The sequence below is a fragment of the Saccostrea cucullata genome, unplaced genomic scaffold (genome assembly GCF_032062105.1).
Source record: "Saccostrea cucullata isolate Sc308-1 unplaced genomic scaffold, CSIRO_AGI_Scuc_v1 ctg1744, whole genome shotgun sequence".
NCBI classification, from domain to species: domain Eukaryota; kingdom Metazoa; phylum Mollusca; class Bivalvia; order Ostreida; family Ostreidae; genus Saccostrea; species Saccostrea cuccullata.
This window is the reverse complement of record NW_026929032.1, coordinates 155118-299296: the sequence shown is the minus strand read 5'-3', so window position 1 is coordinate 299296 and position 144179 is coordinate 155118. Positions and strand designations below refer to the sequence as shown.

The window sequence follows — 144179 nt, the reverse complement described above, 5'->3', positions numbered from 1 at the left end:
TCCTCGACAGTAAACAAAAAAATAAGTCGACAAATCACACAGTGTGTTAATAATGTCCTAACAAGTTAGAGTTTTAAAGAGGGATTCCTCACCAACTTTTTATTTTATTTATTTCTGAGTCAACCTTTTTAAGCAATGGTTTCAGCGTTGAAAGGCCGACATTAGCTCTTAATTGTTTTATATGTATTCTTTTGTATTTTTCAAAGAAAATTAGAAAAATTATTTACAGTAAAAGTAGATGCTTTCTTGTAAACAAAATCAAACTTATGGAGAAACTTTTGTCAATTCATGTGAAATATAAAATTGATATAAAACAAAATGTTTGTATTAAAAACTAATAAAGCACTAAAACTACAGACCCACAGTTTTTATATTCTGATGCAACATTATCTTTTCTCTGGTATGGTAATAACTTAAAGTGGTTTGACATCATCCACACTGACGAGCTAATGCCCACAATGGCTAACGCCCAGCAAGTCAAGCTGCTGCCATGCATGGAGCAACATAGCAACATTTAGCGGCAATGTCTAAGAATGATCTCACAAATGCCCATGAGTTTAAATACCAGACATCACTGCGACATAGAATAGATAGAATAAAAACAGCTACTGGGAGTATATTAAAATGATTTTAGTTGGTGTTGTTTGGTTACTGTCCCTATATAATGTTATGAAGTTTCAACATATTTTTCAGTAAAAATGTTAGAATCAAAATTTTATTAAATTAAAAAATAAAAAGTAAGGATAGATAATAGAAATGAAATTTAATTTTTAATAAACAAAGAATTTATTTGAATGAAGGAAAATGAGATCTTATAATCCAAAGATCATAGACATGCACGTCTACTGACTTGCAACGAGCAGTTATAACTAAACTGGTAAATATACTATAGTTTATATTGATTATATGGTGTTTCCATCCTCACAAATTTAAGGGTTCAAAGTTCAAAAACTGCATTTATTTTCATTCAATATACTTTAAATTTTCTAATTATTACAAAAAAAAAATGTATAGGTCATCATATTATTTAAGATGCGAAAAGTAAATGAACATAAGTGTATGTCAACATAAAAAGAATCGCACATTTTTTTTGTAAACAGTATTATGAAAAATATGTAAAAATTGGTTAAAATGCATAATTCTGATGCTGAATGTTCCTAATTACTTCCTACTTTTGATTTGTGAATATCAGGGAAACTATTTTTCATTAGAAGTACAATAAAGCAAATGCCCGGATGAAGAGACCTTAGAGGGAGTTACTGCCCTTGTCAACGTTTTTAAAAATTGAATAATTAATAAAACTAGAAACTAGAGGTCTTCCGTCCGATTCAGGAAAAGAAACTAAAATCGAGCTGAAAAATTAAAAGTGATAAAAAAAATTTGGTCACAAAGAGGATTGAACCCAGGTCGCCAGCGTGAAAATCCAACGCGATGTTTTCCTCTTTTTTCCCAGCACGCTTAAATTACGCGTTTGAGTCCACTGCTCTAAATGTACTTGAATATACTTCTTCAACAATACATCTGTCTAAGAATCGCGAAAGGCGCGCCACTATTTATAATTTCGCGCCAAACGCCACAAGTTAATCTACGCGCCTTTTCTTTGGAGTGTTTCATTAAATAGGTGTGATAGCTTCAATAGAATGAAAAAAAGGAACGTTCTTTAAGCCTAAATTTTGAGGTTTAGAAAGTATATTTAACAGATTGTACATATTCTATATCTTATATAGGTAAGTAACACAAAAGAAGTAAAATGGTAATCATTTTTAACTTTTTTTTAATTACCCGTTTATCCCCAAAGTGAACTACCCGGTAACCCGATTCTTTACACCTTCATGAAAAGGTAGAAATGGTTCGATGAAAGACATGTCTCGCCCTTCGACGGTCAAGGAATCAGATTTCATTTATGTTCAATGTTCAATGTTCAACTTTAAATATCTTTGAGAAAAGAATGTTAAAAAAAACTCCATTAGACGATCTTACTTAAAAAAGGTTTTGAATTCTTATTTCTGTCTTTTGTATTAGTTTAATATGACTCAAGTGTGCATGGGAAACACAGTGGTTACGTTTGTGAAAAACTAATAAATTTTGAATACTGCTCTAAATATAGTTATGTATACAGTACACCTGCAACAGTACACCTGTCTAAGAATCGTAAAAGGCGGGCCACTATTCATAATCTGGCAACAAACACCACGAGTAAATATTCCTGCCTATCCTTTGGACTGATCTATCAAATAGGTGTGATAGCCTCAATGAAATTAAATATTCAATAAAACAACTTCCTATCGCTTTTATTTTATTTCGACGTTAAGAAAGTAAATTTAACACATTGCACACACGTATCTAGCCCAATTACACTAAAGCAGTAAAACGGAAATTAAGTTTTAAGATTGTCACTGAATTGCAGGGTACTACTAGGTGAAAGTCCACGTAGTTTTTTTACTTTTCATCTATCATTTAGTCAAACGCTCAGCTGCCTCCATAAACCCCTACTCGCGAAATGGCGGAGTTGACAGAGACAGCCGCCATCTTGGGTCCGCTTCAGATTTTCAAATATTAATATCTAGAGTTCTGATTAACCAATATCCAAACAACTTGTATAGTAAGCATCGATCAAAGGGTCTCTATTATCATTCCAAAAATAAATAAAAAATGTTGAAAAACAAAAAAGTTAGAAAATACGATTTTTTCAATTCGCTTCTCTTTACGACAGGAAGTACCGACAACGAACAAAGTGTCGCGTCCTGGATGGTATATATCACGATCTATAATCCCTGAAAGTTTCATGTTGATATCTTTTACCGATTTTGAGTTTAATCGCGGACAAAATGTCATTTTAATATCAGGAAATTGTCCGTAACTTGGCACAGGAAGTGAGTTTCCAAATTTTCTCTCGGATATACAAAATTCATGTTACGACAGATCTTTTCTGAAAATTTCACGTCATTCCATTTAGTAGTCTTCGAGAAATCGCATGCACAAAATTAGAAAGTCAAAAAAATAATAAAAAGAACTAGATACGATCTCGTTGTGAACAACGAGTGGGTCTTCCGTTCGATTCTTGATGAGATGAAATAAGATTTTGAATGAGATTTTTCACTCTAAAGTAATGATTTTCCATAATCTGCAAAAAAGACATTGAACAATAAAGACTTCTAAAATCGACTTTTGACCCCTCACGGCCCCTAATATCAGGGATCAGCCTTTTTTTTTCTTCAAAACATTTTAAAGCTCTTAGGATTAGGAACACCTTTTGTTCAACAACTATTCAGATATTCTTTTTCGTTTTCGAGTTATTAGCAAAAGAAATATTAAGGGACCAGCCCTTCAACTCAATAATGGGGATGTTTAGCGAAAAATGGAGAGTTTCATATTGTTTAAAAAATGATTTTGAACAACTTTTGTTCAATATTACTTACAAAATATTTCTCACTTTTGAGATACAAAGCATCAAAGATTTAGCATTCTGGCCCCTTGTGGCCCCTTATTATGTAATGTACGACTTTAAAATCACAATATACAGTTGTATATTGTTAAAATAAACATTTTTGCTTCAATAATGTATAACAAATTCTTGACTGTTAAAGAGTTATCGAAAAAAGACTTTTAGCCCCTTTTGGTCCCTAATTTGAGTACCCAGCCCCTTTTCCTGGATTTCATTTTGAAGCTCTTAAGATTTTGAACACTTTTTGTTCAACAACTATTCAGAGATTCTTTTTTGTTTTCGAGTTATTTGCAACAGAAATATTAAGGGGCCAACCCTTCAACTCCCTAATGGGGACGTTTAGCAAAAAATGAAAGGTTGCACATTGTTCAGAACATGATTTTGAACATCTTTTGTTCAATATTACTTGTCAGGATATTTCTCACTTTCAAGATATAAAGCATCAAAGATTTAGCATTCTGGCCCCTTGTGGCCCCTAATTATGTAATATACGACTTTAAAATCCTATTATGCAGTTGTAGATTGTTGAGATAAACATTTTTGCTTTAGTAATGTATAACAAAGTATTGACTGTTAAAGAGTTATCGAAAAAAGACTTTAAGCCCCTCTTGGCCCCTAAGTTGAGTGTCCAGCCCCTTTTTCTGGGTTTCATCTTAAAGCTCTTAGATTTTTGAACACTTTTTGTTCAACAACTATTCAGAGATTCTCTTTCGTTTTCGAGTTATTTAAAAAAGAAATATTTAGGGACCAACCCTTCAACTCCTTAAAAGGGACGTATAGCGAAAAATGAAAGGTTGCATATTGTTCAAAACATTATTTTGAACATCTTTTGTTCAACATTACTTGTCAAAATATTTCTCACTTTCAAGATATAAAGCATCAAAGATTTAGCCTTCTGGCCCCTTGTGGCCCCTTAACATGTAATGTACGACTTTAAAATCATAATATACGAGGGTTGTCCCAAAAAGTCGTAGACAATGTTTATGATTTTTTAACCATGCCACCAATACTTACCAAATTTTGCAAAGACATTATATAGTCAATATTCTTTAAAATTATTAATTTTTAAATACATATCTTTCATATTAATAATGTCGTAAAGTGCACCTAACGGGAAAAATTAGTCAAATCAACTATGACGTTTAAAATACAATTTGAACTCATTTATATACTAGATCTTAATCAGATGTGCATGTTCATTGTTTTCACGCACTTCTGACTACGCTGACGAATAATACGAGATTTTTAAATTTGCATTCTCCAGTTAGATTTAAGATATTTTTTATAATGGTTAGAACAGTGTTAGAGAGAGAGAGAGAGATTCCTAACAACGATCCGTCACCACAAGCGGAAACAGCATTGATACAATATTTTGATTTGTTTCTTGTTTGCAAAACAAAGTAAAACTGAACATTATTTTAAGGAGGTTAGTGCAACTGCACGATGTTTTTCGATATTGTTGACATCGCAGTATTAAAGTTCCAGTACTTCTTATATCATAACATACTAGTATTGAACCTGACAATGTTGGATAACATCTTAGTTTATCTCTCCATATATAACATTAAAACGATATTGATCGAGTTCACTTCATGTTAACATTGCCTTCCTCTTTTTCTGTTGATTACATTGTTCACTTCTTCGACATCGCAATGTAGGTTGATATCAAATCGACATCTTGTCAACATTATCTTTTCACTTTTCTTGTTTACATTGTTCACATCGTCGACATCGTAATGTTGGTCAATATCGAGTCGACATCGTGTCAACGTTGCCTTCTTATTTGTTTTGTTTACATCACGATGTCGACATGTAGAAACAATAACAATGAAGACGATGTAAACTCAATATCGATTCAACATTCTTTACTTTGCGATGTCGACGATGTCAACATACAATGTCGACAATATCGAATTGATAAAGTGAACTGGACTTGAACGATACTTCGATGTATAACATATGGATTCTCTATTTTGGCCCCACCAACCCCGACCGGAAACACCCGTCATCGTAAGGTTCGGGCATTCGACTTTATATAAAATATACTTTCTGACAAAGTCAAGGTCTATAAGTTAAGGGTCAGGGTTCTGGTGTTTGAGGGGGACTCTTTTTTATTATGGTGAAATTTTATTAAATCTTTGAAAATCTTTTACTTTGGTCCTGGGTATAATATGCCAATGATTTAAGAACATATTTATGTTGAAGAAAGATGCTTTTTCCAAAATGGTTAATTTCAGGACAGGACCTCTGGGTCAGGGGTACGGGGTGGGTGGGGGGGGGGGTCACAGGGTCTGATAATAAATTAATGCTTTGAAATCTGGTTTTTGGTATCAACCATTTATTTTATAATAAAATTTATGATAAAATTTTGAAATGCATGGTCCCAGGATCAGTGGTTCCTGTGGGAAGGGGAGCTGTTTGTTTTAAAGTGGAAATGCTTTTAATTTTCTCTTGGATACCTTCATCTACCTCTGGGTATTAAGAAACCAAAGTTAGCAAGTGAATAGTAATGATAAGCAATAGTGCCTTTATCAAAATTAAGAATTTCAAAGCCTTTGGTTTAAAAAACGAATCAAATTCAATTGTTGTAAAGTTGTTACATGATACCCAGGTGACTTATAAGGCCCGTAGACCTCTTTTTTCAAATAACTTTTAAATCAACCATATTTGACAATACCACAACCAAAATGAGGGGGCTGGACTTTTAATGAGTATTTTTTTATATAGTTATATGAGAACTTATGCCTGGAAAGGACCACTTGAGGAAAGCATTTTAACTCAAGATCCAAGCAAATACACAAGAACATAAATTTTGATTTATTTAACAAAATGTTCACATTTTTAACTTAAAATCTCAAAATGATGGTAACCGTTATAGAAAGTGGGTCGTCCAAATGAAATCATATACATATGCTTTGAATTAATTAAATATTATCTTCAAATATCTTCTGACACAAAAATGATAAACTAAGAATCAATAATTAAGGCCAAATTTCAGACGATTCAACGACGGGCAAAAAATTGGCACAATCTGTTCAGCAACCCCAACTTCTTTCTCTTCTCTTTAGCCTGTTGAGAGAAGAATTATATTTACGTTATTTAAACGTTTAATTGCAGTTATCATGTTTTATATACAATATATCACACGATCATATATGTGAGTGAGGCCTTCAGAACAATGAACAGGAAAATGATAGGAAGAGGACTGTTTACCTGTTTTTTCTGTGGTTTTCCACAGCACAATAATTTTCTCCAGCCTTTTGGCTCGGGATCGTCCTCCTATAAGTATAAAACAAGATGTGTTTGTAAAACACTGATGCCCCCGTATGGCAACATAGCAAAGATTAGGCATTTCTTAAATTCTAATTTAATTAATTGGTACCAAACTTAGGGTATTCGCACTAGAAAACAATTGTGAAATTTGAAGGTAAGCTAATGTTAAAAATACTTATGTAGAGCATGAAAGCCCTATCCCTAACCGTTCAGAAGTTATGGTCAGCGTTCAATTTTTTAAAAAGTAGGTCAAACTCCAAGGTCAAGGTCAGAGGGTCAAAGTTATTGTTATCAAATGAAAGATCTTGTCATAAGGATCAAATGTGTAAAGTATGAAAGCGCTAGCCCTAACTCTTTAAATGTATGGTAAAGGTTTGCTTTTTTAAAGTAGGTCAATCTCAAAGGTTAAGGTCAAAGGGTCAAAGTTTTTGGTATCCAATGAAGGATCTTTTCACAAGGATTACATATATGAAGTATGAAAGCCCTATCCCTTAATTACCGTTCAAAAGTTATGGCCAAGGTTAAAGTTTTTTCACAAGTACGGAAATCTACAAGGTCAAGGTCAAAGGGTCAAGGTTGTTGGTGTCGAGTGAAGATCTTTTAACAAACAATACAAATGTGAAGTATAATTGTCCTGGTGTCTACTGTTCTAAAGATATGGCCAAAGTAAAATTTTAAAATTTTCATGTAAAAGTGGGTCAAACTCCAAGGTCAAGGTCAAAGGGTCAAAGTTATTGTTATCAAATGAAAGATCTTGTCATAGGGATCAAATATGTAAAGTATGAAAACACTAGCCCTAAATCTTTAAAATTTTAGGTCAAGGATTACTTTATTTAAGAAAAAAAGATAGGTGTAATCTCTACTGTGGTGATGAAAATCAGTTTATTTTATTTTCTCCTTTCTTATTTCAAAAATTCAACGAATAATGTCAAACTTCGCTATCGCTTACGCCATTGTATAAATCTTCAGAATATCCGAGCAATTATTTGGATCATGGGGGTTTACATATAAAGAAAATATTATTATACTATGGGTTAAAAATTTATTACCGAAACAAGTGCACGTGGTTTGGAACTGTCAACCCACTTTAACATATCTCTGGTATTCGAGATATGGGAGTTAACGCAATTCGTGAAAACGGATTTCAACTGTATATAAAGATGCATTCTTATAATTTACAAAGAGTAAGCCCGTACGTAGGAAGAAATTGTTTATGGTGGGATGGCGGGGGTTGCATATACATGTATTTCAGTACTGTATTTTTTCTATTGTGTGTTTTTTACAGAATACTATATATATCGGAAAAATTATATTTTCCTAGTCTTATTGACCAACGGCCATGAAGAATGTATGAGGAGATAAATTACATTTAGAAGAATGCATTAAATTTCCAGTGAACTCAGCATACAAATGACTTTTATACCTTTGGGGTTATTTCCCTCTGGGCTTCATAAGATTTCTGTATCTCCATGTTTCCTTCTGCAACTTTTGTACGATTGGTCGGGGGTCTGAGTGTGTATTGGACAATTTCTGATCCAACTGTGACTTTAACCTGCAGTTTCTGAAAGTTAAAACAAATCACTTATAATCATTATAGGAGAAAAATCAGAAAATCATATTCAGTGTGTACCTCTAATATAAGAAATATATATTATGAATTTATAGGTATTTGAAATAAATATTTTTCTGATCAATAGACATGTACCTTGTGTATTTTCACTCTCTTATTTTCCATCTGCTGTTGATATGCATACTTTTGTGCTTCGTAATTTGCGAATCGGAATTGTGAAGTTGTTGCCAATTGTCCCTTGTCTGGGCTAAAAGCAAAAACAAAAAAAAAGTTCAACATAAATACAGTGTATGCATGATATTTAACATATTTTTCTCTTGAAACGTACAATATTTGTTGTCGTACGGCTTAGAGGGACAAGAGACAATTTAATCTAAAGAATTACTAGTATTAATATAACATTTTCAATTTTAAATCATATTTACCTTGCATTAGCCTGTTTTGTTGCAAGAATAATTAAATCTCGCACAGTCTCCCGGGCAACTCTGCGATATATCTGTTGATTAATATCATGAATATTAAACAACAATTAATTTAATTGTGCTCCTCTGCACTCAAAGATTTCAAGGAGTAAATTGTGCTTTTCCTTATAGATGAAATAGTACTATCTACGGTATAACGATTTTATTTTTCTAGGAAAGCATTCGATTCGTCATCTTTGCAACATTATTTATTTAATAGAGTACTAGTCTTTTATTTTACCTTTTTCATCGTTATTTGTTGCTCCGCGTAGAAATCCCGTTTTGCAATTACATCTATTTTGTCATCAGAACCTCCGAGTAAAGCAGGGGGCATATTTTTCTGTTCTTTGGGAACGCTGAGAGGAAGAAACAAATTAAACCAACTTTAATCTCCAGAACTATAACAGGTTTAAAAGAATTGGTAAAATATTTGTAAAAGACGCTAGTGAATCAAATACATGTATATAATTTTAGTATTTGTTTTACATACCTGTACTCAGTAGTACAATATCTGTACACCTTGTAAAGGACCTCGTCGAGGATGTTACGTACTATCTGAAACCAATTTAATTAAATGTTAATTATCAAGGAGTATTATACTATAGAATATAGCGTTATATAAATTAAATGATATCACATGTAATTAAGTCGGTTACTTGTAACAGTCTAGAGTGTAATGAGTAGAATTTTCCTCACAACTTACCGTCGATGAACTTGCCATTGTAATGTTCAAAGAACAACGTAAGAAAACATGCAACTAAACGGTAACCAAGAATAATGCAAAAGGCATTATGACGACATTGGTATTGTGATGTCATTTGGTATTATGACGTCATTCAATTGAACACTAGTTGTTTTAGCAAAATAAATAAAAAAATGGAAATATTTATAAGCTACCATTATATGATAAAAATTACCGGAAAGAAAGATAATCCATGTCTACCCCTATAATAAAACTAAGGATTATGACTCTCAGAATATGACAGTTGTTAATTGCATATCATGTTTTCCAATCAAGACTAGTTACCTTTAATTCTTTATATGGATTAAAACAGTTAACTCGATCGTTCATTACAATGAGATGCGAGTGTATCTCAGTAAGTACGTCTAAGTAATAACCATTTATAAAAATTACATGTATTTGATAAAGATGAAGATACTTCCTACCTCTTCTCCTTTTACTTCCATGATCACAAACAAATCTTAAGCCTGAAGTTTTGGTTGTGCACAATGTCAACCGAAATCAGCTGATTATGACGCAAGTAGCTTTGTTACGTCAATTAAACAGTGATGTCATCGGCATTTTCACGAGAGAGAGAGAGAGAGAGAGAGAGAGAGAGAGAGAGAGAGAGAGAACTGCATTAAAACTATCCTTCTTACCAATCTTGTAGTTATGTTTTTTATGTATAATATTTTAAAAATTAGAATTATAACCTATTTCTCCCATGAAGTTTTCCCCATTTCACGTTTATTTAAATTTATATTCAATAAAACCAGGCAGGTATAAGTCCAGAATCAAGATTGCAGTCTATGGCATATATCATTAATGAAATTCATCACCAAGAGTTTTAATTTATAATCTCAAATGGTATATATTCATAGATTTTTCTTCCAATGATATCATTCCATCTCTTTTTTTTCAGTTGGCAAATGATGATCACATGAGCATGAAGGGTGTAACTCATGATCAGTCTTCTATCTTTTGGTAAACATGCAGTTGACGCAATTTTTCAGTGCATTTTTACGTATGAACGAAACCATACTCTAGCGCGTTTTTCTGTTAAACCGATAAAGTCCTTCATTTATTTTGGTAAAATCATAACAAAAAAATCCTTTTTCATTTTAAATATTTTTTTTTGTCAATTATTCCGGAAACATTTTTTCCATTGAAAGTACAAGCTGTAATTTTGGTGAGTTTGTAAATATCCAATATCCTGTTTGTTTTTGGAGTTAAACATTTCGACGAGCGGTTCGTGTATTTCAATCTACTAACTCTAAGCACAGGTAGGCAAGACTTCCCGAAATATTATATAGCACGGAAAAAGTAAACAAGTCAAATTAGGTATATTTTAGTAATCTCTCAAGACTTTTTTTCTATATAATTATATACAATGCTTATAAACACTAAAACTGTGGACGTGTGGTTATTGCGCAAGAATATTTATTTCAATAAAATTCTCATTTTTAACTTTTATAACATTCATTTCTTTTCCAGGATTTTATATGAAGGAAGGAACAAATTAACATAAATTATTTATGCTGCACTGGACCATTGTAAAATGGATTTTGTAACTACACAACAGCCGGTATGACTGGGGCAGATTAACACTGGAACTGTACTTTTACAGCGGGACCCAGTTACCGTAAGAAATTTACAAGACACAGACGCAGATTGTGAATTTAGTGGTAGATTAATGGTTGAAGCATTTAAAGGAAAATTTCTTCATGCTACTAGCAAAAACAGGTATGGATAAATTGCTTTTTGTATGTCTGTTTCAATATTATAGTAGAGCCCATAAACATGATAAAGCATTTTAAAACATGTTTGAAACATCTGAGTGTACAGAAAAACTTTACAATGCAAAATTGAAATTTTGAAAATAAATTCAAAATTGATAACATATTATGAGAGGAAAATTTTTGTGGGGATATCATTTCATTTATTTCTCATCTGAATTAGTTTCGTGAGCACATTTGATTTATTTTTTTTTTTTTTGAAAGTAACTCTATTCAGTATATAGTCATATAGAAATTTCTTGTGGGATTTGATTTCTTTGACAATTCTTAACAACAAAATTTAAAAAAAATTATCCCCCCTCCATGAATATTTGTGCTTTTGAAGTATTTCGCATTTTTTTTATCGTATTTATTTATTTAATTCTATGGCAGATGCATTTTAAAAGTAAAAATTGTCTTTATCGGCATTTGTTTTGTGCATTATATTATGAAAAAGACTTCATATACAGCAATATAGTATAGCGAGAGAGAGGCCTGTAGCTTGTGTTTTCCATATGGTGATAAAGGGGGCTGAAAAATATTTTTTTATAGTCTTACTGTAAAAAATGACCTAATATTTTATATTAAAATTTGTTTTATAACAAAAAGAGAGTGTCTATCCCAAATGTATGGCAAATGGTCATTTAACAGTGCTGAAGAAAATGATTCAGAAAGTTGGGGGGGGGGGGGGCATAATCCAAATTCATGATCATGGGTCTATATACAAATGGTAATTTTTTTGCCATTTAGGATAATGGACGTTTACTTACAAAAATTTAATCACCTTTTAGATATCATAAATTTTTAAAAATGACAAAATATATAGGTGAGATATTTAACATTTTGCTATTTGGCAGTCATAATGTATATTAAAAAGATCAAACTTCTCTCTTTATTCACTAAACCTGGAAATTGTCTTGAATAATATTGTAAATTAGAAATACATTATGGTACATTATTTTTTCCTTTTTTAAAGGACAGCACTTGTTTCATTTAGGATCATCTGAATTTGTTTTGGAGCACATTTGAATTTACAAAGTGACTCTATTCAGTGTATAATTAGAAATTTTTGAAGTGATTGATTTCTTTGACATTCTTAACAACAAAAAATTATCCACTGATAATATTTATAATTTGATTAATCAAATATAGGTTTGTTTTATAACTGTCATTAAATATTAGTCATTAAATGTTTTTAATGTATTCTGTTCTCTTAACAAGTGTGCCAAATTGAAACAACAAAGTAATTTTTTTCAAACAACAAAAAGTAAATTATTTTAATTTTCCTGTAAAAAATGAAAAATATTGTTTTATAATAAAAAGAGGTCTATCAAAATGTTTGGCAAATGGTCATGAACCTGAAGAAAATGATTCAGAAAGTTGATAATCCAAATTCATGATCATGCATATATAATTGGTAATCCATTTATGGAGGACGTGAAATCTTAATCACCTTTTAGATATCAAAATTTGATTAAGGAAAATTATAGGTGAGATATTAAATAGTATTTGCTGGTATAATGTATATTAAAAAGATGCAAACTTCTCTCTTTTTAGTGATCCTGGACCACAATAATATTGTAAATTAGAAATATTACTTACATTATTTTTTCTCTTATAGAGATAGGGACCAGGACATGCCTCAGTTAGGATGCAGAGATTCTATTGGGTAAGAATGTACAAATGACTTCTGTATATTAATTCACTTTTTGAAGTTAATGATATTTAATCCTTGGTGTCCAATGATATTTTATAATTTGATTAATCAAATATATGTTTGTTTATAATTGTCATTAAATATTAGTCATTAAATGTTTTTAATGTATTCTCAGTGGTGGATAGAGCTGAAACGAATACCATAAATTGTCAAAGCGTAAATATTGCCTGACTGTTATTTCACCCTTCAAAATCTCTAGTATTCGAACATTCGGTTATTAAATGGCTTTGCCCTGGAAAAGAGTTATTATGCCTTTTCACCCCCCCCCCAACTCCAAATCCTATTGTTTATTACTTTATATCAAGTGTGCCAAATTGAAACAACAAAGTAATTTTTTTCAAACAACAAAAAGTAAATTATTGTAATGCATGTGAAAAAAAGTATGATTAAGGAGTTATACCTCTTCCTAATACAAGTGCCAAATGTCATACAATATACTTATACAATACAGTTCACTTTCTTGAATCTTGATATTGTAGGTTTTTATGGCTTAACTGTGGCCTCTCAGATGAGGGTACTCCACAAGGAAAATGTTATGTAGACCACATAGCAGTGGATGCCAGATTTAGAGGTAGAGGAATAGGAAAGGTCCTGTTAGAAATGGCGGAAATAGATGCCAAAAGAAGAGGATGTAGGGTAAACATTTTTATCTCTCAGGTGGTTTTTCAGATCATTTACAGTTGATTGTGCAATAGAGTAATTTATAATTTCTGATTTTGGAAAGTAACCAAATGCGATTCTGTATTTTAAGATATTTTTCAATGACAAAATATAGTTTCTCTCTCAAAACGCTACTGTTTACCTGAAACATGCTGATTAGTGAGCTTTTGTTAACCAAGAGAGTCTGATTTCTGTCTGTCTTTCTTGTAATCTTAAACTTTTAGCATTTTGGACCTTTTCTCCAGGAGCCACAACAATGTCTTTAAAAAATTGCCCCATTGGATTGAGGGAAATCAATCTTTAATGAAGTCTTTTACTTTTTGAAATGAAGAATTAAAAATCTTAAAAATGTGGTCACATTTTAAAGTTGTTCTTATTTGGCTTGTCAGAAAAGATGATTAAATAAATTTCTCTGATGCATCGTGTCTTTATCATGGATCAGGAGGGTACCACGTGGACAACATTTTACACAAAAATACAACTGTATATAGAGAAAAAAATGTTTAGATTTCTCCAACATGTGAAAACCATTAGGCCACACAATTGATTTATATGATATCTTTCATTAAAAGTGTAGATCAAAAAAATCATGTGGGAGTGAGGCAATAATCACCATTTAAATTATATAGAATACAATGTTTCAAAATTTAATTCTTCTTCTCAAGAAGAATTTGGACAGAAAAATACAATTTACTTGTATATGAAAGCTTTCTGATAAAGTGTAGGTTTGCTTTGTTAAAAAACAAAGCACCCCATGAGGGAGATTTATTGCTGTTGGGAAAATACATGTATTTCAGTAATCTTCTGATATTAGGACCAAGAGATTTATGTGAGCATTGTCAACCATAAGCCTTTAATTTTCTAGTCATTTTATATTTTTAGAAAAAATTATATTGGATATCACTTTTATTTAACAGGTTTTTAGCAGGTGTCGTTATGCTATTCTGTGAAGTTGGTATATCTATGGATCAACCTCATAAAAAGGGCTATATTTGTATATTGAATATCACTTTATTTAACAGGCTATATATCTTTGGGTGGCGACCAGCAATCGAGCCCAGCACCTGTATGAGAGACAGGGATACAGAAAAATGGAACAATACTCATTGTGTGGCTTACTCTGGTGTCAGACTGGTGAAAAAGTTTGTATCTCTCTTTGCACTCTTTTTATGACATCAATGTACATGCATCAATCTTATCAAGATTTTGATTGTATTAATTATATGGTATATCATTAGTTAAACCTCAGTATTATTTTCAAGTACATTTTAATCTGTTACATACATTAATAATTGGAGGGAATCACGAATTAAGTGATTTATCCTAAAAATTCGGTACATATTTTTTAAGAAAAGTAATTTAATCAATTTTATAATACCTAGAAATCAAATGCTTATGGAAGGAATTTTGAGTGGTATTCAATTATAGTGATAGTGGCTTAAATTGAATCCTTTCTAAAATTTCCGTATATCATGTTTAACTGGTAAACTAAAAAATTGTAAACTGAAAATGTCAACAAAATTTATTGATAGGCAAATCTTGTAATTGATCAAAAAGTGTATAAATTATGAATGATGTCATTTAATGATGTAACATAATTTAAATTTTATTTATTGGAATTGTGGTTATTTGAACAAGTAAACCAATAATTATTTGAGATCGTTCAGATATTTTGGAGAATGTTATATGTTTTAATGCTAGAAAATATATGAAAAAAAAATCTAGTCTGAATATAGCAAGGATTATTACACTGTATAGGGCTATAAAAACCTGATGTATGTAGGGATATTGTGCTGATTTGCTTAGTCTTTGCTAGAATATACTAAAAAATTTTCTCCTCCTGCATACTACATGTGATAAATCGTCATTAAAAATCTGCCAGTGTTAACTATGCTTAGAAAGCAAACAGCACAAAGTGCATGAAACAAACATAACTAACTTACATATTACCGCATTATACACATGTACTTATCAAACTCAAAGTTTTTTGAATACTTGTTTGATTTCTCTTTGTTTAATCTTAATGACAAATCACGGATATTGTTCATTCACTGAAAAAATTAATTAAGGCAACGTAATAAAAAATTAGTTTTATTAATGTGAAAATTTTGCATACTAGGCAATCTTGATTTGTAATGATGAAATTTTATATATTTGAAAATGTGGAAATAAGCTCAAACTTCTTATTAAACTACATATTGGGGGCAGTACTAGTGCAGACATGATCCATTGATAACATCAGTAGGTGGATCAGGGTGAAAATTATGTCCTATCTGTTTTGCACAAGGACAAACTAACACACACACAAACTATAAACCTGAAAATTTGAAAAAAATGTCAGCATTTGAATTGTTGATAAATTGCACACAAGGTCATTGTTTTCTTTTTAATAAACATTCTCAAGCATATTGTTATTTGTATTTTCCATATTTCCAGTAGCATTTAATTATCAGATCCAGCAAAATTATCATCCAAAAAGCTTTTATTCAAAAAAATAAAGTTTAACAGGCCCAAATCACTTTTTTAAGAATTTTCAAGTAATATAATATTGCACAACTTTCATATTGACATAATGTTTTTAATTCAATTTAAAATTGAAAGCTCAAAAAATATTTAGGTGCCATTGGTTATTTAGTTACAAATTTTGACTGCTAAAATGCAAGTCTGCAGAAACAAGTCATAAAACTCTTTGATGATTCAGGATCTTTAGGATATGAACATGAATTTGTCATATTTTTGGTAGTGAAGAAGAGGGAAGATTTAAAAATATGTCATTCTTTCTATCTAAATGCTTTATAATGTTTATATGATAAAGATCATTTAACATGCAAGTTAATATACGAGGGTTGATCCACTTTAAAGTTCGTGGAATTTCTTCATATTTTATTTATTTCTAAGTGAAATTGGTTGAAAATTACAAATGAGAATATTAAACATTTATTGAAAATTTGAAAAAAATTTTGTCGGAGCATTTGAATTGTCTGCCTGAAGCCATTAGGCACACAAGGTCATTGTTTTCATTTTTAATAAAAGTTAATAAATGTTTTGTTTTACCCTTCCTTTTTTTTTTGACATACATATATTTTGTACTGTCTTCCGTGATGTAAAAATCATCAATTTTGAACAACAACGAATGAAAACGAGATTAAGCTCCACCCATTCTGTGACGTAAGCGGTCCAACATCTCATCGACCGGTTCAACATCTCACTCAGCGGTAAAACATCGATTTTTTTATGCCCGCTCAGCAAAACATTAGAAATGTTAGACTCTCTTACGTATAGATTTGTATAGGAACAAATTTTCAAAGGTATTACAAAAACACTTGTTGAATATTGAAAATAAAAAATATTTAAATATTTGTGATAGTAACTCTATGGCAGTTGCCATAGAAACGGATGATTGGAAATGCGGGGGGGGGGGGCATCAACGCGTTCATTAATATTTTAATTCTTAATACTTAAGAATAAAACCGCTATGTGTTACATGTATAGAAAACGAATTTTATGGCATTATTACAATTGCTTTATCGTAAACCCAGGCTTTCTTGAGAAAAAAATGGAGAAAATGGCATCATTCTTTAGAATAACTTAGTCGAACTGGACGAGAAGATGAGGTGCTCCTATAACGTGATGTGACATATATCACGTGACGTGACATACTAAACTTGACGTTATGTCGAAGTCTTCCCCAGGTTTCACAACTGTCCATTTTCACAAAGCTCTTTTGACCTTATTGTAAATTGGAACGTGGTGACATTTTCCAATATTGTTGCATTATGACTCTGTATTATAAATATTCCTATTGTTTGCTTTCATCAAATCACGATAAAATTTTAGAGAGAAATTCCACAAACTTTTGGATCATGATAAGATTTTCAAGAAATTCATTAAGAAACTAGTAAAAATGCAAATGTAAGTATTCCGACCTTGACTCTGAGTATGAGAAGGTTCACTTAATGTTTATTTGTCTCATTTATTTTCTTACTTTATTTCTTTTCAAAGGAATTTGCACGGATGGAAAAGATTCTGATGTAAAGAAAATGATGAAAACAATATATCTGCGACAACCAAAGAAACTTTTTAACCAAGTTGATCTACACTGGCACAAAGTGCCAAGTTAACAATGCTTTCCTTTTTGTTAACTGCTGTTGTCTGTATCCCTTGTCTTACCTGCATCTGTAACTGGTTTATGTTTGAGATAAAAACCAAAGTTTGGCTATTTTATATTGCAATTTTTCAAGATTATCAGGGATGTAGAATATTTGGTAAAAAAAAAGTTTTTTTTAAAAATTCTCTTATATTTTATGCTAACCTGATCCAAAATTTGTCCGTTGTCTGTCGTCATCATTGTTCTTGTCATCATTGTCATATAAACTTTTCACATTTTCATCTTCCTCTGTAGAACTACTCGACCAATTTCATATAAACTTTTATATACAAATATGATCAAAGTTTTACATAGGAATACATAGGAAAAATCTTCAAAATTTTTCTATTCAAAAACAGCAAATCTATTATTTGTCATATTTATCCATATTTCAGGTGTGAAAAATGAAAGTATTTTGGTGCTTCAATGGATGATCAAGTTTTTTTCAAGAACAGCAAAACAATGATTGGTCATATTTATCTGAAAGTATCTTCAAGTGTGTAATTTCAAGTTTTTTCATATCGTAACCAAATCATAATAAAAGGGTAGATCTGCAATGAGCGATCAAAGCTTTACATAGAAGTATATGTAAGAAAAATCTTCAAAAGTCTTCTCAAGAAGAGCAAAGTCATGGTTGGTCATATTGATATGGAAACATCTTCAGGTGTCGATTCAAGTTTTTTTTTTTTTCAAATTATGACCCCTGTTGGTAGATTGGGGCGACAATGAAAGTTCAAAATTTAATGGGAAAAGTCACGGTATAAAATCCTTAGTTGGTGTAGATTCAATTATGTTAAAACCATTCCTTCTCTCCTTTTCAGGGAAAGGCCAGTTCCACTTGTGCAGTTCAGCTTTTCAATAATAGGCTGATTTTTGCTTTTTTCCTCGCCATAATGCTCAGATTAGCGATGTGGCCCTATTTTATTATATTCAAATTAATGTTTTTTATGCCTCCATAAAATATTTATAGCAGATGTGAATGTGACATGTATGTGTCTTATGGATGTTTTTATCGAGAAGCACTAGATCTTTTTGAGGTCTTCTAAAAAACTACATATCATGATTAATTGTTAAATTTATATTTTGTGATACAAATGAATTGCTTTATGTATAAAAGACTCGGGGAAAAATTATATTTCCTATACATGTATATGATTGTTTTTAAAAAGATATTTTACCTACCTTTTAGATTCCTCAACTACTTATGCATAATATACTTGACATATAATCATATAAAACTAACCACTGTCATACGTAATGTATGCCATTTTATTATTTGCTATCAAAACATCTCATCATTTTTTCTTTTTTGTTTTCATATACATAATACTGTATAAGTGGAAATTTTAGTGAGACGTTATTAATCAAATTCAGACTTTAAAAAAATATATATATTTATTTGTAATGAGAAGTAATATTTTTTAAATATTAAGAAGATGGCTATTACTACCGATGCAGAAAAATGTTAGTGATATCCAGTATAATTGATCATTGAGCTCACGCTAGAAATACCACAGTTAAGTTCTCGCTAAACATTCTGCTTGTATCGTATTTCTCTTTTTATTTTCATGAAATGAATATAAAAAGCATCAATCGAAAAATATGTATATTCCAATCGCAACTTCTCGGGCCTTTCCGATTTTTGGAAAAAACAACCTCGAATGTACCTGTATTACGTAGACTACATGACAACTCCCCTTTTCACAGACTTTAAAATAAATAAAGACCTCTTATCTGTGGACTATGGAGTTTGACTTTATTGAGTGTAAAGATGTTACCTAAAATATACTGTAGAAGACACTTTAAACTCCGTCTATCTTAATTTAGATAAAGAAGAAGCATACACTTTTTACATCCGGTGATGTTATACATTCGATGTTGTTTTTCCGGCCTATGACGATAAGATCCGAGATGATACGATCAATGTATGTTCCTGAAATACAGTGTAAGTACTAGAAATCAAAATAAAACGTCGACGATTAGAATTTTATACCTGTATTGTATTTAATGTATTGTATGGTATTGTATTTATTTATGTCAAACATTTTTATATTTTATGTGAGAAATGTGAGGCACACTTCTAAAAGAAGTTTTTTGCTCAATGTGATATATTTTTTCTTTAACCTTTTACAATGATTATTGATATGAAATATCTCTGCTTTTCCAGATATTTTCTTAAACACCCTATTTTATTCTTTCATACAAAAAATTGTGCTGCCTTAAAGTACCATATACTTAATAAAATTAGACTTCATTTACAGTTTAGATAATTATTTGTATTAATATTTACACGGATTTTTAAAAAAAAAAGATATTGTTATCAACTGCATAATGAATTGCAATTATGAGATTATTTGTATACATATGACCATGAAGACATTTACAATATCTGTTTGAATAAAAGTTGAAACTAAATGATCACTTGTTATTTATAACCAAAGCAGTGAAATCAGTGCTTGTTTGATCATTACAGTACAGTTCATTTTCCCTGTGATATTAATTTACTAGATTTGGAAGCTTTTTTATTTACAAGAAGAAAATGAAAACGTTGATTAAATTTAATGAAATGTTAATCGTAAATATATATCTATGTTCTTCATGTATTGATAAATGAAAAATTATCTCGAAATATTTAATACTTCTCTTGAAATTGATTTTCCGTTTCTTTAAAATCCCTTTTACAGATTTTATAAGACGTTTGTTCAATAAAGTTCCGATGATACCTAAATATTTTTAATCATATGTATGTGTCTGTTGTCGTTCATTAATTTATGAAACTTCAATTTTCAGTAAAAATGCATTTTTAAAATAAAATAATCTGGATTGAAAAAAAGTGAGGATTAAGAAAATCGATTGATCTAAAAAAAAAAAAAATGCCTGTGAGCATGGCATAAACACAGGCCCAGAAAATTCTAAATGTTTGCTCAGGTGATTAGGAAGGGTAAGCATCCCCTGCTGACCAGTCACATCCGTCGTGGACCCTATGCATTGATCAAGTAAACGGAACATTCCGCAGTCAAATTTAGAACAAAAACCAAGGGACTAAGTATTGGTATATGAAACAAATCTGTCCATGTACGACCCAATGTTAGGTTATATTAAAGAGGTCATTAGAACGAACCACAGAATTTACGTATGTATGTTGGAAACGTTCCTTCCTAAAAGACATCAAAAATTGCCGATGCATGATTGAAAATTCACCCCTATACTGTTCACGTAGGGCCATTGAACAGTGAAGGATCTTTTTTGTGCGAACACCTACTGCAAAACCAAACCTTGGGTTAAACAAAGGATCGATCTCCACGTAGCACAATGGATTCGACCCTGCGACGTAGGATAACATCCTTACTCTACGCAATGGTTGATAGTAATATATGGAGATAGCGAACAGCATTCAAGCCCAAAAGTCCATTAAACAATTCAAAATTATATAAAAGTAAACGTGGACCTCCAAAAATCTGAGTTGGGATCAGGTGAAAGGCACTGGCCACAACCGACTTGTGCCCTTGTCATGATCAGAAAAATACATCGACAATTCCATGTGTAATATATAATTATATTTTGGCCTAACAATTTCATGTACAATGGAAAATGTCCTAGGATAAATTGTATTTGCATTGTATCTACCGTTATAACATTAAAGAAATGATGACTTTAAACGAGACTGCTGATATCCTGTTCCAGCAATTTGTATATTAATAACTTACTTCGTTTTAACGATTTCTCATTTGTAGACCATGCTCTTGGGTATCGAATCGAATCAACTGAGAGATATAAACACCGTATGCAGGTGATGAAGGTATAAATAAATATATGCTGCATAACTAAGTAAAGTTGACGATTGAAAAGTTAACATCAGCTTGTTCGTCATAAATCTTGCTTGTTAGATTACCATAAACGTCCTTTTCAAGTAAAATATCTAAACTCGAAACAGATTTGTCCGACTCTGTGGTATCTTTTATTTCGAGCTCACCGGGATATATCGTATCGACATAAAAATGAAAATAACCATTTCAATTCAATTGACAATACGTCGTCGATATATCTAAATGTCAAGTTAAACGCCAAAACAAAATGTTTCTTTTTTTCACATATAAGATTTTGGACAAATTCTGCGTCATATGATTCCAAAAAAGGTCTGCTAATAACAGGAACTGAGCTCAGACCATGCTCTCCTGTAGCGTATAGATTGGGAGACATCAACATCAAATGCATGTGACAGCGGAATTTTAATACATAAATAAGGAAAGGTGATGATAGAAAAGTTGAAGCCCACTCGTTTGTTAAAAAATTTAGTTTAAAGTTGTCTTTGTCTTCTACAGTGAGTAAAACATAATAAGTATGAGCCATATTTGGCATAATCAGTGGTATATTTCATATCAAGTTCTCTGGAATATATCAAAGGGACATATGTAGCCAGAATTAAAAATATCTTTGTTTCCTCTAACCGGACCTTAAATTGACAAGTTGGGTCGGTAGGTAGGTAAACTATTTTTTCTGACAACAGCTTTTAAAATACATTCTAAAATTTAATGGAAAAGTACCTTTATAAATAAGAAACGTACATATGCCATTTAAAAGCAAAATTCATGCTTAATTAATTCACAACTGTTATGCAGTTGAACTTGTGAAATATCTCAATCCAGAGCACATTTATATAAATAAGTCAGCATTTAAATTACTAGCATTATTTCGCAACTGACAATGCAATATATTCATTTTACGACTTCCATAATTATAATATTTCTTAGGTTTTATGCAGTATATATTCTTTATGGCAGTCTTGAATGATGTAAGTGAAGAAAGGTTTCGGATATTAAATGGTAAATTATTCCAAAGTCCATCTTGTTGAAATCTTATTCCTAAATGAGTATGTGTTTCAACATTTTTAATAGTGGGCCCATCTTCACCAAACTTAATTTTTGGATGGCAAATATTTTTCCTACTAAAATCTAGATTGACTGTTTTACAAGGATTGAATTCTACTGCCCATATATTAGACCACTGTCTTATTTGTCCAAGATCCTTAGTTAATATGTTTGCAGAATTAATAATATCATCATCAACTATGACATAAAGAGAGGTGTCATCTGCAAAAAGCCTTACAGGACATGATAATTTTTCAGATATGTCATTAATATACAATAAGAATAAAAAGGGACCAAGGACTGACCCTTGAGGGACACCTGAATTAGTAGCTCTAGTAGTTGATGAAAAGCCATCAAGAACTACTTTTTGAGTTCTATCAGACAAGTAATTCTCAATCCAATTAACAATTTGTTCTGATATACCATAATATTTTAGTTTATAAAGGATACTTTAAAGGTGGTGGTGGTTTGCTTTTATTATTTTGTTTGGATAAAGACTTTACTATTCTCCACCATTTTCCAGGAGGTATAGATTTATCTATTTGGTCTGTAAGTTTTTGGTTGAGTCTATCTCGTGAAGCTCTAATTTCATCAATTACTTTGTTTCTTAAAATGCGGTAGTGTTCCCAGTGTTGAGGGTTTTGAGTTTTCACTGCTTTCTTGTGTATACGATTTCTTTTCCTCATTAGTTTTCTAATAGAATTATTCATAAATGCCTTATCTCTGGGACGGATTGTTATGGTTTTTGTTGGGATATGTTTTTTAATGCATGCATTTATTTTGTTTACAAAATTTGTATAAATCGAAATAAAAAAGACAAGATTCTCAAATACGCAAACACCGGACATCCGAGTATATTTTTCAAACCTTCCATCACCCTCCATTGCTTATAGACAATCAATGTACTTTTTTGAGGGCCATGAGATCTGCAGTGGTTCTAGAGCATTTTGGAGTTAAGAAGTAATTTTATTATCGAATTGTTTCAAGAGTGAAGAATTCTAATTAGCTAAAGGCATAAGATTGAGACGCCGCTATTGTTTTATGAAGAACTAATTCTAGATGTAATCATATCTGGGCGCCATTTCATTTCCAACAAATGCTTGAAAATCACAGTAGAACAATGTCGGCCGTTCTGATAAAAACTGATTTTGATGAAATTGTATTTTATAAAACTTGGTTAACATTAAAAAAAAAAATTGAATCATCTTTTTTAAAAAAATCTTTTCAGTGGGCGCGATTTAGTTGGGTCAGTCGCGTTAGGGGAAACAAAGGTATTTTATATTTTGGCCTGAATTGAAATGATTATTGATGATTAATAAAATATAGTCATCGTCGATATACCTGAATGTTCGAGTTGAAAGCCACTGCAAGTGATTTCCAGTGTAGAAATTTCTGAAAAAATTCTGTTTCATACAAATATAAAAACCAGTCGATAAGAAAGGAGTATCGTATTCCTACGGTTTGTAGCAAGACTTGGTCTCCGAAGACTTCCTATAAATGCATCGAGGATATCCTTTCATATATGGTGTTATATAAGAATAACGTTGAGTTTTCTGTACTTCTATGTGTACAAAGTAGAGGGAAAGAAGCTCCTATATGGTTTGTGTTTAGATATATCATTTTTATATAACTTGTTTGTACGTTTCATCCCAAGCTTAAAACACTCAATTCGTTGGAAGAAAAAAAATAAGAGACCTCCAAAACAAGTCAGAGGATCAGGTGCCGTGGAGGAGTGTCCTTCTCAAAATCAAGCATCTTAAAAGCTTTTCAAAATCTTGAAAGCTTTTTAATATCAACTTTAGAGTACTTGTGTGTAAAATCAGAATATTTACAAAATAATTTTACGGAGTTAAGTATAGAAGTGAAAAAAGGAGACATCATGTATTATTCTATAATTCGCATTATCTTGAATTCGCAATTCTTCAGTTTGAATAAAATTAATCCTTGACGGAAAATTTACTCCTAGGGTATTTTTCGGCATGTGAACGGGGCTTAAGACATTCTTCTTTGCAAATGGAAATATGAAATAGTTTGCAACGATTAATATTCGCGAGTTAAAGAAGATCACGAAATTCTCTGATATTTCTCACGCTCGAACAAAAGTTGGTTTAAAGTAATAAATATATTGTAAGACTGATATGTGTGACGCATCTTACGTCTCTGTATAATGCGGAATAGGCCTATATAACATTTACACTGCTACACTGTGGACAAAATGATTACCAACACTATCAACGTTATATTTTTTACAACCATGGAAAACTGTGCATATAGTTTTTTGATCTAGTATATTCTTCTGGCTGTCTTAGGAGTACTTAGTGAGAGACTTTAATTTCAACAAACATATAGATAATCCTTCAAATGGTACTCTGTTCTAAAAATAATATAAGCAGTTCAGAAAGTTTTGGGAAAGAAGCTTTTATCAGCACCGTGCATCAGTGAGTGAACAGTTTGTACTGAACACCTCGTTTTGATCATGTTGATAGAACATTATTTTTCATTTACAATGATCATGATGATGATGATGTAAATGACATATGTGATGTGATATTGACAGACATATTGAAGTGCATAACAACAATCACAAAATGTAAAGGTTGTATTTAAATGTGTAAGCTAATGCCTTGACCCACATTTGAATAACCTCATATTGCACAGTGCTTAAATAATTGAGAAAATGCACTGACATGCATAAATAAAACTTGAATAGCTGAATTCGATCGACTGGTGGATTTTATTATGTCGAGTAAATATAAAGTTGGGAAGCTAACAATAAGGTTGTAAACAGGTTTGTCATTTTATGCATATATAATATTAAATTAATGTTTTAATTTTCAAATATGAATATATACGTGTCTAAAATGATGTGTTTGTATGTGGTGCATTAAAACAAATTACACAAGTTGACGTAAGAATACATAATGAACATACATAATTTTCTAATTTGTTAATGTGTCCTAACTTGGATCCTTAAGTTTAAAAGAATGGACGTCTACTAACCCATATATAGAATTGTAGTAGCCATTGATTGACGTTGTATGGGGAAAAACAACATTTGATCTACACGACACGGGAAGCGAAACAGAAGTCGGAAATTTAATATCCTTCAAACAACCGACAAGAGGAAATAATAAAAATTAAATATGGAAGAGGAGAAAGTTAAAAGTAAGGAATGCAATATGGAACAAAAGCTAAACGAAATGAATTCCGTAGAAAAAGTCATTGAAGAAACGGTGACAAGCGGGCTACATGCAATGGTGCTGGCTTTAGGATACAAAGTGGGCATTATTGATGCCTTTGGACGATTAAACAAACCATCAACAGCAAAAGAGATCAGTGAAGAAGCAGGATTAAATCTTAGGTATTTCTTTCTTTTCAAATAATTTTTACTGTACATTTATTTAATTATCTCCTCCTCAGCTTTTGAAAAAGGCGAAGACAACGACCATGCACTTTTATAACTTGAAAAAAAGACATTGACAATTTTCAATCAATTGGTTAAAATCTTATTGCAAATCAACATTTTATTTAATACATGTATATATTACAACATGCCTCAGTATCATTTTACTTTAACATAACTTGCAGGATTATTAAAAAATCGGATTGTTAACATCTGTTGCCATATTTATGTACTATATCGATTATGACTTTATTAATATGAGAAAAAAATATGCATTAGATGCATGTCAGTAAACAAATTGCTTTAAATTTTCAATGTCACAACTTCATTTATAAATTATCAGGTGTGTATTTTTGTCCCGTAATCAAAGATTTTGCCCTATCCATCCGTTCGTCTGTCTGTTTAGCTGTCTGTTTAAATTGTATGTTTGACAGCAAAAACTTTAACATTGTCCAATACTTTTAATGTGTATACGTAGGGCTATGGCTTTTCCATTTCACAGATGTATTCATTGACAAGACCTTTCTTTTTTTTTACCAAACTTGACCATGGGACCTTGACCCACTTTTACCAAAAATTTTCGAAATTTAACCATAATCATAACTGTATAGTTGGTGCTAGGGTTTTCATACCTCACAAGAGTATTTACTAAGATCTGTTATTGGGTATAAATTTTGACCTTCTGACCTTGTATTTAGAGTTTGACTTACTTTAAAAAAAGGTAAACCATATCTTTTAAACCGTTAGTGCTAGGGCTTTCATATTTCAAAGATTGATTCCTTGTGACCCTTTGGGTACCTACAGCCTTTAGACCTTAGCCTTGGAGTACAACGCGCATTTGAGAAATTTCAACACTTGCCATAATTATGCTGCCAAATCGGGGCATCAGTGTTTCACAAACACTTCTTGTTATTATTGGTTTTAGATATGTACAGGAATGGCTAACTTGTATGACGGCAAAAGGCATAATAAAACTGGAAAAGGAGAAATTTAGTCTACCTTGCTCTGAGAGAGTTCAAAAGGCTGTTCTTACATCCGCCATGCTACCATTGTTCTGTGACTGTTTACCAAAACTGGAGACGGTAATGCGAGTCAAGGACACAAATACAGGTTAGTCCAAATATGTTTTCAATGACAATTTACCAGAAACTTACACTATTTTCCAGTTACAATTTTTTTTTGTATAATTATGCGGTTCATATGAGTTAATGAATGGGATAATGACGAACCTCTTCCTTGTTTTGTAATGCCTTTTGTATATTTAAAAACATTTTTGTCTTGGTTGTTATGATCCACTGCTTATGGTTTTCATAAACAAATACACATTTATTTTAATTTTCATTCAACCAGGGTATTCTTTTCCACAGAAAGATTTGGAATGGTTAGGAAAATTTAACGAAATAAATGCCTTTGACCATGACTGGATTCATAATAATTTAGAGCCAGTTTTCGAAAAACACTTTAAAGATACTCAAGGTAAGAAAAAGGCAAGCTTTGATGCATGACATTTTAAATGCATCCATCCAATGTTTCATCTAATTTTATTTCATGTGATCAGTTAACAGGGGATTGCTTTTTCCTCCTTGGCATATTATCCCACATCCAAAAAGTCACGAGTCTTTGTTTTATGCCCTCTTTACCGATTTGTATTGTTTATAGATTTTTTAAAGGTCAATCACTGTTTGCTGTCCTCACCTATTTTTCGTGTAAATTGCATTAGACTTAAGTATTTATGTAAAAAAATAAAAAAAAAAAAGTATCAAAGACCAAACACAATGACAGGTGGACCACGTTAAGAAATTTTCTATACCTCAGTAGTAACTCCGTAGATAATAAATATATAAAAAAAATCTTTTGCCTTACTTTCAAGAAATTCGTGTGAATTCACTTATAAGATTTATTTCTATTTACAGATAATATCACTGATATTCTTGACTTTGGTTGCGGTTACGGAAAACTTTGTCAACAGCTAGCACAAATCTATCCAGATATCAATATCACAGGAACAGATATCGACGAGGGGTCTATACAACACTGTAGGAACACATATAGTTATCCTAACCTATTCTTCACACACACGAAACATGGGACTCCACTACAGAAGAACAAGTTTGATATTATTATATTACATGAAGTTCTGCATGACTTACCCGATCCAGAACGAGTTTTATCAGAGTTGAAAACGATCCTGAAACCTAATGGATATATTGTGACCTTTGACCCTGACGTATCGTCGGACGTTTCAAAAAATGTTGATAACGAGGCTGCAAAGACTCATCTGCCATACAGTGTATTTTTTTGCTTACCGAATAGTATGTCAGAAAGTCCAGCGATTGGTCACGGGGCCGGATGGGGAGTTGAAGACCGCAGAAAATTCATAGAACAATGTGGATTTACTATAGTCAATGTTGACGAAACACATGTTGATTCAATGGTTTCTAGAATTGTTTTTAAAGAGAAAACATCTTGAGATGTAGAAAGTTGAATAAAACTTTTCCAAAAATTATAATTCTATTACTTCCTGAATGATATTGCCTGTAAATTGCAAAAATTAACATTTTGACGAGCGAGTCACAAGTAAAACCCCAAGTGCAAATTTTCTGTGCATATATTTTTTTTTACGACACAAATGTGATTTTCTTTGCATCTTTTAGTAACAAGCTAAAAGGAAAGTGAATGTTAGGATCAATTATATATTTTTACTATTTATCACGCACAGTAACGATGCACACATATAAAGCTTTTGAAATATTTAGTAAGGCTTTCTATTATGTTTTAAAATTATTTTCCTTTCTGCACTCACCATCAGAAATCTTGACAATTTCAAATTACCTGAAGGACAAGAATGAGAATCCTTGAAAAATGGCTCTTTATGAGGTTCAATGGATAAATTTTACTATGCCCTTTTGGTATTATTATACTTATCCACTGCATCTTTTATATTGCCTAAGCATCTCTAACTCCCCATAAACTTCATATATTATCAGAACTACACACGCACCAAAATTATTCAAGCCACTAACACATAAAAATTAGGTCAAATGTAAAAGATAAGGATATTGTTATAATCATATGCCAGAGGATATAGACATATATAACACGATGTGGGTATTTTCAACTTTCCTTTTAGGTAGGAATACTTAAAATATTTTTATAATAACACATTTTGCAAATATTTTGATTTTTATGATGTAAGCTTAACATGAAAATTAAAATAATTGCACACAACTGCTGTACGCATTTCTTGAAACATATGGAGGTATCGAACAATATTCAAGCTTAAAATATTCAAAATTGGATCAAAGAAATAACGACCTCCGAAACAACAGAGGTTGGATTAAGTGCCACAGAGGAGTGAGCATCCCCTGCTGACCGGTCACACCTGCCGTGTGCTCCTTGTCATGGTCGGGAAATAAAGGAAAATATGTTGAGAATTCAGTGTTCTTATAATGGATTAACGATAAGAATGAATGAAAAACTTCAGTCACCATTCGACGCATTGATTAATTGTAATTGCTTACAAGATAATTTTATCGACCATAGAACGTACGAAATGATAACTTTGAACAAGACCGCTGATATTCTTGTTTCATCAATTTGTTTGCCAATAATTTACATCTGTTTAGAAATTATATTAAACGTAGAGCATACTAGTGCGTGTCGAAAAGCTGAGAGATACATGTATTAATCACGTATGCAGCAGGTGACGAAGGTATATTGCTGCATAAGTAAGGGAAGTTGACGATTGAAAAGTAGAAGTCATTTCGTTCATTACATTTCTTTCTGCTTCGAAAATCAGATTGACCTCGTAGGTTCTCAACATTTATAATTGTCAAGTAATACAAATATTATAATGAGACGTACAATCAAAATAAATTTGCATCACGTTAATTTAATACTCATTTATCATGAACATCATGAGGTCATAACTGGTACGTTATATATTTTGTGCCCCTAAAGGAGAAATGAATTGGATTCAAAATTCTTACTTTAAATAATCGCAAAAAAGATATATGTATATTCCCTCTACAAACACATTCAAGGGTCTTAATATAATAATCTTTAAAACTAAAAAAATTTCGTAATATAATGCAATATATTTTTGCAGTATCCACAGCCTTCCTGACAACTAACGCAGTAGCATTCAATCCTTGTCCCGAGTCTTGGTACTTACATGGTCGTTCTTGTTACGCTTTTGTCACAGATCTAAAAACCGACTGGATTGAAGCTGGGGTATATGTATTTTTCATAACATTTCATTTTACACTTGAAATAAAATATTTGGATATAATGAACATTATTCAAGGGCAAAAGTTGATTTTAAATTACAAAATAGGAAAGGAGTAAAATGGATCTCTAAAACTCCAGAAATATGATCATGTGCAAAGGAGGAGAGAAAACAAAAATACAGATATTAGAAAAATAATGTATTAAACTCTCCGTGAACTGATATCGATAAAATGAGGAAAGTGCTTTTAATTAAAAAGATGCTCTGAAATATGTTCTCTGAATTTCATGATACAAAGACTCTAAGGAAAGCTCAGGCATATTGTTACAATCCTCTAAAGTCTGTCTATCGGTCGAACTTTTTTTCCTTATTTCTCTTAATACATTGCATAAAATTTTCTTTGCATTTCATTTGACTTTCAGATGCGCAATAAGGTTTTGAATTCGTACCTGTGGTTCAGAAGTTTATCTAACAGACAAAATGTCCAGAATTATGCTAGTCTGCATTAATCTTCAGAATCCAGAATCAGAGAAAATGCTTTGTATTGAGCATGTCGTATTTTTTAAAGCTTATTATTTGATATAAAAAGATATAGAATATTGATTTCTAAACAAGTGGATTGTACACTTTTTAGAATATTACTAATTAAAGAAGAATTCAAATGCTAGTAAATAGAACTCAAACCATAATTGCAAGTGAACGCATATTGTTACCCTGGCCATGAATTATCACTCACATCCTTTAGATTTTCAGCGACATATACTTTTCGGATGAGTTGTTTTAAAGTTGATGTTTTTAAAATAATAAAATGCTTTCTTTGGTTGTTATTACGGGAATTAATGTCGCAGCTGTTGAAGAAAAAATACATTACCCGGGTAAGCAGGTTACGTATTTTTTTCTTCAATAGCTGCGACGTTAATTCCCGTACTAACTAACAAAGAAAGCATTTTATTGTTTATATTAACATTTGTATTATTCATTCATTCAAAGTAAAATTAAATTTATTGACTATTGTATCTAAGATGAATATGTCATTGTATGTAGAACTGATGGAACAGCCATTGTTTAAGAAATCCACATACGTAGCTTGCTTAGTGGTGCTCATGCACTGATAAATGGCAATGGTATTCATAAGAAATAAAAAGGAAAATATTCAGTGGATCTAAATATAGAGGATATAAATTCCCAAGTGATCGGAAGTTCTACCTTGAAAAGTTTTGAATGAGTTTAAACAATTTGAGAAGCATACTTCCTGTTTTGAGTACTACTAATTTGCTTTATTCTCGGTATAAGTGATTAGTGAGATGCTTTTGGAATAAATTAGTCCAGAATTCTGAGAAATTCTAAATTGAACAGTGTTTGATTGAAAACTGTTTTCTTGAATAATAAGTTGTATTATTAAACACATACATTAGTAAAATAGTATTGCGAGTGCTGCATGAAACCTGAATGTTCTGGGTAGCTAAATAGATTTTACTACTAATATTTTTGTTAACAAAAAATTGTAAGTACATCAGTAATGATGATTCAGAAGTTTGTAACCTAGCTATATACATGTATTAGTGAATTGAGGATCTAAGGATTTTAATTACTACATTTGTCAGTAATTCAACGCTTTGCAATGTCAAAAAATGGCGAAATTTTGCACTGGACAAAATGCAACCGAACAAACCTGTGACTTCAAGTTGACTTACATGTATTAGGATTGTGCGCAATTTCAGCTCTTTATCTATATATCTTTTTCATGTTTTTATTCAAGCAATCTAAGATCTTTTACTTTATAGATATGTCATCTATGCTCATAAAGCTTTATTTAAAACATAAATGAAGAGCAGATGTATTTCAAGCTACACAACTTCGATAAAAATTGGAACTCGTGTACCTGAAATTCCTACTTGTATTGTTTTTATCAATGGACAGGATTTGTGATGACTCTGTGTGTCTTCTCTTTTTTAATGCAGGCTTTTTGTGAGAGGTTTGCTTCTCATCTAGCGGAAATTGAGACGCAGGATGAAGATAATTTCCTACGACACCATATATCTTCAAATCATGGTAAGATTTGAGAGAAATAGACAGAGAATCAAAAGAGAGTGCTGTTGAAAAAAGAGAAAGTATAACTATAAGATGGTTCATCAAAATTCAACACAAGTCTCCTTATTTTGTAGATACATACTGGGTTGGTGCAACAGATGCGTTTGAAGAAGGCCATTGGGTATGGGTAACGAGGCAGCGTCCATTCACATATGTCGGCTGGTCACCAGGGGAACCAGTTAATGGTGTTAGTGCAGCGTGCATGACTTTGGCGGGAAATTTAAATCATCACTGGAACGATGATTACTGCGATAGAAAATTCAGCTTCATTTGTGAAATGGAGTATGATTTTCTTTTTCAATTTCGTGTAATGCTTCCTACAACCATTTGTTTTTGTTTTATTAATCCCAGAGCATTTATATATACAATGCTATTTTTCCTTTCTTGATTCATAATACATATTTGAGTATTAAAAACAACAGAGACGTAGATCTTTGAAAAAGTTTTTTTTCTGTTAAAATCTTTTATAGACAGCTTTTGTTTAACAATTAAGTGAAACAATATAGTAAAACGTTAATGGTGAATGATTCTTTCCCCAATCTTTTTCTATTTCACAGGATTGAACTTGCGATGCATGGGGACTTGGTTGGATAAATGTTCTATCCAGATGCTTACTTTTTAAAGTAAAATGTGTACATATTTCTTTATCGTGCCTTTTGTTCTTTCATACATCAGCCTATAAAGCTGTTGAATATGTTTTTAGAAATTCTACCCCTCCCCCATTTTATTGCAAAATTCTCCGAGCCTTTCGTTAATCTTTACTCGTTAAACTACTGGGTTAAACAAAGAAAAAACAACATTCTGGTATAAATAGGTTTGTTATACCCTAACTTTGGAGAAACAAACACATATCTTCATCTACAATCTAAATCCTAAGTTTATGTACTTGTTTGTTAGGTACATGTAAATGTAAATTAATGTTCCATTTCTGTTGTTGTCATGGTCTTGCTACTAAGGAAAGGCAAACCTTAATTGTCTTTGATGGAAATGTGACAGGATTTGGTTTTAAACTTAAGCTTAGCTACCATTCACGGCACCTATGAAACCGGAAATTCGCTACATGGTATCAATGCAATTTAGAAAATTCGACGATACCAATGTAACGAAAATGACCGTATAAAAATACCTCTTAAATATCACACACTTTCTTTATCAATAATAGTACTTCGCGTTTTATACCAACTTCTAACTAACCAATAAACCATTTGTATCTCAAATAGTCACAAAAGTGACTTACTAACCCAATAATTTTATTAACAAGAGCTTGCAAATTAAAAGTATTTATTATGGCCACAATTGTATTTTATTAACAGCACAGAAATATTTACATTTATATATTTACAATGAAAACTGATGTACTAACGACCTTTTTATATACTTATGGGCCTCGATAAAAATAAGTGCCTACCTAACAAATGTACGAAGTCCAGAGCCCGTCCTACCCAATGCTAAGTCCAAAGGAAAGTGATCCACCCCTGCACGTAAAATCTACTACGCCTAACCTAACCGGTTTACCAAAAATAAAAATAAGGAACTGGAAATTAACAATAAAATGGACGTATAAATAAGGAAAAACAAAAGGAGTGAACAAATGAACGAGTGAATATTGAACGAGACAGAGACTGGGACCGGGATCTACCCCTCTAATCAAAAAGTGAGCTGGTACGAACCTTTGAGAAGGTTCCAGACCAACTGATCTAAACGTGAAATGCTGGACTTTAAATACACCGCGGCCTGAAGGTGTCTCTCTCTTATCCAATGAAAATCTGCATTCTATGTATAACCCATACAAGGACTTTTCCCAAATCACTATATAAAGCTAGAAAAAAATTCCGAATGTGCAATAACCGATCGTAACCAATAAGGGTTATCGTTATCTACTAAGTCAGTAAAATCTAAGCCTACTACAGAACATTTAAAATATCTTGAATCTAATAACGCATGTAATTTATTAACTACAAATTGTCAAGCTATAAATTACAAATTATGAATAAATATATTAGGTTTATTTTTCAAAATTAATGAGTTTTGCAATTTAGTTTTGATAACAATAAATAGTACAATTCTCAAGTAATCTTGGACTTTCAGTGAGGTGTGGCATTTTCGGTGCTACGTAATTAGCGTCTGTTAAATGGCGAATAGATTCTCATTAGTTGAAAAATTAAAAATATGTGGACTTTAATATGTTGTTGACAACGATGAGACGACTTAAACCCCATCTCTTTGCCGCACGAGACCTTGTTATTGGTTATTTCTTACGCTCGTTTAGATTCAGTCGAATTGTATCCAATGTATATTTCAACAGTGTTGAAAGTTGTGAAGCTAGTTACATATGTAACATCGAAAAAGCCACGCCTCACTGAAAGTCCAACCTTACATGTAACTGAGAATTGTACAATTATTACAACTCTAGAACGCCACCCTTTTTCTCGATCGTTTTCTAAATTTATTTTTGGTTTTTAAAAAATTGTCGAAAATTAAATAATCAACAATTACATGAACGTGTATCTGTTGATTATCTTCAGTTTGCTTCTTAACCTTTCTTATTTCTTATCATAGTATAAGTTGGATTGTACTGGAATAAACAAGCGTACTACCTTCGTGGCAACGGACATTCAAACAATGACGTTTTCTCATATGTGCAAATATGTCGTAGTCTTAATAATTATTCTTTATTCTCGCAAAGCTCATGGCCAGATGCAAAACTCTGATGGGCTGCTGGGAACAATCAAGCAACAGGGAGAGTTATTGACCAGTTTAAAAGAAAAGGTGGACGAACTGACCCGAACTGTGAATGAGTTTCGAATAAAAGCCAAAGGACAGGAAAAAACAATTAAAGAACTTTCGATTAAAATTGAATCTCAAAACTCGGAAATACAAGTCTTACACAATATCATAAATAATATGAAGGAATATCCCATTTTCAATTCCATGAACAGTCCTGCCATAGAAGTGGATAATAAACGAAATGGCTGGAGTATAGCAAATGTTTTGATAAGTTCAGAATGGCAGAAAACGCAGTACCACCAAAACGAAAATAGCAAGGGACCTTCTTGTAAGTTTGACTTTACAATGAGAAGAACGTAACTATTTTAAAAAGGTGTAATTGGTAGAATATGACAAGTCTTGTCAATATCTTTTTCTATTGTATTTTATTTGAAATACACGAAGTATATACAATAGTATTGCAGTTATCATACGGTTTTGGTAACCAATATCATATTATAATTGTGTACCATTTTGATTTGGTGTTCAATCTTTTGTAGCAAGAGAACTTCGCCTTCTTTCGCAGAGTTTTCCAGACAATGATCTACACAACCAATGCGCATTCTACTCCTATATGAGCACAGACGAACACACATTGGCCCCTCACCATACACTTATTTTTGATGTTGTGAAGACAAATATAGGAGATTCTTATAATAAGTATACTGGCGTTTTCACTGTTCCTGCAAATGGCTTGTATGTGATAACGTGGAATATCTACTCAGACGCCCACAGTTATGCCTTTTCAAACCTTATCATCAATCAAAACATATGGAACAGTGCCCTGGCAAACTCGTATGACAATGGTGATCGCCATGCATCTACTGGTATAGTCGTTGCCCATCTGAATAAAGATGATGTTGTTTTTGTTAAAACGCACGAGACCGTGTCTGGCGTTGGAAATATAGAAAGCTCATCGGATGCACGATCAACATTTTCTGGATGGAGACTTAACTAGATAAACATGAACACTCAGCAAAAGAATCATTTTGACAATAAATTTTGCTGTAAAGAGTCATGTTTTAGATAATCAGTTAGACGATTATGATTTTCTTCTCCCAAAAATTAATTCTTATCTTTAGAAAGCGATTTTCAAATTTAAAATAAAATGTGTTTTGGGGTATATTACTTATTTTGATCTTTGTATAAAGAAAAGAATTAAATTTATAGTTCAGAGAGAACTTTGATACAAAGAAATTAATTACTCACTAAATACTTTTTCAGTGACAGATCCAAGATTCTTAAAAGGCGTTAAGGAGTATACAAAGGGTGAAGGGTATAAAATTAATCTAATATCTAAATATCTAACAACAAATTATTTTTCAATCTAAATTATTGTATGTACAGTTGTCAGAAAGAAGGAATAAAGCTCTTAAATTTTTACCTGGGCACATGCAACGAGCAGAATGGCATCTTCGCCTATATCAAGTTTATGTGAGAGCTATCATTAATTTGAAAGTCTGTCCCGTCTAAATTGGGTCTTTTCGATGAGTATTGAAGATCCGTACCCCTCTCATGACAGGTGCCAGGCGGATTCCTTTGATGAGTTTAAGTTTCAATTTGAATCCTTAAACTAATTTTTTATGTTTCACTTCAGGTGTACTTAACAAAAAAGTTTTCAATCTTATTTCCATGTCTGAAGTAGTTGAAGAAAAGGAGGATGTTATGCCTTTTGTTGTGGAAAGAATAGAAATGCGTCTTGATCGTATAGTGGTTTATTTTATACTAAGTTATTAATTATAGAAACTAAACGTAAAGTATTGTGACGTAACAATAACGTTAACGTACGTTACATTAACCCGCGGATAATCCATGACACTCCGGGCACCGAAATGAATTATACTTGAATATTAAAAAGTTCAAATCAAATTAATAGTTCATTGAAATTTAAAATAAAAACAAGTTCATTCACGGATTCTTTCTTTGGCTTTTTGACACTCGATCAGAATATAGTATTCTAAGTTCGTTCTCATTCACTTCGATTGGATATAATTTCACAATTGGTCTGTTGGATAGTCCATTTTTGGTCCGTAAAGTGGCAGCTCTAATGAATCCGTCTCTCCCCTGTATGAGTTTCTCTACGACAGCTAGTTTTCACATGATCCGAGGTTTCTCCTGGGTTTAGACAATATCAGCGACTTTAATTGTCTGCGACCTGCTACCATTTGCTGTACGGTACTCTCTGAATGATGTCAATATTCTCTTTCCCAGCGGCTCCAAAAGTTATTCAAAATAGTATTCTGATTATCCAGACGTTGGTTTAGACGACGGCAAGTCAATGGGTGACAATCGCTTGAATTCTCTTGTTCCTCTGCCGGGTATGGTAAGGAAGTTAGTCTTCTTCCATACAGTAGATGTGATGGTGTTAGTGGCTCTGGATCCTCCAGGTTCGATGAAACGTTTGTTAACGAACGGTCATTAACTATCGCTTCAACCTCTGTTACTACAGTTTGTAGAGTTTCTAAATCGATGTATGAATGACCGATTATTTTCTTCAGTGTTCATTTGGTAATTTCTATGAGTCGCTTCCAAAAGCCTCCATACCATGGAGCTGCCCTCGGAATGAATTTCCAGTTAACTCCCATATCTGCGAGTTCCTCTTTAAGAGTTTTAGATTCAAACAGTTGCTTCAGGTAATTCGCTGCAGATTTGAAAGTTGGCGCATTATCTCAGATGATTATCTTAGCCACGGATCTTCGTCTTGCAAATCTACGGAACCCGGTAAGAATGATTGTTTGGATAAATCACTGACTGTCTCTAGATGAACTGCTCTTGTATTAGCTCACGTAAATAGGCAAATATAAGCTTTAGATTCTCTTCAGTTCCGTTACTTGACGAATAAAGCTCCTGTGAAGTCTACTCCTGTACTAGTAAATGGCGCTGATTCCTCCGTACGAAAATAGGGTAAAGGCGGCAGCTCTGGTGAGGAATAGTGTTTTCCATGTACAATTTTACAATTGTCTGATGGCTGGTATCCAAAACTTTTGTCGGATATGACACTGTTGCATTCGTGCTAGAATGGCCACTCCGCTGATGAGCATCTCTGATGATCTGTGTGTAAACGTGTCCTTCTTTGGTAGTAAATAAAGGTTCTTCGTCTCGTTGTCTATTTCGGCATAGCAAATCCTACCTCTACAGCGTATGCATCCATCCGTATCAAGAAACAGACGAAACTGTCTAATAAGAGATGGCTTGGCTCCATTGGAATTCATTTCCATAATTTCAGTGGAAAAAGCGTTCTTTTCACATCCTTTTTATCAAGTTCTTTTCGGCTCTGTTCAGCTCTTCAGATGTTAAACTGTTGAATTCTCTGTCGGATGTGTAAACTCGGCAATTTTTCACAAATCGCAGTTATGCAACTACATGTAGTAGTTTTTTGTAATCGCTGAATCTTGATACGTCAACGATGTTCAAAATATTTTTTAGTTTAGTAGCAATGTTGTTTGACTTTGTCGTGCATTCCTCTTCTGTTTCCACTAGCGAATGTAAAGAGGTCGGTCGTGGGCTTCAACATGGCCATGTCTCTTTGTTGCAAATCCATGACGGTCCATATTTCCATAAGGTACTGTTCATGAATAAAGTTTCACGGATAATCCATGACACCTTTAAAAATAGTCATAGCAAAATAGGTTCAATTTTCTTCGTGTTATTTGTTTAATAGTTTGAATTCCTTTCATTAAAAAATAAAAAAAAGTTATATTTGATGTCTGATGGTCCATTTTATTTTTTTAATACCTGTTAAAATTACACGGTATTGGATTACAGGATAAAAAAAAATACTTTACTTGACAGTGCATAATAAAACATTGCTTTTAATCCTTATAGTTGAGCTATTCTCGGAGCCGTGCAAATATTACATATACGTATTATACCATCACATAATCAAATATTTTCTTTACTGAAAATGTACATATACCCTTAGTATGAAATATATGAATACCATATTGTAGACTGTTGAAAGGAGAAAGGACCGATCATATTTATATTTCAGTGAAAGATAACTGTAACAAGGTTATCTCTGTTGTTCAACTCTGTAGAGGATTTCTCCTGATACTGACATGAACGGTTTGGTTTACCTTTTCGAATTCGGTAAGTGAACCTCCTTAACTAATTCCAAAAATGATTTTAATGCTAAACCTGATCGAAATATATGCATACTAGGTAGAGAACTGGGACATGCTTTATCTTATCCGTGATTTAGGTTGACTGTGGACACCTTATTTTATTTCCCCCTAAAGGATCAAGATTTTATATAGAGTCTTGTCTTTTCAATTAACCTTCTAACAATAAATAAAAAAGTAATACGTCTAAATGTTGTAGAGATCCTGCAAATAAATGTTCTGTGTACCTTTTCAGTGTTGTTATTTTGTGTTGCACGTCTCACTCGTGGGGAAACTCCATGTCCTGCCCCATGGATCCACTTCCACACGTCCTGTTATGTATTTGCCACCGGTTATCCTGTAGACTGGACGGAAGCTGGGGTAGCTTTATTCGGACAATCAATCAAATACCAACTGGAAATATTTTAAGATAAAGGAATTTATAACTTAATTTTCACTAGAAATAAGTTTCAAATTTACATAAGTAGAAATAAGAGTACTATGAATAAGAATATAATTGAATTTTCAGTCTTTTTGTAATCGAATGGGTGCAAAGCTAGCAGAAATTGAAACTGCAGAAGAAGACAGCTTTCTTCGATTGCATGCCATTGACAATTACCAGCAAACTGGAGGTAATAATACAAAAGAGACAATTACATGTATAATACAACAGACTTTGGGTGAAAGTCAACCTTGAGCATTCTCTTTTTTTAACTTTGCATGAATAAATATGAGTTTAAGTTTTAAAAGGTATTTTCTATTCATAAAAATATTTCTATAAATGTAGACGGTAACCTCTTCATGCAATATAATCAAAATTCATTTGATATTTCAATTCCTAAAAATTCAAAATTTAAAGATCTTTTCGAAGGGAATTTTTCTTGTTAAATCTAGGTTTTATGTTACAGTGTACCAAATAATTTTGTATAAAATAATCTTAGATTTCCTGTAATTTCAAAATAGTGTTGGTAGAACCTGTACTTATTTTCTTCTCTGAATGATGTTGCCAACAGATACTAAAGCAGAGGAATTATACAAATTAAAAACAACCGATATCATATTTTTTGCTTCAGAAGATGGTTAATTGTAATTTTTATAGGGAGCTTTTGGATAGGGACGTACAGATGTTTTAATTGACGGTGAATGGATCTGGATAACTACACAAAAGAAAATAAGCTTCGCAGATTGGAACCCTGGTGAACCCAACGGTGGTCTGCATGAGAGCTGCTTAATGTTACACAATGGAGCATCCAAGTTCCATTGGAACGATCAACCCTGCGATTCGAAGCTTTTCTTCATATGCGAAAAAGTAAGATTGCAATTTTTGGTCATTTGTGATACTCATAACGTAAAGCAAATTCCAAGTTTGGGGATACTTACTATAATTAAAAAAATATATTGTTTAACTTTTAACAATTGATTTCAAACCTGCAAAACTTTTTCGTTTATGAATTATAAATAATCTTGAGGTCAAAAAGTATACATATATGTGATATGTAGTATATACATACTGTAAATATTAGTTGAGGTGATAAAAAAAAAAATACAATAAATATGACTTTAAACATATTCTATCTGATCAAAACATAAAAATCAATGCTTTGAAGAGTAGTATTTTGCATACAAATATATAAACAAGGAGTGTTTGCAAATTTTGTGGACTTTCGGAATATTTTTTTTTTTAGATGTTCTTGACACTGTTTTTGACATTACGGTGCTGTAAACAGTGTTCCATGGTTACAAAACATGTTGTTATAAATTTTAAGTAACATGATTTCTTTCAAAATGATATGAAATTTAAGGACAAACGCAACGTATCTCACCTACTGATAATTTTGAAGATATTGTAAATTTAAACTTACAATACCATTACATGTTCTTAGATAAAAAAAATCAGCATGCGTTACTAGGGGTTTTAAAAAGATATCAAATTGTAAAAAAAAATTTGCATCATTCAAAGAAAAATGCACAAAAATTACAAAACATAAATTCCAGATATTTTTTTAATCAAAAATTGTTTTAGAAGAGGTGCACAAATCCATATATAGACATTAAAAGTATTTCACACGGGTCCTTCATTTAGTGGAAACAATCAACTCCAGGGAAGAACCCAAAAAGTTTAAACTACATTGCATTTGACCTTACCTGAACACATCATCAAAAAAAATATATTTACTTTTGATACTATATTTACTTGAAACTTCTTTAAAATAAAATTACGAAGATTACAATGTAATATGGCCCATAATCTTTCCGAACAGCCATCGCATATTATATTCAAACCAATTAGCAATATAAATATGTGCATTTGCCACAGTTCAGTTTAACGTCCACTTCTTGCTGCTTTTAACTGACATCCATGCATTTTATGGAATCCAAATGATAACGTTATTGCAAGGTACACAACTGTATAAAAGTCATTATTGTTCGTTAGATCGCTCGAGGCGTGTTCGGAAACTTTGAAGATAGAGTCGCGACTGACCAAAGTCGTTTATCAAAGATACATGTAACAACTGTTCCTTTGCAAGGCACTCAATAGTTTAAAACGAAAAAAATGAGACCTTCAACACCGAGGTCTCTTGCCACGACAGACGCTTACACGATAAAGGTTCTTCACTGATCAAGTATTTTAGTGCCATGAAAAGGTCTAAATTAGAAACTCTTTGACAGTATTTGGTGACGCGGCTCTATATATGAGTGAAAATTTTCGAATAATATCTAGAATATTACAATGTATAATATCAATCAATCCAAGTCCGTATTTGAATTTTTTTCAGCCTAAGGAATGATGGAGATCCAAGCACAATCATCGGCTGATTTCATTTATCATTGAATGTTTATCTTACATTCTTCAAATGAGACAATTTTGAATTAAAACCATTCGGTTTAAAATTAAAAAAAAATATAACTGTTCTGGAATGATTTCCTTTCTGTTCAATAATTAAAAGCTAATATCATATATTTTCCTAAAGCTATATGTAAGTCATAAAATACTTGCATTAAGTATAAAATGTTTTTTATCTCATGCGTTGACATAATTGTGTACTGACCTCATGAAAGGGCTATGTTTGTATAATATCCTGATTGTGAAATCATCATCAACTATCAGAAGAAGAAGGTACAGTTTGAGCTTTATTGTGCCCTAAAAATTTAATGTTCTTAAAAAGTTATTAAATTAGCTTAAACAATAATCGAGTATATGAATATGATAAATCATTAAAGAATGTGGCATGAAGGCAGACCTTTCTTGAAATATGACGTCATTTATTTGGTACATTTCCAAATTTAATGCAAAAAGCTTAAAAATGGCTCATTTCTGTGCTAATTTTCCTTTAGAAAATAGTGTCTGCCATGTCGCCCACATTAATTTTTGGACTGCTATAAAAATTATATCTCAAAATATTTCCGTGTACTGAAAAAAAATTCCACTGAAAATTTATGTCTTCTGCTACTTTTTAAGAACATACGGGCTTTATGTTTAGCATTTATAATATCCTGATTGTGAAAGAATCATTTTAATTTCTTATATCCAACTTATCAGAATTTGCCATGATGCTTAAAATAATTGCTCAGTTACTATAAGTTAAATAACGGTGAAAGTATAATTAATTGGAATTCGGAATCAGAATTTATTCAATTAATTTTAATTTGAAATTCGACAACATTTATGTCCATATTTCTGCCTTTTTTGAATATCAATAAGAAAACTGTTTTAGGAAGAAGGTCGCCATATAACATGAAATCTAAAGTTTCTATGGCTGTTTAAAAAAAGAAAATTGGAAACAGGTAAATAACTCGATCAAGCTCTTGAGATTTCTTTGAAACCATTGCGTCCAAAACATACCGAACAATGCTGATTACAAGGGGGGATGTATCTCAGTGCATTTATCAGGTAGGAGTTTTTCTCATTAATGCCTGACTACTTTTACACGTAACATGTTATTGTGAATACAAAATATGTAGTTAAATTGAAGCGTTTTTTAAATAAAGTAATCAGTCGTACAATTTTACGATGATCCTTTCCATTCTTCTTCTTCCTTTTTTTTTTTTTTTTTGAAAAGCAAATTAAAGTAATATGCTGTTTAAACAGAAATAATGATGATATATGTATGATTAAGATGATGTTATCGTGTGCCACATTATTCTTTTAAATTAGATGTGCCAGATTTGGCTTAATTCATTTTGGTAAAGATGATAGTAATCTGATAATTATAGAAAAATAGGAGGGGCGTATAATATTTTTTGTCACAAATGCTTTTCAATATAAATTAGATCAGTGATTCGAAATTTGTTATTCATGAATGAATATATCTTTAGTTGACATTATTCCAAAATTTGGAACAATTCTGTGTACTCTGAATCGCACACACTTACACTTGCAATATTGATTTAATTCTTATCCGTAATTCGTTATATACACTGGACATCAAAGTTATAGTTACGTAAAAAATAGACCTTAGATAACTAAGGTTTGCTATGAATTGAATTTTATATACAAAAGCTAAAAAAAAAAATTGGTTAAATCTATGAAATTTTGAGATCTTTGAAAGTTCGTTATAAAAGATATAAATTTCTTGAAATCAGTTCGCTATATCCGTAAATTCGTTATATCAGTCTATAACCGAAAAATTTTACTAAAAGATATCTTGCTCTTTTTTACTGTAATTAGTATAAATAAGAAGGTCGAAATGAAGTATATGAGGAAATTGTTAGGATAAAAAGTGGGACTGTTATTTTAAAAAAAGACAATTTACACATTGCTTATTAAGTTTAAGAGTGGTATACCGGATGATTCCCACGACTAATTAAACTCTCAGTAAAACTGCCAAGAGCAGTCATCACTACTTACCGTCAGAGAAATAGCAAGATGTGTAGGAATTTCATAGATAGTGTTTTTACTTTTTAAAAAGTCTAACTTGACGTTGATTCCACATATAACTACTGAAGCTCAGAGGAGGGATCGTTTACAAACTTGCAAAAAATCATTGAATATTAATGAAGATATGGGCATTAGGTAGCGTTATTTATCTTCACAGGTAATTACTATACATGAATTCACTTTTCCAGCCAGAAAGGAATGTAATAGTTCAAGTTTGGATTTGAAAGTATATGAAGAGGCCAAGGATAAAGACTAAAAAGAAAGATGATCAAGGAAGATCTGGCTAAAGACAATGGACAGTTTAAGTGAAATATACTCTCTCATAAATTGATAAGAGGTTCAAGAGGCTCAATTCAAGAGGTTGGTTGGCTTTTTGACTATCATATTACTAATTTGATCCATCGTAAACATTTCTCAAAAACTAGCCAGAAATCCCTATAACTTTAAGAGAATATTTATAATCAACAGAATTAAGTCATACCACAGGTTGGTGGTCAGATAAAAGTTCTTGTTTTAAGTTTGAGTGGAAAACAAAGGAAAATTATGTTAATCACTGAAATATGTACAGACACCATGACATAATGTAAAATAGATCTGCTTTGCACAATGTGACGTAATTTGTAAATAAAGTAATAAAGTCTAATTGTAGAAATAAAAAAAAAAATCAGTAATTTTACTTTGCATTAGATGTTGTGTGAACGCGGTTTGATTTGCATTAGCTTCATTGAAAGTATTTTGCTTTGCATTCATTTACTAGTACTGCGAATTAAACTTAATATACAGATCAAAATCAATCATGTTAGTTAATTTCTGATGATGGTGTCTGACTTCTTTATTTTCATTCTTACCTGAAAAATTTGTCGTGCTAGACCCTTACTGCAGTGGCCTTTACAAATAGATATACATGTAGAACATTTGTCTAGAAATTATAAATCAAGTACCTTCGTCAAAAATATTATATCTTATGTCTTTCAATTATTCATTTTGTACTGTTTAAAGGGTCAGAATAGAAAAGCGATTAGATGTCGATTTTAGTGACAGATAACAGGTAAGTACATACAACTTCTTGTGAAATCTATACAGAGTCATTATTCTGGAAGATTTTCTTTGAGTAGACATGAAAGTTATGGACTATTTTTTTGTTTTCGGTAAGTGCAAACCCTTTGAGTACATGTAGATGAAAATGATTAAAAACAATTATCTGTTCGATGAAATATAAGTATACTTCTTTGGGACTTTTGAAAGCATTTAACATTCGATTCACGACGTACAATGATCAGTTCGTTGGTCGAACATCGTTAAAAGTTATAAACTTATCGCATTATCCATCTATTGTGTGTTTGATTTCGATGAAAACAACGATGAAATCAATCACTCTGCATATGAAACAAAGATTTTAAGGAACATTAAAGACAGAGCTGACCAGTCGTATTAAATTAGTGTGACGGGTATGGGATTTGCAGTGAGCAGCAATCGCCACATGGTCAATCCAAGCCGTTTTTGCTTTTTGTATATATTCATTCTATATTTAGCTATAAAGTAATCGGATGGAAGAAAAACAAACGTGGCTACACTTCTACAGTAAATTGGCAAATGTTTGCAGGCGAAAGCTGAAAAAGGCATGTTTTATACACAAAACTCAATATTTCGGATCTTCCATTAAAGAAAAGCATCCAGTGTATTAAAAATTTCAGATTTACTCATTTCATGAAGTTTAAAATCAAAACTTTTTTTTTTAATATTGCTATATCAAAAAGATAACGTAAAATGGACTTAGACAGACCACGTGTAATTGCTCATTTGCTTCAATCGCTTCAAAATGATTGGTCAGTACTTTGGTTGTCTTGCGGGATTGTGTGTTTACTATGAAAATAATTTTGATCTAATTGACATCCAACATCCAATCTACAAGTGATATGGAAATCATATCATAAGGTTTAACCGCGCTTGAGCAATTAAATTGACATGATGTTAACAAATATCCGTAATGTATTAATAATAATCATTTAAGGGGGCCGACTGTGGTTTCCATTGCGCAATATTTCGCGCATCATAGTAAAATGAAGCGTTTTTACTGTTTTAAAGCAACTTTTTTCACTTAATTGATAAAATAAAACAAAATTAAGAAATTACGGATAGAATTTTTTTTTCATAATTTTAAATAACTGATTTTTAAAAGGATTTTAAAGTGACAGGTAGATTGGCGTCGTAATAGTGTGTTTTTGACGTTAGATAACGTGACGCTCTCAAAGATGGGGTAATAAAAAATGTTATAAAAGAAAAAGTAATAAACGTATGATCTTGAATTTTAGAACATAGATATTTGATAATCTCTCCGTCATATTTATAATTTTTTTAATGAATCCTTTGTAGGGGTCATATTTTGTAGTACTCTATAAAAACAAGGAAATTCGTTATATTTTGGTATTTTGAGATGCCCCCTCTGGAAACAGGGCGGTAGAATTTTGTGGTTCTTACATATAATGTACAATTTAGTATTACCCATGATATATTATAGTTTGAGCAAAAAGTCTATTGTAGCATTTGTATAATTTGCATTAGAGTGCGAAAAATTGGCACTTTCCCATATAATTCTATAGTAAATGTATCTGTATTTTGAGACGGTCCGTGAAAAATACCTGGGCGGTAGATTTTCACCAAATTTTGCATGTACACTTAAGTTAATGTTAGTTATATATGGTATGAAAATGAATAGTTTCGCTATTGCATTTTTCACACTATAAAACCATAGTCGGCCCCCTTAAGTTTGATACCGGTATCTGTTTTTTTTTTCTTTTTTGACATTTTTAGTGTTATCCTTAAGCTGTATTGCATATGTTACCCATGGGGAAGCTCCGTGTCCGGCAGCATGGATCCATTTCCAGACATCCTGTTATGTATTTGCCACCGGTTATCCAGAAGACTGGACGGAAGCCGGGGTAACTTTATTCAGTCATTCCTTCAGAAAAGATACATGTATATACAGTCAAACCTTAAGTCGAATACAATGAAACCTTAAAAAATAACTCCAAGATATCAAGGATTATACTAGTAAATAACTTAGGGAATAAGTGGTTTGGACTAACTCTAATTAGTTTAACATATGCATGGTATTCTTTGTATCATTATTCATGATACCAAAGTTTAATTTGCAACTGTTTTACATTTTACAATTCGAAAGCCCCTGGATGCAAACATAAACTCGAAAACTTCTGCCATTGTTCTTCCTGGATTTTTCACCGAGATAAAAGCTCGAACATTTAACATTATTGCCATAATAATAATCATGCTTGTTTGATATTTGTTACTAAACTTGCAATCAAAGAATGGCTCACAAATCAAGAAAAAGAAGATACTTTACGAACCACCTCTTAACAATTATAATAGGCAACCCCCTATAAGAAATAATCATATTGTTAGAGATGCAAGCAACCGCATACATTAGATTCGTATAAACCAAACAACTGTAAAGGGCAAATGTTGATTTAAACAAACATGTAAAATAAAAATATTTCTTTCAGTCTTTCTGTAATCGTATGGGTGCAAAGCTTGCAGAAATTGAGACTAGAGAAGAAAACAACTTCCTTCGAATGCATGCAATTGACAATTACCAGCAAGCTGGAGGTAATTTAACAAATATGGTATTTACTTAATATATTAAAGTGATTGGATTCTTGAAGAAGTTAACTCAAGATGGCAACCCGGATGTAATGTACATAGCACTAGAAATAATACAACTTCTTTTACAAAAGAAAGATTATAAAATTAATAATTCAATTAATTGAAGAAAACTCTTTTTTTTGATATTTTCCCTCAAGTATTTGATTCCTTAAATCTTTAAATTTACAGTGCATTTTTGGATTGGAGGCACAGATGTTTTGGTCGATGGTCAATGGATCTGGATAACATCCCAAAAAAGAATAAGCTACGCAGATTGGTATCCTGGCGAACCTAACGGGGCGCTGCATGAGAGTTGCTTAATGATGATGGGTGGTGGATCTGACAAATATCATTGGAATGATTCACCCTGCGATCAAAAATATGGATTTATTTGTGAAAAAGAGTAAGACCATGATTTTGAAATGAATAGATACTTTCATTGCAGGACTTATAAAAATCAAAATTTTGAATTTTTAATGTAAAAAGTAAACATTTGGCTGTATATTTTACCATTTGGTTAAAAGTTGCTTTCGCAAATCTAAATTTCTTTTGTAAAATCTTTACACCCATATCTGCGATATCAGTTAAGAAATGCGCGTTAGGTAAGTAATTCTTGAAATGGGTTATATAAAGATTTTTTTTTTTTTTTGAAAAGAATATTTTAGGTACGTAACTACTCGCAACTTGAAATAAAAGACACCAAAGGGTCTCCTTTATTTGTTTCATATTTGGATGGTTTACTTGCAATAGACGATAAAGGTCAACTAACAAAACAATTTTATGACAAACGACGCAGCTAGGTTAAAACCGTCGTAAAATATCACAATATTGCAGCTGTAGAAACTACTCTGAAATATCAAGAAATTAAGTTAGTAAGCATACACCATGAAGTTATAATGACATTTATTTTTCTAACGCTGTTTTATTTTTTTAGGATTGAACATGGAGAGATAGTTGGATGAATATTCTAATATTGTGCCCGCTTTTTCAAGTAAAACTTCTATTTCATGATTATTTTGTTTCTTTTAACAGCCATTTGATCATATTGAGTGTCAGCACATCATTTGGTTTCAGGGCTTGCCCTAGCAATTTTCCCTTGTTTTTGTTTTAAACCTTGAAATAATACTATTATACTTTAAACATTGGATGAAATAGGTTTTTTTAAATATTATAACTACATGAACAAAATGGTTAAGGGTAAAAATTTTACCTTGTACAATGTAGTGTTTTATAAGCAGGAAAACAATACGCAAACTGAATCTTTGATGCTGGATTTGAAGATTGAAAGAATGTAGATTTGTTTTTTTAAACATTCCTATGGTTCCTAGGGATCATCACAATGTAAATATCTAAGGGTGGGGTGACAGTTGTGTTTTTTACGAAATATAAAGAACAAAAGAATGCGTCCTTCATATTGAGTTTTTATGGCTCGCTCACTCGCTTATTAAATAATCAGATATGATTAGTACGAATTGAGTTCCTCTACAACATTTGAATATTCCTGCAGCTTATTATTTCTTCAATTTATGTTTCAAAATTACAAAATGACTAAACCGGGCAAAAAATCAGAAAGTGGAGTCTGAGACAGACCCAAAGTACTAACCCTCTTTCTAAAAGAGCAAGGGAGAATAGTTGTCAATGAAAGATATGGACATAACCAACAGTATTCAGGATCAAATGTCCTCAAAATGGTAGCAGGGCAAACACGGACCTCCAAAACATTAGAGGTGGGATCAGGTGCCATGTAGGAGTGAGCATCCCCTGCCGACAAGTCACACCCGCCCTGTGCTCCTTATCATCATTTGTGAGGCTTAGATGCAATAGTCAATAAATCAGTTTTTGCATAAAAATGTGTTCTTCCACCTTTACGGAAATCAGGAGAGATGATAGAAGAACTAATGCATGATCAAAGAAATTTAGAGAAAAAATTGAAGAAAAAGACAATCGGAAAAATCGAAAACATTTAGAATGTTACAAAAGAGGTATTGTGACAGAAACTCGCATGGGATGCTTTTGTAAAATGACTGTTTTAGTGAACAAATTGTGCAAGTCATGTGTTAATCAGATGCTGAATTAGTTTTGAAACTTAAACCTTGGTCTTGCTAGAACAAATGTTTGGAGGACCATTCAACTTTTTCAAATTTGCTTAAATGGGTGTCCACACTCACTTGACCCATTACCCCTTGACTTTTATCTGTGGGGATGATTTAAGGTCAAAGTTTATAAAACACAGCAAATTTAAAATGGTCCGAAAACTGAGACCTGATTCATTACCAAGAGACTCTCTGCAATAACTATAGAAATGAGAACTTTTTCGCATCGGATAGATTTATTCATTCAGTAAAAATGACGAACTATGTGAAACTTAACAAGATTGTTTTTTCTTTTGTATATAATTCGTAATCTATTTGCCATATCAACTCTATTTTTATAAGAATGAATTGTGACAATTAATTGAGGAATGTTTTAAAGTTACACTTCAAAACACATTTTACCTGTTTGAAAGCACCAAAAATATCATCAATATTTGATTTTCTCGCTGCCTTATATCGTAACAACCTTAAACAGTAAACTAATTAACATCTGTGATGTCGTATAATTCTTTTGAATTTCTGTGTTTATTTCTACATTAGATTTTTAAATGGTATTCAAATCAATTTCACAGTTCGCTTAGTAAAAAACCCAGCGTTAATGCATTAATACATGTATGTTGTTGCATGGTATTGGTTGAAACACCAGTAAAATTAATCATTCAAAATGGTTGCATGTTTTCTGAAATACCCCGTACATCCTGTTTTTATTGAATCATAAAACCTTACTTGGAGTAAAAAGAAATACTACGATTGAGAATATTTAAACTTATGCAATGGCATATATTTATGACATATTATGTCACTAGACATATTTTTACCCGTGGAAAACCAATGTAAAATGACTGTTATTTTGAAATAATGTATATCCTGATATTGTTGTTATCTTTTGTTATTTTTTTAAGATTGGAAATATTTATTTTACTGATGGATTGACATAAAAAGACTCATTTAGAAGAATATTCTGACCAGCATGACAATTGTTTATCTTTGAAAAAGAACGTATCATCTAATTGTTTAATAACAGCGCATTGTTTCATTTGCTACATGTACAAGGTATGATATTTGTAAATTCCTTTTTGTCTATCAATTTCTGATGACTTGTTATTCAAATATATCAAAATGACAACCAATGCACAGATTTATCTCTGCTGTCGGAAAAAAATATTTTTGTTTTCTCTTCTTTTTTTTTTTAACATAATATTATACCTGCCCTTTACCTCTGATATTAAGGCGCATTTTCCTGTCCTTTTGTAGAGTTCTGAACTTGAAAAATTCGTAGCGGTTTTAGACAGCAAGAATTTATTTCTTCATATAACTTGTTGTCATTTATCTTACACATTATAAAATCAGTTTTCATATCAATCATTTTCACAATCCTGCATGCTTCATTTTGTTCATTATGCCTTTTTTTTTTTATAAAAGATTCGGGGTATATGGTTTTAGCCCTGTACTTCTGTCTGTCTCTCTGTTTGCTTGTTTGTATGTTTATCTGTTTGTTTGCAAAAACATTAACATTGCCCATAGCTTTTTATTTGTTCTAGCTATGACTTCATTATTTAACCTTCGGACAAGGCATATCTGTAGTCATTTGATGCTTAAAATGTATCAAACGTCTTGACTTTAACCTTGGATTTTATCCCACTCTTTTGCAAGCATTTACCAAACTTTAATCTTGACCGTAACGTTTAAACTGTTGACGCTAGGGCTTTTCGACTTCACATGTGATTTAATTTTGACCAATCCTTTCCTGACATGCAAAACTTATCCTTTTAACCTTGAACTTTGCACCCTTTTGTAAACTTTATTCTAAGGCAAAACTTTGAAACAATTAGTACTAGGACCCTCATATTTGACAGGTGTATTTAATGTGACAAGGTATATATTCTTTTGATCAGCAATAGTTTTGACCTTTTGCCCCTTTCCTTCGAGTTTTACGTACTTTTGAAAAACTCTAACCTTGGCCATAAATTCTGAATGTTTAGTGCTTGGACTTTCATATTTCATATATTTGCTAATTGAGATCCTTACTTTTGGCCATAACTTTTACATTATGCATATTTACTTTAATCTATACAAATCTCTTTAAAATAATTCTTTTCGATTATTTGTCAACTTATGGAAAAAAATTATGAATTGATGCGGTAATGATTATTTTCTTTTCAATTGAAAGTTTAATTGCGAAGAATACCTTCTGCACCTCGATATTTATAAGTTCAGTTCTTTAATATATATTTATACATCTGCATGTTCATCAATTAACTACTTTCTTTTTACTTCCTGAAACACGATTTCCTTCGGAAATATTGACTAGATCCTTTGACAGAGGACAATATACAGAAAAACAAAGAAATAATAAGCTCTTATTTCTTTCTTATTAGGGAAGGAAAAACAAACGGACGTTTCCTGTACATTTCCGTTTTGAGCAACGATAAATGAACACACAGTATCAAATTAACAAACAGTTCGCAGAATAATAAAAGCTACCGATTAATTAATTTTTCCATTCTTTTTTACGATGGCAGATAAACCATGTTATGAAGACATCATCGAGGACACAGTTAATAGCGGTCTTCATGCTATGGTTTTGGCTGTTGGATACAGGGTGGGCATTGTTGACGCGATGCAGCGCCTAAATGCCCCAAGTACTGCAGTGGAAATCAGTGAAGAAGCTCAGTTAAATCTCAGGTTATAAATTTGAATTTTTTGAAATATTTGAATTCTTATTATTTTATTTGATGAAGACTTTGCGACACGGCTTTTTAATGTTAAATAAAAGTTTAATTAGATATATGAAAGAAAATATATACATTGTATAGCTCATACTAATCGCGACTATAGGATTTATTTTCAAATATTTTTTACCTTTATATCTTGCGATTTAATGAAAATATAGTTAATCATTTTTTATTCTAAAAACAATGAAACAGGTGAGAAAGAGAGAAAATTATGGTGAACAATATTCGCTACATAAATAATATATAAATTCAAAATTCAACGAAAGATATTTCATATATAAAAATGGCGTAAACTATAAGTTCTGCTTTATACATATACATGTTTACAATGTATTGACCTTAACCTGAAATTTTTAAATTCAATTCTGAAACTTTTGCTTTATAAACATGTTTTCAATACAATATCCTTACAGCAAAGATAAACAAAATAATAATTTATTCATTTGTTTTTAATAAGACATGAAAAAGATAAATAAAGGAAAATGAAAAAGATAATCTAATTACAATGTATAAAGCATAATAGCGATAAAAGAAATAAATTTACTTTAGTGGAAATGTCTTATATTGACAAAATTATCGACTAAAAATAAAACTGCATACAACAGACAGTGATTATATGAATAATGATATCTTATTGTTGTCAATGATATAAAAATCATGATTTAGTTTCGACTTCCAGAGTACTTTAAAAAAGAAGGCACATACCTACATACACCCACACACCTGAACATGTTTGCACGACCATTATTTAATACAGTACCAATGCAAAAGTAATAAATAAGTAATAAATGCTTAAATAGTAATTTATTTGATCAGTTGTTTACAGAAGTTTACTCACTTCCACACAATCAAGTTAAGCTACTTAAATGAGTTGTGTAAAATTTTGTCCTTGAACATCCTTACAATATACTAAATTTATTGTATCACATTTGATAAAGCTAATCTAATAGTAGATTTGTCCGTTGATGATGCACAATGCATAAATAACCTCATTTATATGTACACACAACAAAACACAATGGCATGTTTTCCTGACATCCTCACACATATGTTGAAGAACATGATTATTGTTCTGTATTTGATGTTCGAATTAAAAATTAAGTTTGCATAACTATTTTCATTAAATTAAAACAGACAGGTTTCTTTAAAAACATTACATTAAAAACACTGTATATATGTCTTTTTCATTAAGATATGTAGAGGAGTGGCTAATATGTATGGCTTCAAAAGGCATCATTCATTATGAAAATGGTAGATACAAAATGCCATGTTCAAAAAGAGTACAGAAAGCTGCACATACATCTTCTGTTTTGCCCATGTTTGCCAATTGCTTTACAAACCTCGAAACTGCGATGAGGAATAAAAACTCTAATACTGGTGAGTATGTACTTTAGAAATATTAAATACTGAATGCTAATTTTAGGTCAACTCATAAATGTGTTCATTTGAAAATTTGAAAAAATACTGTTGCTTTTTCTCTGTTGTTCAAAGTTTAGATTTATTTCAGGATACAAATACCCAGTATTAGAGTTGGAGTGGCTGGCAAAATATAGGAAACTAAGCAATATTGATCAGTCTTGGGTTGAAAGGAACATAGCACCAGTTATATCGAGTTATCTAAGGAAACAAGATAGTAATTACGAAAGCATTTTACTGTCTCTATTTAGAACTTGAAAATTTATATGTATATCATCTTAAATGTTAATATGAATACAGTTCTATCATCATTATCATTAACGCTGCAAACAAAAAGAAAAATGAAAAGATGTTGAAGATTCAAATAATACATTTTTCATAAAATTACAGTGATTTCAAGAATTCCAGCTATTCTTGACTTTGGCTGCGGTTACGGAAAGCTTGCGGGAGAGCTAGCAACATATTACCCCCAGTTTCCTGTTTTTGGTACCGATATTGATGCAGATGCTATTGACGGCTGTCTAAAGTCTTTCAAACATCTCAAGTTTGCTATCTTTAACGAAGATATAAAAAAGGATTGGCAAGAAAAATTTGACATAATTATACTGATGGATGTTCTACATGATCTACCAGATCCTGTTACCGTTCTTACTCAAGTCAAAAGCATGCTTAAACCAAACGGTTACATAGTGACCTTTGACCCTAACATCTCGTCTGATATATCAAAAACGATTGGCCAAAAGATGGCATTGAATCATTTGCCATACAGTATGTTTTTCTGTTTGCCAAACAGTTTGTCTGAAAACCCTGCAGCTGGACACGGAATAAGCTGGGGAATAGAAGATAGAGAGCAATTTTTCATTGACAATGGCTTTACAATCGTGAATACTGATGAACATACCAAGTCAGACGAAGATTATTACAGGATAATATTACAAAAATAGATGATCTTCAGAGGCATGGATTATAATTATGATACCATTATGAAAAAGAAACAATATCAGAAACAACTGTTCAATAAACAAACAGTCTTAAACACAATATATAAATCAAAGAACACAATAAGAAAGCTTATTATTATTTTCTTTGATTTGCCATAATAAAGGGCAATTTTTGAAATGCATTTCTGTGTAATAATTTTCAGTAATAAGGCGAAAAGAGAAAAAAGAACCCTAGAGTCATGTTGTATCTCTGTATTTTTCTCTGTCTGTATGTATGTCTGTTTGTTTGGAATGGGGGATGTTGGAGTGAGTAGGTGTGTGCATGCCGAATTATGTTCAGTTGGGTCTATTTAGTACAAGGCATGATACAAATTCAGATGGATTAAGGTTGAAGATACGGATACCATATTTATTTATCAGGTAAACTCAACCCCAAGCAAGATCTATCCCTTTTTAAGTAGTTGAAACAAAACATTATAGATCTTTTCATCGGTGGAGAAGTAAAAAAGTAAAGAAAAGGATTCACCGAATGAACCACAATCTTCATTAAATTACCGAATAAAAAAATGAAACTATTTTCTGTCAGATCAGTAATTTCTTCTTTAGCTCTTAAATTTTGATTGTGAAAATTGTAAAGATATAGATTGAATGTAATATTTAAAAATGAGCTAATAGCGTTCAACGTCAAAATAATAATTACAATTATTGTCATTTTTAATTTCAAATTACGGGCAGCTTTTGACGATTTTGCAGTAAGTAACCTTTTGTAAAATAGAACACAATGTAAAATAAGAAAAACTACAAACAGAAAGACGTCATCACAGACATGAAGAATTATTTTGCTGGATATGTCCAATGACCATGATAAATATACGATGGTATAACCGTACGTAGCGCTCAGTATAACAGCGGAAACAGCAAAGACGATTATTAGGTTTGTAGTTATGTACAATCGGCTTCTAATGGGATAGACAAACATTGCATATCGAATAAACCCTAGAAAAATCACAAACATTTTTGATATGAACTTCACCCCGTATTCGGCAATGTTATACAATTTCAAACTCTTGAGAAAATGACACGGACTTTTAATGGACAGAATTGCATAGCTTATAAAATCGTTAACTGTATATAAGATATCAGTTAAACATACCAATAATATGGCATAATAGAACGGCTTTCGTAATGACTTTTTAAATATGATAATTGTTACAGTTAATAAATTGCTGGTGACAGCGATAGACAACCAAATTCTATCTAGAATATCCATAAAATAAACCTTTTTTTCCACGACTACTCCAAATCCTTGAACAATGCCACGTGACTGGTTTGTACCACGTGACAAATCTGTAAATTCCATGTCCTGTGTTGCATTACTGTTCTTTGTTTCTTTCATTTCTTCTAAGATGTATCCAGGTTTCCAGTTGCCAAAGTTGAAGGAACACACAATTTCTAACCAAAAGTCTGTGCCTTTATCAAATTCTAAATTATTGAAAATCAGGTTGTCTGACATATTGAAAGTCTGTGCTTCTTTGACTGATATATTGACGTTTGAATTGAAATCATCTCTCTTTTTATGCATTTGTTTTGACATAGATAAGTTTAATGTTTGAGAGCCATTTGATAGCAACGTTCTTCTAGAAAGAGGTAAATTGGTTCTATCACCTGTAATTTGTAAAATGTGTTTCAAGATAGAAGAGATCGTGTTAATTGGATTATTGCCGGATATTTCAGAGGAAATGATATCAGATTCATCCGATTCTTCTGTAACACGTCCAGAGTTACCGAGCGAGAGGAACATTTCGACTAGGATCACAAATAATATCTTTGATGTAAGCATTGCTGAAATAGATTCAAACGTCAAATACTTTAATGTAAAGAAATTAAAAAAACAAAACCATGTTCAAATGTATAATCTGCAGTATAATTTTCCTATTAAAAAAGATCTTGAACATGTTTTGTAATTGATATGTTATCGTTGCATGCCAAAAACATTTATATATATTTAAAAAATCATCAAAGAGTTTGATGCGCAATATCAATTGGATTAAAAAAAGTATGATAACATTTAAATTAAAACAAAACTGGTAATAATAGTTATAATAACAATAAACAAGAGGCCCACAGGCCTTATTGGTCACCTGAGTGTCATGTAACAACTTTCCAGCGATTGTATTTGGTTCGTGTTTTAATCCAAAAGCCATGAAATTCACAAATTTTGAAGGAGGCACCATTGCTTATCAAAGGGCAGGTTTCAAAGCATTCATTTATTTTTAGTCAAAGTACCCCCCTGGTACCCCTGAACCAGCGGCCCTGAAATTATCTATTTTGAAAGAGGCCCCTTTCTTCATTAGGCCAAAGTTTTTATTTTTTTGGTTTACGATTTTTTGACACAAAAATATGCATTTGGCGGTCGAAAAATAAAAATAAAAATAATTTGGAACATTGACATATTTTTTTCTAGAGTGGCATTGACATGTATTCAAATAAAAATAATAAACACATAAGATTTTTCAAATTATTTTTTTTTTACTATTCGGTTTTATGTCAACAAAAAAGAATCACACGTCAAATTGCTCAAGAACAGAAATAGGAGTATCAGAGGCTCTGTTACTGTTGATGGTTTTTATTCTTCTGACTTACAAGAATGAGTTTCCATAAAAGACACGTTGCACCGGGACAAATATGGGTAAAATTAAGTGAATCGGCTATTCTTTGGTCAGCCCCTTTCCACTTTTGAAAAAGTTTTTGGAAACTCCAAAAGTGATGGATTGCTTTCACAAAAAACTTTTACCTTATTTTGATATGCGTGTCCAGGGACTAACCTACACCCAAAATTTAAGGAGACATTTCTCCCTCAAAAAGATTTAGGAAGAAGTTTTGAAATTTAGGGAGACTTCTTGGCGCGTGTACGTGGCACATATTAATAAATCGTTATAAAAATATTTCATTGTTTATAACTTACATACATTTCAATAACTTTTCTGTATAAACATTGTATCTAAAATGATTTAATAAAAGAAAAAGAATTTAAAAGAAATTTCCCCCAATTACAAGGTATATAAACATCTAGAAAAAAATAATGAAAGAACATTGACATTAAATTAAATTTACTACTACTACTATTAAAATGTAAAAGTTTCTTATTGTTAGATTAATTGTTTATCAAACATTTTTTTCATTTCTTACATAGTAGCACAAAATTTATCTTAAACTTCTAAAATTTCTCATCTCATTAGATTTCCAGGCTTCTGGCATAGTCATAATTTTGTTAATTTCTCTTCAAACTTTGTTTTCAATATAAAATTCTTTTTCTAATAAAAGTTTTGACGCACATCTGCATGCCAATTGAACTACTTATGTTTATCGGATCCGATGTGTGGCTACTTGGGAAGTTAATAACTTCACAATTTAACAGTAAAAATATGTCTGTATCCACAGCATGAATTAATTATTTGACAACAAAAAGATCTAAAATCTTCTCCAAGATCTTTGGCATGACATCGATAGCTATCCAGCTGTTTTGCGTCTTGTTGTGTATAACTTGTAACTATGGACTTTTTCATACCCGGAATTGTAAAATCTAGAGGAGTTCCGACGGAGTATTCGATGCATTGGTCATTATTATAGAAACAGTCTGTAAGTGAGTCGCCCCCTAGGTTGGTCCTGACAATCTGTATTTATGGAGATCATTTGAATGTTTAAGATGTGTTGTAAATCATAAAAACATCGTTTGGTCGAGGAAATTTCGGATAAAGAGTCCAGTTTCGAGAGTCAGACACATTATTTTTATTTTTGTATATAGGGAAAGATAGGGTCGGCGGAATCGTAAACCAAGAGAAAAAAAACTTTGGCCTTCTAAGGCCAGCATAGGCCAGCATTTTTTTATGTTTAGGTTTAGTTATGAACATGAGAATGAAAAAGTCCCGAAGGAGAAGGAAATAAAAAAAAAATTGATAAATCAATTAACAACATTTGTACATTCTTTTTTATGCTATTCTAATAGGCTCCTTACCACTGGACTCATAATGCTCACAAATAGGAAAGTAGAACATTTAATTGCTTATTTCATCATTTTTCAGTTTGGGCCAGTTATATAAATTTTGTGAAGTTGGTCAAAAATATATTTTAAAAAATCAATTCTTTAAAAGTCTTTCAATATATCTTCATTTTTTTAATATGTGTTAGGTGAATGTGTAGACATTATTCTAAAATTTAATTGATGCCTAAAATTATAATTCCTATCATAAAACAGACAGGGAGTATTGGGGAGTAGGGTGAACATTTTTTCAAATAAGTGTAAAATAATTTTTCTGGCTGATACAAATGATACTACATGCCTGTATATATTTGTATATTCTTGCCTTTTAATAGTTGAATTTTTTTTTTATTTTTTTCAGGTTATTGTTTATTTCTTCCTCAAATGGACTTAACTTCTCCCATAGATTTATTCATTACATCTGATGCATAAGCAACCCTTTTCTGAAGAACGATGCTTAGACTGTAAGCTATAACAGAGACCTAAACAATGTCGCTGGCAATATGCAATAGCTACCACGGGCAGTTTAAAACCTGGGGGAGGAAAATAATTTACAGACAGATACATATACTTTTGAAACGAATACATAATTATCTCACCAGCATGTCATTGTGCAACAAAGTCGTCAGCATTTTATTTGTCCTTTGAACGGGTGAAACGTTTTGAATGGCACTCGTATCGATGAATGTTATACTAAACCAAGCTATCTTCTCAGATCTAGCTTTATTTACCCGCCGTTTCATCTTAAAACCGGAAGTGCGAGTTCGTAAGTTTGAAATCTTGATCCCGACTCAAATTTGACATCGGAAAGAAAAAAATTGTTTTATTTTTTCCTGAAAATTCAAAACCTTGAGTGGAGGGTTTGTAAAACTGAAAATAAAATAAATCCTGGCCTTAAATATGTAATTAGATCATTAGTATATTAACCAGGAGCAAAGGATAAGATGTTCAAAGAATTCATGCATTTCACTATATAATCATTAGAGCCCCACCCTAAAATAAGAACCCCTAACCCTGGGGCCATACAATTCACAAATTTAGTAGAGACACTCTTGCTCATCATAACTATGTACTTAGTTAGTTTATTTAATACCCAGGAACAGAGAAGAAGATTTTCAAAGAATTCATGTATTTTCACTATATAATCAATAGAGCCCCGCCCTAACACAAGAACCCCTGACCCTGGGGCCATAAAATTCACAATTTTGGTAGAGGCACTCTTGTTCATCATAACTATGTACTTACTTGGTTTATTTAATACCCAGGAGCAGAGAAGAAGATTTTCAAAGAAATAATGCATTTTCACTACCTACTTATTTAGCCCCACCCTAGCACTAGAACCCCTGACCCCAGGGCCATGAATTTCACAATTTTGGTAGAGGACTCATTGCTGATTACAATCATGCAAACAGTTTGACTGCTTGATGTCCAGGAGTAAAGAAGAAGATTTTTAAATATTGCATTAATTTTAGTGGTTTTAGCCCCACCCCTCAGGCCCCAGGGGGACAGGGATCATGAAATTCACAATTTTGTTTCCCTTTACCCATAGATGCTTTGTGCCAAATTTGGTTGAAATTGGTTCAGTGGTTGCAGAGAAGAAGCTGAAAATGTTCAAATGTTAACACACGACGGACGACGGACGACGCACGACGCACGACGACGGACGAAAACAGATAGCAATAGGTCACCTGAGTTTACTCAGGTGACCTAATAAAGACTGAAATAAAAAAAAAATAATAAAGCAATAAAACCGTTTTAATGAACGTTTGCATTGATATGTTTTATTATGAAAATTTTAATGAAAAGTAAAATATAATTGATCCTGATCAAGTTTCTTAAAAAATATTCTTGAAATTCTATAGCCTAAAGTATGTTGAACCTTTCTTTTGATTTGTTTCTCATTTTACTGTGTTATTAATTGAATTTATGAAGGAACGAACTAAAGTATGAAATTTATAAGAATAATTAAATATTGTTATAACATTTTGTATAACATAATTATACATACCTTGCAAAATATATTGTAGATATATACGAAATGTTTTCTTCCTGGTTGTTAATTCAGTATTTGAACCCTAACACGACTACAAGTGACTTTCCTCTGGTGCGCTGTTTTATATTACATACGACATCTTTGTCCATTTTATTGTTTAACTTAATTCTTACCTTTCCAGGGGAGCGATTAGGTAGAGAAACATTGTCCAAAAATGACGCATAGCAATTCAGACTAATATAAAAGGATGATTAAATTTTCATTTAATTGAAGTATTCTTTTACGATGGATGAAGCCAATAGGATGTTTAAAATGATAATTTGTATTTCGTAAATCATTTTTTATCACCGTTTAGAAGATGAAGATTTTTTTTCTATTGACTTTACGAGGATTTAACAATTTACAACAGGGGTATAAGGAATCATTTTGTCTAAGTATCTTATAAAACATTTTTTATATGTGGATAAAATGTGTAGACAGTTTATGTCTGTTCATTTTCATCAAGGTAACATGTACTTTAGCAAAATAATGGTCTTTGCAGTATGAATAAAACGAATTTTTGAAAGAACTAATTTGTGTCAGGCAAATGATATTCACAAAACGCCACAGACATGATTTTTCTTTCCTTCTTTAGGCAATTAATTTTAATATATGAAAGAAAATGCATTTTATATCTTTTTCACAAAGATTTCGCATGACTGTTATCAACAAATAAAAGATTAGTTTAGAGAGAAATTCTACACGTTATATTTTCAATCAATTGTAATTTACTTTATTAATATATTTTTATGTTTAAATATTTGAGTGTCCTTTAATATACATGTATATATTTGATTTAAACCTGTTTTGAAAATTTATCTTGATCGGATTTTGTCCGAGGCATAGGGAATAATTGTTATCTTTCGTCACAATCGAGTCAAGGTAAGGTATTAAGTAGAAGTGTACCAAAGATAACCATGTTTCGCACGTTTGTGTTATTCTGTAAGTAAAAAAAATTCTCATGAAATGTTCTTACTTTTGAGAGACATTCACTTATCTGCTGATTTATTTTACAAGCATGTCAAAATAAGCTCTCCTATGTGTCTGTTATCACCTTAATATCCAATGTGTCTATTTCATGGTCGTTCACATTAATTTATATACGTAAATGATTTTTTTTTAAATCTGTATTTTTATATACATTAACAACTATCAACATGAGAGGTTTATCTGCAACAACAGACTTTATATATCTTTAATTTTTAGTATAAGTCGTGTTAAATTTAATCTGTTTTGAGCGTACCATTGTATGTCTTAAAAAACCTCTGTTCATAAATTGTGTCTTGGAAATTTAAGGATATGGTCACCAGGCTTTTAACTTATATATTATTAACATCACAGTCTTATTGTTGTTTGTATTTGATTTTCTCTCTAATCTAATTATTCCTCAAGTACTACTTGTCTATAGAACAAAATGTGGAATTTTATCTACTTCTCAAGGACGTGTATTCATGGAATTTTCTTTAACACGAAAGCAAGAAAAACTAAACTGCCTTTAAAATAAGTTATTTCATGTAAACATATATTTGATTTTCTTAAAGGTTTTGTTGTCACTGCGCTTGGAGGGACATGCAACAAACCATGGGTGAATCACGGAGACTCCTGCTATCTCTTTGTCACTCACCTTCAAGAAAACTGGAGTGAAGCCACGGTAAACAATGATGACATTTCAGTTCCATTCACATAATTTTAAATGTAAAAATGATAATTGTCTTACGCACTGAACGATTCTATTCTATGTGTGAAAAAAATTACTGTTTTTTTAGTCAATGTGTACTGAACTCGGCGGATATCTGGTTGAGATTGAGTCTGCACAAGAAGACAACTTTCTGAAAAATTACGCTATACATCAGCTGCAGAGTATGCCATTGATATTTCAGTATATTTTTTCAGATTTTTTTATCATTTGTACCAAGAGACTAAAAAAAAATGCTTTGGATGGATTGCAGAAAATGCGTGATTTTAACGTATGCCAAAGCAGATATCATTCTTTAGAGTATAAATTTATATTGTAGGAAGTATTTAAGATTGTTTAACTTTGAATTCAATGTTTCACCTTCTGCCAAAATATCCCTTTCTGATTTATTATTTTTTTTTTACAGTTCAACCCGGTGGTCAATTTGGTAATGGCAGCTTCTGGATTGGGGGAACTGATATGCTGGTTGAAGGCAATTGGTTCTGGCTCTCAACGAAACAACCGTTTGTATATACTGATTGGTATGCAACCAGTAAGGAGCCAAATGGAGGAATAAGGGAAAATTGCGCACATCTTGGATCACATGTCCATTTTCACTGGAATGATGCAGATTGCCACTTACTGTATAATTTTATCTGTGAATCAGAGTAGGTTTTACAGAAAATTTTGTCTTAAATTGATATTGCTTTTTTTCCTCTTTTATAAGTAATGAATTCATTTCATACATGTAATTTTTTATCCTTTATTAAATGGTATGCGAAAAGGATTTGAAACAAAATGTCAATTATGCATGAAACATACCTTTAAGTAAGAAAGAATATTTTGATTGATGTTGTACTTTCCATGCATCTTAAAATTGACTTAATTCATAACGATTGAATATGATACATTTGTCTTCTTTTTATACAGATCAATTGGTGGACCAGATGTGGTTGGATAAAAGCAATATAAAATCACAAAATAATTGTCCTACATTATCTTTTGTCATTTGTGTAAATAGAAATAAATACATGTTAAAATAATATTTTTTAGATATGTGGATCTACTGCTTTTCTTTTTTAACGAATAATGATTTAATTTGTATAATATATATTGAGTACAATGTACCTGTATTCAGGCTGATGCATTAGAAATTATAAATTAGGGCAAAACAATGGGTAAAGCTTACGAAAATCTTATTCTCTGAATTTTAAAAGTATTGATTTTAAAGCAGATTGTGCAAAAGGAGATTATTGTGTAATTCTCATGCATAATTAAAAGCATATATTTTAGGAGTCTCGCAATCAATTCAGTAATATACACGTAGAAGCAAAAGAATATACTCAGTCCAAGGATCTCAAGGATTTTGTTCTAATATTGAATATAAATCTGGATGATTCCTTTAAAAGTGTTAAATTTGATAGTCAGTGAGATGATTTAAGAAGGTCTTTAGAAATACAAAAAGAGTGAAAAAGTAAAACTATTAAATACATGTATATATTGAGATCACATCAAGTTAGGGAAAATTAAAAAGTTCTTAAAAATTAAGGAAAATAAATGATCCGTAGAGTTAAATGTACATTTTTTCTGATAAATTTCGATAGACATTTTCCATGCAATTCGTTTGTGAAATCATTTTAAGAGTTGAGTTATCATCCTTGGAATAGATAATTATGTACATGTTGTTTATTTTTAGCTGCTATCTTTTGGATAGCTTACTACCAGTATTCACTGCTAACAGTTTATCTGGTAAACTATACGTGTTCATTTTGTTATCACCAAAGGATTTGACAGTGATTTTTGGTTTTTTTTCCTAAAGATTATATTGTTCCAACAACAAAATATTACCTATTTATATCATTTTTCCTGACAAAAAATAATTTATGAGTTTCTTGATATTGTATAAATTTCAAAACATCTGATGATCAAATGAAATAATTTTTAATGTATTTTATTTTAACATTTATTTGACAATTTCTCTATAACACGAAATCATTTTTGTTATCCAAACATTTTTACATTTCAAAAGACGCTGTTATGTTTGGGACAAAATAGATTATTATTGAAACAAATAAAATGAATTTGAGTCTGCTTGAAAATATATCCAATATTATATGCACGTCAGTAGAGAAATGCGTATTTTGTTGTAAGATAAGACATTCGTGGCTTCCAGAATGGGTCTCACCTAACATAAGAGGTTGCTATCAATGACCTATTAATTCCAGTAATAATGATTTTATTTTCTACTATAATAGGTAAGTAATGTGTTTTTTTTATAAGAAAATGTCCAAAATCATTTTATAGGTCACTAGTCCATTTAAGGTAATAATATATAGGTTAATGTCTGTAAATCACCTGTTTTCAAGAAACCTCTCTGATATTTTAGAGGTCCGTGTTTGCTCTGCTCTAATTTTGTATTGTTGTATGGACTTTAATATTGAGTACTGTTCATTATCCCCATATCCTTCATTCAGAGAGAAGTACATCTTGTTTGGAATCTGAGTAAAAGAAATTTAAACTTTTGCAAACTCTCACTATTTTCACTTCATAGATACTGGAACCTACGGCTAAGCCTCAATAATCGGAACGCTTGCTTTCCTGAATAATTTATCATGACGGTGCGTCCGGATAGCTAAAATATATATCAATATAAATTTATCCTTTTGTTTTGTAAGGCCTTTGAATCCATTTTAACCTTCTCCAGATAAATGAGACCCTGTCTTAAATCGTCCCTATACTGATTAGAAAAATTTATATATCTTTCCGTTTAAAAGGGAGGTACATTACAAAAATATAAATTAAACATATATTACAAATTAAACATCTGACTGACAAACTTGTTTTGCAATATGCATGATCTAGCAGAAATGAATATGTATTTACAAATAAAGCAAATATAGCTTTATATGTTCAATTGCATCTTGTGTTTAAACATTATACTTTATTCATACATGTAGTAATTTATTACATATAAGAATACCTTCTTTAACATTTTAGTCAGTTGTCTTTTGTTGGAGACATCTTCACAGACCCCTTGTCCAGACCAATGGTATTGGCACGGTGGCTCCTGTTACGCATTTATCACAAATCTGAAAGCTAACTGGATGGATGCAGTGGTTCAGTATCTTAATTGCTATTTCGGTTTAATTGATGAATGTGTATGTTCAGTTTATGGTAAATTAAAAGTTCTTACACTAAAAAGGAAATATCATCTGATAATATTTTTAAAAATATTACAGGCATTCTGTCAAAATGCGCATTCTAAGCTAACAGAAATTGAAAGTTCGAGTGAGGATCAGTTTCTTCGAACACACTTGACACAGAGTCATTTATCAGGTAGATATCGATTTTCATCATCAATTTGAAAGAACCTGTGGTGTTTTTAAACAATGCTGATTCTTTTAAATTAAATTATTTTGTAAGGATACTGCAATTACGATGATATTCTCCAGCAATATTTTGTCGTGTTGTTGTTGTCATTCATGATCAGTAGCTAACCAATATAGATTTACTAAATGTTTTTGAAAATGACCGTTCTTGCATAAATGTTTGTAGTATTATTCATTTTCAAAATTAAGCAAGAATAAAACCTTTGATATGCAGTGGTTTCATTATTTTTTGGCGGATATTCGGTACATTTTAGGACTTCTTAGCAACTATATATTGTTCAATTATTTTCTGTACTAAATTTCATTATTTTTTTAAGTTGTACATTCACCAAAGTAATTTTTAGAAGAAGATATTGGTTTCTTGATGATATTTCAGAACATTTTTGGGTTGGAGGAACAGATGCGTTTGCAGAGGGAGAGTGGGTGTGGCTTTCAAACCCAAAACAAATGACATACAAGGGATGGGCCCCTGGGGAACCTAACAACGGCGTGGGCGGAGCTTGCATGACATTAGCATATCACGAGGGTTTTCACTGGAATGATGATCACTGCAAAAACGAATACGACTTCATTTGTGAGAAAGAGTAGGTTGACCTTATATATTTTTTAAAAACATCTAATCTATATTAGAGTAAGAATAATAAAAGATTCCACTTTTTGTTTGTGATCTACTAGTATATAACACAGTTCATCATTTAAAAACTTATTAGCACCTTGCAAAGGTAATTCATAAAAATTTCTGACGTGCATAATAACCTTGCTCTTTCTGGCTTTTTGGGATAAGAATTATTGTGAGAAAATGTTTTGACTTTTATAGAAAACATTTTATTTATCAGCAAAACAGAGACCATAATATGGTGAATAAAATGTGAGTTAGCACGAAATACAGAAATTTAGAACATAACCTACTTATTCAGCCAATCAAATGCTTCCATTTCTCGCGAAGAAGTGATTCTCCATGGTGAAGAATTTTTCTATTTATGAAATATTTAACAGTGTATGATTGGTTCATTTGACAGTTATATGGGTGTGTCTTCATTGGTTTTTGTTCATCACACAAAAAGAAACTATTCAAAACCACGTGCTGTTTACAATGATATTTAAACTTTCTAGGCCTCGCTACATTTTCTCCCACTGTAATCTTTTGTCGCCTTTTTGAATATTTTTGTTTACATTTCGGTACATACAGAAAATACAACCATCGTCATGTATATCAGAGACAAACCTTTCTTTGAAGACAGATTTAATCACAATTTTCATCAAATTTTTATTTGATGTTAGACAGCGATACCCACTCCTACTGCCCAGGGCCTTGTCATCTTAACACAATCATTTTTAAAAAAATATAGATATTACGATTACTTGTTACATGGGTATTCATTAGTTCAGTTACTTTAATATCTTCATCATACCATTTCCCCAGTAAATCAAGCTATTTCATATAATCCTGTGCTAACCTGAATGGGTTTGGGAGTCCATTCTGAAACTGCATGTGATCGATATTGATTGCATGCTCGATATGTACAACGAGCGGTCAAGTTGAGCCTTATATATGACACAGTCTTGGGAGGAGTTTATTTTTAACCCATTCATTTGATTGGCTGAGGTTCTGTTCTAAGTCAGTAAGATCATATGAAGAGAAATCTTCGTCACGAAGAATGGGCTCCGCTTCTCTCCGCCCATTCTTCATGACTAAGATTTCTCTTTATATGATCTTTTTATTACGAAGAAATGTATATTTTAATGTTGAAGTTATACTTGTATAACTTATTTTATTTTTTTTCTTTGCAGGGTCTAAGAATTTGATTACCACTCTTATTAACCTGACTCTAATAAATCTTTCTAATTTCCTTTTTATTTATTAAATCATTTATTTTGCTAAATACGTTTGAATCTTGATATACGGATTATTGCTAATTATTAACACAACAAAGAACGGAATTTCCTTTATTTCATTGCAATTTTGATCTTCTTGTTTCAATAAATGTGTTTTAATGTGTTCTGCTGCAAAGTGAAAACGTAATTTCATGCATTGTGTGAAAGTTCCTAGTCTTACGCTGGATGTTCATAAAAAAAGGTTGGTTATAAAGCGATATTTAAAGAGTTCAATTTTTTTTACTTCATATACGGATATAAAGAATAATTAAGAGTTATTCTATAAAGAATAATGAAGAAGCAATAAATGAGTTATGTTTATTCATTATTTATAGTACAAATCTGAAGCTTCAATGTAAATTCTTACTAACATCTTTAGAAGATATGGATGACACCAATTGCATGTTATATTACAGATCGTTGTTTACTTGCGTTTTTCATTCCCGAGATTAAATAGGCACCTATTTTAGCGCCATATTTATAGGGACCGGTATACTAGAAGTGTTCCCCGTTTAATAATAAATCGCATTTTTCATTGTTAAAAAATTCCTCAATTTGCTTCTCACAGCACATGAAATACGTCATTTTATAAAAATGACGTCATGTTTACAGCTGGTTATAAACAAAGCACTGATCGCGATGAACTTTCATCACGATCAGTGCTTTGTTTATAACCAGCTGTATGGAATTTAACTAGCAACTTTTTTAATGCATTGATAAGTTTTATTGTTGTTTATAATGCTTATAAAGTTTAAAGTTACTGTAGCAAATTCTTTCATTTTCAGGTATTATGAGGAATACATAAAAGTCACAGTAAACTTTTCCCGTATAAATTAGGCCCCGCCCCCTTTTTTCAGATTTAACAATGCTTCGCAGCAATATTCATGGGACAATATGTGAATCAGGGATAAAGCGCATAATGATGCTAGCGACAATATGTACATATGAAACTTTTTAGCCGGCGACAGTATGTACCGACGGATAACAATACGTTTTGTTCACTGTGTGCTTTCATCCCTCACTAAGAAAGATATACAAAGAATTATGTTACAGAAGAAATAGTATATAATGAAAAACACAACGCATAGCGCTCGGCATGCCTTGTTTATGATTCATTTTTGATTTTGAAGGAAATATTAATGCACATTTCATAATTCGGTTTTTTTGTTATTTATTCAACTTTTTTGCATTTAACAGGCTCGGTAAGTGTGTCAAAATAAAGTCCGAAAAAGACTATTCAATCAGGTTTAAAGATTTCAATTAGCAACCCACACAACATAATTGAAAAGTAAAACTTTTCATACAACCATTTTAACAGACTGATGAATTTATGAATTTCTAGAAGATATCTATCCGATGATCTGTCCATCCGGATTTGCCATTCTAAAAATATAATAGAAAAGTTTAAACATATAGTCATGGTAGATCAACATTTTAAGATACACAGTAACATAGATAAAAGTTTGAACAATTTGCGGTCTTGGTGTTTAGTTGAACGGCACGAAGATTAAAAATCGTTATCTTAAATTTTAATCAAATTCATTCAAAAAAGGAAGTTACTCAAATGTTAAAACTTAAAACCCCAGAACACCAAATATTTCCGAATTCTCGAAGATACTGTGTTTTATGCCCTTTAATAGGTCCTTGGAAAAAAAATCTTAAAAAGATTTTTGATACACATTTGAAAAATTTATGGCACTTAACATAGGTAAAAGAAACGTCCAAAGAATTATGCTCTAGGAGAACATGTATATTAATAAATAACCTGCTGTATTATACCTTACATCTTTGAGAAAGTACATACAAGAATTAGAATAAAGAAAAATTAATAAGGAAAAGAAAAAGGAAACAAAAATCATTGTCCATTTTCAAGCAATTAATGACATCCCCTACTTGATTAGTAGTAGAGTATATTGTGATCGGGATGTCCGTCCGTCCGTTGGTCCGTATGCCTATACGTTCGTCCATCCGTCTGTCTGTATGCCCGTCCAATTCGTTTGTTACGCTTTATCCGTAACTCCTCTTATACATGTACGACTGAATTAAACTTAAGAGACTTTTATAATTTTTTTTATTATATAGTGCAATTGTGCACATCTTATTTTACTTTTTGGTCGGACCCATATCTCGGGTTTTTCAAGAAAAAAAACATGGATACTGCAATTCTTTCTATAATATTAAAGGGTATCCATTTCTTATCTGCAACACTTCCTATACAACTGAATAATATTTAATTGTATATGGTATATGTACTTTCACAGGTTCTTTATTACATTATGCCATTGTGCACCTCCTTTTTCACGTTTTGATCTGAGACATTTTTGGGGTCTCCCAGATCAAAACATGGGCTTTGCCATTAAATTCATATAGGAGATGCATGGGGGATATCATTTAGTGGGCTCTGTGTTCTGGTTTGTTCTGTATTAAGAGATTCAAAACATTTTACGAGAATATCCTTTTTTACATGTGTAAATGATTGTTAAAATAATGAAAGATTATCAAATATTTTATGTTTGTCATTCATTTGTCTAGTTTAATAATTACTTAAAATATACTTTAATTCTTTTGGAATTTTCCTTAAAGGTTCTAAAGACACCAGAAGTACATACTCTTTCTCACAAATGAAGTCGTATTCGTTTTTGCAGTGATCATCGTTCCAATGGTAACCCTCGTGATATGCTAATGTCAAGCAAGCTCCGCCCACGCCGTTGTTAGGTTCCCCCCGGGGCCCATCCTTTGTAGATGAAGGGCTTTTGATTTGATATCCACACCCACTGATCCTCTGCAAAGGCGTCAGTTCCCCCAATCCAAAAGTGTTCTACAATAAAAGAAAAACATTTTTGATATATTTACTTCCTTTTTTTAAAGTGTCAATGGTTTAGGGTTAATCATATTTCAAGCTTGTCAATAGATAATCCTATTGCCAGGCCTTTTTAAGATATGATGATGTGGAACCGATGCCAATACTAAAACTGGGAATTCGCCGCATCCATTGTTTATCTGAGACGGTATTCTCGGTGTGATTTTCGGTACTTGTGAACCGAATAAAAGGGCAAACTCAACACTTATCAGCATTAATAGTTCATTACTCATGTAGTGACCCACATCTTTTCTATTGTTCGTGTATAAAACATAGAGTATGGTGAAAACATTTTATCAGAATATAGAGAATCGTTTTTGTTTCGCGCAATTTAAAATCTTGCAAGACCAGTATCGAAATGTGATATTATTTTATTAATATTGATGAGTACTAGAATGAAATATATTGGGATAACGAGTAGTATTCGAGCCAAAAATTTCATGAAACGATACAAAGTAGAAGAAGAGTAAACATGGACCTCCAAATGTATTCCTGATAACTTTATTAGGTTCGCAAGTAACGAAAATCAATTCCGGTTGGAGACGCCGAGATTCCCAGTTTTCGTAATGGCAACAGCTCTGACGTTTTCCTGGTATGTCAAATATCAAAATCGTTTTTATAAAAGCCTTAGAAACGTCAGGTATTTAAGAATAAAACCTGATATGTGATTCTGTATCAAATGGGTTCGAAGGAAACGATCTTCTTCAGGGCTGGTGATTTCTGCCAGTATCGAATCAACATTACGGCAAAATGCCTAAAATCAGATATAATAATGAAATTGTTATATAAACGACTAGAGGTTCTGTGAGCAATGAGTGCACTAAATTACACCCCCAACTTTCATATGGTTATAATGGCGAAGTTCATATTTTACGCTGGGAGACCCGAAATAAGTGTCAGATCAAAAAGTAAAATAAAAGGTTACAATGGCATTATGTAATGAATAATCTGTGAAAGTATCGTAAAATTTTATTCTGTGGTGTAGAAGGAGTTGCAGATAGAAGATGGTTACCTTTCAATATTATAGAATATTTGTGTCCATGATTTGCTCTATTAAACTCAAAATATGTGTCCGATCAAAACGTATAATTGGGGAATTTGGGGATGCACAGTGCATGGCACTATATAACAAAGATTCTGAGAAAGTCTCATTAGATTTAATTCAACGGTATAGGAGGAGTTGTGGATAAGAGATGGGTACCCCAAGGCGTAACAGACAGACGGACGGGCGAACGAAAACGGACATCCTAATCACTATATACACTCCCGCGTTTCAAGCCGGAATTATAATTACATATCTTTACTATCTTTTTACTACAGATGTGCATGCATTTGATTTATATTATATAAGTTGTGCTTTTTTCATTCAAACCGGTTTGTACTATATATATATGTAGAAAAATAAAATTCCCTGTACAATATAACATTATTTTTTATACCATATCATTTCTGAGTGAAATTATTTTAACGTTACTTACCCCAGCCTGCATCATATTTGCTTTGATGTCTCTGACAAACGCATAACAAGAGCCTCCATGAAAGTACCACTGGTCGGGGCAGGGATTCTGAGCAAATGTCTCAAGACTGAGATAGCAAACTGGAAATATACTGACATGAATTTAACAAGAGCTCTTTTGATAAAATTGAAAGCTTTACTTTGAGCAGAGGAAAGGTCATTAATCTTACATTAAAATCTCGTACATGTAGGTCACACTTTTACTCGGTAACTGAAATTTATACGAGTAAACATAATTTGAATATTTGTTATGTACAATTTAAAGCCTTTTACATGTAATTTTCATCAATTTTGTCCACGTGGCTCTATTGCAATGTTATTGCAACTGCTCTATGTTTCTGATGCAAATTTTTGATTGACTTAATATCAAGAGCCTGTGATTACGCATTTGTACTGATTTAATATTAAGTTATTATTTTACGACACTATTCCACATTTAATAGGAAAGTATGAAATTAAACAAAATGAATTTACCTTACCGGAGATAAGGAAAAACAGAATCATTACAAATTCTTATCCTTGCTGTGCAATTGTCTTTGCACTAGAATAAAAGATCAATTGTCTTCGCATAGGTTCATTATTGCTGATAGCAAAGGGTCTTATCGCACGACAAACAGAAATGTTCTAGACAAGTAGACATAAAATTGTGATTTATACAAATGTGTGAATATTGTTTTGCCCGCAATTCTAAACCTCAGGTCAACGAAGTTTTCATACAAGTTTTTATTCATGCTGGAGTTCCAATATGCACTTAATTTTGCCCCTCTATTAGCTGACCCCTTCTTATATTCCTATGGAGCAAAATTTGTAAGAGAAAAATCTAGACAATAAGTGTCAATACAACTAAATTGTATGAAAACCATGATGATCTTAGCTTTAGCATCTTTAAACATCCTTATTTATCAATATTCAAGTAGCATCTGGTGATAGTCTTCATGTCTCTCATCTTATTTGTTATTTGTTTATAGCTTGCTCTGTGTACGAACAGTGAAGCAAGATATGCTAATTACAAATAAGTTGATATTGAATAGGATCTGACAATCTCTTTAAACATAAGCTATTCGTATTTTTTGGTCCTTATAATGACCTTGATGGCAAGTATGACCTCTCATGTTTTAGCTGACTTGTTTTTTTAGTAGGCCCGTTGATTTCACATATCGATTGAACTTTATTATCAAATGTATCCTTGATAAATACACGGCAGATGTTTAACATATTTAAACCTTGATAAAATAGTGTTCCTAATAATGTCTTAAATTTTTTTTTTGAATATGTATTGAACTGATAAAGACTTCTATTTTGAAAGGTAATGTAATTCTTTCCTCTTCTATAGCAGATACAAAAATTAATTCTGTCCAAATTTGAGGTTAATTTGATGCTTGTATAATGGCAGGAAAATATTGTAAAGTTTTGTTTTATAAAAAATTGATGTCTACATGTATTTATAATTGCATTTTCAAAGTTTATCACGATATACTGATATCTATTTAATATACCAAATGAATCTTTTACAAAAAAAAAAGAATTATGCAAGGTACATGTAATTATAACTTTCTTTTAATTCTAATGGGCATCAAATTTCGGGCAAAACAATATTCACAAAGTCGTTTATTCACAATTTTCTGTTAACTTGTCTGGGACAATTCTGTTTGTCGTGTGATAAGACCTTATACTATCAGCAATAATTTACCTATACGTAAGACAATTTATCTTTTATTCCAGAAGGAGTCAATTTCACACTAAGGACATTATAATGATTCTGTTTTTCCTTCTCATTGGTAAGATAAATTCATATTTGTAAATATTCAGATTTTCCTATTGAATATCAAAAACTATTTCAAAATATAACTTTATAAATCACATAAATCACAAATTCTTTACATTTTGCCAGTCATAGTTTGCACCGCTAAGGATTAACAGTTACATTGACAAAGCAATAGCACCACGTGTACAAAATTGATGAAAATTACATGTGATAGACTGCAAAGGTTTTTGAACACTTTAACAAATATTCAGAATATGTTTTCTCTTACAATTTTCTTACCGAGTAGATGTGTAACCTACATGTATCTTAATAGAGAAACACCGACATCTTACGAACGAACGTAACTCGCCCTAACTTCCCGTATCTTGATAGTTTTCTCGGGACCAGTGATTGTACCCATATAAAGTTTAAAATCGAAAGAAATAAGTATATGTGTAAATAGAACGGAGAGTGTTTTAACCACTTTGTAATTGAAAATTGCTCAAGTCAAATTTATTGTAATCACTTACAGTGTTTTAAAAAAGCGAATAGAAGAAAATACACCATAATACTTTAGACGGATTAGGAAACACGTTTGTCATGCGTCAGTGATTAAACGTATACAAACTACTCGTAGTGTGCGCCTTGTTCATATGGGGAAAGGTTACTTTTTACAGGTTGAAGAAAAATAAATCCGTGCAATCAAGTAAATAAGTAGTGCGCTTTATAAAGTGTCTTGTATTGAGATCTAAAGAGAGAGAGAGAGAGAGAGAGAGAGATTCTTTTTTAAATTTATTAAAATATCACTTCAAAGAAATAAACGGGCATTCATGGTAGACAGTATCTTCTGAAGGTGATGTATTAAATGGCGATCATAACTAAATCATCTTGAGCTGCTTTTATTTGAAATATGTAACAGATGAAGCAAGCAATATCAGTTGGGGGGGGGGGGGCACAACCAAACTGTTTTAGTTTAGAGTCACTACCAAACAATTCCTTGGGAAGCCAAAATGAAAGATTTTTTTTTTATTGAGGCACACAAGTATACAGTAGCTAAGTTTTCTATAGTATTACATTAATCGTCAAAATATAAAATTATTTATAACACTTTATACTTTTGACCACATAGACCGGATTTTTTTGACCGAAGGTCCAATATACACTTAAAAACTATGACCGAAATTATAACTTGCTTCATTTGTAAGGAAAAATATATATTTACCGTCCTGTTGACAAAAAAAAAATGATTCCAGAATACCGACAAAAAGATACAGGACTTTTAAAAGTGTGAATAATATGAAAACGTAGTTGTCACTTAGTTGTCATGGAATCCTTCAAAAGTAAGTGCAAACATTTCTTATCACAAGTGCCTTATGGACCAGACAACCTCCCCACCCCAATCCCCAATATACATACCGGGTCCCATGATATTCATATTTGTATTCTTTCATAAATTAACCGTCTAGTACATATTTAAACTGTACAATGTATTTCATATGAAAAATCCAAAAAGTACAAAAAATCCACTTTTTATTTTTAAAAAATATACCCCCCCCCCCCCCCCGCGGAAAGTTGGGGATTTTAATTTCGGTCTGCTCGTTCGTCTTATAATTCTGTTAAGTAAGTCTGTAACACTTTTGTTTCGAGCAATATCTCGAGAAGTTTTGGGTCTGGGACGTTAAAGGGGGAGGGGGGTCCAGTCCACTAGGACCCGTGAGAATTATATAAAGATTTTTAAGATACATGTTTGTAAGAAGAAGCTTTATCAACGGACAAATTACGAACGGGCATCCGCCTGGATTTATGATATGGCTATAATACCTGTGTATAAAAGCCATATTAATCTTATTTTCGCAGCATATAGTATTTTGAACAAGAATTTCTTTTAAGTTTTTTGGGATCTTGCAATTTAATTTTAGACCATAACTCCTTTTTTTCCCGACCGCCCTTTGTAAAGTAACCCCCCCTTTTCAACCCCTATAGAGCCGAACATACTATTATTTTTAATTTCATGCCACAGAATGACATTTTTATAATTTTTCTTTCATTTCCCTTCTCGAACCCCTTTGCTCGTTTAAATGTCCATTGAAATGTATTGTAGCCTCACGGTAGCGACTACGACAAGACGTGGATTTGAGTCATCTTGGGGGGATTTTTTCTATCGAATTCCCAATAAGATTGAAGAATTCAGTAATCCAACCGTGAATACAATATACCACAATGACTGATCCCCGTTTTTGGTTACATCCGTTCGTAAGATGTCGGTGTTTCTCTAATACAAGGTTAATGACTTTTCCTAAACAGTTCTTGGTAAAGTTCTCTCAATATATTTCCAGTTTGCTACCTCAGTCTTGAGACATTTGCTCAGAATCCCTGCCCGGACCAGTGGTACTGGCATGGAGGCTCTTGTTATGCGTTTGTCAGGGACATCAAAGCAAATATGATGCAGGCCGGGGCAAGTAACGTTTCTCATATCACACTTTATTGAATTAGATTTAATCATACCATTGATTGTCTGTTGTTTAGAGACGATTCGGTAATATTTCAGACATGAAATTAACTCACGTCAGATTACATGATTTAATACTCATGAAATGAAACAGTTGACAGAGCTTTTATTTTTTGAATGATGATACGATATTAAAGGTGTTCCAGTTATGAATTGAAAGAGTTACATGTATGGAAAAAAAACCAAGAAATTAATTGTTAAAGGGATATAAAATTACTTATTGATTGCAATATTTAATATTAATAATAATTTGTAAAAAAATTATATTGACTAAATGATATTTTTCTAGGTATTAATCATAACTCATTAAATTTTATTATTTGAATTAATTCCATGTGCCCTTGTATTGAAAAGACATAGTAAACAGATTTTATAGTTTATATTACGATTACATTATCTTTGATTTTAGGCATTTTGTCGAAATGTTGATTCGATACTGGCAGAAATCAATAACGCCGATGAAGATCATTTCCTTCGAACCCATTTGATACAGAATCACATATCAGGTTTTTGCATATGGTTTATTTTCATAGACCTTCCTAATGTAGACCATAGAATATAATGACTGCCAGTGAGATCATTTTCTTCCAATGCATTAAAAAGAAAATGAATATACTGAATTTTGTTTTAGAGCACTTTTGGGTAGGGGGAACAGACGCCTTTGCCGAGGGACAGTGGGTGTGGATATCAAATCAAACACCCTTCACCTATAAAGGATGGGCCCCGGGGGAACCTAACAACGGAGTGGGCGGAGCTTGCATGACATTAGCATATCACGAGGGTTACCATTGGAATGATGATCACTGCAAAAACGAATACGACTTCATCTGTGAGAAAGAGTACGTACATGTAGTGTGAATAAAATCTTTTAGGAGAATTAAAAAATAGTTTATAGATTTTGCATTTTTAATCGAGCTTTCGCCCGAAGGTGACAACCCTACTCAGACCTGATAATTGGTGATGTCTCCCTTCTAAACAGTCCATAACAGTTTTATAATCCTGAAGAATCTAAATTATCAATAAGATAGAGTAGAAAATAGTTATTTATAAAATATCTCATGATCTCCTTCTCTGCTCTGATTCCATACTTTTAAAATATGTCAACAGACAACTTTGACGTGATTGTTAGAATTTATTGTTTACCGATCCCTCATATTTAGCCATTGTACATGTATAATCATAAATAAGAGTAATCTTGCTTAAACCACTGTAATTTCAAAAGGCGACAACACACTCGTAACCCTGCATGCTCGCTTACACTATCTCATTGTGTCAAAGTTGTCACCCTGCCTGTGAGGGAGACATAACGAATTCTCACACCTCACGTGACATGCTCTAAACCAGTCAGATTGACTGTATAATTCTGAAGAATAATAATTTTCATTTATAAAAGTAACAAATACATGGGATGTAATTGTACAATATATCTTATTTTTGTTTTGTTTTATTTATAGCAAAATCGATCAAATATATAGCATAATGGACATTTTATTTTGTTTTCTCTTTTTGCATAACTTTTTTCTTTCTTCATTAAACATTTTTCTTTTAATAGTCTTTGTCAAAAAATGAGATATAATACAGCGGATTTGGGTATAAGTAGTTCCTCTTTACTAAGAAAGGTTCTATTCATTCAAAACATTTACGATGATTTTTATCTCCAATTTGTTTACTTTATTTCAAGCATTTCTAGATTTGTGCTAGACAAGATTAAAAATAAAATCCAAATTGTATTCAATAAAGCAAAGAAAACTTTCACAAGTCGAAATTTATTACGGTATTAATATTTCGAATAAATTAGGAGTGATTACCTTGGTTATATAAGCTAGACTTTTTTTTTAGCTTGTCCTGCTAATTCAAGACATAGACCATTTGTGTATCAATAGACCCCTTACTAAAAATTCTCCAAGGACCTCTTGACAATCAAATTAATCAGCACCTTCAAGATTTTAGAAAGACTGTATGTGTACTTTAAGCGGGCTTCATATTTAAGCGGCTTTGGTGCAGACATCGATGCCATAATTCATGAGTACCGTTAATAAATGAATACGATATGATGTTTTTTTTTCAATCACTTGCTTCGATATGCCATTTTATCAGACCTTGAACACTGAGCCCGATTTATTCATCTATTTCAATATGCTTATATAATTGTATCATTATGTTTGTAAATACTATTCCATGTTTCATGTGACTTTTCAAATTCACTTTTGAGCATCAATTTTAATTTAAAATGGGTATTAGGCACTTGTCACTTGGACCATTCAGATCAACTGTGTCGACCCGCATACGCTCTATATGTAGGTCCCGATAATGTACATTGCACATGCGGTATTAGTTACACAACACTACTCTGACATAATTACAAATTATTGATCCTCCTTGACTAGAAAATCTTAAGTTCCCGGTAATTATTTTAATTACTAGCAAATGTATTTAAATGCTCAACACCCAAACTTCGACCGAACAATAAATACCTCAAGGCTATGTTCAGCCAGGCGGACACGCTAATTGAACAGCAATAATCTAAATACGATGTTTAAAAATTATTTAGAGTAAGATATAAAAATTTTACTGATACACATAGACAACAATAATTTTTAGCGTTACATGTGTAGCGCTAACTAATGACTACGCCAATCACTCCATACCTGGTGATTGCGCTAAATTTTGAATATGCTAATTTTTGTAAACATGCAGTATTTTTGTTCTCGGGTTTCCAGAATTAGGGCCAAAAGTTTTTCTTTTCTAAAACTTCCTTTTTGAGTGAATTTGAATACAATTTTAACGTTTGTAACGTTCAACCAAACCGCAAATTGTTCAACTAGTATTTACGGTATGTACATGTAACTGTAATGGAAGCTGTTAATGTGTTACTTTTGCATAAATATATAGTTTATCTTTTCTTCTCTTTTATTTCTAGAATCGGACATCCTGATGTACAAGTCATTGGATAAATATATTCTAAAAATACACAACTGCATCTTATTGTCTGTTTAAGTAGTTGTATGAAAAGTATTATCTTTAATTATGTTGTATGAGTGACTGATTGAAATCTACAACACTGCTTGAATGAAGTTGAATACAACTGTGTGTCTCTTTTTCGGATTTTATTTGACAAAGTACTATATGGAAGTGAAAAGGACAAAAACAAAAACGAATAATGAAATTTTGCATTCATATTTCCTTCAATATCAATTGAATCTTTAAAAAGTTATGCCGATTTCTATGTGCGAATCAGTTTTCTTCGACCCTTGATTCTTTCTTAGTGAAAGATGACAAAGCAGCCACGTGACGGTAGATAATGTCTGCGACAATATTTACAAACCTTCACTTCATATATTGTCATTCATTGATACATAGTTTTACGGGCTGAAAAGTTGCATTGAACATATGGTCGCTAGCAATATTACATGTATTTGTCTTAACACCTCACCGTACATATTGTCGACACACAGATATTGCTGCTAAAAGACGTGTCATTCGTTTCTTTCTTTTTTTTGAGGGGGGGGATATTTTTAGGTCACCTGAGTCACTCAGGTGACCTATTGCTATTTGTTTTTGTCCGTCGTCGTCCGTCGTACGTCGTTCGTCGTACGTCGTTCGTCGTCAATCGGTCGTAAACTTTTGAACATTTTCAGCTTCTTCTCTGGAACGGCTGAGCCAATTTCAATCAAATTTGGTATACAGCATCTATGGGTAAAGGGGAACAAAATTTGTGAAATTCATGGCCCCTGCCCCCCTGAGGCCTGAGGGATGGGGTCAAAACCACCAAAATTAATGCAATCTTTAAAAATCTTCTTCTTTACTCCTGGACATCTAGCAGTCAAATTGTTGGCATGATGATAATCAGCATTGAGTCCTCCACCAAAATTGTGAAATTCATAGCCCCAGGGTCAGGGGTTCTGAGGTTAGGTTGGGGCTATATAGATCATATCTTTTAGTAAAAGTGCATTATTTCTTTGAAAATCTTCTTCTCTGCTCCTGGGTATTAAAAAAACTAACTAAATATATAGTTAACATGAGCAAGATTGCCTCTTCCAAAATTGTGAATTTTATGACCCCAGGGTGAGGGGTTCTGGTGTTAGGGTGGGGCTCTACTGATTATATAGTGAAAATACATTAATTCTTTGAAAATCTTCATCTCTGCTCCTGGGTATTAAATAAACTAACTAAGCACATAGCTATGATGAGCAAGAATGCCTCTTTCAAAATTGTGAATTTTTGGCCCCTGGGTCAGGGGTTCTGGTGTTACGGCGGGGCTCTATTGATTATATAGTGAAAATACATTTATTCTTTGAAAATCTTCTTCTCTGCTCCTGGGTATTAAATAGATTAACTACGCACATAGTTATGATGAGCAAGAATGCCTCTTTCAAAATTGTGAATTTTATGGCCCCTGGGTCAGGGGTTCTGGTGTTATGGCGGGGCTCTATTGATTTATATAGTGAAAATACATTTATTCTTTGAAAATCTTCTTCTCTGCTCCTGGGTATTAAATAAACTAAACAAGTATATAGTTATGATGAGCAAGAATGCCTCTTTCAAAATTGTGAATTTTATGGCCCCTGGGTCAGGGGTTCTGGTGTTAGGGCGGGGCTCTATTGATTATAGTGAAAATGCGTTAAATCTAAGTGTATAGTATGATGAGTAATGGTTCCTTTTTCAAAATTTTGAATGCCATGGTGTCTAGTTTAAAACATGAACCAAACTCAATCATTGGAAAGTTGTTGCATGATGCTCAGGTGACCTATAAGGCCCATGGGCCTCTTGTTGTGAATGTTATTTTTTCGACTCACACTGATGGTTCTCGTACACTTTTTAATGCAGCGTAGATAGTGACTATAGAATTTGTTGTCCTGTTCATATTGTCGCCGGCAACAATACGTACCCATCTTCAATGCATATATCGATACAAATCAGTAAATGTCGCATGGTAATACATGTTTGACAAATTATTGCTTTGCTGTTTTTGGTTGAATATCATCATCATTACATTACAACATTTAAAAAATTATTTTGTTGCGCTGATATCTGAGGGGAAAACTTCAAACTAATCGGTTATTAAGCGATTATATCTTTTAACGAAATCGCTTGCGATCGATAACAGGGTTAAAATGGCTGCAATCGATAAACATTCGATTACACAGAATTAATCCTCTAAGTAATAGATTATTAATCAATTATATTTTTCAGTAATTGTGCCCATGCTTGTACAGGAATATCACAATGTATACATCAATGTACCAACCGCGTGAATTAAACTTGGTCATACATGTATGAAATTGCTACGCGCGTGATCCTTGATCTATTTGAAACTCAATAATAAAGACCATCGACAAATACTTTTGTATAGTTAGACCTTACCTCTTATTTCTAAACAACAGTTTGGGCTTCTTATGAAAATACAATTCAATAAAGTCTTATTCATTTAAGAAAAAAATCTAACAGCAGAATATTTTTCTAAGACCTAGATTCAGTGCAGTTGTTGGCGCGTTGCTCTAGAGTTGAGTAAGGAATTGAACTTCACGACTTTGAATCCCATGGTGAGATATGGACACATTTCGGATACTGCTTTTCAATTCGAGGTTCCTTGTTGCAGAGGATGCTGGCTCAAATAGGATCCTTATTTGCTGAAAGATCGTATATGGCGAGTATAGGACTAAGCTTGCAGGGCTCGACTGGTAACGATGCCCTCATAATACGAGTGAATGATTTTTGAAAGGACGTTAAACAAATAAAAATAGATCAACTTAGGATCGTCGGTTTTGATGCCCATCTCATAAATTTCCATTGTTTACATTTTTTAGATTGGTCACTGTTTCATTACCTTTTTCATTTAAACAAACCACTGCGCATATTTTATAAAAATTGCAATTGCCAGAAAAAAGCCATAAATTAATTTGAATATGTAACAGATATATTCTTAGAATTTTGTTTCGAATTTAATATGTGATAGTCACACTACTTTTGATGCATAAAGGGTATGGAGATAACGAACAGTATTTATTATCAAAGTCCATAAACAGTACGAAATAAGAGCATACAATTCTTTTTTTAATATATATATTCTTAATATATCATTTTAAATTTGTGTTGGCAACGAGTACCCGGTTAACCGGTTAACCGTCGAACGATGCGAGTATCGGTCAGTAAAATTGCTATTCGGTTACTCGGATAAAATGCATCTTGTATGGTAAATAACTAAAAAATAAAATGTTAGTTTGTTTATAAGCGTACAAATAAACATTTCTCTAATTTTCTCTACCGTTAGACTTAATGATCTATGGTTTCACTAATACGATTGATTGGTTTTCACACTTAATTGATAGCTTTGATTGCTAGCAGGTTATACAAGTTTTGAAGACCCAAGTTATAATTACCTCATTAAATAATTTTAAAAAATGCCGTCAAAGACATGTATAGCTTGGAAGTATTTTAAAAGAACAGCTGATTCTATACCTGTAAAATGTAATTAAGGACAGACGAGACGTTCCTTAATAATAGATAAATTTTTCTAAAAGTTTGTCATTGAAGTATTGCTACTCAATCATGTTTACTCACAAAAAATTGAGGTACCTTACCAGGCAATTCTGCAAGATACCAAGGGTAGTTTTTCTTATATAATCCTTTGGGGAAGAAATATAATTTTCCAATTTCAAATGTTTAAGTGTTATGATTTTTTTTAAAACGTTTAGAAACTGGTTTAGAAATTAGAATGTTATTAAAATTTTGTATATCTTTCATACATTACGAAGATATATAAAACAGATTTTGAGGAACGTCTCGTCTGACCTTAATGTGAATAGGAGTTATCGTGACATCAAATTTCTAAATAATTATTCTCCTTGATCGTGACATACATATCGGGGGTTGAAAAGTTAAACTGATGAACGCCATTGTAAAATAGCGTGAAACATTGAATATTTATTTTTCTTCTGATTTAATTAATTTTTTTTATTATAATTATATTTAAAATTCAAGATATTGCGTGCGTGTTCTTTTTAAGTTTATAAATAAAGTTAATTCACAATACCTTCGTGTTTTATTAGAACCGATGAGTAAAAGATGAGATAAATGATACATATGAATAAATCATCCGAGTAACCGGGTACTCGATCGGAAGATTGAGCGAGTAACCGGTTACTAAAAATCGTCCGATTTGCCAACACTATTTTAAATTGTACATGGAAAACATCGGATTGCGTTCAAACAAATTTATTTTCAAATTATCTAAGAATGTCTGCAAACAATATAATATTTCAAGATTTTTCAATCATATATAAAATTAGAATCAAGTTACCCTACAATAATATATGAGAAAAATCAATGAAAAAATGAAATATTTCTTATAAAGAATTCGGAATCATTTACAGCCGGCACTAAATGCACTACAGTCAGATTGGACTGAGCTACATTCTCCTATTCTGACCAATTTCTTTCTAGTGATCAAATGTTGAAATTGTGATTTTGCCACAAAATGATACAAATTCTATTTATTATAATTTGATATGAAAAAAAATAAATACAATCTACTTAAATGAATATTATACATACACATATATGAGCGAAAATGATTAGCATGTCAACACACACACGCATATTTTTTTTCTCTACATCTAACTGGATTAAAAAAGTATAAAACTTTTAATCTATAATCCAAAATATATTAATCATTGATTTCTTTTTAAGATAAAGAAATATTTTGCAAAAGCCATCCTTTGTTTAGGCTATTTATGTCCTGTGAGTGGGATTTAATTTCTCTCAGATAAAAAAAAGCTGCTCTAATTTTGAACTCGGCTTATTTTCACCATTTTTGAGTATTTTTTTAATTCTTCATACATCTCAATTCTTTTTTCATATCCCCTTTCTTGCTTTCGTTTTTCAGCTTCAATCAAATCATCGATTGTGTCGCCAACTGAACGTGCGATTGGACTATGCTCGATACCTTGCAGTTCATTTTGACACTCTGCCATCTTTTGTACCTTTCCATGCAACCTCTCAAGCAGTGCTTGTATGTCACTGTTAAGATTTTCTAGGTATTCATCATATGTAAGCTCTTTTCCTTTTTCTTTTTCATAATTCAACTTCATCTCTTGGTATGATTTTGTGATCACTTCCTTTTTGTACTCATAAATGTATGGGGTATTTTTATGGATAGACCATATGCAATGACTTGTGCATACCATGCAATTCCCATCTCCATCCATAGCACTACACCTTCTCTTTCCGTCATCATCCGGGATCGCACAATTCTCATGACAGGTATAATAGCAATGCATGCAATTTGTTACATGCAAGCCCGGCGTAAGATCTTTTTTTATTTGTCGGATTTCTTCTATTGTAAAGGATATATCACCATTCGACACGATCTCGTCTTTGCGTGTTGTAAATAGAAATATTTGAATCTTTATTTCTCCCATTTCTGAAATATCTTTAGTTATCTGTGGCTGAAGGGAAGCTATATCATTTTTTAACTCCTCTAGTTTAGCGGGAGTTATCTCTGTGGGTCGGGAGGCTACATGTATATCATTCCTGAACGCCTCTAGCTCTGCAGGAGTTATCTCTGATTGAAGGGGAATTAGCAACTGTTCCTTTTTGCAGATACCTTTGGCAGACGACTGCCTTACAAAATCAAAAAATGAGTCCAGTTGAAATGAATTCATTTGCCAAAAAGTCTGGGAATACCGATGACTACTTTGAAAGAGAGAAGACAAGTTTAAATGAAAAGATTTCCTCGGCATAATTTCGTTGGTTCGAAGTATTTTATGGATACACGCTTCCCCAACATCCGCAAAAGTATATAAGGCACAAAAATTCGACATCATATGATCTTCGAAGATACTTAAGAGTGATCTAAAATATTCCAATTGCTCTGTCGCCAAATGGGAATCATTCCCTTTTATGGCCAAACATATTAAATTGATTTCTGCCGAAACTTGATTCATAACAAATTCTATTTGTTTAAGCAATTGGTTTTCGCAGTCCATACTTGAAGAACAAAATCTCGGAACATCATAAATTGTAAGAGTCAAGTTTATCCTCCCTCCTTCATATTCGTCAAAGTGGTATACTTTCAGCCATTCATGGTGAACCTGAAATGATAATTCTAAGAGTTAACTCTAATAAATGTATATCATTAAAAACTACATGACAAAATGATATGATATTTTAAATTCTTATAACCAATGAACCTTCTCGACAATTGTTGAAAGAAAATCAATTATCACCAAAATGAATGAAAATCTATGTCCCGAGTTTAATCTTAAAAACAATGAATATGTACTTTGCGGAACATGTTTTGTGTAATTAATATCTTTCTGTGACCATTATCAATTTTTTAAAACTGGTTTAATTAAAAAAACACAAAAATGTGGCAAAATGGTCATTGAGAAAGGACGAAGAGCCGTAGGAATGTTAATATCTGGATCATCCTTGCACCACGTTTCGCTCACTTTTAGGTTAGTGTTTATTTGTCCTTGATATTACATTTCAAAATGAATTAATAATCAGTATGAAAAATCATTTAAACATATTTTTCTACAGATTGTGAGTCATTTTAATCGCCAAATTATTACAATTTGAGAGTTTTGAACAAAATTTAAGAAAACTGGAAATGATGTAGATATCCGTCTGAGGCGAAGATTTTGCGTCATAATTAGGTTATAGTGTTACATTGTTCATAAACAATTTTAAAAACATTAAAATAAACAACTTCATTGGAAAGGAAATTATAAGACATTGGTACTCGTGGCAGTCTAATATCATCTCAAACAGTTTGAATCATCCTAAAAGCGGTACACTAACGTGCTGAACGCCCAAGGATATTGACCAAAAGATTAAGTGTGATGATGCAAATGCCAAATCTTCGAATCTTAATCCCATTAACACATTTGGTATTTTTAAAAGGAATGTAAAAGCCCCCCTCCCATTCCACACAATTACAACGGTTTAGATAGATCCATGCAGTAGGTATGGCAGCAGTTAGGTCAATCTCCTTTTTAGAGGACATGGCATCCAATGGTAAAGGATTCTTGCAGTAATTAAAGCGAGTGGTGGTCTTACTCCAAAGAGATTATTTTATGTGAATTTCATTTGAGGTACATCATGACCTTGACACAATGCTTAAAATTCTTACGAGATACTTATATGAGATTAACGCAGCATCGAAATGATGTATGCATCATTAAACATGAATCAAAGAAAATATTTTTGTTATGCAATTGTTCTTGAAAACTTAAAATTGATATGAAAACACTTAGAAGTTTGGTTCAGTGTATATATGAAATCAGAAGAACCAATAAATCTTTAGGTAAACCCATATGCATACCAGAAGGACCATGTATTTTTACGTTCCAGGGATGAACCTACTGGTCAACTAATCGGTAATTAAGAGTTCTAGAAAAGTCTTTGAATGGCAAGCTTTGCATTCAGTCACAATTCAGTGTACTTTCAGTCATCTTTTAGTTAACTGAATTTCATCCTTTACTTTACCTTTCATTCCTTGCTAAGCGTTTTAAATACGTTACCTCATCTTTGATACTCTGTGATAGACAAAGCCGAAAGTCATCCTTAAATGTAACCCCAAATATATAATTCATTATTCCCTCAATAAGCGTGGTTTTTCCAGAATGCGGTGCGCTGATGAGCAGAATACTTTTCCTCTCTGCATTCGGTTGACTTCCGTCCCCTAGGAATGCAATGATTAATAATATATACTTTAATAGATTCTAAGTATCCATGTTTAATAAACGTTTAGCAAATGGGTTTTATCAAATGTGATTTAAATCGATTCACTGTTTTCAAGTGTATATCTGTTTGTAAACAATAAAAAGCGTTGTGTATTTTTAATCATGAGTAAGTACATGTTTATACAAAAGATCTGCTAACACAACTATACGACGAACAATTAATAGAACGTATCTTAAATCGTATATTTGATTTAAAAAATTGACCTTTTATCAGGAAAACTGCATGAAAAGAACGTTGTTCATCAAATGAAACAGCACAATCGAAATGTGAATTTAGAATACTGTATACAGGGGTATTTTTTCACCGTCTTATTTTTGCCCTTTTGCACGTGTGAACAATTTAGCCCCGTTTTAAATTTGCCAAGTCATAGTTCTGTTTAAAAAATTATGCTGTGTAATTTGAATTCGCCTTGTTCGGGGCGAAAATAAAACAGGGGCTTAAAATTCCCTGTATACAGTATATGCATAATTATTTCCTCATTTTTTATGTCAAATTAAAACTTGTCAAAGATGTTGGAATTTCTTTGATAAAAATTAAAGGTTGTTTAATATTAAACATGTATTGTAATTATTTTTGAATCCTTTGCCAAATTTTGATTTTGTTTCTTTATCTTTTTTATAGTTTGTAAAACTAAATGGAATTTTAAAGATTTGAAACCATGAACCTTTAAACGTTTATTTTTTTTTTCAGAACAATTCTCATTACAAATTATCATCCCATTTAAAATTCGATATACATAAAGAACAGAGATATTTCATATGTGATCGATTTTGAACCCGTAAAACTGGCTACGAAAATGAAATCCAACAGCTTAATCAATCATTTTCTCCATAGAGTTAAAAATTGTTGTAAATATTATACTTCAGTGATATGTTTGCTTAATTCAAGGCCATAAGTTTATATAGAATAAACAATTCTTATTGAGAAAAAAAAATCATGAATGTGACATTTCTTCGAAGACGTTTTACGGTCGACTTTTCTTTTACATTTAAAACCAAAAGACCAAATAATCTATGATTTTACAATTAAAATACAAACTACTTCCCAGATAAATTAAAGTGTATTTTGGTGCGATATTTACTATGTCGTGTTATTCATCGCAACTGATCAGCATGCTGATCTGAATTCATTTTCTCCATTCACCTTCCTCTGCAGTAATATCATGGTTGAACGAAAAAAGCTTCAAAAATTTAGTTCTTTGCATTGTTAACAAAGTACTCGTTTTATAGGAAATACAGGTCTATCGACACTAGAAAAGTAGCTTGGGTGACTTAAATTTTATACTACTTGAAAATGCCACAGCATCAATAGCATACAAGTATAACTATGTCATTCTTGATAAAATGATGTTTAAAGATTTTTTCCCTACATATTATTTTGATTATTTTGGTCTCCCATTGTGGCCACTCCCTATTACACCCCCCCCCCCACCCCCGGACACCATCACCACCACCACCATGATTTGAATAAATTTTAATCTTCTTAACATGCATATTCATACACAGTGGCGGATTTAAGGGGGGGCGCACCCGGCGCGCGCCCCCCCCTAAAATTGTCAAAGTTAGCGTAAATCAATTATGTCTACTTGGTAGACCTCATTTTCACCCTTCAAAATCTCTAGAATCCAGAAGCTTCCGGGGGCTTCGCCCCCTGGGCCCCCACCAGGGCTTTGGTAGACCTCATTTTAACCCTTCAAAAACTCTAAAATCTAGGAGCTTCCGGGGGCTTCGCCCCCTGGGCCCCCACCAGGGCTTTGGTAGACCTCATTTTAACCCTTCAAAATCTGTAGAATCAAGGAGCTTCCGGGGGCTTCGCCCCCTGGGCCACCACCAGGGCTTTGCCCTGGACCCACTGGGGGCCTCAAGGCGGCCCCCAGACCCCTTGCCTATTTTGGCGCCCACCCCTAACTCCAAATCCTGGATCCGCGCCTGATACATGTTAATTTGAATAAACATAACTTTTCTGTTCTTGGGGAGTTTTTTTCTTCATATTTTTATGTATAATTTTGATCCCTCAATGTGGCCACACCCTTACCGAGTAGGTCATGATTTGAAAAAATCTGAATATAACCAATCTGAGGACTCTTCCATAAGTTCAAAGCAAAAATACTAATAATAGATTTTATGTTCTTTAGAAATGTTTTTGATATATTTTAGCATACATTCCTATGTAGATATTAATCCCACATTCTTCTCCTCCATACCTCCAGGAATCAAGATTTTTGAAGAATTTTCCGATATATTTCTATGTAAAACTTTGATTTGCCCATTATGGCCATATCTTAGCTGCCCCCAGGGATCATGATACGAACATATTTAAATATGCTCTACCTGATAATGTTTCCATATAAATATCAATAATTATGACTTTGCTATTCTTGAGAAAAAAAAAAATTGAGAGATATTCCTAAATATTCCTTTGGAAAACTTTCGTCGTCAATTGTGGCCTAACCTTACGCCTAGGGGTCATGATTTGACCATAATTGAATCTACATCATCTGAAAAGATTCCACACGAGTTTCATCTTTCAAGACCCAGCTGGTCTTGAGAAGAATATTTTGAAAGATGCCATTAATTTTTCTAATTTTTCACTAATTAATTAATTTAAATTTATCTCCACTTAGAAGAGCTCGCGGCCCTTTATTTGAACAAACATGAATCTTTTTCACTATGGAATTTCCTTCACCCAGGAATACTTTGAAGAAATTTTGATCAAAATTGGTCTTGTTGTTCTTAAGATGAAGATAACTTAAGAAAAAGAAAAACTTTAGAATAAACATTACTTCAAATGCATGAACTTCTTGCCAAAATTATAGATAACTCAATGATGATTCGTTTACTGTAAAATCATACTTTTGTTGGGTAAAGTGTTTGAGGTTTGAGAAAAAGATATTATTTTGTGGGGATTTGATTTCGTAGTTTGAAAATGTCTAGTAGTATTGCATATGATTTTTACATTAAATAGTTTTCATGCATTCGTGAATCTCTCCATAAATCGAAAACAACGAAAATCAACCCCCGTGAAAATTATTTCACAGAATTTATTAATAAAAAAATTCATCCTAGCTGACATGAAATACATTACCTATCTTTATTGTCTGTATCTTCATTTCTTCATCATTTTCAATCCTACTGGGTACGGCATATTTTGATACGGTACCTTGCGTTGATCCCTCAACGAACTCAGATGCCTCTTTTATCTTAAATGCTAGACTTTTTGTGACTAGATCATCACTTTCTTCACCTGAGGGACCAACTTCTGTTCCACAGCATGCACTCACTTTTACTTTATATTTGGTATTCGGTAAAAGATCAGATATTGTAATTTTACGTAAGTTGCCTTGTGTTTTAAGAGAACTCCATCTTCTTGGTTCTAAACGAACCTCTCTGTAATGAACGATGTAAAAGTCCGGATCTGCAAAAAGAGGCTTTTCCCAAGCAATTACGATCGAATTATGCGTGGCTTCCTGTGAGAATGGTTTTCCCTTCACCTAAAAAAAAATTTGGCTACATTTCAAGACTACAACACAATTTTGTTTTTCTAAACATGCCCGAAAGCAAGTTACTCCTTTAGCAGTTAAATTTACGTACATCTTTTGAAATGCAAAAAGTTTTAATCGACATACCTTCAATTTGGAAGAAGATTTATCCCAATAAATCAACCAACATGCTAAAATAACTGCAATAAAGACAACCCATACTGGAATAGAAAAAGTAAAACATTCATGTAGTACACCTCCGAGAATTGTTTCAAACATGTTGAAAAAGCGTAAATATTATTTTTTAACAATACTGTCATTTGCTGCTAAAACACCAGGCCCTGGGATCATGAAACAGACTTAGACTTAGACTTAAGTCAAAATTTCTATTATCTATAAAATCTTTTAAACTTGTTGAAAGAAACTCATAATTTGTATGCAACAGCAGGCTGATGATACAAAATCGGAAAGCATTTTCATTTTGGGCTGCTTGACCTCTAAAAAAATTCAGCATCTAAGGCATTTTTTGACTTAAGCTTAAGATGCTTCATGATCCCGGGGCCTGGTATATCTACAGATAAAAAGTCAGGTTCGGTATTTAAACCCCTCACCTGCGTAAGAATATTTGCTTTATTTGCGTTTCTCCGTAAAATATTTCTCGGTTGCTGCTATATGTGCTTTTCTGTTTGCACCTACATGCATTTTAAAATCTGACAATATAAGTATGAAGAAATGCTTTATATGCTAGCTACATGTAATTCTCTAGGATTTTCCTTTTTTTACTCGGGGACTATTTCGTTACCGTTAATTACAGATAAGAGAATAAAGGTCAATATTGCTTAATGGAAGGAATTATACTCAAAGATGACTCTGGAATCTTCTTAAAAAAAAACAAAACAAATTTTATTGTGAAATGATCAAAAGTAAAAACCAGAAGATATTTATATTATTTTTATATCTCTCTTATGTTATATGTATATCAAAGTCATAAACATTAAATGAACTGTAAAAGTCAAAATAAACATTAAAAATCTTTGTTCTGTGCAAATTATGACGTTTTCTTTTTTTGTTTATTTGCGGTAATAGAATAAGATATTTAAGAAATCCCTTACTAGTTAGTATAGTATGCAAGGGCATCAACAATAGTTGAAAACTTTGGATAATTTGCATAAGAGGCTTCGCCCTTTCTGCATGAATAATTCCACGTTTTCCACTATCGTTGATGTCCATGGCATACTATGCTAAGTAAACAATGGTTCCTGATATTTTCATTTCATTGTGAAAAAATTGCAGATTTTGATTTTTAAAATGTGGACAATTAGATTTAAATTACCCTCACCCACTGACGTCAAACACAAATACAACCGCACGAGATTTTCATTCATACATGTATTTGGCCTCCTTGGCGTCAGAAGCAAATACAAATGGGCACGAGATTTAAATGCATATTAGACCTACTTAGCCCCTGACCTATTGATTTGTCTTATTTACATTCCAGTAGAATTATCAAGAAATTAACTCCACTAACTTTTAAAGAGTTATCAGAGAGAAAACAAATAGAAATGGAAATATAAGGTATTAAACTATGGACTGGATTTTATGTTATTATGTACGAGGGTTGTCCCGTAAAATCGTGGACAAAGCGTTTTTCTCGAAAAGTAATGGGCGCACTAAGTTGAAAATTTCAGTAAATATTCATTTATCATATTTGAGTGCATGATAATTTTTTTTTATAAAATATAGGCAAAAATAAAGATTTTATTATGCTTGAATGTGCAAGAGGTATTGTCCTACGGCGCACGGTAAAAAATCCAAGGGTTTATAAAAGAATACACAAGTTTGAATTCAAAAATAAAAGTTTTAAACAAATAAGATTTGGATTAAAATTATCCTAATTCAAATCCACAATCAATTTTGTACTCTTTGTAAAAAAAATTAAGGCATTTGCTTAATTTTTGGCAGTTTCTCGAGCATTTGAAATGGGAAAGTGGTTAACACAACACACGAAAAATGGCGACGTTTAATGACGTTACGGCGCACCGGAGAACAGTTCAGTTTTATTTCTATGTTGTAATGACACCTTTAGAGACTTGAATTGACCATAGAGGAAAAACGATTATAAAAATATCACCATATCCTAAGTATACGAACGAAATAGGAGTTTTCTTAGCGAAGTTTTTTTTTGATCGAGTCTCTGGGGAGTACAAAACATACGAGCAAACTCCTGATGTAATAGCAAAAGACGCTGTCATAGTATAGACCGCCGATGTGAGATTTTCTATCAATTAAAAGACATTGAGAAAATTGTCCGTAACTTACTAATAAATCTTTAGAAGATCGAATGAGGGTGCCAATCGGTTCTTCGGCTGTTTATGGAGACTAATGAATGTGTATCGATGAAATTCCTAAATTAAAGTCGGACTTATTCAACTTCATTTTAGCAAGGATAAAACATGACGCTGTTTTAGACACTTCGACGTTATAATCAATGTGCCGTAAGGTGATACAATACATGGCATAAAATCTCATAATTTGTTTATTTATGCATATATTTTTCTGAAATTTGCTGTGTATATTACTAAAATATGTACTAAATAATAATGAAAATTTGGGAACCCAGTGATGTTTATTTTTCACACTAGACAACTTGTCTACGATTTTACGGGACAACCCTCGTAATAAATGTAACTTATAGCAATAACAAAAAGTGTATGAAAAGCTAAGTTATGTTAGGCTTGTTTTTAAAAACTGCAACTGCGTAGAATGTTTGAATTTTTTTTATCTTTGAAACCTGCTTTATCTACTTAAAGTGGATCACTAATCAATTTATCAATTATCTTTTTTTAAGGTTTCCTTTTAATTTTATTTTTCATCCCTATAGGAGAGTTACATACATGTATTTGGAAGGTTAAACAATTTAAATGCCTTTTGATCAACAAGACTTGTGTCAACATAGCAATAATACGTCCTTGAAGTTGTACTATTTTTTTGTGCAATTTTCTGCATTTTTTTAAAAACCAGTCTAGTAATTAAAAAAAACACATACCAATCAACGTATAAAGGTTGCATTTTTTAAGTCACAGAATTCTGTAGAGAGAAAAGTGCAAAGTGTCTTACGTAACGTTATACACATGCTAGGCAATCTTTAATAGATTTATAAATATCTATGTGGGTTTCCTTAATTCAATCTTATTTTCCAAAAAAAATATGCTTTATTGACCTTGGACAAATTCTTAAAAAAAATCGATTCGAAAAATAGCAGCCTAACGAAGTTCTCTCGTGGCCGAAACACTTATTTATAACGATATGTGAATTCCAAATCAGATACATTTCTATAAATTATTCAAATGGCGTTTGGAACATAATCTTTTAACCCTTTTCATGCTCATAATTATGAACATCCAGTTCTATTCAAAATGTATTAACATCGGCTCAATTCCCAAAACCTTAACCTCCATCATTGGAGTAGTTGACCTTAAAGTAGTACTTTATTGTAATTTGTTAATTTTATGAAATCGAGAGTAAGGTAATTAAGAAAAAACAGCAGTACCGAAAGTAGAAAAATGTTATTTTTTACGTAAATATGTATAACGAAATGCAAAAGAAAAAAGACCATTAGGGGGTCAGAAGAGGGGAAAAAGCTTCCATAGAACATATTAAATATTTTGAATTATATTACTAGTATGCAAATTGGGCATTCCATAAATCAAGCACTGAAATGAGTATCATAAAAAAACGATGGGATAAAACAAAATGATTGATCACTTTATATATGTATATAAAGTGACTAAATAATGATGACAATCAGATGACACCTAAATTACATTGTATTACATTGTATAATGGCAATGAAGTGAAAGAAAGGGATGGATGGAGTTCCTTTAAAACTCAGCGTGGATTAAGAATTCGACTCTCTCCTTGCAAAATTGCAGCTTGTACTTAGAGTTGAAGTTTTATAAATCCAAATTGAACTCCAAGGTCAGGTCAAAAGGTCATAATAGTTTATATCAAATGCAAGGCATTGTCGGAAGGATTACACTGTATACCTGAGAAAGCCCTACATGTAGTTTTAACTGTCGAATATTTGGCAAAAAATGTTTAAACTCCAAGCAAAGTTCAAAAAGGTTAAATATACAAGTAGTGGTACCCTGTGAAAGGCTTGTCACAAAAAATACATCTGTTAAAAATGAAAACCATAGTAACTGTCCCATCCACTAATGGTCATTGGCAAATATTTGCATTTGCAAATGTTTTCCTTTATATAACACTACTGAAAGCAAGAGTTTTTATATTTGTTTAAATACAGGTACGAGGTCAAGAGGTCATAGATGTTTGCATGGATAAACGTTCGACGTAATTTCTCAGTGACGTCATAAAGAGTTGACGCACGTTCAGTGGATTACATACATGCCGTTGGGTTTGAAAAATAATGCATTTCACACGTTAAAAGTCACAATCAGGCAAATTTAAAGTATGAATAAGTCACAAATGTAAAGATAAGTAATAAGGTATCATTTTTTGAGTTTTATTGGGATGTAAAACGGTTTGGCACATGATCAAATCTTCCATAAAGCCCTTCGGGATTTATGGGATTTAATCACGTGACCAACCCGTTTTACATCCCAATAAACTCAAAAATGATACCTTATTTCTTAAGTGTTTACGGACATACAGACAAACAGAAGACAGATGAACGAACATGATAATAACTGTATAGTACTAGTATCTCTGAATCTTTTATTGCGGGAGAATAAAAAACAACAATGATCAACGATGGGATAAACCACTCTAATTGGTAGTAAATTTAGACTATAGTGTCTCTGCTTTAAATAAGTTCATTGAATCTGAAAATTATATATATATTACAAAAATTATGCCCCATCACAAAATACATCATTCTATAGAACATAAATAATTACAGAATAATCAAAAAGCTGATTCTATAAAAGCGCAGCAAAAAAAAAACAGTATTGACAATGAAAAAATGTCACGTATTCAAGTACATAATTATGTAAATAAAGAAAAGCAAAAAAATACACATCAATATGAACTCATGAGCAGAAGATACTTGAAAAAAAGTCCAGACCTATTGAACAGATAAAAATTTCCATATGCAACTATCTTTCTTCTTCACTGTTGGCTGGTAACAGGTATAAAATAACATTGTGTGTTGATTTTCCGTAAGGGTTGCATGGTTGTAGAGATTTATTTAAACACCGTTTCGTGATTATTGTATTAAGTATTTAAACTCAAACGTGCATCAGTGTTATGCTGTTTTCTTAACATCCAATTCGTTCTAACTTTCAGTTTCATTGTTGTTATCCTAAGGAACGGTTTATTTACATAATGACTAAACATGTTAAAAAATTATCAAAATGAAATCTATTTATCAAATGTTATCAATAAATATTGATTTTGAAACATGTCTTCTAAACTTTGAATCTTAAAGTAAATATATCATGGTGCTCTTGATATAGCGACCTGGATTAGTTGTACATCTATTTATGCAGATTTGCACGTTCACTCATCTCTGAATTTCTGAATTTTTTTTATTATAAAAATCTGCTTCTGTATTCACTATCACTATTAGAAATATATTCATATACTCAGTATTATATATTTTTATTCAAAAAGTAAAGACGATTTATGATTGAATAAATACATATAAATACACTGTCGGTAATTTTATAAAAGAATACTAAATCCTAATTTCTCTACCAAATAATCTACCAAATTGTTATCGGTATAGATTTCAGATAATACATATGTGTACAGTTTCAGAAAGAGCAAAAAAGTCAAAAATATGCAGTGACTTTGTAGACTACAAAAAAAGAGAGAAATAAAACGTTAAGGAAAAAGGAATCCTCCTTGAACGAATTATCTTTCGTAACATTTTCAATGTGGATAAGGTTTAGGTGCCTTCTTTTTATCATATCTGATAGGTTTAAAGTCTAAAGTAAACGATATATTGGGGAATTAAAAATCACATTTATGTAAAGATATCCAACTATTTTTCTTATTTCTAACTGTAAGTTGGCGATCTTTCAAATCCAATTGCTTAACAAAGGACTCATCTCTTCCCCAGCTTGCTTTCACTGGGCAACAGAACAAACATCATTTTAAAACATCTTCCTTTCTTCACTAAACAAACAATCCAATTAAGGACAAACCATCTTGCAAAGTCTTTTGTTTTCATAAGCCGCGTACAAATTATTATAAGCTTCTACAAAAGCATTTCCAAGAAATACGTTTAATTTTTCAGCCATTTGTTGTTCGAATACGACTGATTTAACCATTTTTTTGTCACAAGTGATCTACATATTTGCGTCATTTTCACATTGTGACGTCACAAACAGGGAGCAAAACACTTCATTACATATACTCTTTATAGACCATGTGTACATGTATGAATCTATGTGTGCCAAATTTCATTCTGATCTGAATTTCGGTTTTGTAAATATAGAGATAGTTTGCAAACTTTTTGATCATCCCTCGTACATGTGTATAATCAAAACTAGAACACTTGAAGAACTTTCTAAATCACCGATGTAAAAAAAGATTCTAAATCAAATCTTCATATATAATTCTTATTCTCAGTCATTCCAAGTCACCGTTGTTAATAAAAAAAATACCGGAGAAGTGCCGTTGAGAGTAAAATTATAATAAATGTGCTCGAATAGTTTCTGCACATCATAATCTAATTGATTTATCGTTATACCATTCAAAATTTGATCACATCTCCAATCCGTATTTTCACCCCTCAAATTTTTTTTTAAAATTATAATATTATTTAATTGCGTTTCTCCAATTAAAAAAAGATATATATTTCAATAGAAATAGGAGTCCAGTTCGTCTGTAACCACTGTTTCATATTTCAATATTTTACAGCAAATTTCCATATAAAGAGAGATTTTGTATCCTAGAAAAAAAAATCAAAGTAAAAACTGGGGTCTGGGGAAAACTTTGACCTATCTATTTGGTATTAGAATAGTCGTCGTAAACAGAATTGGGGCTGATTTGAAACGTCAAATCATCGATTTCTGGCGTAATTGCATACGTTATTTAAGCGTAAAAACTTTACAAATCAAAGGCGTAAAAGATTTGACTAGAAATCCAATTTTGGCTGTTGTTTTCCCAAAAAATGTTGAACTTTTTTTGTTTCTTTTAAATTAGATTTTATTTATGAGCACATTTTAAAAATAAGATTTTATCTGTAACTAGTTTTTTTTTTTCATTTATAAAATACATCTCACATTAATGCTTAACGTCGCATTAAATATTAAAAAACGCATATTTGAGTCGTATTACCGAAACCGGCCAGACATCAAAATTGCTCTTTAAATCTCTCCGACTACTTGCTTATAATTTTTAAAGAAACATTTGACTACATGTACCTTCTGATTTGCACATTTCATATATCATTTTACTTTTATCAAAAGAACTTGTTATACAGTAATAAAAAATCTTGACCAAACATTTCATTTTTTTTTTTTTGTTACTTGTTGAAATCACGGCATATTACGGAATGTTTTCAAATACGAACAGTCAGAATCAACCAGTATATTTGAAATGTATTAATGAATTTCGTGGAATATCATCATGGACCTTGATACAAGTTGGCATTCAAGTTACACAATTTTAAACCCTAATGCAATGCCCGACGTTCAAGCCATCAGAAATTTCAGAAGTTAGTATTTCTATCACAAAAAGGATAACGATATCTCATTTATATGTTTGTACTTATGTATTTGATGTCGATGCATGAAAGTGTACAAAAGAAACTCCATGACATTAAAAAGGACAAGATAGGGTAACAGCCAAATCTGGCCCCTTATTTGATGTAAAAATCAGAACACTGGTAAAATTGTGATAGTTTGTAGTTAAGAAGGAAAATGATGCTTACTTTAAAACAAGCACTAATTTTGATTCAGAGCTTACATGGAAGCCACTAGAGGGTGCAGAAATAGGGTATTTTCCAGAATTTCCTCAATTCTGGTGGAATTTCATCATATTTGGGATACGTTTCTCTTCGGAAAACATAGAGCACAAGCTTGCCTATCTGAAATTTTTACACAAAAACTGCATCTGATATTTAGTGTATAAAATATATAAATTTGGTAGATAGGCAAGCGTGTGCTCTATGTTTTCCGAAAGAAAATGTGCTGTAAAATTGATGAAAATTTGCATAAAAATGAGAAATGTCTAAAATTGACCTATTTTCTGACCCCACTGTGACCCTATATATTCTGAATCTTTAAACCAATACTCATTTTGTGGCGGGGGTGACAACAGGTTTTTATGGATAAACTGTTATATCATTCTGAAAGACGCCCAAAATCGGGGGCCAAATACTGGTTTTACCCTATCTTGTCCTTTATAGCTAAAACACGTATACAACAAAGCGCAGTTTCACATCTTTTAATAATCTGAATCCTGTGTTTATACTAAATGTAAAGTACATCCTTAAGGTCTTTAAATAAATTTCTATGGATACATGTTCCGCAGCAAAACAAGCATTTTGAACAACCAAACTGTAACTTTTTTATCATTAAGAACATTTCACAAATATAAATACGAAACTATAACTCTGTAACTGCGGTTTTGGCCGGTCAGCAGGAGATGCTCACTCCTCCATGGCACCTGGTTCCACCTCTGATGTTTTAGAGGTCCGTGTTTGCTCTGCACCTATTTTGTATTGTTTTATGGACTTTGATATTGAATACTGTTCGTTTTCTCCATATCTTAATTTCATAAACTCAGTTTTTAATTTAAGAACATGAATAACATTTGGAATCAAGTGGCATTCCCTGCCAACCTGTAACTACCGCGGTCATCGTGCTTTAAAGGAATATTTTTTGTTCAGGTCGGCGAATTTTTGCAATTTTTTTTTTCAAAATTTTAACAAAAGAAATAGTGTTGGAAGACAAGGTCTCAGAAAACTTCATAAAAATATGAAACCCGACATCTTTCTTGTATCTGCATTGCAGTACTTGTATGTAGAATCGGAATGATTTTCGATATAAAATTTTGTACATGACAAATACTAAAATTCCTTATTTCTTATTGCATATATATGAGGAAGTTTTTGACGTCTATTTCGGTATTCCAAGTCCTTTTATTTATTGTAAGTGCTTAAAAGTGTATTTGTGTCGCGCAAAATGACCATCTTCCGCACAACTATATGCCTAATGGTTCCTGTCATCTCAATACTGGATGAGATCTCTTTTCGTTTCATAAACCAAAACATTAAACGGTTCCGAAGAAAGATTTCTGCGTATAAATTTTTAGAGATCATTCCGTTGTTCCCCTGAAAAAAAATTAAATAGCACTTGCACCTAAAGCAGACTAAAAACATATTTTTTTGTTTCTTGTATACATTTCTGAATTTCTAACCATCTTAGAGGTTTTTTAGCTCAATTTTTGACATTGTTTATTGCCCGATGATAGTGTGTAACTTTCTGTTAATAAAGAAGAACATTTGTGTGCGTGATTTTGTGTCTGTTTCAGTTTGTCATTTTGCGAAAAGGAAGTTACAGAATTTGCATTAAAATCCATATGCTGCAATTTCGTTCTTTAAAAAAATAATAACAGGAAAACCATACTTCAAACAAGGAAGTTTCTTTCGAATTTCAAGGCCGGAAAAATATGTATTAAAAACAAAAGTCTAGTTTAAATTTCAATACTTCATATAAAAAAGAAATTTGGATTATAAATTTACAAAAAAATTGAATTTAATTTTTTTTAAAAAGGCTTCAATGGATTTAGTAAATCATCTCCTGTTAGCAATATTTGCGCTTATTTCATTTAAAAAAATGTTGTCGGCATCTACAATTTGCGCTGTAGGTATACATACTGTTTTCTTTAAAGTTTTATCTATTTTGTATTATTATATATTTACATGAGTGCAGGAAACATGTAAGCTTTAAATGTAATTTTTATAACGTTCAGAAAAAAAACTATAATTTTACCTTTACTTTTGCCTTTAACTGCTCATTATTGTTTTCTAAGATGGACAGAACTTGCTGTTTAAACTATAACTGGAACCCTGTCTTTAAAACGTGCAAAGGTATGTCTCACTCCCCAAAGTAAATTTAAAAATATCATGTTTTCTATACTTAGAAATTAAATCGGAAATATTTTACAGTCTGTAGAAATGGTACCTTTGGAATTGATTGTTATATTCCATGCTTCAGTTCGACACATGGTTTGTAATGTCATTCCCTTTGTAAATGCAGTCGACAAGATTGCCACCATGCATTTGGATGTGTTCACGGTATTGCTTTAAGTCTTTTACATGAAATGAAAAATGTAATTTTGTTTTGTCTTGCTTTTTTGTGTTTACGTTTGTTGTTTGTTGTTTGTTTGCCCCCCCCTTTTTTTTAGCATGTTGCAGTTTCTGCTTTTTCAGCATGTTACTGTTAAATCACATAATTTTCGTGGGGTGAAATTTTCGAGGTTTAAAAAATTTTTCTGTGCCGATTTTTCTAAAAATATATTACCGAATCGTTTTCTTTTGGTAATAATTTAACACTAATGGATATTTCTGATTAAACAAGCTAATTCAGAGAATTCGTGTCCCCCGGTTAGGGAAAAAGTCGGATCCCCCTGACTGAATTTGTAAAATTATTAAATGTATACATGTATACTGAAGCAAATAAAATACATGTATGTCAATATGCGTATAAAGATTTGATTGCTTATTCTTTATTATGCGTATAGAAGATTCTTTTTATATGGAATATTTATCACACTGTAATGATGATTTTATAATCTCATAATTTTTTTCTTTTCACATGCTGAATACTATCACTTAAAAAAAAAAGTTTAAAAAAAAAAGAAAAGGATCGTCCGAGAATCGATCCCGGGACCTCTTACACGTGAAGCGGGAGACATACCACTAGACCACGTAGCCGCGATATCATGGCGCAATTATATACAAACAATAAGTCAAATAAATGTATATATTCACGTTCGATATATTGTCAAAATTTAACACAATGCATGTTGTCTAATTTAACCTTTATTAAACAGTTCTAATAGATGTAATAAGGATATAAAGTCCGCCGAGAACCTGTTTTATACGTAACAACTCTCCTTCATGCCCCTGTGCTAAAAATAGCGACATGTAATACAATCAATACTAATAAAACAAACGGGACGGGGCACTTTGAGAGGGGTGAGAGAGGTCTTAGGGAGATTTGGTATAAAATTACATTGCAAAAGCTCAACATACTCTTGAAATATCGCCCGAAAACGATAGTGTTACACACAAACAGAATGTATACATTTCTGACCTTGTAGTTTGACTTTTTGACCTCAAAATCAATAGGGGTCTTCTTTAGTCCACAGGGAGTTGCTATGTAAAGTTTCATTGCAAAAACTCAAAGGGTTCTCGAGATATCGCGCGGAAACGAAAGTGTTATAACAGACAGAATTTGCAAATTTATGACCTTGACCTTTGACCTTTTGACTTCAAAATCAATAGGGGTCTTCTTTAGTCCATAGGGAGTTGCAATGCAAAGTTTCATTGCAAAAGCTCAAAGGGTTCTCGAGATATCGTGTGGAAACGAAAGCGTTACAGACAGACAGAAAGACGGACGGACGGACAGACGGACAAACCCAAATTAATATCCCCCACTTTTCAAGCGGGGGACAAAAAGCACGTTAAGCATCACCTTAATCAGCATGGATTTAAAACAATTGAATATTTTTAGATGCCTATATATACCCAAATCCGGAAAAGTCATACCGAATCCACTTTGAGTTTCGTTTATTGTCCCCCGCTTGAAAAGTGGGGGATATTAATTTGGGTTTGTCCGTCCGTCCGTCTTTCTGTCTGTCTGTAACTCTTTCGTTTCCACACGGTATCTCGAGAACCCTTTGAGCTTTTGCAATGAAACTTTGCATAGCAACTCCCTATGGACTTAAGAAGACCCCTATTGATTTTGAGGTCAAAAGGTCAAAGGTCAAGGTCATAAATTTGCAAATTCTGTCTGTTATAGCACTTTCGTTTCCGCGCGATATCTCGAGAACCCTTTGAGCTTTTGCAATAAAGTTTTACATAACAGCTCCCTGTGGCTTAAGGAAGACCCCTATTGATTTTGAGGTCAAAAGGTCAAACTTCAAGGTCATAAATATATACATTCTGTTTGTGTGTAACACTTTCCTTTTCGGGCGAAATTTCAAGAGGATGTTGAGCTTTTGCAATGTAATTTTATACCAAAAGTCCCTAGGACCTCTCTCACCCCTCTCAAAGTGTCCCGCCCCGTTTGTTTTATTAGTATTGATTGTATTACATGTCGCTATTTTTAGCACAGGGACATGAAGGAGAGTTGTTACGTATAAAACAGGTTCTCGGCGGACTTTATATTCTTATTACATCTATTAGAATTGTTTAATAAATGTTAAATAAGACAACATGCTTTGTGTTAAATTTTGACAATATATCAAACGTTAATATATACATGTATGTGACTTAATGTTTGTATATAATTTTTGCCATGGTAACGCGGCTCCGTGGTCTATCGCTTCATATGTGAGAGGGCCAGGGTTCGCATCCCGGAAAATCCAATGTCTTTTTTTTCGAAATACTTTTTTTTTTACTAAATGATAGTATTCAGCATGTAAAATGAAAAATTTATGAGGTCTTGCTTGTACAAACACATAAAATCATCATTAAAGTGTGATAAATATTCCATATTAAAAGAATCATCTACACACATAAAAAGAATAATCAATCAAACCTTTATATCCATATTGGCATATTTTATTTGCTTCAGTATACATTTATTAATTCTATAAATTCAGTCAATGGGATCTAACCCCCCCCCCCCCTGCGCATGGTTTACTTAATTTTTGTCCCCCGCTTGAAAAGTGGGGGATATTAATTTGGGTTTGTCCGTCCGTCCGTCCGTCTTTCTGTCTGTCTGTAACGCTTTCGTTTCCACACGATATCTCAAGAACCCTTTGAGCTTTTGCAATGAAATTTAGCATAGCAACTCCCTATGGATTAAAGAAGACCCCTATTGATTTTGAGGTCAAAAGGTCAAAGGTCAAGGTCATAAATAAGCAAATTCTGTCTGTTAAAACACTTTCGTTTCCACACGATATCTCTAGAACCATTTGAGCTATTGCAATGAAATTTTACATAACAACTCCCTGTGGCCTAATGAAAACCCCTATTCATTTTGAGGTCAAAAGGTCAAAGTTAAAGGTCGTAAATTTATACATTCTGTCTGTGTGTAACACTATCATTTCTGGGCGATATTTCAAGAAGATTTTGAGCTTATGCAATGTAATTTTATACCAAAACTCCCTAGGACGTCTCTCGCCCCTCTCAAAGTGCCCCGCCCAGTTTGTTTTAGTAGTATTTATAGTATTACATGTCGCTATTTTTAGCGCAGGGGCATGAGGAGAGTTATATTGCGTATATAACAGGTTCTCGGTGGACTTTATGTTCTTATTACATCTATTAGAACTGTTTAATAAAGGCTAAATAAATCAAACACCATGGCTTGTGTAAAATTTTGAGAATACCGAACATGAATATATACATGTATATGACTTCAGTTCTGCTTATACTTGACAATGTGTAAAGCGATTCCGTGGTCTGGTGGTTATGTCACTCGCTTCACATGCAAGAGGTCCCGGGATCGAATCTCGGTCGAACCTTTCTTTTTTTTTTTTTTTTTTTTTTAAATACTTTTTTTTTTTAATAAATGATAGTATTCAGCATGTGAAATGAAAAATTTATGAGGTTATAAAATCATCATTATTACAGTGTGATAAATATTCCATATAAAAAGAATCTTCTATACACATAATACAGAATAAGCAATCAAATCTTTATATGCATATTGACATACATGTATTTTATTTGCTTCAGTGTACATGTATACATTTAATAATTCTCAGGGGGATCCGACTTTTTCCCTAAGCAGGGGACACGAATTCTCTGATTTAGCTTGTTTCCCTAAGCGAGGGACACAAATTCTCTGAATTAGCTTGTTATGTATTCTTTATTTTTTCACATTTTACCGGGGCCCATAAGTGCACTCGTTCTTTGTGAGTGAGGATTTGATTTCGTAATAGGAGAAGTGCTGAGTAGTAATGCATATGAAATTTGATTTTTCCAGGTGGTCATGGATTCGTAGGTCTCTGCAAACCTTGAAAACAGCGAAAATTAAAATTCCATGAATATTAGTGAATTCACAGTACATCGAATTTTCAGTTTTTTAAATCAAATGCTGCTAAAAAACCCAACTTGATAAGTAACCCTGGTTATAACCGATCCTCGTAAAGCACATGGTTTACTGGTTTTCATCGGAGAAAACTGGTACATGTAACACTATCAATATGTCAAATTAATATATATATTCTTCCATATTTAACATCTAGATAATGACAGGTTTTCATTCGTTCAAGTGCAAATGTGTAGTTTCAGATTTCCATGTCAGCAAACTAGGAAGAAATTAGATATGTTAACCAGGTTCATCACATAGAGGGATTGGGTGGAAGTTATATAGACATGATTAAATACGCATTAATTAAGTATAGAATATAACATATGATTTTGAGTGATAAATTCCATATCTTGTAAAATATACTTGTATTCTCTATTTTGTACACATTTGGAACAATTTATGACACAGTTGTAAATAAGTGTTAAATTATTTATGGTGCGTTTATTCAGAGACGTAGTAACAGGGGGGCCAGGGGGGGGGGGGGGGGGCCTGGCCCCCCACTGTTTTCCCCAACATTACTTTTACTATAGAAAATGTTCATTGAAGGGATGGTTGCCCCCCCCCCCCCACTTTTGACCATAGTAAACTGATATCAAAGAATTGTAAGGAAAAAAATTGGAATTGAAAGTAACTTTGTTACACCACTACCCCCCCCCCCCCTCCACGAAAAAGGATTTTCGAGTTTTGGAAACTTTTAATTTTCCCTTTGTTTTTTTTTTTTTGTTTTTTTTTTTGTTTTTTTTTTCTTGCTTGTCAACTTTTTCAGCTTAATAAAAAAAAAAATTTCTCTGGTTGGCCCCCCCCCCCACTTTCAAAACCGATGCTACGTGCCTGCTTATTTTTCTATCTGACTTTTTAAGATTCTATTTAAGAATATATCTTTCATTTGTAGAGGATATTGCATATACTTTACCTACAATCCTACAGGGGATGGAAATTAATAATCAAGTTTTGCCTATAGACACTAGACGATACAATGATTCTCTGAAAAAAAGTGAATTAAACGTAAGGTTTTTACTCCACTTGATAAATATCACATCCAGCTTTATTATTGCTATTTTGCTGTTTATCATAATAGCACATGTCGTCTTATTTGCGGATCGACGTCGTGAAGTGAACTCTGTTCGTCGCCTTCAGTCAACTAAACCACCACAAAATCTCTCAACAGAAACTATATTTCTTGAAACAAACGTATAGCTAAAACAAGAAATGCAACATGCCATAATTCAACCAAAAATAACAGGACACGAGGACGTCCTTTTGTTTGAATTCTTTATAATGAAATGACTTCAGTGAACAAAGAATTTTTTTGGAGGAAATGGACATGAACATATACCTGTAGTACTTTGGTTTAATACCAAGGAGCAGTGGAGCACATTTTTAAAGACTTCATGCATTTTTCACTATACAAGGGAGCCTCATTTATCCGGACGCTTTGGTTCCCAGTAAATTTGTCCGGATATGTGAAGCAACCGGATACCTGAATCACCAGTTAAACAAGACACTATAACATTTAAAAATTCTGTCCCGATGACAAATCGTCCGGATACTGAAGCATCCGGATATCTGGGGTCCAGATATCTGAAGGTCCATTGTATAATCATAAGGGCCCCGTCACAACAGCAGAACCCCTGACCAGAGGATTGAACACAATTTTGAGGACTTCATTTCTTATCATAACCATGTACATAGTTTATTGGTTTAATATCCAAGAGGGAAGGAAATTTTCAAAGAATAAATGTATTTTCACTATAAACGATTGGGGAGTTTATTTAAAGAGTACAATATTTTTATCATGTTATTATTAATTTTATCTATTGCATGAAGTCACGACCCCCCCCCCCCCCCCAACATCCCCCTCAAGTCCGACAATATAACTAAATACCCAATTTGTGCCAACTTTCGATTGCAAATATCGTGTTTTATCTAAAAATAATAATAACGTTACTTTGCTAATTAACAGGTGTAGTTCTTTTAAAAAATTCGCCAACATAGTTAAGAATCGTTATAGTTATGTTTAATCTGGAAAAGGAAAACTTTAATAATCATGCACAATTATACGGTAATTATAACAGACGAATTAAATGGATGAACGCAATGGATTTGATATACGACATCTTACCAAAAATCATACTTCTTGTTATCTTTGAAGAAAAGTTGACTTCGGCATCGGAAATTTGTTTTGTAAGTTTACGGTTGTTTACGTTTGTTATGTTTAAATATTACTTTATTGCACCGAACAACACTTTGTATTACTAGATAAACTCCATCCAGAAAATATTTCATAAATGAGAAATATGTACAGCAAAACTCGTTTTGTACGAACACGGATATTGCGAAGTCATCTTGGATCCCGGGCTATATAAAATTAATGAATTTCTTATACGGTTATAACAAATTACGGAATTTCATAGGTCCCAGTGATTTCGTGTTAACCGAGTTTTGCTGTACTAACAAATTTAAAGGAAAAAAAGCCCTTAAGGAGAAAAAACATTTTCAGCTCAATGAATTTTTTTTCTTTATAATGTAATTTTAGTTGTAACACGACATTTGATTGGATAAAAGATTTTATCCATTTTGTATGACATAACTTGGTTACACCACAATAAGTTACGTCAAAAAAAGTATTACTCCGCTTGACGTTACTTTTAAAATATGCTATTTTTTTTAGCCTTTTTTCGGGTTTATAAAGCCTAAACTGCCCCAAGTTATGTTATATCGTATAACAAAAAGTTGAAATAAACTTCATTTCTTAAATATTATATACTAATTAGATATACGATTTAATAGGTAGAAATTTCCTGTCCTAACAGTTTTTATTGGGATCCTGTCCTTAACAAGCGTCAAGGTATCCTTTAACCTCCCTGATCAGAGTTTTAAAGAAGTTGTTTTCATAAATGGTTGTTCTGAGAATTTTCCCAAAATGTTGAAAGTTTGTAGGCCAGGAACCTTCGGAAAAGATTGTTCTAAATTATGTCGTTATCCGACATATGGGGTGATCTGTCAGTCTAAGTGTTGGTGTAGCCGAGACAACTGTCATCATGAATTCGGCTGTAAACACTATGGTATGTATTCGATCATACTTGTACGTGTTCTCTGTAATTTTCTTTCATCTTTCTTTTATCTTTTTTAGATATGTTTTCGCGAGTTGTTGATCTTAAAATTCTTATTCGAAAAATTAAGTTACATCCTTTAAACCCTTTTGTATAACAATTTCTCTTAGTTCGAAGGAAATATTCTAGATTTCATTTTCACAGTGAAATCCTATTTATCTTTGTGTTTTGCAAACAACTTTTCATAGCAGTTTGCTTTTTGTGGCAGGGTTTAGTTTTTACAACCTTGTGGTTATGTACTTTTTTGCGGAGGTGGTACGCAGAGGTCACTTTTCTACAAGACTATTGATATCAACAAAATATTGGCTATGATCGAGGTTTTTATGTAATATATTTGGCTAGCATAAGTAGTTTAATGCAAGTTTTTTATGTTATATCTACGGTATATACGAGTACATGTAATGTGCACGGCCCTCTCTAAAAAATATACTGTAGCAGATGATTACTTAAAATAATACCTGCACTTAGTTATAAAATAGACAAACGCGTGGTGTAGTCTAGCGTAGCGGAGTAAGGGGTAAATCCAAACGTCACAAGTTAGAATTCCATTTTGGACGGGAGACAGTATAAAACCAAGATCCATGTCGTTGTAGATGCTTGTACGAAAAAGATCCCCGACTGATCGATGGCCCTGGGTGCAAAGTATATGTCAATGTATATGTATATTGCAGCTCTCCACCGGCAAGTGATGGCGTTTCCATGTGCGTGAAAAATTGTCGTGAGGAGCGTTAAACAACAAACGATCAAACAAACCTAAAGAAAGATCATGTATATTGTTGCTATACATTCGTCCGTTCATTTATCTATCTGACAAAATACCTACCTCCTCAATCAGCTCTTTTTCACAAACGTCTGTTTCTAGAATTTCTTTTACAGTTTTATATTTTGTCAACCTACCACTTGGGATGAAAAAGGGGTTGAAAGACGATGTTCTTTCTACAAAATCTTGGTTTTCAAAATACTTACTGTTACTGATTGCGCAATGACAAAATCATTTTTCAAAAGTTGATTTGTGGAGGTGCAATAATTAAGATTTCAGATTTCTTTTTTTTTCAATACCGATTCGGTGTCGAAAGAAGACTTATCTTGCCAAATATATTTTATTTAAGTACAATGAGAGTATATTTGTTTGGCTTCAAGAAAACTTCAATATTCTTGACAATTAAAAGGAAGAATATTTACATGAATTAGGGGCTGGGTTAGAGATATTTGAAGAATTATAAAATTAGATATCCCCTAACCTATGCATTTTCCAAATTAAAAAACAGCTTGTTTAAAATAGTTTGGGTTAAACTTGTTTAATCATGCTCAATTGTTTATTTTCAAAATTTTATTAAAAAAAATTCTCAACTTCCTTGTCACAGTGAAATCTGAAAGCGATGTTAGTACAGAAAGAGTTTATTCTTAAAAAACAATATGTCCATCATCCAACTATCTGGACGCAGGTATATGTAACATTTACATAATATTCATGCATAATGTTTATTTGCATGAAACTTATAAAGTTTTAAGTATGTTTTCATTTCGAAACTAAATACGATTTCAGCAATTTACAGTGTAAGAGTGCAGTTGCTCTGGCAATTTTCATTGTTGGCATATTTTCTTTATGTGTATTCTTGAGTTAAACGTTTTGTGTGTGTTTTTTTTTTTAATTTCAAGTTACTTCTTTATTGCTACTTTAAGAAAATGTTATTTTTTAAAGTAGATACGACTCAAAAAGAACTGAAAAGAGATAAACAATCGGTGACTGTAAACACTGTTCATTCATCAAAAGATAATCGGAAGTCCATTGATCCATTGTTAACATTTGTTTTTATTTTTATTATTGCAACTGTGCTGTTTTTTTTATAATATCAGGTATCATCTTATTTTTCTTAAGACGTTGTGACATGAAAATCTGTGCATTTTCATAATAATAGATACCCACAAGCTCAAATCTCTTTAAAAGATAATTTACTTGAAACTACTGTTTAGCGAACAAATACATCTGTATTTATAGAAAATCTTGAATAATTTCTGACGATGTTATCAATCTGAAATGATAATATCATTTAGATATTATCTCAGTTTTTAACTCGAAAAGAAATGACCTGACAAATATGAGCGCATACGTAAGTCTACGAAAAACATATTCAAAAAGATAAATGTAAATGTGGTTCATTTTCTCTCATCGATTGTATATTATTTTTCAATACAACTTTACAAATGAAATACTGTACAGAACTCAGCAACACCAGTTATAATACAAATCAAACTTTTTAGTTGTTTCAGCTTTTTCTTTGAGAGATTGCAGAAAATTATATTTTGACGATGTCAAGATTTAGAATACACATTCTGTTTACTGTATACTCGTTGCATATTATTGTGAATTTCAAATTTCATTTTTATTTTTACTACATACTTTACATACTTTTGTTTAATTTACAAAATGTGCTTACTCTGTTTGGTATTGTAAGTTACACTATTTACAAGGGGCAATCAATAGTTTGCTAATTATTTCAAATATGTCTAAATGAATTAGAAATGGAGTTTAGTGTTAATCTTTTAAAAATAATTTCCTTTAGTTTAATTGCACGTCTGTAATCATTCTGCCTATCCAAGAATGATGTTACATGTATCTAAAAAGTCACGTCATTTGCTCCGTGGCCTACATCTTCTGTACACAGCAGCTAGAATAATGTATTTTTCCAAGTTGTCTTATGATCTTAAAACTGTACTATAAATCTGAATTTATTGAAATTGAAACAGATAAAGAAACATATAAGAACGATTTTACCGCATAATTGTGCAAAGTGTAACTTGAGCATATTAATTTACTTCGAAAAATACAAGTAAGATTTATAGTTTAAGTTTGAAGAATTATATATGCATGATTAAAAAATATGTAATACCGTGCATGATTCGGTTACAATGAAGTATGACGAACAGTTTTCGAGCTAAATAGTCCATTTATCAATAAAAAGAGAGATGTATACCGTCTTAAATATGATTTTTATTAACAAGGCTAAATATTTACATTCGCTGTGTTTTTCTACGACGCCAACTGTGAAATTAATTTAAATATATTTTTCCTGTATACTCACACGTAGAAATATACACAGAGAAACGTGCGTTAACGTGAAGTCACAAGAAGACAACAGCGACGTTAGTAAAAGTATAACGGTATAGGGCATCTAGAAGTTCAAACATTGAGTATATTTTCGGTGCTTCCAAACATGTTAAATGTAAATATAAAGAATGTTCTTAGGTTCAGTGTGAATTATTGTGTGAATCGCTCTTGCGCTTCATTAAATATGCCTACGTGACAAGTCTGTGTGATTCACACAACAATATCTCAAAACTTAAATTCATTCCTTAATTGAACAATTTGTACCTAAATTCTATGGGGGTTTTTTCACTCCAAAGCATTGTTTAAAGAGACTTCTTAGTAGAGAGAGAGAAAGAGTATTCTTATTTTTTTATGAATTTGAATTAATAAATGATAAACGCATCATTGGACACAGCGTACTTTACTTGAACACTAGAACACTAGAACTTAGACCTGTTTTACAAACAAAATTTCCATGAAGATCAAACTCTTTAGTAAATTGTAAATAAGTTTTTCAAAATAAATTTAAAAACTTGCTGTTAAAAAAATGGACAACGTAAAATATCTTTGTATATTCCCTTCAAAGATATTGAAGCTATATTCAATTCATTAAAAATTAGAAAATCATGAGCAGAATTAAACTTTGGTTTTAACTGTAAGTTCTTTTGTAAAAAGGGCCTTTTGGATTTAATTTTAATTATTCCTTCGTTAGATTTAAATGATAAGTTACATGTATGTATCATATTTTATGTGTAATATCACGAAAACGTATGTTGTAACTTTCTATTTGAATTCATATCTGTGTGTGTAATTTTATCCATACTAGTATCTTTAAATTAAGAGAGAAGTTAACTTTAACTATTGCGTACTATTCTCTTGAAAAACTCAAAATGGAGTTATTGTTTTTTTTAATTCACCCATTGAACTCACAAATCTCAAGAAAAAAATCCCAAACAACGCTTATCGAGAGGAGACAAGACATGCACGTGTAATGAGAGTCTGAACATATTGTCGTTATGGACAGTCACCGTGAATATCTTTGGATGGCGTGGGATATGATCTAATAATCATATCTTTGGCCATATTTGTCGCCATCTTTTGCTTGTTGTAAGCCGTATATAATTTTTTATAAAGTTTGTGTTGTATCTAGTCAGAATTAAAGTTTTCTTTGTGACCCATTTCCTATGTGGGGGAAATCAGAACGTATGTGTTCATATCTTGTAAAATGTGTATATTTATATGTGCGTGCAAAATGTTTGTTTTGTTTTTTGCTGATTTATCCCCTTGTTTGTAAAACTTATTTTTTCGTCATTTACTATTGAATAAATGACATTTTCATACTCACAGATATTTGTCCTGTCGTATTTGAAATAGAATTCGGAGCAAAACAAAGCTGCGGTGAGCTGCTTGTGTCTGGGAAATAGTGAGAAACATAAATATCTTTGTTATTTTGGTATTATACTTCCATGTACATTGGTTGATTCTGATTCATCAACATTTTACCTTTAAATTTTTTTAAAAACAATATTACCCGCCGAATAATGAAGTCACGCCCTCCAGCGTAGCAACAGTAAATACTGCTTGACGACGTGTGTTATTCCAACTAAATGTTGCGTGCACAGAAATTACGCAGTGGACAGTTATGGCTACAAACGGAAATATCAGCGTTTTTTTTAAGATAAAGAATACAAAGTCTATGAGGACGGACAATTCTTTTTAGAACTTCACTAATATATAATGTGGTTCAAATCTACATGTAAATGATATTTAGATTTTTTTTTATTTCTAAAGGCTTGATTTTAGAAAATATACTAACTAGAGGTTATCTATATATTCCAATACTGCAAGGGCATAGCCACGTTTAAAATCTTAGTTTAATATATCATTCTTTTAAACACTATAGTTTACTGTAGTTTGTGAAAAGTGCTGTGAAACTATTTAGACTCCCTTATTTAATTTCTAAAATTTAATTTGTTAGACGGCAGGTTGAATATTTTGTTAAATATAGCTATTTTCAAATTATTGCAAGATTTCATGAGTTTCGCAACACTTTTCAAATATCTAAATGCTTTAGAGTTTGTGCGTAAAAACTTGGCAAAATACATTAAGGGTATGCAATAAAGTGATTTATTAGGGCCCTTCTATTACTTTTTCAATGAATCTGCATACAAACATACGACAATATAACTTGTCTGGAGAATACACGGACAGTATATAAATAAAATAGTAAAATAAACATCGCTTTCAAGTTAGCTGCATTTTATAAAACTGCAAATAATATTTTATTTGAAAACAAATGACATTTTTCATTGTACAAAATGTGACTTGATAAGCCCTTCACTGTGTACAAACTGCGTCATTTTTTTTTTGCGAGATGACGTCACATTGACAAGTGCATTGCAATCGATGAATCGTTTTCATATTGTTGTGTGGGATTAACAAACGACAAAACTGTATGTATTAGTATGTTTTTATGTAGTCGTCTACAGCTCCATGTACCCAGCATATTGAAATAGCAAATAATTTTATTTTGTGGTATTTTGAAGACCTTATATTTTGTGTGCAATTAGGCTGTTATTCATTATTTCATGTACCATCATTGTTGTTGAAAGATTTCTTGAAATGAGATATCTTTATCAATCTGTTGAACCATTCACGGTAGCTCAGTCGGTAGAGCACTCGCTCCGTGATCGGGAGGGTGCGAGTTCGAATTTTGTAGTGAGGAAATAATGACTACCGAATTTTTTGTGAAAACGCCCCAGGACAATGAACCAGGCCTGTCAGTGAATGATCGAGAATTCTTAAAAATTATGGACAATGAATGTTACCGAGACGAGAATGGAAACTGGACTGCCCCGCTTCCATTTAAGACCAGTAGAGAGAAACTTCCGAATAATCGTGAACAAGCCATGAAAAGAACTTTGTCATTTCTAGCTTCTTGTAAGAAGAACAAGTTGAAATTGGAACACGCAATCTCGTTTATGGACAAAGTGTTTTCTAAGGGACATGCAGAAAAAGCTCCAGAGCTAAAGGACGGGGAAGAGTGCTGGTTCCTACCAATCTTTGGCGTCTATAATGCGAAAAGAAAAATCAAATACGCATGGTCCTTGACTCACCTGCGGTCTATCAGGGACACTCCCTGAATTCAGTTCTTTTAAGTGGACCGGACCTTACCAATAGTCTACATGGAATTCTACTAAGATTTAGAAAAGAGAAAATAGCTGTGACAGGTGATATTGAACAAATGTTTCACATATTCAAAATTCGAGAGGATCACAGAAACTTTGTACGATTTATTTGGTTCACAGACAATGACCCAGATTTACCTTTAATGGAATACCGTATGTGTGTTCACCTTTTTGGAAACTCACCTTCTCCAGCAGTAGCAACGTATTGCTTGAGACAATGTGTTAAGATCAAGGAGTGTGACCCAAGAGTTTGTGAATTCGTTAACAGAAACTTCTACGTTGATGATGGTCTCACATCTTACCCAACGGAAGATGAAGCATTAGAAATCTTACAGAAAAAACACAGACTACACTCAAAGAAGAAGGGAACTTGAGGTTTCATAAGTTTGCATCAAACAGTTCATATATCATGGACGTACTACCTCCAGACGACAGGGCTAAAGATTTATCGGACGTGGATTTACACTTAAATGTAGCGCCATTACAACGGAGTCTGGGACTCATGTGGAATGTAATGTCCGACACATTCACCTATCAGTTTGTACCTAGGGTCAGGGACCCTCCGCTAACAAAGAGAGGAATTCTTTCATGCTTGAACAGTCTGTACGACCCACTCGGATTTATAGCCCCTGTGATTCTGCAAGGCAGATTCTTATTTCACGAGGTGATAAACTTACCTGTTGGATGGGACGAGATGGTTCCAATGAATATCGCCAATGGATGGAGAACTTGGTGCAACACATTACACCATCTGTCAAGTTTACAGATTTCTAGAACTATTGTTCCAACCTCTCTCTTTGAGAAAACAATCGAAAGGAAATACACTTATTCTCAGATGCTTCAGAGAAAGCCGTTTGTGCAGTGGCTTACTTACGTGTGATAACAAATGACAATGCACGCATACAGGTTGGATTTTTGATGGGAAAGTCAAAACTCTCACCCCAACATGGTCACACGATTCCCAGACTTGAGTTGTATGCAGCTGTTTTGTGTACAGAACTCGCAGCATTTGTGTTAAATCACACTGACACTACTATCCATGAAGTGAAGTTCTATACAGATAGTCGCATAGTCCTTGGATACATCTATAACCAAACCAAGCGTTTCCATACTTACGTCGCTAACCGAGTATTCGTCAGCACTCAGCTCCAGAGCAGTAGAACTACATTTCAACTGAGGAAAATCTTGCGGATATCGGGAGCAGAGGAATTCTAGCGAATGAAATTCCTCACAGCATGTGGCTTCAAGGTCCCGTTTGTTTACAACAACAGAGTTATCTATCGGAAAAAGAGGATTTTCCACTTATTGACCAGGAAAAACACAACGAAATTAGAAACACTAACTTTGTTATACAGAAAATATGTTTCAACAACCATGAAGTCTACAACAGGATAGATAGATTTTCCTCATGGACATCCGTAGTCAGAGCAATTACTGTTCTCCGAAGAGTTGTGACGAAGAAACTTGGTTTACCATTGTTGGATCTTGGAAACATGAACCGTGCAACAGAACTGTTCTTAGTGAAACTCTGCCGAAATGAAACATTTTCTGCAGAAATCACAAACTTGGCCAATGACAAACCAGTATCTAAAGAAAGCTCAATACGTTACCTGGATCCTTACCTTCATGATGGAATCATACGACTAGGGGGGAGAATTCGTACTGGAGACGCCTTGTCTGACGAACATGGCCTAATCATTATTCACGGAAAAACTTACCTAGCTCGTCTTGTTCTACATTGTCATGAAGTTGTGAAGCACCAGTGAAGACACTTAACTGAGGGAGCTGTTCGCACATCTGGATATTTGGTGATTGGTGGAAGGAGATAAATATCGTCAGTCATACATTCCTGTGTTACCAGAAAATTGGAGCATCAGAAGATGGGAAATCTTCCAGAACGTTGCACAAAACCGTCACCTCCATTTACTTATGTCGGCGTGGACACATTCGGACCTTGGGAAATTATTACTCGCAAGACCAGAGGAGGTTCAGCTGGGCTATCTTATTCACCTGCCTGATAAGTAGAGCCGTACATATAGAGCTAGTTGAAGATATGTCATCACCTACGTTTATCAACGCTCTCAGACGTTTCATAGCTATAAGAGGAAAAGTCACTAAATTTCGTTCGGATAGAGGTACAAACTTTGTCGGCAGTACAGAGGCAATAGGAATCATTGCAGTTAATATAGAGAGCTCGCCAGTGAAGATGTTTCTTAGAGACAGTGGATGTTCTTGGATCTTCAATCCTCCCCACTCTTCCCACATAGGAGGGGTGTGGGAGAGGATGATTGGCATCGCTCGACGAATCTTGGATTCTATGCTGTTAAAGGAAACAAAGAAAAACCTTACACATGATGTGTTAAATACCCTCATGGCAGAAGTAAGTGCAATTATAAACAGTCGGCCGATAGTACCTGTATCAACCGATCCATCTCAACCCTTTGTACTATCTCCATATACCTTGTTAACGCAGAAGATGGAACTAGACGTCGGACCATTTCAACCATTTGATACGAAGGATATGTATAAGTCCAATTGGAAATACATACAAATTCTAGCCGACCAGTTCTGGAGGAAGTGGCGCTCACAATATCTTCAGTTATTACAGTCAAGACGCAAGTGGGTTGACCCTAGAAACAATCTTACTGAAGGTGATGTCGTACTATTGAAGGATCAAGACTCTGTCAGGAATGAATGGCCGATGGGTATTGTTGTCCGTGTCTTTCCAGGTGAAGATGGAAAAGTGCGTAAATCGAACTACGTGTAGTGAAAAATGATCGTGTCGTCAACTACGTCAGACCCGTTACAGAGTTGGTTTTGCTGTTTTCACCGTAGAAACTGTTTGCGATGCTAGACATCACAGGCGGGGAGTGTGCCGTTACACGGCTTACATGTATATATGTTCGTAGACTGTTTTGTGTTTTTCCGTTTTTGTCCGTGTAAAATGTTTTAGTCTACCGTTTATGTCCGAATATTACTTGTGTTGTTATTCAGTGTTTCTCGTGCATTCAAGAGAACAGGCGCCTCTGCCGCACCACCGTTCTAATACCATCAATGATTTTAAGACTTTAGAGCCACAATAGAGTAAGTTAATAATGCTAAATCAATTTCATGTACATCTTATTTACATGAATTCAGTTAGGAAATATTTCTTTGTGTAAATTTAACTTTAAACTTGTAAAATTCAGCGTCAATGTCAGTGATGTTATTCAGTTTTGTTTTGTTCTTTTCGTTTGTAGCCTTTATCGTAAGATCATCTTTATAGTCATCTGAATAAAATCTAAAACCATGATTGAGGCGTTAGTCACCAACTCTTTAGAGTATAATTTATATAGTAGAAAGTACTTACGCTTGTTTACACTGTGAATTCAATTTTTCAACTTCTGCAATCTATTTTTAGTTCAACCCGTGGTCAATTTGGAAATGGCAGCTTTTGGATTGGGGGAACTGATATGCTCGTTGAAGGCAACGAAACAACCGTTTGTATATACTGATTGGTATGCAACCACTAAGGAGCCCAATGGAGGGATACATGAAAATTGCGCCCATTTTGGATCACATGTCCATTTTCGCTGGAATGATGCAGAATGCCATTTGCTGTATAATTTTATCTGTGAATCAGGGTAGGTTTTATAGAAAATTTCACTTCTAATGGATATTGCCTTTTTCATGCTTCATAAGTAATGAGGTCATATAAAACATGTAAAATAAAGATTTAAAATTTGGCTTCGAAACAGAATATTGTTAATTAATGCATTAAACACACATTGAAGATAGAATAACATGATTGATATCTTACTTTCCATCAAGACTATATTCAGTAAGTATGTTTTAACGATGATGAATATAATTTATTTCATTTTTTGCAGATCAATTGGTGGACCGGACGTCGTTGGATAAAACCAATGTAAATACTCAAATAAAAGGTTCTGCATACATTTTTTTCCTACGTAAAAATACAAAATAAAGATTTATTTTAAATATCTTATTCATTTCTTTCTTTCTTTTTTTTTTTTTTTTTGCTTCTATTTTTGAATCCATAATCCTCAGAAATTTGATGAAAAATATGGAACTAACAATATTCAAGATCAAAAGTCCATAAAACAAATGTGCAATACAAAATAGGAGCAGAGCAAACACGAACCTCCAAAACATCAAAGGTGGATCAGGTGCCATGGAGGAGTAATAGCACCCCCTCTCGACCGGTCACACCCGCCGTGTGATCTACACAAAGCTGAAAGGTTTCCGTAAGGAGCAGAGGATAAGTTTGGAAAAAAAATCAGCGAAACAATTATCGTGACTTTCCTCTCTGGTAAAAATGATAAACATTGATCACATGATTACAAAGGCCTCTGCTGATTGGTTGAGCCCAAAGTAAGGAAGGGAAAAGCGGTCTAAAGTCGTAACATATATTTAGCACTAATGATGCACGGTATAAAAAAGGCACAAAGAGGACACCACTATACATGTATACAATAAAATACAAGGTCATATCACATAAAGGTCATCACTTACAATAATTACTTATTCTAGTAACACTATTTTCATGCGATTGTAGTTATTAAATCATTTCAAGAGTGGAAAGATATCATCCGTAAAAAATATATATACCTATTTACTGTTTATACCTACTATCTTTTTGATGCTTTTTACTACTAGTAATCGCTGCTCGCAGTTTATTTGTCAAACTATACGTGTTTTATTTGCTATCACAATAGGAGTCGACTGTGAAATTAGTTCATGTTTAAGGTTATATTTGTTCCAACATGAACATCACCATTTATACGCGCCTGGTCAAGGATAAGTGAGTTTATTTCAGTAACACTATGTCCCTCCATTCCGGAAATCTTAAGTCCTTTCAGATATTTAATTATATTCACCCTGAGTCACAACCTATCATTCCGGATAATTTAGGTCCATTTGCATATAGTCAAACACTTAGCTGTATCCTCCTCTTCCTTTCTCGATGAATCGATAAAACGGTAAGGCCATGGAAAATTTTATGAAGTTGAATTGTTTCAATGTTTTAATTTTTCTCACCCACCCTCCTCATGTTTTAGAACAAATACTGCTGTTCTCGTTACGTCATTGTAGCTGAAGACTGTCTGCTTGGTCCTGCATCCACAAGATCGAGCCTATGTCGCAGTGATAATCGTGTGCTCCAATGTTTCTTAATGGTACTCTGCTTGGTCCAGCTTCTTCATCAACTTGTTTTGCATTAGTTAATTCTGTATCAACCAATGTCGCGGTGATGAAGTTTCTATTATACCTATACCGTGATGACTGCCTGTTGGGGATTGCGTCCACTTCAGCCATATCGTTGTTGGAATTCCTAATGTATGCGTATTCCGTCGCAACACATTTTCATACGCTCATTCCATTGTTTATTGACTTGATTGATATTTGAATTGATTGATTTACTGATTGATGAAGAATTGGTTGATTGAATTTGATTGATTATTGCATTGGTGACGTTTATGCACTCGTGACCTACCCAGTGCTTGATCCGCCCGATTTGGGTCGTTACATTTGTTGAATTGATTGTTGATTGTGGGGCAGCCCTGTGGTGGTAACCGAGCAAATTGTTCACCGCGGCCTGAAGCGCCATGTTAAAGAAGCAAAATAACATCAATATTGTTTGTTTGATTTATAGGGAATCTGACACTTATGTATAACATCAAGTCTTGACAAAAAACATGCTGAGTAGCAATATATTCTACATATTTCAAAACACCTGATACATGTAATAATGAAATAATTTTATTGAATTTTATTTTTATATGTTTATTTGAAAATTTCTCAAAAAAGAAAACAAACTCAATTTTTGTACTCCAAATATTTTAACATTTAAAAAGACACTGTTATTTTTGCGACAAAAATATTAAAATTGATACAAGTAAACACAATTTTAGTCTGTTTGAAAAAAAAATATCCAATATTATCTGCACGTCAATAAAGCAATGCGTATTTGTTGTAATATAAGACATTCGTGGCTTCCAGAATGGGTCTCACATAAAATAGGAGGTTGCTATCAATGACCTATAAATCCAGTAAAAATGATTTTATTTTCTACTATAATAGGTAATTAATGTGTTTTTTTTTTAATTTTCAAATGTCTAAAATCATTTTATACACTGTAGGTCAGAAGACCAATAAAGATGATAATATAGAGGCAAATGTCTGTAAAGCTCCTGTTTTGCAAGAAACCTCTCTGATATTTTAGAGGTCTGTATTTGCTCTGCTCCTATTTTGTATTGTTTTATGAACTTTAATATTGTATAGTGTTCGTTATCTCCATATCCTTCATTTAGAGAGAAGTACATCTTGTTTGGTCTCTAAGTAAAAGAAATTTAAACTTTTGCGAATTCTCACTATTTTCACTTCATAGATACTGGAACCTACAGTTTAGCTTCACTAATCAGGACGCATGCTTTCCTGAACAATTTGTCATGACGGTGCGTCCGGATAGCTAAAACATATATCAATATAAATTGATCCTTATATTTTGTAAGGCCGGTGAATCCATTTTAACGCTCTTCAGATAAATAAGACCCTATCTTAAATCGTCCCTATACTGATTAGAAAAATTGATATATCTTTCCTTTTAAAGGGGCGTATCTACGATGCTTGTGAAAAGTTACTTTATAATTTAAACATACAAAGAGACATATTATCTTACATCTTATTTTGCAATATGCATACAGAAATGAATATGCATGTACAAAGAAATCAATTATAGCTTTATAAGTTCAATTGCATCTTGTTTCTAAGCATTATACTTGATTCATACATGTAGTAATTTATTACATGTAAGAATAACTTTTTTTAGAACATTTTTAGTCAGTTGTCTTTTTTTGGAGACATCTTCACAGACCCCATGTCCAGATCAGTGGTATTGGCACGGCGGCTCTTGTTACGCATTTATCACAAATCTGAAAGCTAATTGGATGGATGCAGTGGTTCAGTATCTTAATTGCTATAACGGTTTAATTGATGAATGTGTATGTTCAGTTTATGGTAAATCAAAAGTTCTTACACGAAAAAGGAAATATCATCTGATAATTTTTTAAAATATTACAGGCATTCTGTCAAAATGCGCATTCTAAGCTAACAGAAATTGAAAGTTCGAGTGAGGATCAGTTTCTTCGAACACACTTGACACAAAGTCATTTATCAGGTAGATATCGATTTTTATCATCAATTTGAAAGAAACTGTGGTGTTTTTCAACAATGCTGATTCTTTAAAATTAAATTATTTCGTAAGGATACTGCAATTACGATGATATTCTCCAGGAATATTTTGTCGTGTTGTTGTTGTCATTCATGATCAGTAGCTTACCAAGATATATTTCCTAATTGTCTTTGAAAATGACGGTTCCTGCATAAATGTTTGTAGTATTAATCATTTTCAACATTAAGCAAGAATAAAACATTTGATATACAGTGGTTTTATTATTTTATGACGGATATTCGTTACATTTCAAGACTATTTAAAAGCTATATATTGTTCAATTATTTTCTGTACTTAATTTCATTTCTTTTTTAAGTTGTACACTCACCAAAGTAATTTTTAGAAGATGATATCTGTTTCTTGATTATATTTCAGAACATTTTTGGGTCGGGGGAACAGATGCGTACTATGCAGAGGGAGAGTGGGTGTGGCTTTCAAACCCAAAACAAATGACATACAAGGGATGGGCCCCGGGGGAACCTAACAACGGAGTGGGCGGAGCTTGCATGGCATTAGCATATCACGAGGCTTTCCACTGGAATGATGATCACTGTAAAAATGAATACGACTTCATTTGTGAGAAAGAGTAGGTTGACCTTATATATTTATTAAAACATCTAATCTATATTTGAGTAAGAATAATAACAATTTCCACTTTTTGTTTGTGATCTACCAGTATATAACACAGTTCATTATTTAAAAACTTATGAGTTCTTCACAAAGGTAATACATAAAATTTTCTGATGTGCATATTAACCTAGCTCTTTCTGGCTTTTTGGGATAAAAACTATTGTGAGAAAATGTTTCGACTTCTATTGAAAACATTTTATTTATCTGCAACACAGAGACCAGATTATGATGAATAAAATTTCAGTTAGCACGAGATACAGAAATGAAGATATGTATATTAGAATGTTGGAGTTATATTACTTATTTTATTTTTCTGTCTTTGCAGGGTCTAAGAATTTGATTACCACTTTTATTAGCCTGACTCTAATAAATCTTTCTAATTTCCTTTTTATTTATTAAATTATTTATTTTGCTAAACACGTTTGAATCTTGATATACGGATTTTAAGGAATCACTGTCTAGTTTGTATGGTATGCCAGGGCATCAACGATAGTTGGAAACATGGGATAATTTGCATAACGGGCGAAGCCCGTTATGCATAAATTATCCCATGTTTCCCACTATCGTTGATTATAATTATTATTATTATTATTATGTTTATTCAGGCAAAGAGTCAAATTCATTACAAATCATAACACAAATTACATTCCAAAATTAATTAGGGATCGCTTAAAAGTTCTAGCACATACATGTAGCTATCACATTAAAACAATATCACTCCAGGTATTATCACAGTTATCATTATCACAGGATTATACAGATCTCAGAACCAGATCTTATCACATACAACACAAATAAACATATTTTTAATCAATCTTTGCCTAGGATAACCCATGAAAGCAATATATAAAACATGCTTATTTCCAATGGGGTCCTAAGATGTTACAAGTTGATTATAATTTAATTGACTAAGACAGCATAGACAAAAATAAAAAATAAAATTGAGGATTACATAATTTTCCTAGCCTGAATAAAATAATTTGACATATATGTACATAATCACAGTTTCAGGTTAATACAAATTATTTTAAAAAGTTTCATTCCCTTGTAAAAATATTATATATAAATACTTTCTTCCATCCTTCGAGCTTCTTGTGTAAGATGCAACTTGACAGCAGATTTAAAACTAGCTCTATTGGCTATAGTTTTTACTTCCAATGGAAGAGAATTCCAGTTTAAAATGGCTTGATAATAAAAATTTGAATCATTGTATGCTCCAACCCTGGGTACATGATAATTAAAATTGGACGCTCCCCTAGTAGCATTATTATTCCTATTAAAATTCTCATTTAGATAATTTGGTGCTAGGCTATGATTGATGTTAAAAACATGATTTAGTCTTAACTGTTTTACACGATCAGATACACGTAGTGTATTTATTGAATCTAAAATATCGCAATTGATCCTGGCTCTAGGATTCAGATTTAAAATAAATCTTACTGTTTTGTTTTGAAGAACTTGTAACTTATTTTTCAAAGATTTGGACAGACTTTCGTACCATGCTGATGAACAGTAATCAAAATAGCACTGAATTAGTGCAGATGCTAATGTTAATCTGGATCTTTTATTTAACCATTTTCCATTCCTGTATAAGAACTTCAGTCTAGAATTGACCTTGGCCACGATCTCATCTACTATTAAGTTACATTTTAGAAATTTATCAATTGTGATTCCTAGATACTTAACAGAGTCACTGGATTTGATAATATGATCGTGACATTTAACCTCAAATTGACCTTCATTTTTTAATTTGCGACTTGGGCCAAAAAGGATAGACTCTGTTTTTCCAAGATGGAGAGATAACTTATTATCTATTAGCCACTCGGAACACTTCTCTAGCACCTTCCCAAGTTTGTTAGAGATAACATTAGGGTCTCTATGTGAGTATAAAATAGCGCTATCATCAGCATAAAGAATGAGTTTACAATCTGTATCTATACTGATGGACATATCATTAACATAGCATAAAAACAATAAAGGGCCTAAAATGCTCCCTTGGGGAACCCCACAAGTAATTTTCTTTGACTTAGATACAACACCTCTGCAACCCACCACCTGAGACCTGTCAGTTAGATATGACTTAAACCATTGATTATCAATTCCCATAATGTGTAATTTGTTACATAATATTTCATGGTCCACTGTATCAAACGCTTTTTGTAGGTCTAACATTATCATTCCTGTAAATAATCCCTTAGAGTTATTGTCCCTAATATGGTCCAACAAATGTATAAGGCATGTATCAGTAGAATATTTACTCCGAAACCCAGATTGAAACTCATACAACATGTTATTGTTATGTAAAAATTCCTTAAGTTGACAATAGACACTTTTCTCTAAAATCTTTGATACTACACTTAAAATACTCACTGGCCTGTAATTCCCTACTTGGAGTGGGCTACCCTTTTTAAATAAAGGCTTGACCCTAGCCTGTTTCATACTCTCTGGTACACATCCAGAACTTATTGATTGATTAATGATTGAAGTTATAGGTGATTTAAGAACCCTTGCTCCTATTTTTAAAAATTTTGCTGATACCTCATCAAGACCAGTACTTTTTGTTGTACTAAGACCACATAGTTCTTCATACACAAAAGTCTCCGACACAGGACTTAAAATAAGAGAATTGTTGTACAAATTTCTGTTTGAATAAAAACCTCTAAAATGATTTGACAAAACATTGTATGTGCCCTTTGCAGTGGGTAGAGCTTCCACCAATTTTGATGCAACTGTAGTAAAAAAGTTATTAAAATGATTAGCAATATCCATGTCATCATGACTAATATCATCATTAATATTTAAAACAATTTTTTTCTCTTCTTTCTTTTGATTTCTATAACCTAAATCTTTCAAATGTTCCCAAAGTTTTTTAGGATTATCCTTATTTTCTTCAAGTTTTTCTGTTACATACTCTGACCTAGCCTTTTTAATCTTTCTTTGAACCAAATTTCTAACCCTTGAAAAATTTTTCTGATCTTCATCTTTTTTGCTTTTTCTAGAAATGTTCAAAAGCCTATCTCTCTCATTTATAAGTTCTAAGATTTCATGATTCATCCAAGGTTCTGTTCTCTGTTTTAATCTCACTTGTTTTACAGGTGCAAATCTATTAACAATATTCAAAAATACTTCCTTGAATGCATTCCAGTTTGAATCAACACAATCAGATGATATACAAGATGTCCAGTCTACCTTTTCTAGTTCTTCAACAAACAGAGCAGAATCAAAATGTTTCATTGATCTAATCTTCACCGTGTTATGTTCTTTAATTTGACCTTTTGAAATTTTTCTTGTGCAAAAAATTAGATCATGATCACTGAGACCCATTGTGATAGTGCCTGCCTGAACATATTTTTCATCATTGTTTACCAAAATATGATCTATTAGTGAAGAGCCCATTTCAGTGATTCTAGTTGGAATTGAAATCAATTGGCTAAGCCCAAACAAATTTAGAACATGCTTATATCCTTCATATAATGGATTTTTCTTATTTTGCATACAAATATTAAAATCGCCAAGAATAATGTTATCTAAGTCAGATCTTAGACACCCTAGGCACTCCTCAAAATGTCCAAGAAACTGTTGATCCTGGGGTGGTCTGTAAACTGTACCCACTATAAAAGGTTTTGTTTTTGGTAGGTAGATTTCCGCCCAGACAGATTCTGTGTCATCTGAATTGATTTGTTGTTGAGAAAAAGCAAACTTATTGTTGATGAACATACACACACCTCCACCATTTCTATTTCTATCTTTGCGAATTACAGAGAAGCCCTCAATATGAATTTCTGAGTCGTTAACTGAAGAGTCTAGCCATGTTTCACATATCCCAATTACTGCTGCTTTCGTTTTTTGTGCTATGATTCTGATTTCAGACATCTTTGGTAGTAATGATCTTATATTTAAGTGTATAAAGTGCATGCCTCTACGCTTAAAGCATTGGAATTTTTCATCATCCATATCTTCAATGCCGTTTGCTAAATCGTTCCTTGATGTCCCTGGCATACTATACTAACTAGAAAGTGATTCCTTATATTTCAATTTCATTGTGAAAAAAAATTGTACATTAAGACTTTAAAAACTTGGACATGGATTTAAAATATACGAGGATTCTCATGCCAATTTTGATAGTCCTCGCCCACTGGTGTCAAACACAAAGGCAGTCGCACGAGATTTACATGCATCTATTTGGCTTCCTTAGCGTCAGACACAGAGACAGATGCGCACGAGATTTGCATGCATACCAGGCCTCCTGAGCTCCTGACCTATCGACCTGCCTAATTTACATTCCGGCAGAATTATCAGGAAATCAACTCCGCTAACTTTCAAAGGGGTATCATAGAGAAAAAATTTAGAAATGGAAATATTTGCTAAACAACAAAGAACGAAATTTCCTTTATTTCTTTGTCATTTGATCTCCTGGTTTCAATAAATTTGTTTTGATATATTTTTCAACTCGAAAACGTAAATTTCCAGCATTTTATGCTTAGTTTCTAGTCTTGATGTTCAGTAAAAAGGGTATGTTATAAAGCGATACTCAACATGTTTAAAGAGTACAATTTTTTTCTATCTAATCGCGTAATTGTTCATATACGGATACAAAGAGTAATTAATAAGAGTTATTCTATTAAGAATAATTAAGAAGCAATAAATGAGTTATATTTATTTATTGATTATAGTACAATGTCTACAAAGAATTGATACACTATTCAAGCAGTTTTGAAGATTATAATTATCATCCCACACGACATCAGTGAATAGTAAAACTATTGATACAACCATTTTTTAACAGCCTGATAAATTTATGAATTTCTAGAAGATATTATCCGATGATCTGTCCATCCGGATTTGCCATTCTAAAAATAAAATAGAAAAGTTTAATTATATAGCCATGAAAGATCAACATTTTAAGATAACAGTAGCATAGACAAAAGTTTGAACAATTTGCAGGATTGGTGTTTACTTGAACGGCACAAAATTAAAAAATTATGATCTTAAATTCTTATCCAATTCATTCAAAACAGGACGTTACGCAGAACACTAATTATTTACGAAATCTGGAAGATACCGAGTTCGATGTCCTTCAATAGGTCTTTGGATAAGTATTTTAAAAAGAGTATTGATACACAGTTGGAAAATTTATGACACTTAATATGGGTACATATTCGTACAAAGAATTATTCTCTAGTAGAACATGTATATTAATAAATGAAATTCAGAAGCAAAGGAAAGGGTAAAACATGTCTTTAACTTATGAAAACATTGTAAATGCATTCTCAATTTAAAATTATATCTAATTTGTTATTGGAAACCATGGATATATACATGTGCATATCTTTAAAGATCTTGTCCATTACAAATCTAGAAATTCTTGAAAATCCAGTATCTCCTGTAATAAAATAATCAATAAGATATCAATGAATTCAGGTATGTAGCATTGGGGCACGTAGCATTGAGGCACTTTTTCCAGAGAAAACTTTTTCTCATTGGAAATGTTAATGGAATTTTACCCCTCCCCACTTTTTGTTGCCACATAGTAAAACAAGGATATTTACAGTGTAGTAACTTATATATGTAAGCAAGTTATATCCAAATCTGCTGTATTATACATGTACCTTACATCTTTGAGAAAGACAAGTACAAGAATTAGAAGAAAGAAAAATTGATAAGGAAAACAAAGGAAACAAAATGATTGTCCATTTTCAAGCAATTAATGATATCCTCTAATTGATTAGTGGGAGGGTATAGTGTGGTCGGGATGCCCGTCCGTCCATTTATCCGTACGTCTATAGGTTCGTCCATCCGTCTGTCTGTATGCCCGTTCAATTCGTCTGTTACGCTTTGGGATACCAATCTCTTATTCGCAACTCTTCTTATACCACTGAATTAAACTTCAAGAGACTTTCATAGAATTTTTGTTATACAGTGCAATTGTGCATATCTTATTTTACTTTTTGGTCAGACCCATTTTTCGGGATATCCAAGACAAAACATGGATACTGCAATTCTTTCTAGAATATTAAAGGGTATCCATTTCTTATCTGCACCTCTTCTTAAACAATTGAATAAAATTAAATTTTATAGGGTACTGTACTTTCACAGATTATTTATTACATTATGCAATTGAGCACCTCCTTTTTACGTTTTGATCTGACACTTTTTTCGGGTCTCCCAGAGCAAAACATAGGCTTTGCCATTAAATTCATACGGGAGATGGGGGTTATCATTTCGTGGGCTCTGTGTTCTGGTTTGTTCTGTTTTAAGTTGTAAAAAAGAGATTCATACATTTTTACAAGAATATTCCTTTTTCACCTGTGTAAATGATTGTTAGAATAATGAAAGATTATCAAAAATTTATGTTTGGCATTCATTTATCTAGTTTAATAATTAAATGAAATGTACTTTAATTCTTTTGGAGTTTTCCTTCAAGGTTCTATAGACACCACAAGTACATACTCTTTCTCACAAATGAAGTCGTATTGACTTTTGCAGTGATCATCGTTCCAATGGTAACCCTCGTGATATGCTAATGTCATGCAAGCTCCGCCCACTCCGTTGTTTGGTTCCCCCGGGGCCCATCCTTTGTAGGTAAAGGGTGTTTGTTTTGATATCCAAACCCACTGCCCCTCCGCAAAGGCGTCTGTACCCCTAATCCAAAAGTGTTCTACAATAATAAAAAAAAAAAAACAATTTTATTGATATATGATACATGTATTATTATATATTTTTTCTTCTTTTAAAGAGTCAATGGATTAGGATCAATCATATTTCAAGCTTGTCAATAGATAATCCTATTGCAAAAAGCTGATAAGTCAAAAGTCTTCACCGTTTTTAGGCCTTTTAATGACATGGTGATGTGGAACCGGTGGCAATACTAAAACTGGGAATTCGCCACATCCATTGTTTATCTGAGACGGTATTCTCGATGTGATTTTCGGTACTTGTGAACCGAATAAAAGGGCAAACTCAAAACTTATCAGTATTAATAGTTTATTACTCTTGTAGTGATCCACGTCTTTTTTTATTGTTCCTGTATAAAACATAGAGTCTGGTGAAAACATTTTATCAGAATATAGGGAATCGTTTTTTTGTTTCGTGCAATTTAAAATTTTGCAAGACCAGTACCCAAATGTGATATTTTCTTTTCATAGATATTGGTGAGTACAAGAATGAAAAATATTGAGATAACAAATAGTATTTGAGAAAAAAGATCCATGAAAGTATACAAAATAGAAGAAAAGTAGACATGGTCCTCAAAATGTATTCCTGATAACTTTATTAGGTTCGCAAGTAACGAAAATCAACTTCGGTTGGAGACGCCGAGATTTCCATTTTTCGTAATGGCGACAGCTCTAAAGTTTTCCTAGCATGTCAAATATCAAAATCCTTTTCATAAAAGCTTTAGAAACGTCAGATATTTAAGACAAAAACCTGATATGTGATTCTGTATCAAATGGGTTCGAAGGAAACGATCTTCTTCAGGGCTGGTGATTTCTGCCAATATCGAATCAACATTACGGCAAAATGCCTAAAAGGAAATATAATGAAATTGTTATATAAACGACTAGAAGTACTGTGAGCAATGAGCTCACTAAATTAAACCCCCAGCTTTCATATCGTTATAATGGCAAAGCTAATATTAAATTCTGGGTGACCCGAAATAAGTGTCAGATCAAAAAGTAAAATAAGAGGTCACAATTGCATTATAATCATGAATAATCTGTTAATTTATCATAACATTTTATTCGGTTGTGTAGGAGGAGTTGTGGATAAGAGATGGTTACCCCAAGGCGTAACAGACAGATAGACAGACGGGCGGACGGACATCTTGATCACTATATATCTTCCCGCTTTTCAAGCGGGATTTATAGCAACATATCGATCTTTACTATCTTTTTACTACACGTGTGCTTGCATTTCATTTATATTATATAACTTTTGTTTTTTTCATTCAAACGGGTTTGTACTATATATATATATATATATATATATATATATATATATATATATATATATATATATTAAGCACAATTTACAACAACTCTTATACTAACATAACTGCCCTAAGTGAAGAAATATTAATATAGAAAGCACAAAGAAATTCACTTTTAAATGGATACCCACTTCCGCCCCAGCCCGGGGTTGAACTCTCGACCTACGGAATCTGTCTCCTAGCAGTGCAGGAACAGCGCGCTAGACCGCTCGGCTATCTAGGCAAGTCAAAAAACTTGCTTTCGATGCCGATGGAATTCTCGCGGCCCTGCCCTACACTACACGGTCATTGAGAATAGAAGTGAGATACAGTTATTTGGACATTAGTTTTAACAGAGGATTGTTACCAATACATGTTGTAATGAAATTAATTATTATTTATTAAGCACAATTTACAACAACTCTTAAACTAGCATAACTGCCCTAAGTGAAGAAATATTAATATAGAAAGCACAATATCATTGAATATTGTTGTATCATTGGATACCATTGAATATTGTTGCATTTCATTGAATATCGTTGAATATCATTGCAAATCATTGAATATCATTGAATATTGTTGTATCATTGGATACCATTGAATATCATTGAATATTATTGCATATCATTGAATATCCTTGAATACCACTGAACAATCATTGTACACATTTAGTAGCAGTTATTCAATATACACTTTGTGTATATCATTGCATTGATACTTTATGTACATCATTGTATTGATACCTTGAGTACATCATTGTATTGATAATTCATTTTGACTATTGATCAATAAAGCCATGACAAAAACTGCCAATCACTGTTAATCTATTTTGTCGACATAATAATTTTAGCTTGGGTATCTTTAAACCTCCTTATTTATCAATATTCAATTAGCATCTGGCGATGGTATTTAAGTCACTCAATTTATTCGTTATTTATTTATAGCTTTTTCTGAGTACGAACAATATAGCACGATATTCTTCTCACTAATAAGGTGATGTTACAGTGGGTTGAACAACCTCGTTTAAAATCAGCATTTTGTAAATTTTTTGGTTGTTATAATGACCTTGTTGGCAGGTTTGACCTCTTATTGGGTCATATTTTTGCTGACCTGTTTATTTGTTAGGTCTGTTGTTCTAAATGTAAATTGAATTTTACTAACCATAGTTTCCTTAATAATTATGTCTTAAAAGGATATTTTGTAAAAGTATTGAATTGATAAAGACTTTCATTTCACAGTTAACGTAAAGCGTTTCTCTGATATAGTGCATATAAGTGTTAATGCTTTCCAAAATTAAGGTTAAATTAATATTTCTATAATGGTAAAATTTAATGTCTATCTAAAATTGTATTTTTCTATTTCATTACGATATACTGATATCTATAAAATTTACCAATGTTAGACATAAATTGTTTTTGCAATTTAAGTAAAATTTTCTTTTGAATTTAATGAGCATTGAGTTACGGGCAAAACAATATTCAAAAATTGTATAACTCACAATTTTATGTATATTTGTCTAGAACAATTATGTTTGCATGATAAGACCTTATACTATCAGCAATAATGTACTTATACGAATGACAATTTATCTTTTATTCTAGTGTAGAGACAATTACACAGTAAGGACAAGGATTTGTAATGATTCTATTCTTCCTTATCGTCGGTAAGATAAATTCATTTTTATCAAAATTCAGCTTTTCCTATTGAATGTCAAAAATGTCGTAATCTTATAACTTGATAATAAATCAGTGCAAGTGCACAATCACAGGTTCTTGATATTTTGCCACTCAAACTTCGTGCCAAAAACTTTACAATATAAAAACAGTGACATTGCAATAGAGAACCACACAGACAAAATTGATAAAAATTACATTTAAAGAGCTGCAAATGTAAAGGAACACTTAAGCAAAGATCCAGAACATGTTTATCTCGTACAACTCTGTTACCCAGTAATCGTGTGACCTACATGTATCTTAATGTAAGGTTAATGACTTTCGTCAGGTTGAAGCTATCATAGCAGTTTTTGTTAAATTTATCTCAGTATATTTCCAGGTTGCTATCTCAGTCTCGAGACATTTGCTCAGAATCCTTGCCCCGACCAGTGGTACTGGCATGGAGGTTCTTGTTATGCGTTTGTCAGGGACATCAAAGCAAATATGATGCAGGCCGGGGTAAGTAATGTTAAGAAATATCACACTTTAATGAATTAGATTTTACCACACGATTGATTGATTGTCTATTGTTTAAAACCGAGTCGGCAATATTTCAGAAATGAAATAACACACATCAATTTACAGAATTTCATACTCGAGAAACAGTTAACAGAACTTTTATTCATTGAAGGATGATACGATATTAAAGGTGTTTTACTTATGGAAAAACCCAGAAATTAAGTGCTACAGGGTTATAAAAATACTTATTGATTGCATTAATATTAATAATGATATGTAAAAAAGAATATTGACCAAATGATATTTTCCATGCATTAATTATAACTCATTTGAAAGGAAAAAAGCACAACTTTAATTATTTAATTATTTGAATTAATTTTATATACCTTTGTATTGAAAAGATATAGTAAACAGATTTGATCGCTTATTTTACGATTACATTGTCTTTGAGTTTAGGCATTTTGTCGAAATGTTGATTCGATACTGGCAGAAATCAATAACGTCGATGAGGATCATTTCCTTCGAACCCATTTGATACAGAATCGCATATCAGGTTTTTGCATATGGATTATTCTAATGGCCCTTTTAAATGACGAACATGAAAAAATAATGGTTGCAAGTGAAACATTTTTCTTTTTTTCAAATCATTAAAAGATGTACAGATCGAATTTTGTTTTAGAACACTTTTGGGTTGGGGGAACAGACGCCTTTGCTGAGGGACAGTGGGTGTGGATATCAAATCAAATGCCCTTCACCTACAAAGGATGGGCCCCGGGGGAACCTAACAACGGCGTGGGCGGAGCTTGCTTGACATTAGCATATCACGAGGGTTACCACTGGAATGATGATCACTGCAAAAATGAATACGACTTCATTTGCGAGAAAGAGTAAGTACATGCAAGTACAAAGTTTGTCAAGAATACTTTAAGATTTTAAGTGCAATTGAAGAATTGTATTTTTTAGACTGAAAAAAGACACATAATATAAGCCTTTTTAATACAAACATGCATGGTATAAAATTAAAGAGTTGTAGTTTTCACAAAATAGAATTCTCCCTTGTTGAAAAATCAATTTAAAAAACGCCCGGATCCTTGTCTGATATGTCGAATTGTTACTCGTTTTGTTTAGAACCAGTTAAGACCATTACCCTTTTCTCTTTTGTTTCATATGACAATTTTTTAAGTTTACATTAGCTTCTGGATTTCTACGTCTAAGTTATGTATAAATAATTGTTCTCCTAAAACAAAAATTGCATTCGTAGATACACGTACTATGCATGTATTTTTTAAATGGAAGTTATACATACAAGTTCCTAAAATAATATTGAAATTATATTATGTTTAGCACTTTCAATTCCTGTTTCGCCTTCATTATTTAAAGCATTTTTACTTAAGCCTTATCCAACATTTTTATGAAAATGTTTGCCATTTTCTTGTAAAATTTTGAATACCGTAGAACTAATGATCTATAACAAAAATCAACAATAATTTTTAAATGATTTGGATTTAATAATGCTTTAAAACTTAACAGGGCAAGTGTTAAATATTACTAAAACTTCTCTATTTAAAAGAATTTCAAAATCATTTTTGCTCTCTTAATGCAAAACTATATACTGTTTATTTTATAACTTTTTTACTATATCATGAAATAAAATGTTACTTTTACAGAAATAAATATTCAAGATTTTTCTTCTTATTTTTTAGAGTTGGACATCCTGATGTACAGGTCATTGGATAAATGTCTTCAGAAAATAAACATCTTTATATGTTTGTCAGTTTAATGGCTATTGGAAAGAATTTATTTTTCAATTCTGCTTCAAATGATTTTAAAAAATAATCCATCTATGACCCACAATGAAAGATATATTCTTACTTGTTTTACCTTTTTTGAATGGGTGTTTTACACAGAGCAATTCGTGAGTGTTTGGAACGATCTTACATTTTGATATTTATTACCAACGATCATTGTCCAATGGTGGGTCAACAAGAAATTGTTCTTGAATACAAATCACCAAAATAACACAGGCCACGAATGTAGTTCATAGTAAAACGTTCGTAGATGCTTTATAATTTCAGAAACTTATTAACCTATTCATCAAATTGATAAGTTGTCATATTGCTATATCTAGTAGCAAAAACATAAAATGTTGATCGGTTTTGCTTGTTAACGTGGTGATATTTATAGTTCAGCTTGAAATTCCGAGTCGAAAAATAAATGAAAATATTGTTGATTTGTTTTTTTTTAAAATAAACATTTTGTTTTGTTTTTATCTTTAAGCCCCTTCTGAGAATATTTCACTTGAATGCAATCACCACCAAAAGATTGTAGAAAAGTGCAAAGGACAAGGCATTGAAACAGCCAATCCTGGTCATTTATTTGATGCAAAAGTCTAAACATAGTAAAAATTGTGATATTTTGTAGTTCAGAGTTTAAAATGATGCTATTTTGCAAATGAAGTACTAATTTTGATTTGAAACTTACATGGGTTCACAAGAGGGTGCAGAAGTAGGGCATTTACCGAATTTCCTCGATTCTTGTGAAATTTCGTAAAATTTGAGATAAATTTCACGTCGAACAAAATAAACAACATGATTGCCTGTCCAAGGTTTTTATACATAAATGCATCTGATACTAGTGTTTGAAATATGTTAATTAAATATATATACAAACATGTCCTGTATGTTTTTGGAAACAAATTGGACTGTTACATTTAAATAAGAAAATTCGGAAATTGGAATTCTTTACCTTGCTGAGACACCTGTGTATCCCAAAGCTTATAACAAATACTCTTTTTTGTGGCAGGGGTGACAACATATTTTTTCATAAACTGTTGCATCATTTTTAAAGGACAACACAAACCATGGGGTGTTAGTCTATCTCGTTCTTTCTATATTTAGGGAACCACGGCAACACTGTTCATCAAAATGAGGCACTCAATGTGCTTGACCAGTGAGGTATCTTTCTTGCTAACATCTTGTGTGACGCCTGAAAATGGCCTCATCCGAAGGACCGGTCTCCACGTCTCGCATGACGTAAGAATAGGCTTCTTATTCCGTGACACTACATATAGAGTAAACGCTTTGAACAGTAACCATACAAATTAAGACTTAAGATTGATTTCTTTAAAGTCTACTGTAAAGCATATACGCTGTTTTTCTTACCAGAAAACAATAACGGGTCTTTGTAGAAACAGTGTTTGAACTTACCTTGCGCCCCCCCCCCCCCCCCCCAATGCACAATTTTTCTCATAGACATTTCCCATATATTATCTTAAAATTTAAATACATGTATTTCATTAATATCTATCAAATCAATTTAAAGTATCAGCAGAATTCATCAGCCTATGGATTCGGGATCCAAGACATAATATTATGGTTCAATTTATGTTATTGCTTAAACAAAAATATTTTCTCTTTTTTTGCAGTGCTCACAACTTTTATAAGCAGTCAAACCTGCATCTCTATCTTATATTACAGCGAGTTTCAAATACTGGTACATGTATAAAGCAGCACAAGTTATGGCGGGTTACATTCCGAAATCGTGGGAGGAAGTATCTATCTATCCATAATCTCAAAAATTACTAAAATATTGTTTTTGAGGAATCACTTTTCATATCTATGCAATCTATAGCAATCACGTCTAGTATATATTATTATTTGCATGTAGCTTACAAGTTTTTTTCTATAGTAACAGCAGCAAAACAGACAATGTTAGCTACAATACCGTAACTTTTTTTTTATCAATCTTTCAGCACATTTTACAAAACTTGATCTATACGGCATAATGGACTCTATAACTTGAATATTCAGTACATGAGACAAGGGAAAATTTAATTACATCTTCATGTAACAGTGTTTGGTTTATATGTACAGCTGTATACATTTTAAATTAAAATTTGTTTTGATTTTATATTATTTCTATAACATTGGAAATATATTGATTGACATCCATTTGATTTTACAATCTCTGAAAATCATTCTTATTTTATGTATTATTTTCTTTATAGTCAGAAGCAGATATTCTTTAACATAATTTAGTCATGATTAATTTAATTACAAAATGAAATGACATCTGACACAAAACTATTCGACACAAGAGTCATTTCTATCAGAGTTTATTGAAAGGTTTCCATGCTCACCATCACAATAATATGCACTGATTCTTCTGCTAAATACCCCTCCCTAAACTCAGCTTATGACCATGCAAATTACAAAATTAGTTAAAAAGAGGTTTTCTTGCCCATCGTATGGATAAATAGATTTTCATAATCAAATTGATAGCACCGCATTCTTTTAAAAAAAACCACTGATCCATTAATCATAAAATCCACAATTAAAACGAGACTTTATTTTGTTTAATAACAATGCAATGGATTTTTCTGCTAAATATCCAGGTGAAGACATTTGATGTCTTCAAAGAATAAGTGACTCAGGTGACCTTTACCCTTAAGAAGCATAGAATCTGTTTCAGTTTTTGAAAGTTACGGAAAATATCTTTCTACAGCGTTTCAAGATGCGTCTCCTCATATTAATTTCTGCTTATTCTCACCATACCTGAGCTCGAGTACTGTTGTAATTCTTTATACATTTGAATTCTTCTTTCAAACCCCTTTTCCTGTTTAAGCATTTCCAATGCAATCATATCATCAATTGTTTCGTCGACTGAACGGGCAAGAGGGCTATGTTTTATACCTTGTAGTTCATTTCTACCTTCGGAAATTTTCTTGATATTGTCATGCAGTCTCTTTAAAAGCTTTTCTATATCTCTTTCAAGGTGATCAAGGTATTCTTCATATGTCAGTTACTCACCCTTTTCCCTTTCATAATTCATTTTCAACTCTTAACATGATTTAGTAACCTTTTCAGCGACATATTCATAGGTATACGGAGTGTTTTTATGGTCAGACCATATGCAGCGTCCAGAGTATTCTGCAAAATCCATCCGTCATCGCCCAACAATTTATTTTGTCCTTGTCATCAGGAATTTTACAGACTTCATGACATGTAAAATAGCAATTCATACAATTTGTTACATGATGACCTGGAAGCAATTCTGTTTTTATTTGCCGGATTTCTTCTATTGTAAACGATATATCGCCGTTCGTCAAAATATCAGCTTTATGATCCATAAATGTTTTTATTTGAAATTTTACTTCTCCCAGTTTTACTAGACCCTCAGTTACTTTCGGTTGAAGAACATATATCTCGCACTTTATTTCTTCTCGTTTTTCGGAAGTAGGAAGATCTTTGAAGAAACTCAGCAGAAGAATGTTTTAGAAATTCAAAAAATAACCGAAGCTGTTTGCAATTCATTTCCCAGGATGTGGAGGAAAATGGATTAATGCTCTTACAAACAGAAGACCAATTTACATGGAAGGACTCGACAGATGTAATTTCATTGGCCTGATATATTTCTGCAAGATGAGCTTTGCCTGCATCCGCAAAGGTAAAGAAAGCACAAAAATTTGATATCAAGTGATCCTTGAATAGTTCTAAGATAGAACTGAAATAATTTAACTCTTCTTCAGACATTTCAAAATCACAACCTTTTGCGACCAAACAAACCAAGTTAATTTCTCCACAAACCGAATTCATGACAAACTGTATCTGTTTATATAGTTTTTTAGTCCCAGAAGTTAAGGAACTAAATCTTGGTATGTCGATTATTGTAAGAGGAAAGGTAATTCTGCCGCCTTCAAACTCGTCATATTGGTACACCTTTATCCAATCATCATGGTTATCGTAATCTACTTCATCAACATCAGTACCATTACCATCAGAAGCGTCATCATCAGAAACATCATTACCCCTCTATCAGGGAAACATTTCAATATTATTGACGATTTCTACTTATTGATACTTCGAAGGAAACAATTAAAAGATCTTATGTAAAAAGAACGTACTGGTAGTTTATAAGTTATAGTTTGAAAGTTAGAATTAAAATTATGTTACCTCAACGGCATTGGTCCTTGAAAGGAAAAGTCGGAAGTCATCTTCAAAATTTACCCCAAAGATAAAGTTCATGATCCCCTCAATGTGAGTTGTTTTTCCGCAATGTGGGGTGCTCATCAGCGGAATACTTTTACGGTCGGCTGCTAGAAGGCTTTCATTTTCTTCCCCTAAAATAGATTGAACCTGAATAAATACTTTAAGCACCCAATTTTACGACATCGCACACAAACCCAACCTTACTCAAGATCAATAATATACATCCTGTCAATCAAAGTAAAATCAAAACCTACCTGTGTTACCGGAGTATTTGAATTGATATGTTTTAAAAAGATCACCTCGTCACATGTAAAACACTTTCATGTACCACGTGTCGCCTTTTATACACTGTTAAAAACAAATCGCTCTGACATTTGTTTGATTGTTTCCTGTTTGTTCTTAAAGTCTCTACTGAGATGTTTCCAGTCATATGGAGACCCTTTCACTTGTCGATGAGGGACTGCAAATTTTGACCAGGGTTATTGAGCAGTGACAGATATAGGGGATCTTTCTTTTTGTATCAACACCTAGATGTACTGCGACAAAGAACGTAAGTTTATACGGTCTCATCCGAAGGACCGCTTTCCACGTCCTGCAGTGGATTTGAACACGCGATGTAAGGATGAACTCCTTTCTCAACGACTCTTAAATAGATGATTTACTATTTCGCCACAATGTCAAATTGATACAAAAAACGGAAACAATCTTTTGTAGATAGAAATAAACGGTGAAATGATTATGAAAACACCCAATAGTTATGTCAAGAAGATGATTGATGATTGATTATTGTTGTTTTACGCCTAGTCGGCGATATCTAAGCCATACTTTGGCGCTTATATCAACAGAAGAAAAATACGTTATCCTATTGAAATTTATTTTGATGTTATAATGGGTATGACGTAACGATGCTGCGAATATATTAGTAATTATATATTAATTAATCTTATATATAGGAAGATAGTTTTTAAAGATTGTTTTGCACTAATTAATATCAGAGATAGTAAAACAAACCGAGGTTGTTGTCATAGTGCCGAGTAGCCTATAAATCAATATTTCGGGTCTCCATATGAGCTAAATATTCTCGGGGATGAGGGGGTTAACAAACGAAAACCAGCAAAACACAACGATGACAACGGACAACGGACAAATTCCGATCAGAAAAACTCACTTGAGCATTTGGCTCAAATGAGCTTAACAATGTATTTTGCTTGAACAAGATAAACAGATACATCATGCAAATAAATATTCCAGCAAAAAGCAACCAATTTTGTGTAATCTATGTTAATTTAACACCATGTATGAATATCGATATTTTATAAATTTAAGAAGTTCAGAGAAAATATTCGGAAATTCGAATCATTTTATTTTTTTTATTTTCTCAACATATTCTATGTCTATTGTTTTATTTTCTTTTAATAAGTTAATATACATGTAGTACACATGGTTGACATTGGTTTGGGAGATCCTTCAGAATTGTATAATCAATCATTTTTAATGCTTTTAACGCATACTTGAATAAGTAACTCAACCGATTTAAAATAGATTGGTCTATAGCTTACATAAACAACTTTACCAACTTTTATTGTCTGTATCTTCATTTCATTACTATATTCGCATTGACGTGGTACATCATACTTAGAGATAGAACCAGGTTTTCATCCTCTCTCTTTCAGCGTTGAATTCTGTTTTATTTTAAAGGCTAAAGTTTTCGTACTGATGACATCACTTTCCTCTCCCGAAGAACCAACAACTCCCCCGGAGCATGCACTCACTTTTACTTTATACTTTGTGTTCAGCGAAAGACCGTCTATTGTAATTTTACAAGTTTTGCCGGAAGTTGTGAGAGGAGTCCAACTTTCACTGCTAATACCTTCTTCGCAGTAATATATGATGTAATATTCTGGATTTGAAAATAGCGGTTTTTCCAGGGATATTACAAGTGAATTATGCGAAGCTTCCTGTAACACTGGTTTGCCCTCTACCTGAAATAAAAAAAATATATCTGTCGATTGCACAATTTAGCATCTTTACATTTTATAAAGAACAGATAAAGGACATGTCAATCTCCAGTAAGTTAAATGTTTTGAAAGGTTTTGAACTTCCTTACCTTCAATTGATTAAATGGTTTATCCCAATAGATCAACCAGCGTGCTAAGATGATTGCAATAATGGCCACCCACATAGGAATAGAAAAAGTAAAAGAGGAGTTGAATACACTTTCGAAGACTTGCTCTAACATGGTAGTAATCAGATATTCTGAAGTAACATTTGGATCATCCAATAGTAAAAATTCGTCGTTTCTTCACTCCTAGGCAGCAATAACAACAATCTATGACATAGATTTACACAGAGTTTTTAAAGTATTTCACCTGCGCATGAATATTACACATTTCGAAAATGTCGAGAAAAAAATTACGAACTACGTCGCAATTGAATTAGAAACATGTTTAGGAGTAAGCAATGGTTTCAAAAAAAACATTATAAAGAAGACTTTTTTCTCTTTTTAGTGGTATTTTTTAAGGTTCTGTTTGGACTATTTTTTGTGACGGATGTGGATTTGATTACAGAAATGTCCTTGTACCTTCGAAATTGGAATAATCTAGAAGCTTCAATAAATCTACGTAAAATATTTGTCAAACTTGCTTTAGATCACGTTAAAAAATTTAAAAAGAAAGAAATGAAATTCCTTTCAAAATAAAAATTCGCAGATGGAATTTGCATCACTTGCTAAAAAAAAAATGCAAAAACAGCTTCATTTTATATCTTTCTGTAGTGTTTGGCCTTCATATACGATTAAATGAATAAAAATTTAAAGTGTTTCATTTTATGAATATAGAGAACATAAAGTCTTACACTCTTTAGAATATTTATTTTGTTTTTAAGTTTTAAATTGCAGAATTTTTGAAAATGCAGTGTATAAAGTGTATAAAAGATTTTGTACCGGTATATTAGAATATTTTTGATTTTGATTGCTTGTTCTTTTTATATTTTTTTTATCAAATTTAATTTTTTTTTTTGTTTTTTGATTTATAGTTATTTATTTTCTTATTCTTGCAAAAATACATATCGTTTGAAGTTTTCGTTCATTAGTGACGCAAATTTCTGAAAATATAAAATCATCCCTCTTGAATTTTCAGGGGACATGTTTTTTTTCTAGAATAACCATGTGCACTGTTCGTTATCTTTATTCTTTTCATTGCAGAACTGCGTTATTCGCGGGTATGTTAAGGAAGCATGTAAGTCATTTCTCGGAAAATTTAGACTTTTTAAAGAAAATTAAGTTTGATGAATTACCAAAACCACTGATAAACGTAAACTCTTTAAACTATTGCATACAGATAAAAGAGTAACACAAAGACGTGCACCACCACCACGGCATCAACTGACTTCTATTAATAGCGAAATTTTCCTTAATAAAAAAGCTAACAGAACAACAATACCCCGGAGTTTATTAATTTCTTTGAGTAAATAATATTGTTGAAAAACATCTATTTTGCTGAGAAAGTACTGCTAGAATCCCACAGTCCTGTCAGTAAAATGATTATTCCACATTTTCGCTCGAAACCTTACCCTACGTTTTGAATTTGATGCATATGAACCGAGATTTTTCGTAAAACCATGCTTAAATTAACTCGGGATTCTAGCAGCACTTTCCATGTTTGTTATAAGGCAAACTTTCCATCTATACAAATCTTATGTTTTGAAATATCCAGCTTATTGTTGTTCTATTGAATTATTTTTGTCACGAACGACAGAGGAAAGGCCGACCGGGATACGTATATAGCTGACTGTCTTCGGAAGAGAACATAATCAATGAAAATAAATTAGTATACCTGTTTATTTAATTGAACTCCATATGAATTTCACATAATATTCACGATATTTTCTTTTAAAACTCCATTTTATGTATCTTTGTACATGTCGTCTTAGCCAAATTCTCTTTACACGACATGATCGATTCCCAAGTTACTTGATGTACACATATGACGTCATCGGTGGTAGATTTTAATCAAGATGACAGATATGTCATAACAAAATAAAAACATTTGATTTTTGTGAATGTTTACACGTTTCTATTCATTTTCTAGAGTTAAATTACATCTCTAAATACAAATATTACGAAAACTTGTGTTCTAAAATTGACGTCATCTCGCCTACTATGACGTCATAATGTAGCACTGATTTAGTCAAGGTAGAATGTTTTGTATGCTTCCTTATCACCCCTGCGTTGAAATTGGTGATTTAAGGAAGATTGTACTTGAAAATCAATATGTTTTACCTTTCGTCCTTGATTTTGCCATTTGCATCTTGACACACATGTTGTATTTTAAATCATAAAAGAGGGATAGTAAGTTATGCAGTTAACGAGAGTCTAGAAGGTTCATTGAATATTTAATAATATAAGATATGAAACTTCAACAACAGAACTGGCTTCGGGGCCACCAACGCTAATATTTTCTTCTTATAGTAAGTAAGTAAGTATACTGAAAGGAAAAAGAAACGTTAAAATTTTTTGACCGCATGACCGAAAATTACGAAAATTGGTCAGATGAGAAATTTAGTTACTATACACCAAATTAGTGTTCAGAATTACTCAACCGTAAAATGCATGACGTCACGTAGGGAAAGCGCTAAAAAGCCCAAAACACGTACAGTTTGATGACGAATAGTTTGATGACGACTAGTTTGTCATCAAATCTTGTTGCAACATTTGAAGCACCTAAAGTATGCAATTGTTTTTTAATATTTAGAGACGATATGAATTTCTTGCAATAGCAGTACAGTTTACGGAAATTCAGTTGGGTCTGGTTTTCAAATTGCCTTATCAATGAAAAAGGCAACAACGGGTAACTAAGTAGTTTCTTGTAAATTTTCCTCCATAAAACTTGTTACCCGTTGTCATAGAGGGCATGGAATGGTTTTCAATCAACAGTGACGATGACGTTATCGTGAAACAGAGTTGTGTTACGAGCGGTTTATTCGTCCTGTCATCTCTTAAATCGCCACCTTAATACCACAAAACTGCCTTTTAAACAGTAGACTATATATTATAATCATTACATTCACACGAAAAATGAAAGAAAAAAAATCCGCAATTTGGTTTAACTTAGTGTTGTTATCCTCTCACTGGCGCATGCGCGCGTCGTATGACTAATTTTGGGGCGTTGTTACCCAAGCCCAATATAGACAGCGTTTAAAAATAAACACTCTGATGACTTCCATGCATAGGAGAAATAAGGCTCGAGACAAATATACGGGAGAGACATTAAAGATGATGAGAGTTTTCGATTTTTACTTTTGGGGGGTATCGTCATATGAGCTTCAATAACTCGTGAATTATTAAACAAAATCAAATGGGATTCTGGTTTTATCTTTTTGAAAGATGATTTTAAAAGTTAGAAAGGAATACTGAAAAATATTAAAAGAAAAATAAATTAAATTCACCTCAAAAGTTTACCCTGCGTTTCTTTTTCCTTTCAGTATAAATTATCAATTATAGTGACATGTGTATTGTTACTGTAACAGTAATACAATATATTTTACAAGAATAATCTTAGTTTCTTAATTACACCCGGCCCAAAGGACCTATATGTCACTGTTAATATTTACACAATTTACATGTATATATCCAATGGCACATAATGAAGATAAATGATATTAAAATGTTTTCTTTGTGAAGTTCTGCCGAGTTTTAAAAGCATCAAATATAAAGTTTTACAGAATATCTAGAAAATATACATCAAATA

General features: G+C 32.3%; 15 protein-coding genes and 1 pseudogene across 26 annotated transcripts in view; 12 read left to right on the top strand and 4 right to left on the bottom strand.

Annotated features, from left to right (window-relative positions):
• LOC134279633 (uncharacterized) overlaps window positions 1-518 on the top strand; it is a 2779-nt gene extending 2261 nt beyond the window's left edge. The window contains exon 2 of the mRNA XM_062762050.1: window positions 358-518. Coding sequence (XP_062618034.1) covers window positions 358-518 — 161 coding nt within the window. The remainder of the gene's footprint in view (window positions 1-357) is intronic.
• A 5930-nt stretch (window positions 519-6448) lies between these two features.
• LOC134279632 (uncharacterized) lies at window positions 6449-9533 on the bottom strand. Its single transcript, XM_062762049.1, has 8 exons — window positions 9453-9533; window positions 9240-9304; window positions 8991-9105; window positions 8714-8784; window positions 8424-8535; window positions 8142-8279; window positions 6659-6724; window positions 6449-6514 (listed from the first exon to the last, which is right to left on the bottom strand). The coding sequence occupies exons 1-8, from the start codon at window positions 9468-9470 to the stop codon at window positions 6449-6451; spliced, it is 651 nt and encodes a 216-aa protein (XP_062618033.1). The 5' UTR covers window positions 9471-9533.
• Window positions 9534-12712: 3179 nt separating this feature from the next.
• Window positions 12713-18046, top strand: LOC134279647 (mycothiol acetyltransferase-like). Its single transcript, XM_062762078.1, has 4 exons — window positions 12713-12914; window positions 13442-13598; window positions 14645-14764; window positions 17625-18046. The coding sequence occupies exons 1-4, from the start codon at window positions 12883-12885 to the stop codon at window positions 17655-17657; spliced, it is 342 nt and encodes a 113-aa protein (XP_062618062.1). The 5' UTR covers window positions 12713-12882; the 3' UTR covers window positions 17658-18046.
• Window positions 18047-25271: 7225 nt separating this feature from the next.
• LOC134279644 (S-adenosylmethionine-dependent methyltransferase Rv2258c-like) lies at window positions 25272-28549 on the top strand. 5 transcript variants are annotated; one of them, XM_062762074.1, is made up of 5 exons: window positions 25272-25425; window positions 25659-25998; window positions 26966-27150; window positions 27391-27516; window positions 27954-28549. In XM_062762074.1, the coding sequence occupies exons 2-5, from the start codon at window positions 25781-25783 to the stop codon at window positions 28508-28510; spliced, it is 1086 nt and encodes a 361-aa protein (XP_062618058.1). In that variant the 5' UTR covers window positions 25272-25425; window positions 25659-25780; the 3' UTR covers window positions 28511-28549. The 5 variants fall into 5 exon arrangements, with proteins under 5 accessions (XP_062618058.1, XP_062618056.1, XP_062618057.1 ...); XM_062762072.1 differs by having other exon boundaries at window positions 25656-25998; XM_062762073.1 differs by having other exon boundaries at window positions 25648-25998.
• A 487-nt stretch (window positions 28550-29036) lies between these two features.
• Window positions 29037-33001, top strand: LOC134279646 (perlucin-like). Of its 2 annotated transcripts, none has more exons than XM_062762077.1 (5): window positions 29037-29170; window positions 30158-30273; window positions 32230-32320; window positions 32434-32641; window positions 32917-33001. In XM_062762077.1, exons 1-5 carry the CDS (start codon window positions 29113-29115, stop codon window positions 32951-32953), a joined length of 510 nt encoding a protein of 169 aa, XP_062618061.1. In that variant the 5' UTR covers window positions 29037-29112; the 3' UTR covers window positions 32954-33001. The 2 variants fall into 2 exon arrangements, with proteins under 2 accessions (XP_062618061.1, XP_062618060.1); XM_062762076.1 differs by having other exon boundaries at window positions 30149-30273.
• Window positions 33002-34834: 1833 nt separating this feature from the next.
• LOC134279645 (caprin-2-like) lies at window positions 34835-36222 on the top strand. Its single transcript, XM_062762075.1, has 2 exons — window positions 34835-35414; window positions 35626-36222. The coding sequence occupies exons 1-2, from the start codon at window positions 34982-34984 to the stop codon at window positions 36081-36083; spliced, it is 891 nt and encodes a 296-aa protein (XP_062618059.1). The 5' UTR covers window positions 34835-34981; the 3' UTR covers window positions 36084-36222.
• A 2757-nt stretch (window positions 36223-38979) lies between these two features.
• Window positions 38980-40527, top strand: LOC134279642 (galactose-specific lectin nattectin-like). The gene is made up of 4 exons (XM_062762067.1): window positions 38980-39214; window positions 39482-39606; window positions 39755-39857; window positions 40325-40527. The coding sequence occupies exons 1-4, from the start codon at window positions 39184-39186 to the stop codon at window positions 40360-40362; spliced, it is 297 nt and encodes a 98-aa protein (XP_062618051.1). The 5' UTR covers window positions 38980-39183; the 3' UTR covers window positions 40363-40527.
• A 4634-nt stretch (window positions 40528-45161) lies between these two features.
• LOC134279643 (secretory phospholipase A2 receptor-like) lies at window positions 45162-63367 on the top strand. The gene is made up of 7 exons (XM_062762068.1): window positions 45162-45252; window positions 46916-47043; window positions 47626-47728; window positions 47954-48076; window positions 62562-62671; window positions 62787-62880; window positions 63123-63367. The coding sequence occupies exons 1-7, from the start codon at window positions 45222-45224 to the stop codon at window positions 63365-63367; spliced, it is 834 nt and encodes a 277-aa protein (XP_062618052.1). The 5' UTR covers window positions 45162-45221.
• Window positions 52102-55137, top strand: LOC134279641 (uncharacterized). 2 transcript variants are annotated; one of them, XM_062762065.1, is made up of 4 exons: window positions 52108-52542; window positions 53785-53969; window positions 54100-54225; window positions 54399-55137. In XM_062762065.1, the coding sequence occupies exons 1-4, from the start codon at window positions 52373-52375 to the stop codon at window positions 54950-54952; spliced, it is 1035 nt and encodes a 344-aa protein (XP_062618049.1). In that variant the 5' UTR covers window positions 52108-52372; the 3' UTR covers window positions 54953-55137. The 2 variants fall into 2 exon arrangements, with proteins under 2 accessions (XP_062618050.1, XP_062618049.1); XM_062762066.1 differs by lacking the exon at window positions 54100-54225 and having other exon boundaries at window positions 52102-52542.
• A 1485-nt stretch (window positions 63368-64852) lies between the features above and the next one.
• LOC134279640 (perlucin-like) lies at window positions 64853-68016 on the top strand. Its single transcript, XM_062762064.1, has 5 exons — window positions 64853-64950; window positions 65693-65811; window positions 65935-66031; window positions 66461-66668; window positions 67876-68016. The coding sequence occupies exons 1-5, from the start codon at window positions 64926-64928 to the stop codon at window positions 67880-67882; spliced, it is 456 nt and encodes a 151-aa protein (XP_062618048.1). The 5' UTR covers window positions 64853-64925; the 3' UTR covers window positions 67883-68016.
• A 1132-nt stretch (window positions 68017-69148) lies between these two features.
• Window positions 69149-72888, bottom strand: LOC134279627 (perlucin-like; annotated as a pseudogene).
• A 1140-nt stretch (window positions 72889-74028) lies between these two features.
• LOC134279639 (perlucin-like) lies at window positions 74029-134202 on the top strand. Of its 3 annotated transcripts, none has more exons than XM_062762063.1 (5): window positions 74029-74113; window positions 76416-76534; window positions 76998-77094; window positions 77220-77427; window positions 134149-134200. In XM_062762063.1, exons 1-5 carry the CDS (start codon window positions 74089-74091, stop codon window positions 134180-134182), a joined length of 483 nt encoding a protein of 160 aa, XP_062618047.1. In that variant the 5' UTR covers window positions 74029-74088; the 3' UTR covers window positions 134183-134200. The 3 variants fall into 3 exon arrangements, with proteins under 3 accessions (XP_062618047.1, XP_062618045.1, XP_062618044.1); XM_062762061.1 differs by lacking the exon at window positions 134149-134200 and adding an exon at window positions 79509-79605; XM_062762060.1 differs by lacking the exons at window positions 74029-74113; window positions 76416-76534; window positions 76998-77094; window positions 77220-77427 and adding exons at window positions 131872-131937; window positions 132327-132445; window positions 132902-132998; window positions 133125-133332 and having other exon boundaries at window positions 134149-134202.
• Window positions 84364-91094, bottom strand: LOC134279626 (uncharacterized). Its single transcript, XM_062762045.1, has 4 exons — window positions 90963-91094; window positions 90422-90827; window positions 87115-87275; window positions 84364-85680 (listed from the first exon to the last, which is right to left on the bottom strand). The coding sequence occupies exons 1-4, from the start codon at window positions 91092-91094 to the stop codon at window positions 84370-84372; spliced, it is 2010 nt and encodes a 669-aa protein (XP_062618029.1). The 3' UTR covers window positions 84364-84369.
• Window positions 100522-106345, top strand: LOC134279624 (uncharacterized). 4 transcript variants are annotated; one of them, XR_009994682.1, is made up of 4 exons: window positions 100522-100654; window positions 100824-100881; window positions 100960-101088; window positions 105951-106254. XR_009994682.1 is itself a non-coding variant. In XM_062762044.1 (4 exons), exons 1-4 carry the CDS (start codon window positions 100571-100573, stop codon window positions 106017-106019), a joined length of 333 nt encoding a protein of 110 aa, XP_062618028.1. In that variant the 5' UTR covers window positions 100522-100570; the 3' UTR covers window positions 106020-106254. The 4 variants fall into 4 exon arrangements, 2 of the variants coding, with proteins under 2 accessions (XP_062618028.1, XP_062618027.1); XR_009994683.1 differs by lacking the exon at window positions 105951-106254 and adding an exon at window positions 105253-105346; XM_062762044.1 differs by having other exon boundaries at window positions 100967-101088.
• LOC134279623 (perlucin-like) lies at window positions 120370-122693 on the top strand. Its single transcript, XM_062762042.1, has 5 exons — window positions 120370-120528; window positions 121288-121406; window positions 121528-121624; window positions 122054-122264; window positions 122634-122693. The coding sequence occupies exons 1-5, from the start codon at window positions 120504-120506 to the stop codon at window positions 122638-122640; spliced, it is 459 nt and encodes a 152-aa protein (XP_062618026.1). The 5' UTR covers window positions 120370-120503; the 3' UTR covers window positions 122641-122693.
• LOC134279648 (perlucin-like) lies at window positions 128670-131047 on the bottom strand. The gene is made up of 3 exons (XM_062762079.1): window positions 131018-131047; window positions 129734-129830; window positions 128670-128966 (listed from the first exon to the last, which is right to left on the bottom strand). Exons 1-3 carry the CDS (start codon window positions 131045-131047, stop codon window positions 128728-128730), a joined length of 366 nt encoding a protein of 121 aa, XP_062618063.1. The 3' UTR covers window positions 128670-128727.
• Window positions 134203-144179: the final 9977 nt, after the last annotated feature.

Bases quoted from the DNA above. Each gene is read 5' to 3' on its own strand.
- LOC134279632 (XM_062762049.1), bottom strand. The intron at 8,785-8,990 runs GTAAAATAAAAG...ATTAATCAACAG, and splicing joins AACAAATAACGATGAAAAAG to ATATATCGCAGAGTTGCCCG. The intron at 8,280-8,423 runs GTACATGTCTAT...TTTAACTTTCAG, and splicing joins AGAGAGTGAAAATACACAAG to AAACTGCAGGTTAAAGTCAC.
- LOC134279647 (XM_062762078.1), top strand. From the start codon at position 12,883: ATGCCTCAGTTAGGATGCAGAGATTCTATTGG. The intron at 13,599-14,644 runs GTAAACATTTTT...TTTATTTAACAG, and splicing joins CCAAAAGAAGAGGATGTAGG to GCTATATATCTTTGGGTGGC. The intron at 14,765-17,624 runs GTTTGTATCTCT...TTCTTTTCAAAG, and splicing joins GGTGTCAGACTGGTGAAAAA to GAATTTGCACGGATGGAAAA.
- LOC134279644 (XM_062762074.1), top strand. From the start codon at position 25,781: ATGGAAGAGGAGAAAGTTAAAAGTAAGGAATGCAATATGGAACAAAAG. The intron at 27,151-27,390 runs GTTAGTCCAAAT...TCATTCAACCAG, and splicing joins AGTCAAGGACACAAATACAG to GGTATTCTTTTCCACAGAAA. The intron at 27,517-27,953 runs GTAAGAAAAAGG...TTCTATTTACAG, and splicing joins ACACTTTAAAGATACTCAAG to ATAATATCACTGATATTCTT.
- LOC134279646 (XM_062762076.1), top strand. From the start codon at position 29,113: ATGCCAGAGGATATAGACATATATAACACGATGTGGGTATTTTCAACT. The intron at 29,171-30,148 runs GTAGGAATACTT...ATATTTTTGCAG, and splicing joins ATTTTCAACTTTCCTTTTAG to TATCCACAGCCTTCCTGACA. The intron at 32,321-32,433 runs GTAAGATTTGAG...CTTATTTTGTAG, and splicing joins CCATATATCTTCAAATCATG to ATACATACTGGGTTGGTGCA.
- LOC134279645 (XM_062762075.1), top strand. From the start codon at position 34,982: ATGACGTTTTCTCATATGTGCAAATATGTCGTAGTCTTAATAATTATT. The intron at 35,415-35,625 runs GTAAGTTTGACT...AATCTTTTGTAG, and splicing joins AAATAGCAAGGGACCTTCTT to CAAGAGAACTTCGCCTTCTT.
- LOC134279642 (XM_062762067.1), top strand. From the start codon at position 39,184: ATGAACGGTTTGGTTTACCTTTTCGAATTCG. The intron at 39,607-39,754 runs GTAGCTTTATTC...TTGAATTTTCAG, and splicing joins TAGACTGGACGGAAGCTGGG to TCTTTTTGTAATCGAATGGG. The intron at 39,858-40,324 runs GTAATAATACAA...TAATTTTTATAG, and splicing joins CAATTACCAGCAAACTGGAG to GGAGCTTTTGGATAGGGACG.
- LOC134279643 (XM_062762068.1), top strand. From the start codon at position 45,222: ATGAAAGTTATGGACTATTTTTTTGTTTTCG. The intron at 48,077-62,561 runs GTTGCTTAATGA...ATTTTCTTAAAG, and splicing joins TAACGGGGCGCTGCATGAGA to GTTTTGTTGTCACTGCGCTT. The intron at 62,672-62,786 runs GTAAACAATGAT...CTGTTTTTTTAG, and splicing joins AAAACTGGAGTGAAGCCACG to TCAATGTGTACTGAACTCGG.
- LOC134279641 (XM_062762065.1), top strand. From the start codon at position 52,373: ATGGCAGATAAACCATGTTATGAAGACATCATCGAGGACACAGTTAAT. The intron at 52,543-53,784 runs GTTATAAATTTG...TTTTTCATTAAG, and splicing joins GAAGCTCAGTTAAATCTCAG to ATATGTAGAGGAGTGGCTAA. The intron at 53,970-54,099 runs GTGAGTATGTAC...GATTTATTTCAG, and splicing joins GAATAAAAACTCTAATACTG to GATACAAATACCCAGTATTA.
- LOC134279640 (XM_062762064.1), top strand. From the start codon at position 64,926: ATGATTTTATTTTCTACTATAATAG. The intron at 65,812-65,934 runs GTTCAGTATCTT...AAAATATTACAG, and splicing joins CTAACTGGATGGATGCAGTG to GCATTCTGTCAAAATGCGCA. The intron at 66,032-66,460 runs GTAGATATCGAT...ATGATATTTCAG, and splicing joins GACACAGAGTCATTTATCAG to AACATTTTTGGGTTGGAGGA.
- LOC134279626 (XM_062762045.1), bottom strand. From the start codon at position 91,094: ATGTTTGAAACAATTCTCGGAGGTGTACTACATGAATGTTTTACTTTT. The intron at 90,828-90,962 runs GTATGTCGATTA...ATTTTTTTTTAG, and splicing joins AATCTTCTTCCAAATTGAAG to GTGAAGGGAAAACCATTCTC. The intron at 87,276-90,421 runs GTAATGTATTTC...TTGCATTCCTAG, and splicing joins GATACAGACAATAAAGATAG to GGGACGGAAGTCAACCGAAT.
- LOC134279624 (XM_062762043.1), top strand. From the start codon at position 100,571: ATGGATTTAGTAAATCATCTCCTGTTAGCAATATTTGCGCTTATTTCA. The intron at 100,655-100,823 runs GTAGGTATACAT...TTGTTTTCTAAG, and splicing joins CGGCATCTACAATTTGCGCT to ATGGACAGAACTTGCTGTTT. The intron at 100,882-105,950 runs GTATGTCTCACT...TTTCATTTGTAG, and splicing joins TGTCTTTAAAACGTGCAAAG to AGGATATTGCATATACTTTA.
- LOC134279623 (XM_062762042.1), top strand. From the start codon at position 120,504: ATGATTTTATTTTCTACTATAATAG. The intron at 121,407-121,527 runs GTTCAGTATCTT...AAAATATTACAG, and splicing joins CTAATTGGATGGATGCAGTG to GCATTCTGTCAAAATGCGCA. The intron at 121,625-122,053 runs GTAGATATCGAT...ATTATATTTCAG, and splicing joins GACACAAAGTCATTTATCAG to AACATTTTTGGGTCGGGGGA.
- LOC134279648 (XM_062762079.1), bottom strand. From the start codon at position 131,047: ATGAATTATCAATACAATGATGTACTCAAG. The intron at 129,831-131,017 runs GTATCAATACAA...ATTTCCTTTTAG, and splicing joins AATACAATGATGTACTCAAG to GCATTTTGCCGTAATGTTGA. The intron at 128,967-129,733 runs GTTTTTGTCTTA...TTATTATTGTAG, and splicing joins GATACAGAATCACATATCAG to AACACTTTTGGATTAGGGGT.
- LOC134279639 (XM_062762060.1), top strand. From the start codon at position 131,913: ATGATTCTATTCTTCCTTATCGTCG. The intron at 132,446-132,901 runs GTAAGTAATGTT...CTTTGAGTTTAG, and splicing joins CAAATATGATGCAGGCCGGG to GCATTTTGTCGAAATGTTGA. The intron at 133,333-134,148 runs GTAAGTACATGC...CTTATTTTTTAG, and splicing joins GACTTCATTTGCGAGAAAGA to AGTTGGACATCCTGATGTAC.